The sequence below is a fragment of the Balaenoptera acutorostrata genome, chromosome 1 (genome assembly GCF_949987535.1).
Source record: "Balaenoptera acutorostrata chromosome 1, mBalAcu1.1, whole genome shotgun sequence".
Lineage (NCBI taxonomy): Eukaryota > Metazoa > Chordata > Mammalia > Artiodactyla > Balaenopteridae > Balaenoptera > Balaenoptera acutorostrata.
In genome coordinates this window covers 127825056-127969234 of record NC_080064.1, presented here as the reverse complement: position 1 = coordinate 127969234, position 144179 = coordinate 127825056, and the positions used below count along the sequence as shown (strand labels likewise).

The 144179-nt window shown below is 43.2% G+C and overlaps 3 protein-coding genes and 1 pseudogene across 3 annotated transcripts; 2 read left to right on the top strand and 2 right to left on the bottom strand.

The window, feature by feature from the left end:
• Positions 1–28838: 28838 nt before the first annotated feature.
• Positions 28839–61468, bottom strand: STYXL2 (serine/threonine/tyrosine interacting like 2). Its single transcript, XM_057531643.1, has 6 exons — positions 61331–61468; positions 60592–60717; positions 42615–42709; positions 39229–39460; positions 37123–37340; positions 28839–32189 (listed from the first exon to the last, which is right to left on the bottom strand). Exons 2-6 carry the CDS (start codon positions 60699–60701, stop codon positions 29371–29373), a joined length of 3474 nt encoding a protein of 1157 aa, XP_057387626.1. The 5' UTR covers positions 60702–60717; positions 61331–61468; the 3' UTR covers positions 28839–29370.
• Positions 53518–55933, bottom strand: LOC103002706 (dnaJ homolog subfamily C member 14-like). Its single transcript, XM_028164042.2, is given in 4 exon segments — positions 53518–53701; positions 54006–54247; positions 54249–55108; positions 55111–55933. Coding segments are annotated over 4 exon segments (2109 nt in total).
• Positions 61469–75956: 14488 nt separating the features above from the next.
• Positions 75957–108549, top strand: GPA33 (glycoprotein A33). The gene is made up of 7 exons (XM_057557328.1): positions 75957–76043; positions 79885–80061; positions 83487–83703; positions 92202–92354; positions 105446–105565; positions 106288–106420; positions 106942–108549. Exons 1-7 carry the CDS (start codon positions 75957–75959, stop codon positions 107078–107080), a joined length of 1026 nt encoding a protein of 341 aa, XP_057413311.1. The 3' UTR covers positions 107081–108549.
• Positions 108550–115397: 6848 nt separating this feature from the next.
• Positions 115398–122098, top strand: LOC103018649 (elongation factor 1-alpha 1-like; annotated as a pseudogene).
• Positions 122099–144179: the final 22081 nt, after the last annotated feature.

Below are 144179 nucleotides of genomic sequence, written 5' to 3'. Positions count from 1 at the left end.
GGGTCCAGTTAGATATGGTGTCTTTCTACACCACCTGAAGGGTTTTGTTCCCCTGTGACTTTACGGAGACAGCAAAACGATTCATTGAGAGTGACAGTACCCACATTATTGGGACCTCTGATGGCAGTTTGTATCCATGACTGTCATCATCAAACTAAGGAAACAAATGGATTATTTTATTGCAATTATGGTTTGAAATGTTATCTTTTAAAAAGATGATTATAGGGAATTCCCTGGCGGTCCAGTGGTTAGGACTCTGCACTTTGACTGCTGTGGCCTGGGCTCAATCCCTGGTCTGGGAACTAAGATCCCGCAAGCTGTGCAGTGCGACCAAGAAAAAAAAAAAAAAGATTACAAAAGTGACCTATGTTTTTCAATGTGGTTTTGATGGTAATTCTTACTTTCATCTCCCTCTAGATTGGGCAGGACAAGCCCCATCTCTACCCTGTTGCCAACATTCCCCCCCACCACCACCACTTCGTTGGTTGGGTGATTCTGCAACGCTTCCTGATTCTCTGCTGCACCTGAGTTTGTTTACATTCCAGTTCTGCATAGCAATGGTCACTCCCTTTTCTAGGTGGGCCTAGGATGGGACTTATCTGGGCTTTATCTCTGTGGACTGTTGTGACAACTATTTGGAAACATGAGGCAGGACTGCAGGGTCCTGTGTCCGCTGTGACACGGAGGAGAAGAGAAAGATACTCGTCGCCCACCCTTTAGTGCAGAAGGTGTCAAGGTGAGGATAGCAGCAAGTCAAGGCCAGCTTCAGCACCTGGAGGACCCGGAGTATTCCCACAGCCCTGGCTCCAGATGGGGAAGCAGAAAGAAGAGGCCCAGCAACAGAAGGCTGCCTTTCAGGGCTGGCCCTGGCCCTGGGCATCACAGGAAAATACCAGGGCCGCAGATGTAATTGACGGGAGCAGAGCAGAGTGGGGCAATGGCAGAGATAGCTCAGACGGCCTCTTCATCAGCACACAAGGACCCCTTGGGAGACCCCCTAAATAACTGGTGGGGCTGTGGGAGGTGCGGGGGGTGAAGCATGGAAAGATGCAAGGCCCACAGTAGTAGGTTGAAGCTAGATCCAGAGAAACTCTGTTTATTTCTGTTAACCTGACCCTGTCTTTGACTCTAGGCTGATGGGACTTTGGATACACAGGCTATCACTTCAGGGTTTTTATATAAAACATATAATAAAAATATTTTATCCTCTCTGTCTACAATGATTTTAAGCCTACTCTTAAAATGTAGAGTCTTCCTGAACTACGTTTTAAAGATTACAGAAACATAAAATAAACCTGCAGAGCCAACTGGATGAATTCAGAATAGACCTGGCCATTACTCACAGACATTGTGAAAAATTAATCTTGCCAGGGTCCTGGGAGTGATCAGACTCTGTGGGGTTGACCCCCACTTACAAAGCTCATAAAATACAAATGTAAAAACAAAGATGCCCATTTATTAATGCACATTTAGATTTATATCCACCAAGGTGACTAGGTGTTCCTGACCCTTGGCCTACAGATTCTCTCTCTGAAGAAAAACTACTGTGGATGCTCATTTATAATCAGAAACATTCCAGGTGAGTGTGGAATCAGGAAGAATTGGTTATGTGATTCAGCTGATCCTGGCAGCAGGCTGAACTAGCCTGAGGCGTCTGTCACCACAGTGGGGATATATGTGCAGGCCAGAATGGAGAATGCGACATGATCATTAGTGGGTCCTCCCCACACTTGCTTTTGTCACTCTTTTATTTCCAACACCCCTTCTGCCTATCACATCAGGTTTTGAGGGAAGCAAACCACTTTCCGAAAGACAATATTTCTGTTTGCTCAAAAGAAACGTTCTAGGTCATCAATATGTCGAATGACCAACTGACCAAATTCTTGTTTCATCAAAGCCCTGCTTTTATTAACTACTTATGGAGCTTATAACAGATTTATTGTATGATACAGCTTCAATATTCTTTAAAAATTTTTTTTATTGGAGTATAGTTGATTTACAATGTTGTGTTAGTTTCAGGTGTACAGCAAAGTGAATCAGTTATAAATATACATTTATCCACTCTTTTTTAGATTCTTTTCCCATTTAGGTCATTACAGAGTACTGAGTAGAGTTCCCTGTGCTATACAGTAGGTCCTTGTTAGTTATCTATTTTATATACCGTAGTGTGTATCTGTCAATCCCAATCTCCCAATTTATCCCTCCCTCCTTTCCCCCCTGGTAACCGTAAGTTTGTTTTCCACATCTGTGACTCTATTTCTGCTTTGTAAATAAGTTCATCTGCACCATTTTTTTAGATTCCACATATTCATATGATATTGCTTATATGTGGAAACTTCAATACTCTTTGAAGATTTATTTTTGGTTTTGTTTGGTGCGACTCATGGGAACTGCTTCACCACAGCTCTTTCACTGAGAATTTGTCAGGCTAGCTCGGTTGAATGCCTGTTTTATGTTTTTCACCTTTTAGATCCTGTACTTCTCTAACGTACAACATTTTATACGTTAATGGGTGAGCCCACCCTTCAAACAGATTATTGCCTTCTCTAGTTTTGAGGCCTTATGCCTAACTTGGATTTTATAGGTCACATGCCTAAATTTATACATAGACCTCATTTCATGCAAATAATTTTGCCAGATTCCACATTTGTTGTGTATATGTAAAATTAACAAGCAGGCAAAAATCTTTGTTCAAAAGACTGATAAAGTCAACAAAAATAGGGAAGGGCAAATTGGTATAAAATTGTGTTTAAAGGGCAAACTATTCTTTCATGTATATGACATTAAAGTGAAAGGAGTCTGAAGTCTGAAACATGCACAAAATATTTATTTGATTGAACTTATTCATGAGGCTGTGATTAAGAGTAATAGGAAAGGAAGTGGGCTAAATGTATTTGCAGAGAAAAACCTACCTTATTATTTATAAAATCCTCGACACTGGATTCGTGCACAATGTGTGAAACTTGAATTACACAAGATCCTCTCATTACTTAATCACAGAGACCCAAAGTGCCAAATACCCTAGAAACTAGCCAGCCTCAGTAACACGACTATAGCCAACCAGCTTGTAGTGGGATCCATACAGTAAACTGTTCTAGACCTGGTTTAAGGTACCAGACTTGGCAGTTTGGGGTGAATTAATCATTCAGCAAATTAATTTTCAACACACTGGCTTTTGGTGAAATGGTCAGTTAGGGACTTGACTTTTGGCAAATTCATCTTTGACCAATTGATTTTTATCAAATTTACCTAAAGTTCTTTGGATCTATTACCACCATCAGTTAGGTTAGCATTAAATCTCCAGTTGTAGGCATTCCCAGCTCGCTAAGATGATTTAGTAAATCCCCAGTTGAACCCTAGGGTGTTGATTTTATAGTTTACTCTGAAGGCAAACATATTTTTAACTTCTTGGAAAACATGTCAGTAACCTATGTCCATGTTTTTTATCAGTATTTAGCTCTCACTTTCTATTATGCTACTGAAATATTCATGCCATACACAGAGTTAGGGTGTGTGATCGTCCTGCAAATCATTTTCTGGGGGTATCCCCAGACATTGATTCTCAATGAGGGTAATACCATTGGAAGTATTTTGGAAATTTATAGGGGCATTTTTGTTTGTCACAATGATTGGAGGGTACAGCTGACTAGGGACGCTATACTTCCTGAAATGCACAAAGTAATTCCCCATAACAGTAGCTGTTTGGGGGTCTCATATGACTTTGGAAAATTACACTCAACATTTGTGTAGTTGAAAATCCTACAGATAATTATCTGAGCCTAGAGTGTAACTGTGTGAATCAAGGGAAGATAGTATTTTGTTTTTACCAAGAGTTGTTCACAATTTCGGAAACGCATGTTTGTGACAGCAATACTTCACATCATATTGAATCACCAATTTAACCACAACTATATTAATCTGTATTTGTAGCTGTTGCATTCACAATGATTTTAAGTAAAGGTGCAAGCATCTGGCTCTTTGCTATGTCTTCTAGTGTAGTTGTGTGTTAGTATTTACATACTTAAATTATTTTACCTTATTATATATTCTTTTCTTTTTATTTTTTCTTTATATTATAGGTAGGACATTATGTTGATTTTAAAAATTATATGTGTAAATTGGTTATATTATGTAAAATTTTCATTTCTAGGCAGTAAAGTGATATTACTAAATATTTCTTATAAAAGGGAAGTACTGTGTCTGAGAGGGCTGTCTGAGACTTTCTTTCTCCCTGCCCTGCTCCATTTTCAGGTCCTGGCGCTCTGCCTTCTATCTCTCTAATTGTGCTCTGGGAGTGGAAGACACTCTGTAGTCAGCCTTGGCTTTTAGGCAGGAAAGAACAGCCTCCAAGATGAGTTGACCTCACAGAGTCCTCAGGGGCTCCGAGGTCATCAACTTCCTGAGACTTCCTGTATTGCAGCATGAAACATCTTCCCCCACCCCGCCAAACCTCCCCAACACAACCTGGCAGCCAGAGGTTCCACTGTGAAAACACTTCCCTCTCACTGATAAGACAGCAAAGTAGGAATGGTACGCTTTAAGAGAACACCAAAAGCCTGCACGAGGCTAAGGTAACTCTACATTGGACTTTTGGCTAAAATCTACAGTATCCCTCAAAAATTCCTGTCCACTTAGAAACATGTCACCTGCCAGGATTAGCCTACTATAGCTTCAGTGCATATTACCTGAGATTAGGTTAGCCAGATATTATGCAAGGGAGGGCAGGTCTCTGCAGAAACAGGACCCTGGTGTGGGAAGGGAGAAAGGGTCAGGTCTTGGGTCCAGTTAGCAGCTGGCATGGGCCCTGCAGGTGAAACTGCACACCTCAGATGGGACTTGAACCCATGGGCCGGGACTCAAACCCAGCCAAAACTCAGAATGGGGCTTGAACCCACTATCTTTTATTTGAAATCACACACCAGGTCTCAGGACTTAATGAAGCTCAGGTTCTTTATGTCTTGTCACAGAAAGAATTCAGTGAGAGACAAAGTGATAGGTAAGAAGTAGATTTATTGAGAGAGGTACACATTCCATAGACAGAGTGTAGGCCGTCCCAGAAGGTGAGAGGCCCTGAAATATGCGTGGTTAGTTTTTAAAGGCTGGGTAATTTCATAGGCTAACGAGTGGAGGATTATTCCAACTATTTTGGAGAAGAGGCAGGGATTTCCAGGATTTGGGCCACCACCCATTTTTTGGCCTTTTATGGTCAGCCTTGGAACTGTCATGGCACCTGTGGGTGTCATTTAGCATATGCTAATATATTACAATGAGCGTATAATGAGGCCCAAGGTCCCCTGGAAGTTGAATCTTCCGCCATCTTGGACCTAACTAGTTCTAACCAGTCTTTGTCGTAACCTCAAGAGCTATGTCATTCTTTTAGAGGTGGTGTCCTGCCCCCTTCCCTCCTGTTTCACAGGGGTTCCCTGGAGAGGGCAAGGGCACAGATTTTACCAAGGGATTGTCAAAGGCTAGTCTCAAGATATGCCACTGACAGGGAGGAAGAGAGACCGTTTCCCAGGAATGTGCCTGGAAAGCCAACATTACTGCTACATAAAGGTGAGGTTTACAATAAGGGTAGCAGGTAGGAAGTAAAACAAATAGTTATCTCTGTGGTTAAAGTCACAGGCGATTTTGATTCTCTTCCTTTTCCTTTCCTATATTTCATAGAAAACCGTGAATAATAATACCCTGGCTGGAGTCTGGCTCCTCAGTCACACTGGGTGTGAATTCCAGAGCTACCACTTAGGAGCTGTGATCTGGGCAAATGAATTAACCTGTATAAGTTTGTTTCCTCAAATGCAAAATGGGCACAATGGTAGAACTGACTTCATAGAGTAGGTCAGGGTATTAATTAGCTAACACACACAGAGAGCTATGGTACTCAGTAGCTAAAATAACATAGTGACCATAGCTTTGGAAGAATGGGTTCCTCTGGGGTTGGTCTGGACCAGCCATGAGTAGAGCCTCTGAGATGGTCACTGCCTGGGTCACCTTGGGTCTGACTCTCCCGCGTGAGGGAGCCACAGGTATTTGGTGCCATGGACATCCTGGTCAAGTCCCTCCTGCTCTGAATAAACATATTAAGAGAGACCAGACCCACACTAAGAGAGTCCAGGAGGTTGGGGCAGAAGCAAAGCAGGACAGAATGAAAGCTGGCCTGGAGAGGGGTCATCCAGGAGAGAAATGACAACTGTGGTCAAACCATGGCTTGGACAAACTTGTGGCTCAGGGAAATTGGTCATCAGTGTGCTCTCACTTCCCTTTCAACCCCACCTCCCTCCTTGTTTCTTTCAAAGTGATGATATCATGGGGCCAGAGCCACAGAATATCCTTACATGGGATTTTCCCTTACCTTCCATCAACTACCAACACAAATTCCAACTATAAATTGCCTACATTTATTTTAAAATACATTTCCTCAATCTTTTCAACCACCCTTGGAAATTCCAGCCACTTTCACTTTGGTGATTCTTTTTTAGTCCTCTGTTTTTTTTGTTTTTTTTTGTTTTTGTTTTTAAATTTTATAGCTACTTTATTTATTTATTTATTTTTATTTTTGGCTGTGTTGGGTCTTCGGTTCGTGCGAGGGCCTTCTCTGGTTACGGCAAGCGGGGACCACTCTTCATCGCGATGCAGGGACCGCTCTTCATCGCGGTGCGCGGGCCTTTCACTATCGCGGCCCCTCCCGCTGCGGGGCACAGGCTCCAGACGCGCAGGCTCAGCAGTTGTGGCTCACGGGCCCAGCTGCTCCGTGGCATGTGGGATCTTCCCAGACCAGGGCTCGAACCCGTGTCCCCTGCATTAGCAGGCAGATTCTCAACCACTGCGCCACCAGGGAAGCCCTGTCCTCTGTTAATTAACCAATATTTACCAAGCATGGGTTATGCATACTAGACAACAGTCAAGTCCTAGAACTGACCAGTATGGGCTCTCAAGGTTACTTTAGGCACAACAAAGGCTCGTTTTGGGTGGCAGGAAAGGAAACTTGCTTCCCATTGGGAAAGTCATTGGTGGCTGTGTTACTCCAAAACTGGGTTTGCCTCTTGGTGGGTGGGTGTCAAGTCAAAAGACACAACCAAATCAAAGAAAAGGAGAAGGAAGGATTTATTACTACTTGCAGCAAGTAAGGAGAACACTGGAAATCTTTCCCAAAGCAGTGTCCCCCTGAACAGCAAAATTGGGGAAGTTCTAAGCTAAGGGTACAGGCATATTCATGATGGGGCGTGAGCAGAGGAGAATTCAGCATAGAATTGGGGCAAAGGTCGACAGAGTCCAAGCGTTAGTTGACTGAAGTCTGGAGGGTCAACATCATCATTCCCTCTTCCACCTGGGTGGGGGTCCTTAGTTCCTGCAGAACTCAAAGTATCAGATTGTTATGTACATTCCTTGAGGAGGAACTAGGGCTCCGTTATATTGCTGAACTATTATTTCTTGACTGCTTTTCCTTTGTTCCAGCATTCCCTCATTTCCCCTAAGATCATTAATTACTGAGACCCATTCAAGGGCAAGCATTATGGCCAGGCTTAGATCACAAAATGGCTTAGGCCAAAATGGCTTCTCTTCTATCAAGCAAGCCATTCCTGTTTGTCTTTCTCCAGGGACCACTTGCCTTATCTGCTTACAGCTGCATTACCAACTCCTGAAACTAGGGACCATGAATGAATTCATGGAACCTAAGGGATGATGATGTTGACCTTATCTGACCCTCATGACTTCAATCACCTAAAGCTTGAACTCTGTCGACCTCCCAAGCCCCGTCATGAATATGCAGGTACACTTAGCTTAAAAGTTCCCCAATTTTGCTATTCGCAGAGTCTCTGCTTTGGGAAAGATCCCCGATGTTCTCCTTACTTACTGCAAGTAATAAATCCTTCCTCCTCCCACTCTTTGGCTTGGTTGTATCTTTTGGCTCAACACCCACCGAGAGGAGAACCTGGTTTTCAGGTAGCATTGTCTCATATTTATTCCATTCACCACAGGATCCAGAAATTCAACTTTGTAGTTCATTGGAAATACAGAGGTCTTTGCGAGCTTGTTTCCTACTAACCAAACTTACAGGAGATTGGTGTATAAATCTGTATCACCAATTTTCCTTTGCAAAGGGAAATACCCCTAACCAGGGACATCCCACCTATCACATAGGGTGTTAGGAATTGTTCCACTGTTAGCAACAGAGCTCTGGAATAGCAGTGACTTAAAAAAGATAGAAGTTTATTTTTCTCTCATGTAAATGAAGTTTGGAGGTGGGTAATTCAAGGATGATCTGCTGGTTCTGTCTAGCCATCAATGCTCCTGACTCCTAGAAGCCAAACTTGTTGTGTGGTTACCATTCACAGGTCACTTTAAGGTCACAAGTTGGACATTGCATGTCCAGCCATTGAATCCACAGTTCAGGCAGGAAGAAAAGGAAGGGGAAGGCCAACGGGGACTCCCGTCTGATTCAACAGTCCTTTTTAAGGGGCTTTTCCCAAAGGCCCAATGTATTAGAAGCTAGAACTTAGTCATAGAGTTACTTAATCTCTGTAAGAGAAGCTGGGAAATTCAGTTTTTTGGCTGGGCATTTCATCACTCCCCCTCCTCCCCAAATCAGAATTATGTTATAAAGAAAAAGAGGAGAGAATGAATATTGGGCAGACAGCTAGCAATCTCTGCCATTATTGAGGAAACAAGATTGGACTATATCACAGCAACTACAGAATCAAAGATGAGCCAATTAGGTAATTTCGAGTGATATTTCATCTGGGCTATGGAAAAGATGCATGAGCATCCCAGCCCCAACCAGGGTTATTTGTTCCTGGAATGCACTGTCCATTTCCCTTTTGTGGGATTGAATAAACACAGATAGAGTCTTAATAACATTCTTCTCCTCATACTGTCCATGCAGACCACACTGCAGTAGCATGGCAGGAAAGAAAGTGGGGTGCAAGAGGATGGTCACGTCCCAGGGACTCGCCTGAGCCTTGGTGAGTCCCTGGGATGGCCGCCAAGTGTGGGTTCTTGGCTTTGTGCAGGAAAGAATTCAAGAGCAAGCCATAATAAAGTGAAAGAAGGTTTATTCAGGGAGATACACACTCCATAGACAGGGTGTGGGCCATCTCAGAAGGTGAGAGGCACCAGGGTATGGGGTTGTCAGTTTTTATAAGGGTGTGTAATTTCATAGGCTAATGAGTACAAGGATTATTCCAACTATTTTAGGGAGGGGGTGGGATTTCCAGAATTGGGTCACTGCCCATTTTTTGGTCTTTTGTGGTCAGCCTCAGAACTGTCATGGCTCCTATGGGTGTGTCATTTAGCTTGCTAATATATTACAATGAGCATATACTGAGGCTCAAGATCTAGTGGAAGTCAATGGTCCACCATCTTTGACCTAGTTGGTTTTAACCAGTTTATGTCATGTTCTCAATGGCTGTCATTCTTTTAAAGGTTGTGCCCTGTCCCCTTCCTGTCTCAGTAGGACTGTTCAGCTTACACTGGCATTGCTGCTCAAACATTTCCACTGATATACTCATGATGATTATGAGTAGAATGTTGAATTTTTTCCTCTCTAGCTAATCATTTCATTCTAGGAAAGGGGAGAAAAAAAATCAGAGGCTTGTGACTCTCTGAGGAAGTTTTATTCTCTCTTCTCTTCTCTCTACACCATTTAACTCAGAGACAAGAAGAAAATGGAAGAAAAAGAGACCAAGAAGAAGGGAAGGTGCTGGAGAATTCTGGCTTCCTGGGATCAGCTAACAGAAGGAACACTCTCTGTGGTCCTTCGAGATGGAAATTGGGAAGATGCTCAGAGCTTTTGTCCCTTCACTTGAGGTGGGTGTGATATAATTGACAGCTATAGGTCCCAGGAGTTTGACCCTGCACCCAGGATGGAGTCCTATCATTCCTGCCTGTCCTGTGGAGGTGCTCTACCTGCCCTTTCAGTACTCTGAACTCTGCCTTGACATGAAGTTTTTACTTAGTATTAGATCGAATTTTCTTTGGCTTCTATCCAGATTGACAATTTCTGCTTCAACTGCAGAATGATTTAAGTTTCATGCTTTCTGGGCCAACCTCTTAGGTATTGAACAGAGAGGAATTGAGTACTTCACACATCCACATAAACACACACTGATAATTATTACAAAGAACATCCTGCTCTTGTACCACGGTTCTGCAGCGACTTGCCAAGGCAGTGTGAGTAAAGGAATCCTCCTAGGGGTCTAGGGTGCAGCTTAATTAACCTACTACAATCAAGGATAAAGTTGTCTCGAAATTTGTTTTATCTTAGAAATGCATAAAAATTCTACATTTACTCCTTGGCATCGCTGTATTTACATTTACATTTAATATTTTATTACATTTACATTTTATTACATTTACTATGTATTTACATTTAATATTTTTAACTTAATAATCATCACGTAATATTGATATTCCAGAAAGTTGGCAAGTGTGACTTTTCATATTATTTGTGTACTTCCAGGGTATGCATGATCCAATCTGAGCTTTCTTTGGTTACGTTTTAGTATGGAGTAACGGTTGCCTGAATTGGATTGAGACACTTCCCAAGATTTCTTGCAGCAACATACTCACTTCTGTGTTAGTCGATGCTTTCATTGTGTTTTATTTATTTATTAAATTATTTTGTATAGCTATAATTTATATTCACTTAGAAACAAAAATGTTTTAGTTAAAAGCTATCTTGTTAGTGTTTATACTATATATACTCAGTTCCTCTGTAGAAATTGGCAAACTTTTTCTGTGAAGGGCCAAATAGAAAACATTTTTGGCTTCACAGGACATTCAGTCTGTATCAAAACTAGTCAACTCTGTAGTTGTAGCATGAAAGCAGCTCTAAACAATGAATAAATGGGCTGGGTATGGATGTTTCAATAACATTTTATTTACAAAACAGGTAGTGGGTAGGATTTGGCTCTAGTTTGCTGATCCCTACTTTCTAACCTAAAGACATTGACTGTTTACAAAAACTGGCCCACATATTCAGCCACAAAAAATTAACCAAAAAAATGAACACCCAAACAATTGGGAATTTTAAAATACTCTCTTAAATAATTCCTGGGTCAAAGAGGAAATCAAAATTACAATGCAAACTATTTAGAAAATCATGGTACTAAGAATAGTAAATGGCAAAACCTATGAGAGGTAGCCAAAGCCATACTCAGAGTAAAGTTTGTGGACTTGAAGTTTATCCTGAAATAAATAGAAATATAAACTAAATGTACTAAGTGTTCTGAAGATGTTAGCAAATGAACAATAGAACAAACCCAAGGAAAGTAGGAAGAAGGAATTAATAAAGATAAAAGCAGACATTTATTAATTAGAAAACAAATGGTAAAAACACAGTTGTTACTTTTGACAAAATGCAAGAGAGTAGTTAATCTACTATCCAATTGAAAACAAAAATGAATAAACAAATATAAAACATTAGGAATGAGAAAGAAAGTCTAGCCACAAATACAGAAGAAATGTTAAGATTTACAAAAATATGCTTCATACAATAAATTTGGAAATTTGTATTACATAATTTTCTAAGAAAATATAAACAATTAAAATTACCTCAGAAAAAGATAAAAAGCAACAAGCCAAAACTCATGAAAGTTTCAATACTACACAGACTATCTATAGGCAGAAGATCACCAAGGAAACAGAAAACTTGAACAACACTATAAGCCCATTAGACCTGATGGACAGCTATAGAGCACTTCACCGAACAAAAGCAGAATACACATTCTTTTCAAGGGCACATAGGACATCTCCTGGATAGACCACATGCTAAGTCATAAAACAAGACTCAGTAAATTCAAAAAGATCAAAGTCATACAAAATATGCTCTCTGACCAAAGTGGAATTGAATTGGAAATCAATAACAGATGGACAGAGGAAGAAATTAAATGACACATTCTTAAGAAAATAATCCACAGGTCAAAGAAGAAATCACAAGGGAAATTAGAAAACACTTTAAGATGGATGAAAATGAAAACACAACATGCCAAAACATAGGATGCAGCTAAAGAAGTACTTAGAGGGAAATTTAAAACTGTAAGCACCTATATTAAAAAAGAATAACTTCAAATCAATAACCTAACCTTCCACTTTAAGAAACTAAAAATAAAAAAAGTTGAAGAAAGTAAAAAATAAATATCAGAGTAGAAATAAATGAAATACATAAACAAATCAGATGTAATTAAACTTAAAAGCTTTTGCACAACTAAGGAAACCATAAACAAAACCAAAAGACAACCCACAGAATGGGAGAAAATACTTGCAAATGATGTGACCGACAAGGGATTAATCTCCAAAATATACAAACAGCTCATGCAGCTCTAAATAAAAAAAAAAAAACAATTAAAAGCTGTGCAGAAGGGGCTTCCCTGGTGGTGCAGTGATTGAGAATTCGCCTGCCAATGCAGGGGACATGGGTTTGATCCCTGGTCCTGGAAGATCCCACATGCCGTGGAGTAACTAAGCCTGTGGGCCACAACTACTGAGCCTGTGCTCTAGAGCCCATGAGCCACAACTACTGAGCCTGCGTGCCACAACTACTGAAGCCCGTGTGCCTAGAGCCCCTGCTCTGCAATGAGAAGCCACTGCAATGAGAAGCCCATGCACTGCAACGAAGTGTAGCCCCCACTCGCTGCAACTAGAGAAAGCCTGCGTGCAGCAGCGAAGACCCAAAACAGCCAAAAAATAAATAAATAAAATAAATAAATTAAAAAAAAAAAAAAACTGGGCAGAAGCTCTAAACAGACATTTCTCCAAAGGAGACATACAGATGGCCAAAAAGCACATGAAAAGATTCTCAACATCGCTAACCATTAGAGAAATGTAAATCAAAACTACAATGAGGTATCACCTTACACTGGTCAGATGACCATCATCAAAAAGTCTACAAACAATAAATGCTGGAGAGGGTGTGGAGGAAAGGGAACCCTGTTGCACTGTTGGTGGGAATGTAAATTGGTGCAGCCACTATGGAGAACAGTATGGAGGTTCCTTAAAAAACTAAAAATAGAATTACCATATGACCCAGCAATCCCACTACTGGGCATATACCCTGAGAAAACCATAATTCAAAACGACACATGCACCCCAATGTTCATTGCAGCACTATTTACAATAGCCAGGACATGGAAGCAAACTAAACGTCCATCGACAGAAGAATGGATAAAGAAGATGTGGTACATATATACAATGGAATATTACTCAGCAATAAAAAAGAATGAAATAATGCCATTTGCAGCAACATGGACGGACATAGAGGTTATCATACTAAGTGAAGTAAGTCAGAGAAAGACAAATATCATGTGATATCACTTATATGTGGAATCTAAAAAAATGCTGCAAGTGAACTTATTTACAGAACAGAAACCGACTCGCAGGCTTAGAGGGCAGACTTGTAGATGCCAAGGGGGAAAGGTGGCAGGGAGGGATGAATTGGGAGGTTGGGATTGATGTATATGTATGTAAAACAGATAATCAACAAGGACCTACTGTACAGCACAGGGAACTATACTCAATGCTCTGTAATAGCCTATGTGGGAAAAGAATCTAAAAAAGAAGAGATATATGAATATGTATAACTAAATCACTTTGCTGTACACCTGAAACTAACACAATATTGTGACTCAACTATACTCCAATATAAAATTAAAAAATTTTAAAAAAGAAATAAGTGAAATAGAAAAACAATAGAGAAAATCAATAAAAAGTTGGTTCTTTGAAAAAAAATCAACACAAGTGACAAATCTTTAGCTAGACTGAGCAAGAAAAAAAAGAAAAAAGAAAAAAGACAGAAATTACTGAAGTCAAGAATGAAAAAGGGGACATCATTACCAACCTTCCAAAAATACAGAGGGTTGTGAGGGAATACTATGAACAACTATATGTATAAATATAAATGGGTATGTATGAACTGTTGAATAAGAAAGACTTTTCAAAGCAGAAACTATAAAGAAAAAGACTGAAAAATTTGTATGAAACATAAAACTTCTATATATCTGGAAAATAGCATTAATAAAACTATAACAAAGGAAATGATTTACAAGACATACGAGTCGAAGTGCATAATAACTAAAGAGTGTATATAAATTAGTCAAAAGATAAACATCCCAAAATAAAAAGATGAGTGATGCAATTTATAAACTATGAAAATACCAACAGTCAGTAAACATACAGAAAAAAAGTCAAATTCAGCAGTAATAATAAAAAAAAAAGCAAAACAATGAGATAACATTTTATTATGTGATTTTTGGGTAAGTTACTGATACTTTCTATACTTTATTCTTTGAAATTTAATTTTATTTTTTATCAAACTAATGCATGTCTGTTGTTTTACATGTATGTCATTTTTAAAGTTAAATAAACTATAAAGATAATAACAAAAATCAGCAGCCACCTACCTCTGCTCTCCTCACTGTGGATTTCTGCCTTCTCTGGGCAGCCACCCTCAGCTGTTTCTTCTAGCAAATAGGACATGCGGCCCTGAGGTATGTGATGAGTAAAGGAATAAATAGTCACTGCTTGAGAGGGCTGCCACTGAAGCCGTGTCCTGAATGAAGGTTTCTTTTAAGGCTAGACAAGGATGGGAGCACCAGAGAAGAGGGTGGATCTGTAAGGCAGTGTAAGCTGTAAGCTGTACCTGCAAAAGGAGGGTTTGGAGGTGAGGAGCAATGGGTGTGCAGGTGTAGCCAGGAAGTACAGACCATCCTGGGGATAATGCATAGAGAACCGGTGGCCAGAGTGGCTGACTCGTGAGCATTATCAGATGAAAGAGGGAATCAAAGGTGTTGGGGTGGGCTTCCCTGGTGGCGCAGTGGTTGAGAATCTGCCTGCTAATGCAGGGGACACGGGTTCGAGCCCTGGTCTGGGAAGATCCCACATGCCACGGAGCAGCTGGGCCCGTGAGCCACAATTGCTGAGCCTGCGCGTCTGGAGCCTGTGCCCCGCGACGGGAGGGGCCGCGATAGAGAAAGGCCCGCGCACCGCGATGAAGAGCGGTCCCCGCACCGCGATGAAGAGTGGCCCCCGCTTGCCGCAACTGGAGAAAGCCCTCGCACGAACCGAAGACCCAACACAGCCAAAAATAAAATAAATAAATAAATAAATAAGAAAATCCTTTAAAAAAAAAAAAAAAAATGTTAAATCCTTTAAAAAAAAAAAAAAAAAGGTGTTGGGGTTTTAGTTTCCAGTCTCTTGGGTAAAGTGGATAAAGCATAGCCTGGGACTAGAAGGTTGGTCTCACTTGGTTGGGCTGATGGAGGACCTAAACATGGCAGACTCACACGAGCTTTTAGTAAGGCATTAGCCCAGCACATGGCAGCAGGAAGCATTTAATAATGTTAGCTATAATTATTTTATTGGCAAAAGTGCGTGTATTTGATAATACCAAGCATAGGTGGGAATGTGAGAGCTAGGTACTGTTGCTGATACTGAATTAATACAGATTTTCTAGAAGGCAACTTGGCAATATATTACAAAGAGGTTTTGGGTTTTGCTTTTTAGGTATGTATGCATTGAGGTAGTAACTTCATAGGAATTTATTCTAAAGAAACAACTAGATAGATACACAACCAGGTGGGTATAAGGTGATTCATTTCAATGTTGTTTATAATAGGAAAAGCCAGAAAACATAACTAACTAATCAATGATAGAAATTGGTAAAATGAGTCCCAGACCAAAGATAGAAATACTATAAAGTTATTAGAAATGTCTTATATGGGAAAACTATTAAGTGAAAATTAAGTTTAAAAGTAGTCTGTATAATGTGATCTCAAATATATAAAGTACATATTCATACATGTATATAAAAATATCAAAACAGTGATTATCTCCAGGTGGTATGATTTTTTATGTATGTTTTTCTGTATGTTACAGATTTGCTTCACTGATATTTTCTTTTCTATTTTTAAATTTTTTGGTTATGGAGGAAAAAAACCTCAATAATGTTGTTGAAAAAAGTATAAAGGTCTGTGTCACTCAAGTTTACACTTCATTATCTACTCTTTTAATTCTTTAATTTATTCTCTAATCGATCAATGAGTGTAGTTTTGTCTTTTCCAATCTGGAAACCGTATGTCTTACAGAAAACACTTTAGACATGGAGGAGTTTCCTATTATTCTCAATGTTTCTTTCAGACCAGAGCAATTAATCCCCCTTTAAACAGTGCCTCTACTCTAGTGACTGCAGAAGTCTGCCAAAGTCACTAAACTCACCAATGTCCTGCAGCCCTCCATAATTCCATAGTGGAAATACTGATTGTCTGTAATAGATGCAGATCTCTTTTATTGGCACTGTGAAGAGGGTATTTCTGCTTCAGAACGGCATTAACAGGGGCTTCATTTCTCTTCTGTCTTTTTCAGAGTATCTAGAACATAACATATCAGCAACTTAATTAAGAAAGCTGGTAGTGGCATTACTAACAAAGGCCATTCTCACTTTACCCGAATATTCTCAAGCAGTAGGTATTAATAATGTTTGTGGTGTGAACCAACAAATCTGAGGAAGTACGTTGGATACCTACAGCAAGCTCAAAGCCAAATGAGAAAATTGTTCCAGAAAATAACAGATGCTCTCAGATCAAATATATCTCCCCAGAGGAAAAAGGAACAAACATAGAAAATAACTCCAGACATGATCAGGACATCCAACTGAGGAAACATCAATATATAGACCATTCAATTAAAAATTATCTGCCCAGGGTTTGTTATGATATCCATCTTTGATTTGGAGGTCTGGGAATGATAGATAAAATAAATTAGGAGAATCAGAACAGCCTGTGAAACACCTGTGGACTTCCAAAATCCTATACCATACCTGTTAGAGCATTTTGTAATTGGGAGGTCAAGTAAAGTGTGGGAGACAGTGTTGGCTCACGAGTCAAGCAGAAATGTGTTTTCAGGCCAGTTTTGCCAATCTCTAGATGTGTGAGCTTAGGCAAGTAACTGAATTTCTCTAAATCTACCTCATCTGTAAAATGGGTGTAGAATATCTACCTCATAGGATTGATGTGAATATGAGTAAAAGAATTTATAAAAAATGTCTGGTATAGGTCCTGTAGACACTCCACCAATGGTGGCACTGAACATTACTGGTAACATTCCGAGACCAATGCACAACACCATATAGAGAAGCAAAACAGACTTCAATAAACAGAAATGATCAAGTGCTTTAAAGAGACATCCAGTTCTTTATTGGAGAAAATAACAGAACACTTTAGTTTAAGACTAATCATGGGGCTAGCCCATTGAGTGACCATGTGTTGTAGCAATATCTAATCAAATGGACATTTACATGTTTATGGGAATCTTGAGTTAAACTCTTCCATATTAAAGTACACACTCAGAATGTGGCCAAAAGATATCGCCACCCAAGAAAAAGGCTTGGGGAAAAAAAGTATTGTCTAGAAATTTTAAAGATACTCTTGAGGAAAACCAGAATTTCATCTAATGAGGAAATTTAAAAAATCACCCCAAGGAAATTGATAATTTTCTAGAAAGTTCCTAGTGGCTAAAGAGTTGGTATGGAAGTGAAAAAATGTGGAAGGTCATATTGCTGACACCTAATGTTAAAAAAAGTCTATGATGTTGTAATAGACACATTTTATTATTACTTTTTATCAAAAATTGATAAAATGTGAAATGCCTTCACATCTTGCTTTGGGTCTAGAACAAAAATCTATCAAGGTGGCACAGGATAGAAATCATGGGATCCAGGGTTAGGGTTATAAGATGGGTCCCCTACTCTGTCTTTCCTAGTTGACTGACCTTGAGAGATTTATTTAACTCCTACAGCTGTTTTTCCATCTGTAAAATGGTGATTAAAATGCCTATCTTTGGCTGTTGCTTGATCACTGAGCTGAGATATACTGGCTGCAGTTTACATAAAGTTCTCAGTGAGTCCTGAAAACCTGGATGGAGTCATCTCAAAGATGAGTTGGGAGATTTTGTGGTAATATGGGGGGAGAGTTTGGGGTACAACCAATACAGCTAAGTCCTTGGGGAAGTCTAGGAGGAAATTTCCGAAAATTGACTTAAAACTTCAGACTTGGGGAAACATAATTTTATTTAACAACAAAAAAGATAAAAGTGTAATGTCTGATGCCATTTTTATTCTAAAATTTTCTTGATCGTTTCCTAACTTCATCATAATGAAATAAACATAGCATGACAGTCATCTTACATAGATAGATGCACAAGTTAATGAAATGGCATTTTCTGGACTGACGGGAAGGATATTTTGAATGTTTCCATGGAATTAAATTGATCTGTTCACCTGTTTCCATGGTAAGAACTGCTGGCTTTGCCAGGCACGTTGGACACACTTGGGGGTATTGTGGGAATCTGGTGGCCAACCCAGTCACAGTCATATGGCATTCATCTGGACAGAACTCAGCTTTTTTTGTATAGTTAATTTACAATGTTGTGTTGGTTTCAAGTGTACAGCAAAGTTGGACAGAACTCAGTCTTAAAGCTGAGATTTCGAACCCTCCTACACTATTGGTGGGAATGTAAATTGGTACAGCCACTATGGAGAACAGTATGGAGGTTCCTTAAAAAACTAAAAATAAAACTACCATATGACCCAGCAATCCCACTCCTGGGCATATACCCAGAGAAAACCATAATTCAAAAAGAGTCATGTACCACAATGCTCATTGCAGCTCTGTTTACAATAGCCAGGACATGGAAGCACTCTAAATGTCCATCGACAGAGGAATGGATAAAGAAGACATGGTACATATATACTATGGAATATTAGCCATAAAAAAGAACAAAATAATGCCATTTGCAGCAACATGGATGGGCCTAGAGATTGTCATACTGAGTGAAGTAAGTCAGACACAGAAAGACAAATATAATATGATATTGCTTATATGTGGAATCTAAAAAGAAAAAGGGTACAAATGAACTTATTTACAAAACAGAAGTGGAGTCACAGATGTAGAAAACAAACTATGGTTACCAAGGGATAAGGACGGGGGAGGGATAAATTGGGAGATTTGGATTGACATATACACACTACTATATATAAAATAGATAATTAATAAGGACCTGCTGTATAGCACAGGGAACTCTACTCAATACTTCTGTAATGGCCTAAATGGGAAAAGAATCTAAAAAAAAATAAAGAGTGGATATATGTATATGTATAACTGATTCACTTTGCTGTACACCTGAAACTAACACAACATTGTAAATCAAATATACCCCAATAAAAAAAGGACTGTAAACTCTTAAAAAAAAAAAAAAGCTGAGATTTCATTGAGGGTCAGGCCTGCAAGGCCAGGTTTACAGTGCCTGGTTTATATTGTTTACTGTTATGGGGCGGTGAAAATATTTTATAATAGTAAACCCAATTTAAAAAATCATCCAGTTTGCAATCATATCGGAAAAAATATTTTTGTGTCCAGGAAACATTATGACCTAAAATTCCACAATTTTCATGATCAAATAAAAAGCCTTGATCGGCTTGGCTGAACTGCTGACACACACAGACTTTTAAAAAAAGGAAAATGTTTTTGTAGTGGAGTGCCAGTAGGTGGAAAGTGAGCTGTGCTCCATCGTGTAATTCACTGCAGCGTGTGCGGAGATGTGTGTATCTTAAGAAGCATAAAACAACAGAGAAGAAAGGCAGAAAGGAGGTCCTCTTCTTGATTTGCAAAAGGCCTCATGTTGCTCTTGTTTTTCCACTGACACAATTTATAGGCTCCTGGACCTTTTGATATTCCTCCATCAAAACTTTCTTAGTGTCTGTCTCATTTCAAAGGGACACTAGCTAGTCCATGCCACTGAGTTACCCCTAATTCACAGACATTTTAACTGTGGCTGGTGCTTTAACTCAAAGGAAAGAGTCTAACGCTGGGATTTCAAGCCAAAGTAGCCTCTGGGCTCTAAGTGCCTTTTGTTAAAGAATCTGCTGGACTGTATTCAAACTCTTCAGAGAAAGACATCGTGTTTCATGCATCTTTGCATTTCCAGCACCCAGAACAATTCTTGTCCCCTAGTAAGAACTCCATATATGCTTGTTGAATGAAAGAAGGAATGAATGAATGAAACCAAAAGGGGGATCTTTTATAGCGGGTCCCAATTATTGTTGATTAATAAATATAATGTTTGTCTACTGAATAGTTAAACTTATTTGGCTGAATTTTGGTCATATTGTTGATCCCAAGTTTGGGTGCCTCACGCACAGTGAGGCCAAGCAAACTGAAACATCGGAGTTTGGAGCAGAGAAAGATTTATTGCAAGGGTCAAGCAAGAATGGGCAGCTCTTGCTCAAAAAGCCCAAAATCCCTGATGGTTTTCAGGGAAGAGTTTTTATAGGCAACATTTGGGGGAGAAAGACTGCAGGGTGTGTGACCTTCCTCTGGTCGGTGGTGAGGAAACGGGGTCAAATCTCAATCATCAGCCATCTGACCCCAACCAGTCTGGGGGTCCAAGTACTTGTGCCCAGCCTGAAGTTACCATCCTCCACCTGGGTGGGCAGCCTTAGTTCCAGTAGAAGAACTCAGAGATATATTGTTACGTATACCCCTTCAGGAGGAACCAGGACCCTGCTCTGTGCTGCACTGTTGTTTCCTGAATGCGCCTTTGTTTCTGCATTCCCTCCCTTTCCTAATTAGTAACTGTCTGAATCTGCCCTTTGGAGCTCAGAGAAGGTCTAGGAGGCTGAAGACATTTTCCTGCAATCAAGAAACCGGGGACACGGAAAGGCTTTTGTACCCTCAGGGTCCTGCTCAGTTTCAATCCCCCCTTTTTTGGGTAATCTTCAATCTGGAGGGGAACAGGTGTTGGAATCATAAACTCAGCAGAGGAACTTGGTTTTAGGGGAACTCAGTTTGAATAACTGAAATCCTCATTCATCTTGACTCCACTGCTATCAAAGAGGGAGCATGTTTCTTCTGTTTGAGGGGCTGTGAGGATGAGTGATTTGCCTAATATCTCTGTCTCTGTTTCTCTGCCTCTGTCTCTCTTTCCCTCTGTCTCTGCCTCCCTCTCACACACACACACTCCAGCTCTCTGCCATCTCCCCCAGCAGCCTTTGTAATAAATCGAGAGCTCCACAACTGCCTGTGCTGTGCAGCTTTAAAAAGAGAAAGCTGTCTGAAAGACGCACAGATATTGTGACTCCCTGGAATGAAAGCTTCTCTCCCAGGAGTCAGAAGAGAGTGCGTGCGGAAATCTCAGCCTCTTTGAACATCCCATCCTTTAAGTAAAGCTCCTATTTAAGAGTGGTCCCTGGGGGCTCCGGGCTTGTCATCTTCCTGGCACTCTTTCGCACTGGACTGATTATTAGTGAGACAGCTAACACGCAGGATGGAGGAAGGCCAGCTCGAGCATGGGCTTTGTTCAGGGACTGCATCTTCTGGATGGCCAATCAGTCAGCAGCCTGCAGTCAGATTTCAGATTTCTCTGCAATTGCGGGTTTAATCCCTCCCTGGGCACAGATCTTTTTAAAAGCAAAATGGTGTGGTAGAAAAAAGTGGCTTTAAGATTAGACATACCTAGGTTCAAATCCCTGCTTCCCTACTTACATTGTGATTCTGAGCACATCACTTAATCCCTCTCAGTCTGACTTTTCTTTCCTATCTGTAAAATGGGGATATTAACACTGGCTTTGCAGAATCGTTACGTCTGCCAGCAGGCTAAACGGAATGTGGCTGAGAGGTGGTCAGCAGGCTTTCCAAATGGGATTCCGTAAGGAAGAGCAACAGAGCTCTGGGGCCTCTCTTGGTCTGTGCTCTCCGGGACCACTGGAGTGGGAGCAGGAAGCCATTGCGTCGCTTCCTGTTGGAGCGCTTGTTTGCACCAGTTTGAGAAATGCTAATAAGGCAATGATCCATTTAAGCCACAGGGTCTCAACGTCCAGCAAATGGCAGTGAGTCATGCCTGCTGTCTGCCCTTTTGCCTGTTACAGGGGCCTTCCTTGTTCTGTGTTCCTTTGAGGAATGCCTGCTTCTCCCCAAACAGCTCTTAGCAGCCCCATGTGAACGGGGACAGAGCAGGCTGGTGGCAGCTGGCGCAGAGCGGGGGCCAGGAGCAGTTATTACTCTGATGGCTTTCCTTTCCCCTCCCAGCCCCTCCTCCCCAGCAGTCCCGGCTCTGCCTTGGAAAGCATGGACATTTGTCAAGACTGGTCTCTGCTGAAGCACTTGCAGAGTTACTGCGGCTTGGAGAGAAATGCTTCCAGCAACTCCGGTCCAGCAGTCAATGTTGGTGAAGATGGGGTTGCTCTCCCAAGCAGCTGGCTGAACTGCTGTACCTCCCACAGACACCTGGAATTCCCTCCAACCCTCAGTATCCTGTGACATTCTCTCTCCCATCACCCGCTAAGCATCTTGCCCGCTCATTAGAGGGGAAAAAAAGAGGAAAGAAAAAGGAAAAGTATCAGTAAACAGAAACAAACTGACTCTTTGGGTCCTAAAAATGATCCGTGCTGGATCATTAATTCACTAGCCAATCAATAATTCCATGCTTTTAAAACAAAATTGATTTCGAGACTAACAATCCAGTAGAAGATGTAAAAGATGTTTATTGAGCAATTATTGTGCACCAGGCACTGTCCTGAGTACTTTACAGATGTCACCCACCCTGCAAGGTGTGTGGGCTCTGAAATCAGACTGTCTTAATTTGAATTTTGTCTTTGGCATAGAGTAACCATGTGGCCTTGGCTAATTTATTATTTCACCTCTCTAAGCCTCAGTGTCCCTACCAGTTTCTTTGAAACATCAGAGAGATGGTTCCCTAATCACCCCATCTAAAGTAACACCCTGCTCCCCACCTCCACCTTTCAGAGCACTATTGTTTTTAGCCACAATAAATGTTTGTTGAGAGTCCCCTTTTTCCTAGGCTTGGCTTCTAGTGCTGGGGATACAACAGGGAACAACTACCCCATGGAGCTTACCCTCTAGTAGGGAGAGACTGACATATAAGCAAAATAAATATATAAGTAATATTCTAAATATTCTAAATTCCTTTTTTTTAACCATCTATCTCCCGCAATAAAATTATTAGCTCCTTGAGGGCAAATTCTCATCGTCTTGACTTCTGCTGAATTCCCAGTGGCTAGCACAGTGTTTAGCACATCATACGTTTAAAATAATGAAATAAATAATGTTAAAAATTTGAAGAGAATAAAGTAGATAATCTATGTCTGAAGCTCTTAGCATAGTGCCTGGAATATGGTAAAAATTTAATAAGTTGTTTATTTTCAATTAGATTCCAAAGCTGTGTTCTTAAGCACTTTACCACATTGAGTCTATTATAATAACTATAACAATAATAACGTGTTATTGCTATTGTAGACTTACATATATCAAACTACAATTTACTTATTAAATTCTACTGGATGCCGTGAACTGCCTAAGCATATTAAAATAATATATTATGTAATTATAACTCCACAATAATCCTAAAAGGTAGACATTCTTAACCTTATGTACCAAATTCCTATAATAAAAGGCAGACTGTGGTAAGCGCCAAAGACAGTTGCAAACAAAATGCTGTGTCAGTTAAGAGGAGGAAGAAACTCATGAGGCCAGGGTGGCTAAAAGAGGTTTTGATAGAGGAGAACCTCGGAGAGTGGGTTGTCTAAGCATGGAGAGGGCAGTGGGGGAGCCCGAGGCAGAGGGGAAAGCCTGAGAAAGGGCACAGAGGAATGTACGAAATGGAGTGCTGTTCCCACAGAGGTGGAAGGTGTGGTACATGAAGGGAATGATGGATAGGGCTGGAAGTGGAGGGGAAGGCGGCCCTTGAATACCAAGGGAAGAAATTTAAGCTTCATTTCATAGGCAATAGGGAGCCATTAAAATTTTTAAGCAGAAGAATATAAAGAACCAGAATTGTGAACCTGAAGATTAACTGGGTTCCAGACTAGATGGAGAGGAAATGAGGCTGCAATCGCCAGGTGCTGAATAAGAGTCCCAGTTTGGAAAGGTGGTTGTGATAACAGAATGAAGATAGCAAATGCAAAAAGCAGAATCACCTGGCTCAGGTGAGGGACGAGGGAAAGGAGGTGTCAAAGCTGGCTGTGAGCTTTCAAGATTCAGTGGTTGGTGCTCTTCCGATATACCTGGCACACTGCTAAGCTTGGACCCAGGTGCCTTGATATTTCTCTAACCTGGGCAATTTTTCAAAAATCCTTTCTCATGAGGGACTTAAGACTCTGTCCTACTTGAGATTGTCTCTATCTTCCATTACTTCAGGTAGGATGCTCTCAATAGCATAGTGCCCTGGGGCAGTGTTGGTACAAGAGTGGTATTCAAGAAATGTTTACCAAACTGAGCTAAATTGAACTGAATTATTGGTTGTGGCCACTTGTCAGAGTTGCCACCAAAGCTGAATCCAGCTTCTGCTTCCAGGAACTTAGAGACAAGTGAAGCTAAACCAAGTGGATCTGCCACGCGCTCTGAGACACCATATCCACCCAGGATCCAGGTGACTGAATGGCTGGCGGTGGGGAGGCTCAGCTGTTGCAGCAGTGCAGCAGCTGATCTGCGTGCACAGATGCTCACAGATGCTAGCTGGGGCCACGATGTCCAGAAATGACAGTGGTGGTGTTTGGAAGCTATAAAAATAAAACTGATTACCTTCACATGCACATAGATGTATTTATACTAATTTGGCAGATATTTGGGCGGGATGGTATTACTTAAAATATAGATTTTACATGAAATTTCCTTGTGTGTGTGTGTGTGTGGAGGGAATGGGGAGTTGGTTTCTGATTGGCACCTGAAAGAGATGGCAGGCATCCTGCATAGTGGCAGGAGCTGACACAGAAAGTAGACAGTGCTTTAAAACATGAGCCCTGAACCAAAGCTCATAGGAGTAGATGATCCTAAGAGTAGGTATAAATGTGTATTCAAGATTCTTCTCACAAAGGCAACTCTGTTTGGCATGTTTTAGGCAGGTTGTGGCAAGAAGTTATCTCACTGTCATTGGTTAATAACACCAGGGGTAAAGGTTTCAGGGAGTCCAGAGAAATTCACATGCCCTCTTCTGGTAATATTCCAATCACTAAAAGCAGAGTCTTCGTAACCCAGTGTCAACAATATACCACAGGGTAACTGGTGCATTGGTCTGAAATTTTGCCCCTGTTATTGGGTATCTTCTGTCTGCCATGCCAGATCCATGGTCCATCCTTTCCCACCCTCCTCTGTGCCCCAGGAGGCTGACCTACATGGATTGCAGGCACCAGCTCCCTTCCCTCTGGGCTGTTTTTGGGGAGGGCTGGGTGGCGGCAGGAGGCTGGAGGCTGAAGTTCTCTGGCTCCTTTCCTGTGGGGTCCTGTCAGGCTGGCTCCCTAGCCCAAAGGTCTCAGCTGTTGTGAGACAGACCCCTCTGCACGGGCCCCTCTGTCTCTAGGGGTCTAGTAACGGCTCTTGCCTCTTTAGGCCCAGGGATCTAACCCCTAACCCTGGGGTGCACATTATACCTCTCCATCCTGCCCACACCTCTGTAAATGGCTCCTTTATGAGATTCCTTTTTTTTTTTACATTTATTTATTTATTTTATTATTTATTTTTGGCTACGTTGGGTCTTTGTTGCTGCGTGCCGCTTTCTCTAGTTGGCGGCGAGCGGGGGCTACTCTTCATTGCAGTGTGTGGGCTTCTCATTGCGGTGGCTTCTCTTGTTGCGCAGCACGGGCTCTAGGCATGTGGGCTTCAGTAGTTGTGGCTCGTGGGCTCTAGACCACAGGCTCAGTAGTTGTGGCGCACGGGCTCAGTTGCTCCGTGGCATGTGGGATCTTCCCGGACCAGGGCTCGAACCCGTGTCCCCTGCATCGGCAGGCAGATTCTTAACCACTGCGCCACCAGGGAAGCCCGAGATTCCTTTTTGAGTTACCTAATTTGGGTGTGTCTCCTGCTTCCTGCTGGGGTGTTTCGGATCTGCCTTAGTTTTTTCGCAGACTCCATGACTTCATTTCCCCTCTAGGGCCTCACCTTGGAAGTTAAAAAAAATGTGTCCTCTTGCTCTTACTACCTACCTCCGCACCCTGTGCAGGATTTCCACTCTTGTGGGGCCCCTTTCTGTACACTATTCTGCCCTTATCATGGACGTCTCTTCCTGAGCTTTTTATATAACTCAGAGGTAGATGAATGCCATTGATTCACATCTGTCTCCTCTTTTTCTTTCCTGTAAAACAAAAGCACTGACTCTATTAGTTGGTTTTGCATAGCTAAAACCATATTCCAGTCGTTAATTAATTCTTAAGAGTGGATAGATCTTGTGTTCAGTGCACATTGTTCCCAGTCATTTAAAACAACATCATTGGAAAGGCTCTACTGAGATGGCCTTTCCATTTAAATGTATTAACCTCTGTGCTGGTAGTTCTCTCTTTGCCCCTCCCAATCCACTTTTTGTTCTCCAGACTACTGGGTTCTCCCACCCGCTGGATTCCAGTTAGGTTTGGCCAATGAAAGTTACTAGCGTGAGATCAGTATTTAGGAGGAGAGAGAGGTCGCGGTATTCATTCTCCTCACTCCCCTGCCAGGTTGCTAGGTGGCCCTCCTCCCATGGTTATGGCTCTTGCTGGGCTCTGCAAACAGCTCCCTCACTTTGCCCCTCAGTCCTAGAGTGATATCAATATCTCACTATTCTAGTACCTGGGTGCTTTGCTATTCCTTTTTGATCCCTTAACCCTGCCCATGCCTCTGTAAATAGTTCCTCCATTGAACTCTTGTCAGTTACCACTTCGGGTATCATCTACTGAGATCTTTACTGACACAATGCCTACCTTTTAATGTCATTCAGAGACTAGAAGGCTGAAGTGCAACCTATCATCCTAGGTTAGGTGTAATTCAGAGGTCATAGTTGGGATCTTAATACTTCAAATCCCAGCTATTCCTTCAAGCTCATTATAACTCATATAAAATTTCCACTGATGTGGTTTACCAAGATATAGTCTGGACTCCAGGAATAAGCTGAATTCAGAATCCTGAACTCTCAGGCAGACACCTCCCTGAGCACAGGATCCTGAAGGAGCTATCCTTGGAGACACAGCAAGCAAAAGCCTTTCTCTAGGTCTTGACCCTGACCCCTCTTGGGTTTCCTTCTTTGAGCTAGTCCACATGTGGACCATGAGGGCCAGTGTTGCCCTTCTAGCCTACGAGCTCAAGTAAAAGCAGACTAGGTGGTCTCCTTGGTCTGTTTCCACCAGGCTCAAATTTGGGTCTGGAGAACGACTGGGTGACTCTTCAAACCAAGATGCTTCACATGTTTGTTCAACTTCCATTCAGTGGGCTATTAGTTAGGATTGACTAGGAATTTTTTCTTTAATTTCTTGACATGATTGAGATCAATTTATTTATTTTCCAGTTAGGTTAGAAAAAAAGACATGTGTAGAGAGTTGTGTTAATTGGATCCTTATGTATGGGCACTGGGGGCAGCTGCTCAGCTGGCTTGTCAGTTAATTCGGTCCCTGAACTTGGCTCTATAAATATTGATGGTCAAATTGCAAGATAATTCAAGGTAAGAAAATAAGGAAAAGAAAAAGAGAGCTGTTGTCCCAGGGATATTCTCAATCCTCTCTCCAGAAGATAAACCTTCTAGAATAGATGCTAAAGTGATTGTCTGTGCCTGTATCAGAAACTTCCCTGTAGGGGTGAAATGAGAGAGGAAGACTTGAGCTCACCCAGAAGATAAAATGGGCCACAACCAGCCTTCTTGCAGTGGGCCTATGAGGATAGCGCCATCTTGAATGATGAGAATGACTTGTTGAGCATGGAAACTAGGGACTAAGGCTGACTAAAGTAAAATGAGCAAAGGAAGAAGGAAAGGGGCAAATGGGACAAAGGCTGAGCAGTGTTTTTTTTTAAGGCCTCATTCTCCCTCAGCCAGTGCAGGGGAGATGAGTTCCATCAGCAACTGAACTTCAGGCTGAAGTGTTAGAGGGAAGGTGAGCAAATTAATTCAGTTACTTTGACAGCAGCTAATGTTCAGGTCTGGGTTTGAGCTCAAGTCTGCTCCTTTTGTCTTGGTATCTTTGTGCTCATTGCAATGTGTAATGTTAACTAATCCACATAGAAAGGATGCATCATCTCCATGTCCCATGAAACTCAGGTTTTAGTGATCACATACAATTCATCCCATTGGTGGATTCCTCCTTAATCTCCTCCCCTTCCAACTTTGTCTCATGAATTAGATTTTTTGACTGATCAAGCCATCTTGGACCCCTGCATGGCATGTGCCTGTTTTCGAATCCTGCAAGATGCTGCAGCTTGAAAGGAACTATAGAAATCAGTTCCATCAGTGTTTGAGGTAGGTGCCCAAAATATGCCCCTTGCTTCAGCAATTCAACCTGTGTTTGGAAGGGTGGAAACCCTTGAGAACAAAAGGTAAGGAAATCTCACCAACTTAGCCCATCCAGAGTGCAGGGAAGGATCAAGTAGGGATCCTATGCCCACTATGCAAATGCCCACTGCATTGTCCAATGATCCTCCAAGGAATGAAGAGCAAGGATGACCACAAGATTTCATAAAGATACATCTCCATCTCCCTGTACTGGGCTTCTTTTCTTGTCTCCCTCATGATTTGCTTTTTTTTCCTGCCATTCCAGAGGGACTCTCTACCTTTAGCTTGCCACTCTCACCACGACAAAACCTGTTCTCTCTTTCTCGAGTTCCCTCTGTTACTCTCAAGGGTCCCCCTAGTGTCTTCCCACTGCACTGTATCCTAAACTAAATACTTGGTTATTATTTTTTATAATAAGGTGATAATGGTATTTTCTGGAGACACAGCTTTTGTAGTACAAGGTGAGGCTGGCTCATGGTAACACATCTGTCTCTTAAAGTGGGTTTCTGCTAATATCCAAAGAGCTAAAAGTGACCAGAATGAAGAAGAAATATTTGACAACATATCAATTTAATGGAGATCCAAAACATTCAAAAGAAACAACCAGAACTCAGCATTGCTGGGAGAGGTGAGACTTGCCACAGGATAGATTTCCTGGGCCTCATAATAAAACCTCTACATATAGAACCATGTCGTGTATTCACAGCCTTCCTGGATGTAAGCTGGAGTCTCCAACAAACTATAGTGCCTTTGCAAGCTCATCTTTCTAGTCTGTGATGAACAAAATCAAATATATAAGTGAAGCACCAAAGCTTAGAGGACATTGGGCAACAGAAATGGTGTCAGCTTGTCCCTCATTTGGACCTTACATTTATGGCTCTTCTCCTCCTTCTCTGCTTCCTCCCTACACCGCATCCAGTGCCCTTCTTCCTAGTACCTCTCATTTCACTTCTGCCCCTCCATATGATCCTCTCCACAACCTTGTCCCTTGATGGGCTGTGGCAATGTATGCCCTGAGCCCTGTGCTAAGCCGTATGGCCTCTCCCTGTGTTCTCAGTCTCTCCCAGATCCACTTTGCCCAGCTTAATCCTCCCTCCTTCTCTGCAGCTTAGTCCTGGTTTCTTCTTGCCGGCGTCTCCAGGCAGCAATGATGGCTTCATCGTCCATTTCTTCCTCCTCCTCCCTGTCAGTGCTTCTCCGATACTGGGACCGCCGCCCTGAAGCAAACCTCCCTTCCTCTCCCTTTTCCATCCTCTCCTTCTCTCCCTCCTCTTCAGACCTCATGAAGCTCTGGGTGAATTTCCTCTTGGCTCCAAATTCAGAAAAATCTGACTTGGATGACTCTTCCACATCTTCCCAGTCCCTGGGTCTGGCCCAATTCGGACGCTGTGGTTCTGGGGACTCTTCCCCTTCAGAGGGCTCAGGGGTCCGGCGGAAAAAGTAGGGCTCCGGGCTTCCCTCTCGGGAGCTTGAGGTCTCACTGAACATGGACCTGGAGAACGTGTGCATCTCTCTGCCCTCCCTGGTGGAGGAAGCAGAGAACCGTGAAGTGCTTCTTACGGAGTTGCCATTGGCCTCATGGTAGGAGGAAGTGTCCTGCTCCTCTGACCGGGATTTGGAGAACTTGTAACTGGAGGACTTAGACTCCGTCTCCCAGAGCAGGGAAGATCTGGTGTACTTCCCCCTGGAGCTTCCAGACCAATCACTTTGGGGAGGAGACTTTTCCTCTGTCCTGAGGCCACTGAGCCACTTATTAATACTGCTATCCATCTCTTTGCCAGCTCTGCTGCCACTTCCATAACTATCAGAGACAGCCAGGGAGGAGGAGGTGTCTGTTTCGGGTTTCTGGGAATTACTGCGGGAAGAATACCGGAAGCTCCCTATGGCACTGTCAGCGTCCTCATCCCTATCACCCACGTCATCATCCTCATCTTCCCTGACCTTCTTCTTCTTGAAAAGGGAGCTGCGTTTGTTGTCGGAGGCCAGCTTCTCCATTTTGTACTCAGACATCTTCTCCCTCAGCTCTGTTTGCATCTCCTTCTCCTTCCGGCCAAGCTCCTTTAGGTCAACACTGTCAGCAAAGAGGCTACAGATAGGCTTGCTGGTCCCCCTCACTTTGCTCCCAGTACCTTCAGCTCTTGAGCTCCGTGTGATGTGTGTGGACAGCATGGACTGCGTGTCGGAGCTGGGTCTTGCCTGGCTTTGAGGGAGCAGGCAGCCGCCCAGGGAGGAGTCGCTCTGGCCACTAAGCATGGAGACTTGGTCATCCCCCAGGCAGCTGGCTGCTGGTGCCACCTTCATGCTTGCAACAGAGGGTGAGCGGGACAACAGCAGCCCTTCATTTTGCTTCTGGGTGAGAGTTTCGCTGACTACGTTGACAATCCAGTTCTGAATGCTGGCAATGGAAATGGTGTCTCCGGGCCCCACTGGCAGGTTAGGTAGAGGTGTGGTGGGGGCGGAGGCCAAGCATCCCCCTACATTGCTTAGGGCCTGAGAGGGATGGGAGCTGTGGCTTTGGGCACTGAGCACCGACATTGTGTCCCCACCAGCACTGACTGAGGGGGCTGCGGACCAGAATGCAGACAGGGGGATGCTCCCACTGGCAGCCGAGCTATCTGCCTCCCAGCTTCCCATGGACTGGCTCTCCTCCAGCGTCTGCCTGCTCCTCTCCAGCAGCTCCAGCCTCCGTTGCCTCTTCTTGGCCAAGGCCGAGTCTTCTCCCTTGCTGAGCTCCACCACCTCCTCCTTGTTCTCACTGCCCACCTTCTGGTGCTTCAGCTTCCAGGCCTGGTAGGCAGATAGGCTGACGTCAGAGAGGTTCTTCTTCTCCCCCTTGGCCTCCTCTGCACGTTGCTCACTGCTGCCGTCTCCTGCCTCCGAGTCTTTCTTGTGAAATCCAAATTGGATTCTCTTGATCTTCCACCTTTCCAGGGCAGTGAGTTTGTCCTTGTTCCTGTTGCAGAAGTTATAGAAGGAGCTGGCCTCAGAGTACACACTCTCCTCATCGTCCTCCCGCGCCCTGTTCCCCACCTCCGAGCTGCCATCTACTTCCTCTCTCTTGCTCCTGGAGTGGTACTTCCGCGAAGCCTCCTTCTCAATCTCCAGTAGCCTCTGGTTCCACATGTCCCAGGTGCTCTCCGTGGACACCGAGTCAGAGCGGCGTCTCCCACCTCGGTTCTGGCTGCTCATCTCCAGCTGCTGCTTCAAGATCCGGATGTCCTGGCTGCTCACACTCTCGGAGGTGCTGCTCTCACTCATCGTGTGCCTCCGTCTCCTCCTCACAAAGGAGCCGTCGTCGCCCTCCTCCTCCTCTTCCTCCTCCCTATCCCACTTCCGGTGCCCCTCTGCCTGGTACCTCTCATTTCGGCTCTGCCACTCCCGGATGATTCGCTCCACATCCTCATCCTCGGGCTCCTCACCCTGGCCGGAGGAGGCTGAGCGCCTGTCGTCCCCCCCCTGGGGGACCTTGCCTGTGGGGACACCCTGCCCCTTCTTCCACGCCTCATAGAGTTTCTCCTCCTCTTCTTCATCGATGAGGGTGAGGGGCTTGGAGGCTCGGCTGGCCTTCCCCAAGGAGGAGCTACTCAGGTGACTGGTGGCGTCATCCTCCTCTTCCACGGTGAGGGCGTGCACTCTGGCCCCAACCGTGCTCCCTGCATCCTCGCCCTCCTCCGCCTCCTCTTCTCCCCCCTCCCTGCCAAAGTCCTCTTCTCTCTCCTCCATCAGCTTCTCGTTGAGCTCCCGGAGCTGCTTCAGGAAGCCGTCGTTGGGGTAGATGGCCCGCTTCTTGCGCAAGGTCATCAAGGCCTCCAGGATGGCCATGTTGTGGAAGATCATCAGGTAGGCGACCACCAGCACTGCTGAGCGGCTGATGCCCATTTCACTGCTGACCAGGACTTTCCCTGAGAAGAAAACACAAGAGATAGTGATGTAATGGCACTTGTATTTTTTTTTAAGAGCTGTTTTGATGTGCTGGATTTAATATGTTTCCTTTGCTTCTCATATTCATCCGTGCTCAAGTCCCATGAGGCACAAGCATCATTGTCCCCATATTACAGATGTCACACAGAGCAGTGACACTGCCCTGTGCTTGAGGAAACATCTTCCGCATTTTCTGAACACAGCAGGGAGTGAGGAGTGGGTGGGGAAAAAAGGAACTAACCACTGTCCCCAGTTTTGAAACACTGGAGTGCACTTTCTCTCCACCGGACTGAGCATCAGAAGGAGGAAAAATAAAAGAATAGAGAAGAAAAGGAATGAGGCTAAGATGAATGAATCACAGAGAAGTAGAATCTCAGTGTTGGAAAGGACCGCAAGTCCCTTGAGAATTCCTTTTACCACATCCTTGATGCTGGATAATCCATCATCCAGACTCTGCCAGATGCTTCCAGTGACAGAGAGCTCAGTATTTTAGACAGATAGACAGACAGACACACACACACACACACCTCTGTCATTCCATATTTATGTCATTCTAATTTTTTGAAAATTCTTTCACATGTTAGGGCAAAGGATAACTTTCTGTAACAGGCACCCAGTGTTCCTGCTCTGACATACAAGGGTAAATAATAAATATATCTGTATGAATCAGGTCTTTAATACAAAAATCTTTAAGAAAATCACTATCATATTCTTCACTAGAGTTTTTTTTTTCTTTTTCTTTTTCTTTTTTCTTTTCCTGGCTATTCTGGGTCTTTCAATCATTAGTCAAACATTTTTTTCATGTTCCATTACTATACTTGCCACTCTCTTCAGGTCAAACTTGAATTTATCAGTTTTATTCCTAAGGAAGTTGTGTCAGTATGGAGCAAGATATTTCAGGTTTGGACTGACCTGTACAGAGTAGAGTGGGCCCCTCACCACTCTTTTTCTGGGCACTGGGCCTTCACTGATGCCATCTGAGCTTGCAATGTGGGTGGATATATCACACAATGAACTCAAATTATCTTTTTTATCAATTGAAACCTATAAAGCCTTCTAAAAAAACTGCTATCAAGCCATGTCTCTCTTATCTTGCAGCATTCTTAAAACATAAAGATAACTCTACAAATTCCTATTGATGTTTTTGGTAGATATAGCCTGTTCTTATAGGCTAACAGAAGCTTTTGCAAGTCTCAACTCTACCATTCAATAGATCAGTTATTCCCCAGCCTCCCCCTCTGCTTTGCATCCTTCATAAACATGACAAACATGCCTTCATTCTCTGACTGTTTAAAATGCACACTGGGACCGCTAGAGATCTCCCTCCAGGCTGTCATCAATCTATTTGCCAACAGTCTTCGGGGATATTTGTTAAATCAGTTAAGAGTCCTATCTTACAATATGGGATGGGGGTGACTTCTATTATTATATCTTAGTACCAGTTAAGACCATGTCTTTGTCACATAGAAGGCCAGAGACCAAGGCAAGACTTGAGGGCCCTGAGGTCCAATAATGCTGAAAGGCCTTATTGCCAAGGGCCAGCAGCCACTAGGGGGTGGTAAGCAAGCAGAATCAAAGCCACTAAAAGAGCATCTACAGATTCAGTGTCTTATCCCCTCCCTCCTCCAGCTCAGGGCTCAGCTGTTCCTCAGCAAGGACCCCCTTTTAACTGGCCGACCAGGTCACAATTTACTACAGTTAGTACCAAGGTCTCATTCACTTCTTCTGGAGGTGGTTACTAGGCCAGCTCACCTCAGCACACTTCAGGACACAAGCAGCTAGGCTTCCTCATAAGGGCACCAAATACAGTTAGACTCAGTCTGGTGGAGGCCCGGTTGGGGTGCCATGCTTTTCCGTGCTATGTTCCTTACACCTGGGATTCCTCTGAAGAGTGTCGGGGGCAGCCTGAGGGACAGGGGAGAGCTGGGTGGGTCAGACTTGGGGCCCCACCCAATTCACCCAGAGCAACGAAAGGATTTTTTTATTTTCTCTGTATTAGTGTGTATACACACTAATGTATAGCTTATGCTTGACACAACTCGAGGGGACGCCTTTAACTTTGAAGTCTAAGTTGATTTGTTTGGTTATGATGAAAACTCTCCAGCAGTAAAATGGCTTGAGGAAGGTGGTCTTTTTCTAATTTGCAGTTGCCATTTTGATTAGCAGCAGGGCTGATGGCGGGGGGGACGTGGGGGGGGATGGTCTGTCTAGATGTGCTTAAAGATTTGAAGAGTACAGCTAGTGGAGAGAGCCCTGGACTTGAGTAAGGTTGGGTTCCAGTTCTCCCACACTCTCAGTATGCCTTTACATGGCAGGCATTTGTTTTGTATCCTCCCAATTCATAATTCTCCTTTTCCTCATAACTTTCTGCCTCTCTGCACCCCAGGAAAATGAGAAGTACTTGCCCAGAAGCCACCCCCCTTGCCACTGTGGATAGAATTTAGGGTAGACAAAGGACCAGAGTCTGACAAACAAATTTTCTCTCCAGGGAACGTGGAAATGGACTGAGGCAGGAAGTTAGCCATTATTCTCAGGCCTGTGGTGGGCCATGCTCCCTGAGGTAGAAAGAGATGATGGAACCAAGAGTCCTGAGGTTGTCCAGTCCTTGTTCCAGACCATCCTGGGGCCACCTTCCCGTCTTTGGATTTCTCCTTGTATTGCTGTAATTAATGCCTTTGTTGCTTGTTAAGTAGTTTGGGATGCTTTCTACTTACTGGCAACCAAAGGAATCTTAATTATTTCATGGTGGCCATCACTTAACCTTCCATGAGTGGGATTTCCCAATTTGCAAAATGTAAATACCTTCTCAAGGGGTCATTGCGATTATTATGTAAAATGCCCAGAGCCAGGGGTATGTTTTGCCTTCCTCCTTGTTAAGAACTGACTCGGAAGTATCCTAGAACGGAGAAAACCACAGAAACTAAGGCTCAGGAGGTTAATTCCAGGGATGGTGACAACTGTCTGCCCCGGGGTAGGAAGTGCCCACAAAGGCAACAACCTCTGTAAGGATACCGTCCTTTCCCTGCCTCGCAGGGGTGCGGAGACTAGGGACGGTGAGCCTGAAGGCAGTTGATAGCAGCCAGGGGAGAGGAGACGGTCTGCAGCACGCACCGGCCGGGCAGGTGATGGGGACCACCCGGTGGACCTGGCAGAGCTGCTGCGCTCGCCCGCAGGCCCTGCGGCGCCGCTCTGGGTCGCGGGGAGAACCTGCCCTGGAGGGAGCGCCGCCGTCTCCCTCTCCCCGCGGCAGGACACTTGCCTGCTTCGGCCTCGCAGCTCTCAGACGCCCAGCCCGCCGCCTCCCTGCCACGCCGCCACCCTCCGGGCAGCTTCTCCCGCTTCTGGGAATGCGTTTCGGCTCTGCGAGCAGCCTCACTCGCCCGGGATGCCGCGCGAGCCCCGCCGGCCGGTTGCCGCGTCTATGGCTTCCCTCGTTCGGCCGAGAAGTGGCCGTCAGCACCCGGCAAAGCAGCGGAAGAAATCCCCTCTCCCACAGACACGCCCAAGTCCACTTTTGTCAGAAGAAATACGTTCTTAAAAGTAGGTTTTTTTTAAGCATTGAAAAGGGGAGAAAATCATTTTATATAGATATATAATTATTATATACATAACATTTATACATTTATAAATTATAATTTAATAAAAATGTATACATATATAAAAATATTTCCCCTCTTTGTCTCTCTGTAACTCTCTCTGTCTCTGTCTCTCTCTGTCTCTCTCTCTCTCTCTCCCTCTTTTTTTCTCTCTCTCTCTATATATATGTATCCATTAAAAATTACCCTTCCTGGCCATTGGTGATGACAGGAAATGTCCTTCCCAGGAATAGTTAATAATATTCATTATAATAATGGTTATAACTTTTTAAACATTTGTTATTTACCCAGTTCTGTGCGAAGTAAGCCCTTGTATGCATTTTTACAATTTTAATCCTCACAGCAATTTTAGGAAAATTAGATCTATTTGTTCTATAGGTGAGGAAACGGCGGTTCCTTGTATAGAGAAAACATAGCAAATCCTGGACTGAAGCATGGGTCTTTGGGCACCAGATGCTGAACTCCCACCCGCTCTCACTGCATGGGCTTCAGCCTCTCCTCATTGAGATCCTTGTTGAGATGGATGTCCCGTCAACTCTATAGATAGTCTCCTATCATCCCACTTAGACTACCGTGACAGCCTCAGCCCTGCTCTCCTCGCTCCCACTCTCCCCTCCCCTCCCACCCGGTCTTGCCCTCAGAGCCCAGGGCGTGAGCTTTCCATAATGCAGATCAGATCAAGGTGCCTTTCAACTCCCTTACCTTGGTCCTCAACTTCCTGCACAATGGGCCCCTGCCACCCTCATCTACCAGGCTAACCCACACTCGCCTTGTGATTCCTGAATACACCAAGCTTATTCCACCTTAGGAATTTTGCACTGGCATGTCCCTTGGCCAGGAATGTTCTTCTTCCAATTTTTCCATGGCTAGTTCCTTCTTATGGCTCAGCTTAAACGCCCCCTCCTCCGAGAGGCCTTCTCAACCACTCTTGAGGGAGCTAGCCAGCCACTCCAACACATCATCCCAGTTCTCATCTCTGCCTCACACTGATCAGTATCTCACATTTTTCTTTCTCTTTCTCTTTTCTTTCTAATTTGTTCTGCCTTCACTACAATGTAAGTATCAAAGGCCAGAAGCTTTATCTATATCTTTCACCACAATGCCTAGAATAGCACCTGGCACATGTTGGGCCCTCAATAATTACTTATGGGATGAATGATGGTCCATTCCTTTCCCCTTGTCCTAGAATGAGACAACGACCCGTCTTAAGACAGATGACCTCCAGACAGCAGATAACCTGGAGGTTTTCATAACATTCCTTTTGTCCCTCCTCGCCCTGTGGAATTCCAGCAGCCTGGAGCAGACAGACCCCCCTCACCTCTATAGGTCAGCAGGGCTTCATCCAGGAACTCGGCTGCCTTCCGGAAATGCTGGGAGATGTTCACCTCAGGGAAGTCATCGACCTCCACACCCAGGTACTGGATCTCCAGGCCAGTGTAGAATTCAGGCCCAGTGTAGACACCGGTGCCATGAGCAGCATTCAGGATGTGGGTAATTCCCAGCCTCTTCAGCCTCCCCTTGTTCACAGCCACGCTCCTGTAGGGAAAGAGGCAGGGGCATTTTTTGCCAGAGTCAGAACTAGAAAGGTGCCTTACCACTGAGATTGGGAGCCTGCTTCAGCCGGGTGAGGAGGGCCACAGCTGGCTGAATACCTCCTTCTCTGCTCACCCATGTGTCCGGGGCTCACGGGAAATATTGTTATAAAAAGGGACCGGTGACTTAGCTCTGGCGAGAGAGAGAAGGGACGGGGAGCTGGGCAAGGGAGGGCAGGAGAAAGAAGAGAACAAGATTGATGTGTAAGGAAAGCTTTGATTGGCCCAGAGACCTCTAGGCTAAAATTCCATGCCTTTGGGATGCACAGTTATCAAGACACAGAAGTGGCAGGCAAAAATAATAATAAAATGTGTGCTTCACATTGATATGGCATGCTATACTTTTCAAAGTGCTTTCGTATGCATTAGTTTATTTTATCCTAATAATAAGCTTAAGAGGTAGACAGGACAACTATACTTTTTGTTTTTTAGGTATTATTATTATTATTCACCCCCATTTTTTTTTTAAATTGGGGTGTAGTTGCTTTACAATGTTGTGTTAGTTTCTGCTGTACAATGAAGTGAATCAGCTATATGTATACATATATCCCCTTCCCATTTGAAGATTGTAAAAATGAATCAGATAGCTTTTATGACTTGTTCAAAGAAAAAGACTCTGAATAAGAACTGGGGTTTGGGGTTTCTAGTTCAGAGCTCTTTTTACTGCAGCGGAATAAATAGAACTTAGTTTAAAGAGGCCCTGAGGACAGGGTTGCCCAAGAAGGAGCAGAAGCTTTTAGCTGGTGATATCTGGAGATGCCCAGGGTCCCTGCTGATCACGATGTGAATGTTTCTGGGTCTACAGAGCTAATTAGGGATCACTCAGGACTTGGTGCCCAGCTCTGGGAATCCAGTCCCGGGCAACCAATTACACCACAGTGGAGTACAAGACCCAATGTCCAAAGCTATTTTCCCTACTGCTTGCCCTGGGGACCCTAGATTCCCTCCCTTGCATCTAGATATATGGGTAGTTACATTGGGAAAAGATCTCATTAAGTAGCCAATAGATCAGCAAAACGAATTTCACAAACCAGCCTATTGTTACCAATTATGCACTGGCAAGACCACAACAAAAGCACCAGGATGTGAGTGAGTTGTTTTGGGTTTTGTTCTGGAAACCACTGATAAACTTTTGAAAAATAACATTTTTTTCTTATTATAAAAATAACACGTGTTTACTGCAGGAAATCTGTACAATTCAAAAGAAACCTAAAGAAGAAAATGAAAATCACTTACAGAACCACCTCCTAGAGAGAAGTACTATAAACTTTTTATCACATTTGTTTCCAATTTGTTGTCTAAGTAAAAGCATATACAAACACAGACATACACACATACTATATATATTACTCAATTAGCATCATATTATATATATTTGTTTTATAACCTATTTATCCTCTTAATATATTGTGGGCATTTTCATAAGTTGGTAAATATATATAAAATCAATATTGTCAATGGCTCCAAATGTCCCATTATATGGTTGTTATGGATGTCATGGGATGATGGTGATAGTGAGGTGTGTGCTGGCAAGGCTCTGGGCAGGAAGGAAGGCCCAGAAAAGGCACCTGGAGGGGCCAGGCTATGATAGAGGGCCCTGGCAGAAGGTTGGAGGATAAACAATCATGCCAGCATTTTTGCCCGGGGATCTCTGTGTGCAGGTGGGTAGGTGGGGCCATTCTCCAAGTTCAGGGCTGGGAAAGTAGTCAGGCAGCATCAGTTTGCTGGAGGGAGCTATTGAACCTTTGGTCAAGGTTGGAGGAGTTTCATCTCAGGCACTACCCAGAGTGGTAGGACAAAGGATCATGATCCCCCCCAGACGTTAGACTCACTTCTCTGCTATAAAGACGTTGGGCCAGACCTCATCCACCTCATTCCAGGGAGCCTCTTGGCGGTCCTGGGCCAAGGCCCGCTGTAGGTCCAGGATGCAGGGCGTGTTGTACAGGCTGGTGTCATCCGTCTTTTCCCTGACGCGGTTGTACAGGTCCTCCACCAGCAGCTGCTCGGCAGACTCCAGCATGCCTGGACACTCTGCCTCGGCCTTGACCCCCTGCGGCTTGAGTTCTAGGGGGACGGGAAGCATTCTCATCAAAGAGGAGGAACACCAGGGCCTTCCCTGCTCCTTGGGAGAACCCACTCTTGGCCCATTTGCTGCCAGGACTCTGCGTATGGGCTGAATTCCTTCAGATCCAGCAGGATCTGATCTGCCAGGAAGGACTTAATGGGGACCCAGGAGGAGCCTGCATTGCCCTGGACACTTGTCAGGGTCAGCAGCATAGATGTACTGCGGTGGGAGAAGGGACATCAGTTTCCCTCATCTCCTCCGTATTTCTCTAAAGCTGGCTGATAATTTCTTAGACCGAGGTCCTTGAGTAGCTGGTGTATGTCCAATTTATACTTGTAAATCCCACAGTGACCCACACAAATTAGACGCTTAGAAGCATTTACCAGATGAATACATGGCATTCTTTAGTAACATAATTCATTCTATTAGTTTGACTCCTTTACACATGGAAGGCAAATAACTCTGGGAAAAGTGAAACTTTCAGCAGTCACTTATGCTAGGTCACCTTGTAATACACCTTTAATTTACTTCTTTCGTGTATTGTCTGTTTCCCCCACTAGAGTGTGGGCGCCTGTGATCCTCAGCCTCCCGGCTCTCTGACAGGTGGCAAAAGTTTCCTATGAGCTCTGACGCCAGTCACAAAACAGCACTCGGGGCCTTTCTGACAACAGCCCAGAGAAGCTCAAGTTTCGAATGAATTCACATTCTATTCACCTGCCTCTCGAGTGAAACTTTATCTTCTCCTCCTAATGTATTTGCTCCCAAATTATCAAATTTGGAGGAAGGTAAGATCTTTCCTTTCTCTAAGAAGGTATACAAGAGAGCAAAACATTTCCTTTCACTTTGTAGCCCAAAAATACTGAGTAGAGAGAGGAAAAAAGAAGGTAAGCAGGAAAGGAGTGTCCTCTGTGTTGGCCATAACCTCTTGCTGGCACCGCCTCTTTCCCACGTGGGTGAAGAGCGCAGCCGCATTTGGCAATAGACGTGGCCCCGCCCTTCACAGACCGAGCAGGTGTCTGTAAGCTGGGCTGCTCAAGTCTGCGGGTCCAGGAGTCCTGGGTTCTGCCCAGGGCTGACGACGTCATTTCCCTAAAGCTTCCCTCTCCTCTCCACCCTCGTCTAAACCACCTGATGTGCACCCACATCCCTGCACAGGTCTCAGCTCTAAATGTTCTTTGATATCCGTTTCAAAAGCAGGAAGAAGAAAACCTCTGCAATCCCAGTGCTCTATTTTGCTTAAAAATAGATGAAGCGTTCCTATTTTCTCCACCACTCTTGGCTCTCCTGGGGTCTTACATGGCAAATGTAAAAGCCCCTCTCTTTCCCTCCCCTACTTAGATATCTTTCCTCTACTACATGGAAAAAACCCCCACAAAACTCCCCACTGCCTCATTAAAATATACAGCAATGTCTTCCTCGGCTATTTATATAGTAGGTTATTGTTTTGATTTCTTCCCCTTCCAATTTAAAAACAAATGTCCCAGCCCCTTATCCCCACTGGGAGCTCCTACTTTCCCTAGGTCTCTGCTCCACACTTCAGCCGCATCAATTCCTCCCATTTATTTCTACTCGCTGAGGCTTCATCAGAAGAGAGTAAAGCCCAGACATTTCTCCTTTGCACTCTGTCAGATGTGTGGCATATGCAGACTTTCCTGAAATTGGAGGGTTCTTCGACATCCATTTTTACCCCTCTAATCACTACTGAGTAGGGCAATGTTTTGAAGTATCACTTGGTACATTTTCCTTTTTTCTGTAATTTATTCTTTTTTTCTTCCCCCACCATCCGTCAGCCACTCAGACTAATGAAACTTAGGCTTAATGCCTAGAAAGGCTTAGGATAAAAAAAAGGCATTGCTCAGCTTCAGGTCACAGTATAAATGCTGAAAGTCCCTAACATCCCATAGACCTGAAAGTGAAGCTTTCAAAGAGAGGACATGGTTATCTCACAACCCCTAAACCTGGACTTTTACTTACCAAGAGCCAAAGCCTGGAGAGTTGTCCAGAGAGTGAAGCACAATGCAAGGGTGATGCAAGCTGGAAGGTTAGGGAAATTCCCAACCACACAGGAGGGAAAAAGAACTTCCAGAGTTAGGGTGGTGCTGGGAGCAATTTAGAAAGAACTAGACTGGGATCAAGACACCTTGGCCTGGCTTGGGGCAAGGTAACAGTGACCCCAGGTAGGGTGATAAAAGAAAACAGAAAAAAGTCGTTACTTGGGAAGATGGGGCCTCCTAGGATTCCCAGATCAACAAGCAACATCAGGTAAAATATCTCACTGCTCATGATGTATTTTAAAATATCTCATTGCTCAGGAGATCCAGATGTCCTCAGGGACCCTGGTGGGGACACATAGGGCCTAGGGACTAAGCAAGACCTGGGGTTACATGGAGAAGGAGTAGCATGTTTGGTTCTCATCACTAGGAAAGTGATCATGGCCACCAGCTGTGGATGCCAGATTAAGCCCAAAGGCCAGGTGGGCCCTGTGTAATGAACAGGACTGCCTTATCTCACCCCACCCATCCGGAGTGAGAGAGAAACCAAGCGCAAAGGGAGGAGAAAGGAGAGGAACGAAACTGTGAAAGATTATTTGCCCAAAATTGATTAGGAAAAAAAATGCATCCAATTGGAAGGAGTATCCTTGAATGAAATATAGTACGTTTTCTGCTCTAAATTTTTTTGTGTAAATATTAACATCTCTTGCCACCCCACCTTTCCTTACCTCCTCCCCATTCATATTTCAGTTTAAAAGCCATCTTTAAGCACTAGTGGAAATGCAGATTTAAATCTAGACATCCCTTTGAACAGAACTCTCTGGATGCTGCTAGCCATTTCTTAGGCTCTCAGGTCTGCATCTCTAGCATAAGCCATCGCAGGGCCCCTGAGGTTAACTGAAAAACTGAATGAGGGGCCCTAGGGGCAGATTGGAGCTGCCTCCCTGTCTGTTGCCTAGAGAACTGTTCACACTGAGGCATAATAATTTCCACGTCTGTCCCGTGAATGTTGATGAGGAGGGCTTGGAGGAACTGCCTTCTTTGGATCCGCTCCTCTTAATGTGATGGGAAGCACATTGACACCTTCCAATGGCCCCCTTCCGAGAGTCTCCAGATGACCCTTGGACTCTCCCTCCTCCCACCCTGCGTCTGATGGCATCACCTTCATTGATGATCTGTTTAGCTGCAACAGCTGAGGAGAGGTGAATGGGCTCCATGAAAATGCTTTCTGTTTCTGCATCTGAGACCACTGAGTACCTAAAAGAGGAAGATATTCACGTGAGACGACTCTGGGCAGCATCTGAATGGGAGGCAATCTTTTTAGATAAGAAACCTAGATCTGATTATAGCCACGAGTGGAAAACAATGAGATAAAGGGAATGCCTTCCTAAGTTTAGGGAACCTAAGCATGCAGAATGCTGGGTATGCTATGGCTTAGTCTCCTAAGTTTAGGGAACCTAAGAATGCAGAACGCTGGGTATGCTATGGCTTACTCGCCTATTTATTTTTTAGACCAGAGTTGGCACCTTGATGTTTAATGACATGGTAGCCTGGGTTGTGGCGGGAAGAGACTGGGGAGAACTCACGCTGATGTGGCTTTGTGTGTTCCTACCCTTGGATGTAGTGCTGCTCCTTTTTCTTTTCTTGTCCCTGCTCCTCTGTTACCAGTACTGTAGGATGTCCCTAACTGGGCTTCCACCAGGGTTCTGCTGGATCGGTGGACTGGGTAGGCTGCCACCATTCCTTCCATGCCCCGTATCTTCTCCCTGCTTAAAGGGCATGCGCTGATGATGATGAAGGGCTGACACAGCACCGAGGGAAACATGAAGATGTGCTCAACTGCACAGTCCTGATCTTGAACACAAGAAATCCAGGATCAGCCTAAGCCCAGGGATGCAATAGAGTAATTTAGGTAAATGTCAATTTCCCGGAAAGAATTCAGCAGAGGTGTCCAAAGGGATCTTTGAGGAACACGGTAAATCAAGGGCAAAAACAAGGGTTAGGACCATACTACAGTGGTGGGTGCCCTCCTCCCCAGTGGGTTCTCCTCTTTTCCAGGTGTTGTGGTGAGCTTTGGGTCTTTTTTGCTTAGTCTTTCCTTTATGTCCAGAGAGGATTAAAAAATGGCAAGAGGACTTAATGGATACTATTTTCTTTTTTCCAAAAAATTCCATCATGCTCCATTCGTTTTATAGTCAAAACTTCCCTGCACCTCATCCCCTAGCAATCACTGATCTGTTTTCTTTCCCTATAGTATGGCCTTTTCCAGAAGGTTAAATAAATGAAATAATACAGTAGTCTTTTGGATCTGGCTTATTTCACTTAGCAAAATGCATCTAAGAGTCATCTATTCTATTGCATGAGTCAATAATTTGTTCCTTCTTATTGCTGAATATTTCATTTCTTAGGCGCCTCAGGCTATTGCTGCCATCACTGTCACATTGCCCTGAGTCAAGGTTGTAAATTCCAGAGGAAAACATGATACACACACTGCTGATGTGGTAGTAGTTTGGATTCTGGTTTTCTTCCTCGATCTGCCTGAAACTGTTTACTTTTCAGAGTCCGCAAACAGCAGCTGTATCCTTCTGCCCAGGTTTTATAAGGGCAATCCATGGAAGAGTCTAGGTGGAGGGTGTGTTTGCCATACCCAGAACTAGAAACTTCTCCATTATCGTTTTGCTTTTAAAAGTCGGAAGCCAATGTGTTTCCTGACCCTTGTAATTGACCTATTTTATCTCTGTGGAAACCTGTAGAATCTTCTTTGGTTTGCAGTGTTAAGAAATTTCCCAGTGATGTTCCTTGGTCTGTGTTCATCCACTGTGTTGGGTATGGATACCATTTTATTTTCTTATAAATTTATTTATTTTATTTAGTTTTGGCTGCGTTGGGTCTTCGTTGCCGCACACGGGCTTTCTCCAGTTGTGGTGAGCAGGGGCTGCTCTTTGCTGTGGTGCGCGGGCTTCTCATCGCGGTGGCTTCTCTTGTTGCAGAGCACGGGCTCTAGGTGCGCGGGCTTCAGTAGTTGTGGCACGTGGGCTTCAGTAGTTGTGGCTCGTGGGCTCTAGAGCACAGGCTCAGTAGTTGTGGCGCACAGGCTTAGCTGCTCTGCGGCATGTGGGATCTTCCCGGACCAGGGCTCGAATCCGTGTCCCCTGCATTGGCAGGCGGATTCTTAACCACTGCACCACCAGGGAAGTCCAGGATACCATTTTTTTTAAAAGATTTTTTTTTTTTATGTGGACCATTTTTAAAGTCTTTATTGAATTTGTTACAATATTGCTTCTGTTTTATGTTCTGGTTTTTTGGCCACTAGGCATGTGGGGTCTTAGCTCCCTGACTGCGGGATCGAACCCACACCCCCTGCATTGGAAGGCAAAGTCTTAACCACTGGACCGCCAGGGAAGACCCTGGATACCATTTCTGAGTGCCTTTTATAAATTTAATCCTGACAAAACTCCCACATAGTAGGTATTATTATTCCTGCTTTAAGGTGAGGAAACTGTGGCTCAGAGAGGTTAACAAAATTGCCCAAGGCAGTAAATAAGTGGCAGGGCTAAGCTGCAAAAATAGAGCAGTCCTGCTCTGAGTCCCGTCTTCTCTCCACACAATACACTGATACCGTTCTGATTGGAAAGGGGAGGTGAGTTGGTTGGTGGAAGAAACCCCAGCTGGATCCCCAGGCCCAACATAGGCTTTGACAGAAAAGTACTTAAAGAATACTTGTTGGAAGCATAGATGGATGGATGGATGGATTGGGCTGAGTTGAGCTGAGTCCAGCTGAACTGAATGGAGCTAACTTGGAATTAGATAAGTTTAGTTGATTGATCAGCAGAATAGTTCCCTTGTAGTAGGCATCCACATCAGATTTCCCCCTTGGGAAAATGATGTGATCAGAGCCAGCAAGGCTATGAAAAAAGAAATGTCTTTGACAGAAAAAAGGAGTAGCCTATGACTCTAACCAGGACGTGGCTAGACCTGCCCATGCAGGTCAGCACAATGTTGTATCATCATTGGTAGTTCCTGAGGGATTTCCAAGAGCAGTTGTGTCAGATCATTCCCAATCTAGCCCAAGTACTCCTTGTGACCAGAAGATGCATTTTCAAAAGCATGACCGGGGAGTGAGGGTGAATTAAGGGTGAGGTTTGTGAGATATTATCCTTGGATGCTAGAACTAGAGAGGTTTTTAGAGGCCTGGTTGCTTGGTAAAGGTAATGAAGAATAGAACACCTGGTTGGGGTGTACACAAGTTCTGTAAAGGTACAGCTTAGGTAGTCTTATTTATCCCTGTACCTCCAGCATATGGAAGGTGAGTAACCAGGCAGGTTTTGATGACTGAGTGGAATGTGAGTGGACAGATGGGTATATGGATGAATAGATAGATGGCTGGATGAATGGACCGAATTCTAGGTACCAGGCAAGGTGTCCACATATCACCTTGGGGATCAAACTTGATGGTTTCCAAGGCCCTGCAGTCTCTGGTCCCTTTCTACTCTCCAGCCTCAGCTTGCACTGGCTTCCCTTGGGCTCAGTCCTTTCCAGTACACTGGTCTTCTTTGGCTTCCCATCCCCACCAAGTTTCCTTTTGCCCAGGCACTTTGCAGAAGCCCGTTTCTGCTGCCTGGATGGTCAGTTCTCCTCCTCCTCACCCATCGTTCAGATCTTAGTTCAATCATTATTTCTTTAGGGAAGTCTTCCCTGATCTCCACCTCTCATTGCACCATAAACCTTTCCTCTTTGGCACTTCTATTTGACGTAACTTTACATTTATTTATGAAATAATTTGATAAATTCTGTTTCCTATGCAAGACTACACCCTCTATGACGCAGAGACCACACCTTCTTTATTAGACTCATTAAACCACATCTGTGACAAAATAGTCTTAGGACTTTTAGGGTATTTTGTGAGCTGTTGGGTTCCCAGAACCTAGCTTAATAGATATTTTCTGATTCACTGACTGACTGAATTTGTCCTCAGTACAGTACCACATTTAAGGGAATGTGGCAGGTACACTAATTACAACACAACAGTATTTATCAAGTATTTGCTACTGGCTCATCATTTTACTGGGCTGCCAGTAGCAAACCCAGGAGCAAATCCAGGGTCCTGGCTATGTTCTGTCCATGCTCTCTCTCTGCCCTTCTGAGGCAAAGATGTATACAATCTCGGAGACCTATATTGGCAATTAGGAATTTTTTCTTATGGTAGCCCCAGATCTTTGACACTCCTCAAATAGTGGTCTATGTCCACTTCCCTTGAATCTGAGGGGTCTCTGTGACTGATCTCACAATAGAATATGGTGGGAGTGACACAGCCAGTGTCTGAACCTGAGCCTTAAGGGCAGCTCCCTGCTTCTGGCTCTCAGTGTTCTCTCTTCGGAAGCCCTAAGCTGCCATATTAGAAGTCAGATGACACCAACAACCCCAAGGCCACCAAGCTGGAAAGGCTGTTGGTCAGCACTCCCTGCCAAGCTCCCAGCCAACAGTCAGCCATGTGGGTGAGCCTCTTAGAGCATCATCCTTCACCCCTTGGGCCACTCCAGCTGACACTACGTGAAACACAGACAAGCTGCCCCGTCCTGTCCAAATTCCTACCTATAAAAAGGGGAGCAAAATAAAATTATTGTCTTAAGTCATTACATTTTGGGGTAATTTGTTAGGCAGCAGTAGATGACAGCAGTAACACTATACCAAGTGAATTCTGAGCAAATGCTAAGGCACTCTTCTCCCTGATAGTAATACAGAACCTAGGAAATAATCAGTGACAGACCTCAATTTGTTGCAGTTGGGAGGTAACAACAAAATAATACCAATTTGAAAGTAAGCCCCGACAATAGCGTCGGGATAGTGTCAGACCCTGGGGATATTCTGGGCCCAGGATTCAGGGCAGTCTCGGCTTTAAAATATCAACATTTCATAAAACTAGAGTCAGAGCCTTAAATTTTATGTAAATGTGAGCCACATTTCCATTTCAACAATATTAAGGGAGTTTTATTCTTTTATTTTTTAATAATTAATATTATTTATACTATTATTACTAAAAATAATTATTTTGTTTCTTAAGGGTCACTTAAAAATGAGGTTTGGCGGGGGGAATCAAAACAAAACCCTGAAGGGATAATTAACCAAGAACTCTCGTGTAACTATGGGGATGATAAGGGCTTCCTCCTGGCATGGCCCCTCACTTCTCGCAGAGGTCAGTTTTCTTTGTTCCTCTGCAGGCCTCCAGGGCTCTCCGTTGGAGGAAGTTACAGGCACAGACTGAAAAGAGTTACAGAAGTCCTCACCTGTCAGGTGTGCAGAAAGACCCGAGCCAGAAGTCAGCAGGTGGTGTCCCCTGGGATCCCCACCTGGTTCTGTCTTTCTGCAAGCCTTTGATCCTGCCATTTTCCCCAAACAACATCGACTTCAGATTGTGTGGATTTGGTTTCACATGACAAATACCGGGAACTGATAACCTGTCCTGAATATACCTAAACTCTGAGGCTGTAAGTTTGCTAGGGGAGAGAATATGAAATTAAAATCTGAAAATAAAAATGGTGGGGAAACATCCTTCCTCCTTGTTGGTGGTAAAGACTGAACTCCAGCTCATGGGTCAATGAATCTGAGAAATCACATTTGAAGACCACCCAGTACACTTTTGAGAAGTTGGAGGTTTTAAGATTGAGAAAAGAGGGGGGGTTAAGATCAGATGCCCTCCCCAATCCCACATTGCATCTGTTTTGGCTGCTGATGCAAAAATGCGAGCAACAGTAAACTCAGCTCGGCATCCTCCAGTGTTGAAGGTAGGATGTAAATTCTGAGTGCTTTTATGAGTTAACCTGTTATGAGAGGAGGAGATGTAAACCTGATAGTCCTAAGACTGTTTTGCCAGAGACATGGTTTACTGAGTCTAATATAGAAGGTGTGGTGATAGGACCTGAAAGGACCCGAGTGGGCAGCCATGTCCCAGCGGCGTTGAGAAGCTGCTCTTGTTTTCCACCGAGAAGCAGGATTGCAGAGAAAGAGAGGAGGCAGGAGGGTAAGATCTGGACAAGTGGGCCTGTTTATATTTGCAAGGTCAGTGAGACAGTGGCCCTAGAGGTTTTGATTTATGACCGTGTCTGTGCTTCCACCCGCATGCCTGCGATGGAGTGTGATGACACACCGTGATTGGAAAGCAGAAAGGACTGGCTGTTCAAAAAGACCGGCAGGGAAAGAAAGGCTCTAGGATCGATATATACCTCATCATAGGATCAGGAAGCAGCAGCTAAAAAGCCTTGAGGGTGAATTGAAGAGAAACAATAAAGCAGAGTTTGATGGACTTCCTAACCAAGAGCAGAGACGGGGGCAGCTTTCTTTAAACCTGTGTTTTTCAAAATTGCAGACTGTGACCCATTAGTGTATCATAAAATCAATGGGTCGTGCCTAGCATCTGGCAAAAAAAAAAAAAAAAAAAGAAAAAAAATAGAATAGAGAATAACACCATCCATTGTAAAGATAGGTATAATTTTGTGAAACCTTTTAAAAATGTACACATACCTATATGCCTATGCTCTGAGTAAATGGTATGTCCCACTGTGGACTGCAGTTGGCAAAGTTTGAAAGCCAGTTCTTTAAACCAGTTGCCAGGTTGTCAAGACCCAGAATGGAGTGGAATTGGGGTCCTTCAACCCAGCCCCCCCTGACAGCCGATCACTTCCTTTCAATGAGTCCCTTGGAAATGAAATGGAGGCAGAGGCCCAGGATGGGGGTGTCTTTCTTGATTTGGCTTTTGCAAAAAAGGAACAGGTTTCTGAGCTTCAGTAAAAGTGACCACACAGGCAAAGTTCAGGCTCCAAGGAAGGAGAGAAGTCAGTAAAGCAAATCGATTTTTTAGCAAGCTGCTTCCAGCAGGCTCCGTGAAAGAGCCAAGGCAGGAAAATTTTCACGGAAAAAGAAATATAAAAGAGAAAGGGTGTGTGGGAGGAGCCATTTTCCAAGGACACGCAATGAGGACACACAGACCTGACGCTCCATGCCCCCATCTCCTGCCCCACTGCCACCACCAGGCACGCAGACCTCGTGAGAAGAAAGGCAAGCGGAGCACAGCTAAGGATCTTTGCTGAAGGTGGAAGGGAAAATGCTGTCAAGAGAGGTGGCCTGCCCAGATCACCAAGGCGTTCTAAAACACTGCAGAGGCTTGAAAAGTTCAGATCTGAAGCCAGAGCAAGAAATGGATTTTTGACTTGGACAAAAATAAAGGAAAACAGAAAAATATTCTTCAAATCAGAAAAAGAGAAGGATAAAGAAGTCTGATCCTTTATTTGGAGAGGAAGAGAAAACTGGTCATAGCTGAGGAGGAAGAGAAGAGGAAGAGGTAGGTTTCAGACCAGCTGCGTGGGAGGGCTTGGGGGGCAGAGGCTTCCTATAAGGGAGGGGGGCCTGTCTTGAGGCTGGTTTGCATCACAAGCACACTGACACTTTAAACTGTGCTCATCTGGGTTACTAGGGAGGTCTGATGGAGGTTAAGTTGCCCCACTGGATCGGGGGTTTTACATTTTAATGTTAACTCATGAATTACCTCGGGAAATTTGCCTGCTTGGGAGATGGATGAATCTCTAGCTGCAGGTTTTCCTCCAGAGAGAGTGACTCACAGCAGCTAGGTTTGAATTTAAGGTGTTTGAGGTCAGTGCCTAAGTCAGGCAAAAAGGAAGACTTGACACCGCTATCCACTGGCTACACCCCTTTCTCAGGTTCTTAATTCACCCTAGGATGAGATTTACAGATGACGCTGGAAATGTTACGACTCCCTGCCAGGACAGCAAACCCACTTCATCCCCTGACTAACTCTGGTTGATTGGCAGTGGCTGTTTGTAGCACTGGGTGGACTTTTGCAAGGCCCTGTCCTGGTTCCACGGAAAAGAATACAGTTATATTGCCCCAGGGCTGGGTCTAAAGTTATAGTGAGTTGAATGGTGGCCCTGCCAAAGATATGTCTCCCAGAACCTGTGAATGCAAGCTTATTTGGAAAAAGGATATTTGCAGATGTAATTAAGTCAAGGACCTTGAGAAGAGATCATCGTAGATAGACCATAAATCCAGTGCCAAATGTCACTTCAAAAAGACACAAGAGGAAACAGAGAAGAGATGGCCACATGAAGACAGAGGCAGAGGTTGGTGTTACGCCGTCACAAGCCAAGAAACTCCCAGAGCCAATAGAAGCTGAGACACAAGGACAGAGTCTTCCCTGGAGCCTTTGGAGGGAGGGCGTCCCTGCCAACACCTGGATCTCAGACTTCTGGCCTCCAAAACTGCGAGAGAATATATTTCTATTGTTTTTAAGCCACTCAATTTGTGCTAATTTGCTACCGTAGCCCTAAGAAACTAGCACTGAGCGTCTGCTGGTGGGATATTTGCTGACTCAGTGCATAATTTAATTTTAAAAAGGCTCAAGCCTTTAGCTAAAGAGATAAAACAAGAAGGATGGAATTTCAGGCACTTATTAAGTACAGGGAGGACTGTTCAGACTTGGGTAATGATCGGTTGCTCAGAATACAGTATTTGCTTGTGGCAGAATTAGAGAAACATGATGTTTTAACTACAGTGTGTGGGACTCTGGTGAAATAAAAATTTCTTGATGAGTTACCGAAAAAAAAATCGTTGTCAAATATCTTTCTCTGGAAGGAAAAGGGAAGAGAGTCACCATTTATCAAATACCTAATATGCCTATATATATGATATACTGTAATAATGTATGTTATATATTTTATGTAATATATATTATAAATAATATATGTTATCTTATATTGTTTTATTTCTACTACTGGGTAAAACTGGTATTCCAATTTTATTACTAACTTATGTAAGCTCTCATGGCTAGTAAGTGGGAGAGCAGAGCTGACCTTAATTTTGGCCTCAATTACACCATTTACCTTCTTCCCACGTCACATCACCATACTGCCTCCTAGAAGAGAGTTTTATTTCTCTTTTCATACCTTTAAAAAACCCCACAGCTTTATTTGAGGTATAATTGTTATACATGCAGCACATATTTAAAATATGCAGATTGGTAAGGTTTGACTTAAGTATCCACCTGTGAAACCATCACCACAATCAAGATTGTGATAGCCATCATCCCCCCAGAGTTTCCTCATGTCCCTTTGTGAGCCCTCCCTCTACCCCCTCCCTGCCTTGTACTCCTTAGGCAACCACTGATCTGCTTTCTGTCACTACAGAGATTCATTTGCATTTTCTAGAATTTTCTGTAAATTGAATCATATGTACTCTTTTTTGTCTGACTGCTTTCATTGAGCGTAATTATTTTGAGATTCATCCATGTTGTTGTATGAATCAATAATTCATTCCTTTTTACTGCTGAATAGTATTCCAGTGAGTAAATACACCACAGTATATTTATCCATTCACTTGTTCATGGACATTTGGGTTGTTTCAGGCTATTACAAATGAAGCTGCTATGAACATTCATGTACAAGTCTTTGTATGGACATAGGCTTTAATTTCTCTTGGGTAAATACCTAGGAGTAGAATGACTGGATCATATAGATATAGGTGTGTGTTTAGGGAGCTGTATGTTTAACTATTAAAGAAACTAACAGTTTATAAAATGGTTGTACCATTTTACATTCCCACCAGCAGTGGGATTGTTCCAAGTCCTCCACATCCTCACCAATGTTTGATATGGTCAGTCTTTTTAATTTTACATATTCTAATAAGTATGTATGTAAGGGTACCTCATGGTGGTTTTCATTTGCATTTCCCTAATGACAAAGACTTTTGAGCATCTTTTCATGTGTTTATTTGCCTTCCATGTATCTTCTTTGGTGAAGTATCTGTTCAAATCTTTTGTCCATTTTTAAATTGTTTCTTTTTTATTGGGTTTTGAGATTTTTTTTTAAAATGTATATTTTGGATACGAGTTCTTGATCAGATATGTGATTTGCGATTTTTTTCTCCCAGCCTGTGGGTTATCGTTTCATTTTTAAAGATACTGTAGACTCAATCATCTGGGCTGGCTTAAGCCTGGTTCTGTGTAGTGCAGTGGGATTGATTGGATGATGACTCAAAAGTCAATGCAGCTGTTTATGCCTCAGATTTTATGATGATAATTGCAGGAAGGGATAGTCCATGAAGTGTTACTGTGTGTTTGCCTTCCTTAAAAATTTCTGAGAAGGGCTAGTCAATTTGGGATCAGCTTCTAAAAACCAGTTGCTAAGGAGTATACTGTACACAAACCGAGAAGGACATCAAAACCGATAGGATTCAGGAAGAGTCACTGGGAACCCAGAGAAAATTTGATCTGTATGTGGGACCATGCTTTTAGGGAGCTCAGCATGTAAGTGGGGCTTTCAGGTTGAGCCTGTCTTTGTCTAGGAAGGGAACTGGCAGCTGGAAAGGCTAAGGACTGAATGCTGTTAGAAAGTCTTTATTAATAAATGCTTTCGTTCTTTGGCAGGCTCACTTTACATGCAACTCTGACACCAGCAGAATTGGTCTTCCCTGCAGTGACCCGCCTTCCACCTTCACAGCCAGCTCTCACTCACTGATTGCCCTCCCCAACCAATCATCTGAGCAGCTCAATCACATCAAAGTGATAGACACTTAATAAAATGCCTATTCCCTAGGGCAGTATTCAAATATATATACCAGACTTTATTTATCTAGCCTACTGTTAATTGGACAGTTTATCATGTTGTTTAAACATTCTAAATTCTTTTTTTTTTTTTTTTTAAAGAGGGGGGAAAGTGTCATCTGCTGTAGTAGCAAAAGACAAGACAAAGGCATACAGACCCCAGGGAAATGCCCAGTTTCCACACTACTATGGGAGAGATCATCCAGCACAGGTCCAGGCCCTAGGTTCTTTGTTCTAGCCACCCCCTATTTCTTTGGTATTGTCAGAAGACAAGATTCAGTTCCCAGGTGCTGGTAGAAGAGGGAGAGTGGTTCCAGAGCTTCCTATAAATACTGAGTGAACAATTTGAGCTTAAAATTTTCCCTTTTTTAAATATTTAAAAATAAATCAAACTCCAGCCTGTGCTGTACACAGCCCTTTTGACTCCCTGACATTGATTTGCGGAAAGAGGCGGGTGTCAGCGCTGGAAGGGCCTCCTCACTTTCTCCCACCACTTCGGTTTGGCTTCTCCCTTGGGTACTGTGCCGTTGGGCTTGGAGGCTGCAGTGGCCCCAGGACCCGGCTGAGGAGCTGCAAAGAAGTTCCCGTTGGACATCTGGCCTGGGGGTACTCGAAAGATCCGGCTCAAGAAATCCTGAAGGGGGCTTCCCTGGTGGCGCAGTGGTTAAGAATCTGCCTGCCAATGCAGGGAACACAGGTTCGAGCCCTGGTCTGGGAAGATCCCACATGCCACGGAGCAACTAAGCCCGTGAGCCACAAGTACTGAGCCTGCGCATCTGGAGCCTGTGCTCCGCAACGGGAGAGGCCGCGACAGTGAGAGACCCGCGCACCGCGATGAAGAGTGGCCCCCGCTCGCCACAACTGGAGAAAGCCCTCGCACAGAAACGAAGACCCAACACAGCCAAAAATAAATAAATAAATTAAAAAAAAAAGAAATCCTGAAGGTCCGCAGGAGGGGCATCTTGGGTAGCTCTCTGCCTCCCACTGGTGCCTGGCATCCGTGAACCAAATGAGATGTGGTAGGGGACTCTGCGGGTATCTGGGGAGATTCCCACATGCTGGCATCCTGCCCACTCTGTGATGTCATACACCTTTCCATCCATCAGAGCAAAGTAGGTGATCTTGAGGTCCAACATGCTTGACTCTGCCCAAAAGTCTCCTTCCTCAGCAGGATGCAGCCTATTACTACTCAGCACAGTATCTGGCACTCTCAGGTTCCCGGTCCATTTCAAACCTCCTATGCTTTCCCTGGCATCGGCTGCACATCATAGTATTCATTGCTTCTTTGAGGTCATCCTGTGGCTTGGACAGAAATTCACTCACTGACCGGCTCAGCTCATTCTCTGCCTTTCGCTTCATCTAATATTCCTTCCGTCTTTCAGGGTTGCTGACAATGTCCCAACCTGCCCGCAAAACCTTGAAGGCCTCCTCAGCCCGGGGGTGATTATTTTTGTCAGGATGAAGCATCACTGCCGGCTGCATATAGGCCTTCTTCAGTTCAACATCTGATGCTGTGGCTTCAATCCCCAACACATGAAAAGGGTTTAGCGCATCCTCAGGAACCCCAGCCATGGTCAACAGGTGAGCCACTTCCTCTTCAGGCTGGCAGTAGCGACCACTAGCTACAGGTGCATTCCCCTGCCTATCGGTCCTCTGCTTGACCCAAGGCAACTCCAGCCAACCCCACTGAACTATTCTTACCAGCTGCTGCCACGGCCTGCTCTCTCTCAGCAGAATCAGGCACCGCTGCCAGGTGGGAGAAGCCAGCCAAGAGAAGAGCCAGGTGGCTTTACCCCTCCAGCCTAACTGGTCACTCAGTCCTACCAGAAACCACCAGCCCGACTGTAGACAGCCCAACAAAAGGGCCAGAGCCAGGAGCAGCAAAGCACCCAGTAGCCTAAGAAAACGGGTGAATAGCCCTGCCCCACAGCAAAACCCTTGGCTCAGAAACTGGAACATCACCTGGGCCCCGACCCCCAGCCGCCCTGCCCAGACTCCCACCCAGACCCAAAAAAGGTCCAGATCACTGCCTTTCAGCTGCCTGCAGCATAGATGAGATGGCCATAAGTTTCCACGTACTCCCCCACTAATACCAGCAGGTCGATCAGCCACCAGAAGCCTGCCTGTCCAAACTGACGCAGTTCCTCTGCCCCCCACAATCCCAGTCCTCTGCTCTTATCTGCCTGACTCCGTTTCCCACCCAGCTGATGTCGACCAGGGGATCTGGGATCGCTGCGTCCACCCTCCCGAGCATCCTCCTTGGCTGGAACGCAGTGCCGTTGTCTCCGGGGTGCAGGTTTCTTTCCACTGGGCACACGTGAAAAATCACTGGGAAACTTAAGAGGTTCCTCCTCATCATATTCCTCTTCCAACTCTTCATCTTCCCCCAAAGCTGGAGAGGTACAATGGTGGCAAAAGTTGCTAGAAGAGCTGTCTCCTCCCTCAGAACGAGGCCCTTCAGGGATTCCAGGGGTTACCTGGCAGTTACAAGCAGGTGGAATGGAAAGAAAAGAAGGATTCCCATCCTCCTGGTACCCAGCCTCATTCTCTCTGGAGAGTTCCTGGTCCACTCCTGACTCTTCTGAAGATGCCTCACGCTGATCAGGGTCCTCTCCATCCCTAGGGGGTCCTGGGCCCCTTGGAGGGCCGTGGCTTGGATCTGAACAGTGGGCTGGATTTGGGGGCTGTGTGTACTTAGGACTAGAGTGCTCTGTGAGGCAGTGGGTACCATTAGGAGCAGGCCCAGCTGAGTCCCTGAGTCCTGAGAATGAAAGTATTTCAGCGTCCACAGAGGGTCCTAAAGTCCTGAGGGAGACACCACCACCGTGGTGGGCTCCACACAACCCTCCTTCTCCCAGGTGCTTCTGGGCCATGACCCCAGGGCTTCCTGAGGATTTTAGGTCACAGCCATCATGGTAAGTTCTGATGCCAAAGAGCAGCGGTAACTCCTCCCCCCTCAGCATCTGGGCCGAGGGCCAGGGGGAGCTACAAGAGCAGCTCCCCCAGCTCCACCTCCCGTTAACTCTCTCTAAACATTCTATATTCTTAATGACTGTTAGCTGCTAAAGCATTCTAGTATTAGTACTTCTCTTCTGGTGCACATATGTACTTACTTCTGTTAAGTATGTATCAGCAGTGAGCCTGCTGGGTCATAGGACAAGCATGTGTTTAGATGCTATGAAATAGTTTTCCAAATGGTTATTCTAATTTACACTCCTACCATCAATGAACAGGAGAGTCCTGATTGTTTCACATCCTCATTAATGTCTGCTGTTGTTGGTCTTTAAAGTTTAGGCAGTCTGACGAGTATGGAGTAGTATTGAATTGTGGTTTTAATTTGAATTTCTGTTATCCATATATCTCAATATATCCCATCCAACTTGCTCTCTTTAGAGTGTCACCTCAATATTTCTCTAATAGAGTGGTGGAGCCTATGCTGCCTCCTTTTGAACTTTTGTGGTCCTTCACGTGACTTCTAAAGCTAGGTCATGAAAATCAATGCACTTCCGTCCTGCTCTCTTGGATGCAAACTCTTGGAATTTCTACTGTATATTTTTGTTTTTAGTAATTTCTAGCTTAATTCTGCAAAGGTCAGAAAACACGTTTTGTATGATTTCAAGCATTAAAAATTTGTTGATATATGTATGGCCCAGTGCATGATCTTTTTGGTAAAAATTCCATGTGCACATGATAAGAATCTATATCCTACAGTTGCTGGGTACATGTTCTATAAATGCCAATTAGGTTAATTTTGTGCATTGTTTTGTTTACATATCTTATATTCTTGATTTTTTTTTGCCTCATTTTATCAGTTGCTGAGGTTGTGTTTTTAAAAATGTACATTTGACCAAGACTGTGAATTCTAATTTTTTCTTCAGTTCTGTCAATTTTTTGCTTTATGTATTTTGAGGCTACTTTATCAGATCATAGAAATTTAAAATGAATATATCTATTATATGGTGAATTGAACCTTAAGTTATTAGGAAACATCCCTCTTTGTCCCCAGTAATGCTTACTCTAAAGTTTTCTTTGTCTTATATCAATAAATCACTTCACTGGCTTGCTTTCCATTAGTGTTTGTGATTATGGTGGCTGATACTTTCCAAAGTTGGCCACAATGTATCCCATCCCACATGCTCTTTTTACTCTGTGACCTTGATACTCCTTCAGTGGAATGGTGGAGCCTATGTTGCCTCCTTTTGAACCTTTGTGGTCCTTCATGTGACTTCTGAGGCTGGATCATGAAAATCAATGCACTTCTGTCCTGTTTTCTTGGAATTTAGCTCCCAGGCTCTGAGAAAGCCCACACTGGCCCACACGGAGAGATCATATGGAAAGACCATGTTAGGTGTTCAGGCCAGTTGCCTAGCTGAGGTCCTGACATGAAGTGCCAAGTATATGAGGATGTCTCTATGACACCAGTCCCCAGCTGCTGAGTCACCCCCAGCCTTAAAGTCACCCCCAGTCTCCAAGTCTTTCCAGCTGAGGCCCCAGACATCTTGAAGCAAACAAGCCCCACTACTGTGCCTTGTCCAGGTTCCAGATTGTGAACATAATAAAATGGTTGTTTTATGCCACTAAGTTTTGAGGTTATGAGCAATAGTAACCAGAAGAGTGTAGTATAAGTTTTCTATCCTTTGTTAACCTTTGTATATCTTTATTTTTTAAGGTGTATCTCTTGTAAAAAGTGTGTAGGCTTGTAAAAAAATTGTCTGACAATTTTTTTCTTTTAATTGCAATAGTAAGTCTATTTATGCTTAATGTAATTACTTATATATTTGGGGTTAAATCTTCCATCCTTCTATTTTCTTATTATTTGTTATTCTTTTTCTATATTATTTTTTCTCTCCTCTCTTGACTTCTTTTGGATTGATTATATTTTATGATTGCATCCTCCCCTCATTAGCTGGTTGGCTATACATTCTAAATAACTTTTAACAATTATACTAGAAATTACAAATGCATCCTGAACTTCCCTCTCAAATGTAAAGTTTCAGATAATCTCTCAAGATACCTGTCATTAAGCTGAGAGTGAAACATGTAGACAAGAAAGCAAAGAAATGATTGAAGATTACATCTATGGGAAAGAACTATGGGTGTGGTTTCTGGCACATGGAGTTGTCTGGTCTCTGTAGATCAGAAACCAATTAAGTTTTTGAAGAGATCACATTTTCCAAGAAACCATGAGACTTAAAAAGCCTTTGGGGAAAAAAAAAAAAAAAAAAGGCCTTTGGGTGGTATAAACCTTAAAACAGCCCTTGGACCCCCAAGTTTCCATAAGCAGGACAAGCCTGTAAAAGCTATACAGCCTTCAAGGAAGACACCCTCTCCAACCTCGCTTCAGATGTGGCTGTGGAGAATAACAGACAAGGAAAAAGCCTCAGGGGATGAAGCTGGAAGCTCCAGAGAACAGCAGACAAAGGAAATCCACCCCAAGGGTCACATCAAAGTCACCGCTAGGAGGTCTCCCCACTTCTGGGGCAAAGATGCTCAACAGGCTCATTAATTATATGGACTGATGGCTGCTGTTATCTCCCACGCCTCCTTTTATCCTATGGGAGTTCTGTTTTTGTTTCTGTTTTTGTTTCTTTGCAGTTATCCTGGTCAGACCTTGAGGAGCTGCATTCAGCCCTGAGGGGGAGGAGGCATGCCCTCCAGAGAACCTAGCCTTTGAACTTTGCAGCAGTTGGTAAATGGGATTTGGGGCTGTCTCCCTGGGGAGACAATAAGTGTGCTCTATGAGTGGGATTAAAGGAAACACGAATATTAACTGCCTAGAGGGGTTACTGGGGCTGCGACTGCTGTGTGTTCACAAACCCACTTCTTTTCCCTGGGCTCATGGACCTCATTTCCCATCCTCCCTTACAAGAAAGCATGGCCTTGCTGAGGTCCAGCCAATGGAATACGAGCGGAAGCAAAATGGCCGTTTTCAGGCCTGGCCCATAAAAACCTCCTGAGAGATTCTTCGTGCCCTTCCCCATTTGGTCTTGGTGCTGACGAACACAGCGACTTTAGAAGTCGGGCCTTAAAATGGAGGATCTACAAGATAGAAGGAGCCTCAGTTCCTGAATCACTGCTCAGGTACCTGTTCTGAAATGTATTTGAGTGAGAAAGAAATGTCCATTTGCTATTACAGCTGGCATTACCCTAACTACTACACGAAGCCATCGCCTACCCTGACTCACCGCACGCTACCTCTGCCTTGTCTGGGAGTGTAGACAGAGAAGGGCTACATTTTAAATCTCTCAATCCTAACAGTTTTTCTAAGTGGAACATAAGGCTCAATTTTAAAGTAAAAGTCCCCAAGCTCCATTTGGACAAAGTGCCTTGGCCCCTGGGTGATGAGCAGCTGCCTTTGCTCCCATTTCACTCCAAAGGGGAAGCCTGTTTGAGCCCTGAGAAGCAGGAGCCAGCAAGACCCCAGGAGACATGAGGAAAAGGAAAGTCAAGCAGAATCAGAGGTACTCTGATGTAAAGTTACCTTGAGATATTCTGAGTCTTTCCTTCCCTTTTTCTAGGTAAGGAGGCATAGACTCAAGAATTAAAGTGGTTCTTTACATAAATTTGGTGACAGAGCTAAGATTAGAAGTCAGATCCCCTACTATTATTTATGGCGGAAGAAAAAGGATAGGCACATACACTACTGCTTTAGCAGGCAATTAAGCATTTCTTTGATGCCTTATGATTTTTCTTAAAATTTTACACAAATCTTTCATTCTACGTCATCATATATCCTCAATGATTTTATGTAAAAGAAACTTTAAAATTACTTGTCACAAAATAAAAAAGACCCTCCAGGAAGATGCATGTGGTCATCTACCCCTGGGCACACTGCCACTTACCCCCAGGCATGCACAAATCCCAGTTTGAAAGACACAGCTTGATCACAGATACAAAATCATCTTAGTACTAGGATCTGATGTCTTAGGGTCCTCTTCCTGTCCTGATGCGTTCTCTTATCTATGATCTATGGTCTACCCTTCCCTGCTGGTCCAGTGGTTAAGACTCCGTGCATGGGTTCGATCCCTGGTTGGGGAACTAAGAACCCACATGCCGCAAACAAACAAACAAACAAAAAACAGAAAAAATAAAGCAACTGTGATCTGTGGTCTACCATCCGCGTTTCCAACCTCAGTTCTAGGAACTCAAGCACTATCATCCAGGGAGAACTGCCAGACTCCTACTCATCCTTTGAGGTTCAAGTCCAGCATCATCTCCTCCAGGAAGCCTTCCTATGACAATTCCAAGCCCAGGTGTTCCTTTTCCTGCCCGCCCCCCCACTCACCCCCACCCCACCGCTAGACCCTAGGCATGCTAATCCTAGCACTTACCATGCCATGTTGCAGTGTGGTTGTGTGCATGTTTGCTTCCTCCAGAGAGTATGACACATAAAAACTACTCAACAATGTTTGCTGAATGAGTGAATTTAAGGTGGTGGCTGCAGGCTCCCTGGGGCCCACTTGTCATCATGCTCCCTAGCCCACTCCCGCCGTGGTTGGAGGGGTGCAGAACTCAGCAAGTGCACACTTACTGGCTGGGGGAGGGGCTCCGGAGGTACCGAGCCTGCACGGCTCTCACATTGGCTTCATCCTCTTCACCTGGGACTACCTGCTCCTCTTCTGGGTCCCCACTTGTTGCCATGACAGCCTGTCAGCCTCTGTAGGTTTGGCATGAAAAGGGCAGTTAGAAAACCTGGTTCTGGAGGTTTTGTTGGGGGAAAGGGTGTGTCAGTGATGTCACCTCAGTGGAACTAGGAATGGGAAAGTCACCACGTGTTAATAGCCTGGTGGGGAAATCACTCATGGGGAAAACCCAGTCAGACTTGATCCAGCTACTGTTATCAGGACACCAAGATGCACACCCCGGCCGGCCGTGTAAACAGCCCACCTTGGAGTCGCAAGATTTAAGAAGTGACAACTTGGCTCCTTCCACAGATGCCAGCAAGAAAGCAGTGAGGGGAACCAGAAATTTGCCTCTCTCTCTCCCTCTCTCTCTCTCTCTCTCTCTCATACACACACACACACACACACACACACACACACACATCTTTTGTCTTTACCGGGAAGATGCCTTCTTCAGCGTCTCTAACCAAGGTCTCAGGAGCCACTACCTTTAGCTCAGGCGCCATCCCACAGCCTATTAAGGAATATGAGATCCCCCAGGAGCTGGTCCCAGACATGGCTGGGCCCTGACACTCAGGGCAGAGCTGCTGCCCCTTTGTTTGTAAGTCCTGGGCTCGCAGGACGAAATGAAGGGAGAGGCACACTCACCGCTGATCTGCCTGTGTCCCCACACCACGGACCAGCCACTCAGGGGCTGAGGGACCCAGACGAAATGGCCAGAAGCTCCGACCAGTGACAGGGACCGACCTCCCCTCTCCGGTGTTCCTTCTCTGAGGGGCAGGACAGCTGTTCACAGGAAACCCTAGCTAGCTTCTAAATTTAGCCTCTGGTCCCACAGCCTGGCAGATCTCTGGGAGGAAGGAATGCAGGCTCAGGACCCAGACCCGAAAGCAGGCCCCACTTAACTCTTTCCCTCCTGGCTGATTTTCTGGACACTGACACTGAACAGCAGAGTTGGGAGAGGTTCGTTCTTCGTAGACAGAGAGGCCTAAAGAAAAAGTTTGATTTAGGCCCTCTCTCCATACCTTCCAGCCTGGGGCTGCTATTCAAAGTGCTTCCTGAAGATAATCTAAAGCCAAAGATCTAGAAGAATAAAATAAATTGTACTTTAACCCCATGTCAGCACAGAAGGGGTTGGAAAAAAAATACCGGATATATGGAATGGGGAGGGTCCTCTGATAGATGTTGGGAGAGCATCGTGGTGAGACTATAAGGTAGTCATTTCTTGGGACCAGGGCTCCATTTCTTTGGACAGAGATGACTCTGGATACTGAACTGGACAGTTGTGCACCCCTTCCACAACCCCTGCCCCACATTCACCTCCCATGGTGATGGTCAACTGGCAAACCTGGGTGATATAAACGTTCCATGAGCTTCATAAACTTCAAATGTGCTCATAACCCACCCTCCTCCACTACACCAATTCCCACCATCATTATGATCAAAGCAAAGTCCAATAACCCAATAGTTCACTCCCTCACCCCGCACATTCTATAATGACCCCATTCCTCCATCCATCCATTCACCCATTTGTCTGCCCATTCACAAATACCCACTGATATCTATTATGCATCAGGCTCTATACTTGATCAAAGTTAGTAAGACACACAATTACAGACTTAAAATGGTGCTTCTTCCCAGCTAGGTGGAACAATGCTTGGTGCAATAACAATTGGCTGAATAAATGAGTGAGCTCACAGTTTATTAGGAGGGATGAGACACAGACCAAAAATAACTCAAGCAGAAGGCAGAATGTAGTTAGTTAGTATCCCAAGAGAGATCCAGAGTGCTGTGTGAGTTCAAAGGCGGGAGAGAGCCCTTCTGGCTGAAGAAGTCAGGAAAGGCTTCATGAAAGAACAGATAATATATGAGCTGCCCTTTAAAGCACATGTTGGATTACAACAGCAGATATGGTGGGAGGAAGGAATTCCAGAGGGGTTGGCATGGAAAAAGTTTTGGGGTAGCAAAAATTAGTTTCATATAGTGGTTAGAGCTTTGAAGAAAGAAAACAGAGTTGTGTGCAGAAACTTGGCAAAGCTGGGATGGGGGCTCCTTTGGGTAGAGTAGTCCAGGAAGGCATCTCTGAGGAGGCACATGGCATCACCAATGGCCAAACCCCTGTCCTGGGCGTCAAATAGGGCCTCAGTGAGTGTCTGTTGAAGAATGGAAGAATGACCACAACTGAGTAACCATGGGAGTTCAATTCACCTCCAGACTTCAAGGTTCCACGAAGATGAAAGGTGGTATGAGAAAGAGGTGAGATGAAGGGGGGAGGGATGGAGAGTGGATGGGAACGGGGCAGAGGACTGAAGGGTGGCATCAGTCAGGGCAAGGCTTAAGATGACAGACCCCCAGCATAGGGAAGAAGGTGGGTGGGAGGTGGAGGAAAGATGGAGGGCCAACACACCTAAGAGAGGCAGCAGATAAAGAGGGGACCACATAGGAGGAGAGAGGACAGAGGGCTTCTGTCTTCTTTATACCCTTTAAACCCTTACTCACCACCCCGGAACTCACAGAGGGTGACATCTGGGTCCCTAGCCTGGTGAATTAGAAATCAGAAAACCACTTCTTAGCTGTGTGACCTTGGAGAATCCATTTAACTTCTTTGAGACTTAGAAGCCTGTTTGTAGAATAGAGAATCATAATACTCATTTTGTTCTGATCACCCAGGTCTAAGGTGGAACCCCTTCCACTGCCCCAATTTCTTTATCTATGTCATTTCCCAGGTCATGCTCCCCATAGCACTGGCACTCTTTAAGTAGGGTGACCTGCCATCCCAGTTTGCCTGGGATGGAGACATTCCTGGGACATAGGACCTTCTGTTTTAAAACTGGGAGAGTTCCAAGCAAACTGAGACAAACTGGTCACTGTATTTCTATCTTGGTGGCTTGTATACTATCTTCCTCCCTGACCAGATTAGTAGTTCTCTGGGGGTAGAGATTTCCAGTCTTCCTCATGACTGTGTCTCTAGCGTGGTTGTGGGGTGGTGGTGAGGTAGACCAGGAAGGGAAGTAGATTAACAGATCGTATTATGCCTCGAAGTATTTCAGCAATTGTGACTAACACCCTTCTTTTATTGGCTTTGAAACCCTTCCTCTGAGATCATTTCCCTTCATATTACGAGGCGGCAACTTCCTGTCCCTTATAGGCGAAGCCCACGTGATAGTGAGAAGCTCAGGACTTTGCCCACCTGCTGGGTGGAGAGAAGGCAGGGGAGGTAACTGAGAAGGTGGGGTCTTTGGTGAAGTGGGTGGAGCAGGAGTCCTGTCCCACAGGTGAGCTCACCTGTCAGTCCAGCCGAGGGGTGGGCCATGGGGGCCAGGCTGGGCAAAGGTAGACAAGAAGGGAGAAACCACAGGGATCGAAGTCTGGACTGGGCCAGAGGCTGTCGTAGCTTTAACCAGTCAGCCCAGACTGGTTAAAGTCAGGGGCCCGCCAGCGCCAGGCTGGACTCGGGGCAGAGAGGACCCAAGACCATGGAGGGGAAGACGCAGCCCGTGCTGTGGGTACTCTGTGCAGGTGAGTAGTGCCCAGGGGTGGGCGAGACAGGGGCTGAATGCTGAGGGTCTCCCAGAGCCCCCCCAGGGAGGGCCTCCAATGACACAGCTGTATTCCTGCTGGGCAGAATGACACGTCTGTCGTTCAAAAAGCAGGTTCCAGGCCAGCACCCAGAAGCAGAATGTTTTTTATTCTCATATTAGTAAATAAAATTCCAGCCCATTTCTAGAATTCATAGTACTCTCAAAACTATATTTTCTGATCCCAAATCAGATCATCAGATCAGACATAAGATCTGACAATTGGGACAAAAATATTTAAAATCAGGGTTGTCCCAGAAAAGCCAGGATGTGTGGATCCAGGATTTGTGTTCACTACCTGAGGTTTTAATCATTGCCTTAAAACCAGAGAAAGAGGCAATGGTAAGAGTGATAACATCTGTTATCACATATAGGGAAACTGAGGCAGAGAAAGGTTGCAACTTACCCAATATCATTTACAGACCAAGAGAAGACTCAAACCCTTCGAAAAACAGCCAGTTAGAAATAGAACGACCCTTTCCAAAGGCCAAAGCCCTTTAGCTCCCTTGATACTCTGGTCATTGAAAACTCAGAACATGGGGGAACCCCACAAAATAAAAACCAGATATTCGCTGATATAATGGTAGACTCCAAATCAAGTGCTAAATAGCAAAGTCATTGTGTGAGGACCCACAGGGTGCTAAGGGTTAGGATGGAGGTCTTGGCATTAGAGTCCTGGGCACCGACAGGAAGTAGAATGAGCAAGGAAGTTGAGAGATGGGGGTTGGGAGGATTTTAGGAGTATCTTTAATTCAGTGTATTTGAACATGCTGAGAATCTCATCGCTTGCAATTTATTTATTTATTTTAAAATTCAGCCACATTTTAAAACTAAACATATTATTTCTCATTGAATGAAAGATTCTTTAAATTCTGTAGTGCTTTACAACTGGCAAAATTTCACACACCTGATTTCATATAATCCCATAACAACCCTTTTTATTCCTCCTACTCCAATCTTGCCCCTCCCCTCTTCCTTCTCCCGACTGGTAACCACTAGTTTGTTCTCTATGTCTGTGCGTCTGCTTCTTTTTTGTTTTATTCACTAGTTTGTTGTATTTTTTAGATTCCACATATAAGTGATATTATACAGTGCTTGTCTTCCTCTGTGTCAGCTTGCAATTAGAAATTGTTGTGGGCTTCAGGGATCTGGCAAAACTGGGGCGTGTTGTCGAATCCAAGTTCGTGTGCCCCACGCACAGTGAGGCCAAACAAACCGAAATGTCAGGGTTTGGAGCAGAGAAAGTTTTATTGCAAGGGCAATGCAAAGAGAACAGGTGGCTTACGCTCAAAAGAACCAAACTCCCCAGTAGGTTTCAGGGAAGCATTTTTAAAGGCAAGGTGAGGGAGGGGAGTCACAGGGTATGTGAACAGCTGGTGCACATTTCTCTGATTGGTTGATGGTGAGGTAACAGGATGGTGTCACAGGGGTTAACATCACCAATCCTCAGGCTCCAATAGGTCTGGGGGCTGCATACTCATGGTCATCCAGTACTTAACTTCTTCCATTTGCTGGGGGTTCTAGCAACTGTAAAACAACTCAGGAAATGTGCATCAGATACTGCTATCTAGGTACTTCAGGGAGGAACTAAACATTCTGTGACTGCAGTATGGCTGATTTACTATTTAAATTCTTACCAGTTCTCCTGGCCCAACTGCTATTTTTGCATTAATTCTTGATCCAGACTTTTGTGACTCAGGGGAGGTGTGGGAGATGAAAGCTTTTCTACAAACAAGAGACAGGCAGAGGACATGGGGAGAGGAGTCTGTCCTAGGAAGTCCCCATGGAATCCTGCTTGGTTACAGGAAGAGGTGAAGAGTTATACCAGGAAACTTGGGAGCCCCAAGGCCTGGGAAGCAGAATGGAAGAGGGTCTGAGTTAGAGCTCACTTTTCAGCTCCTACAGGCAAGCCCCAGGCCAGCTGGCCTGCCAGCCCAGGGTGGTTCTCCTAGGCCCCCAGGCTCCCCCTCCTCCCCCATCTCTCAAAACACGACCTTGGAGCTCTTGACTGGAGAATAGCCCAGTGCTGGGGAAGGGTTGGGTCAAACTCAAAGGCCCTGCCAGGAGGCCCATCTAACTGGGGCAGAGGGGCCCTTGCCATCAGGTTAGAGGGCATACTTAGTTCATTCCTTCATCCAAACAGCTCTTTACTGAGCACATAGTTTGTGCAGGCACCACAGGAGTGAGGGGTCTGGAATGATTGCAGTCATGAGGGACCTGTCTCAGCCATCAGATTCAGACCGGAAGGATGTGCTTCAAGCCCAGAGGGTAGGAGGCTGAAAAGAAATGACCACCCTTTCTGGGCTGGGCCAGTGACCTCTGATTCTCTTCTATAGAGCCTAGAAGTCTCCCCCGCTGCCCCGCCTCCTCCCCTACCCCAGTACACACCCTTGCATCTGTAGTCTGGCTGCAACCCAAAACCCATGCATGAATCAAAAGAAGGGATTTGGGCTTGGGAAAAAAACAAAACAAAACAAAACGTGCACCCAGCTTAGATTGAAATGTGGACTTAACTGTGAACTGCCTGGAGCAGTACATTTCACCTCTTCCTGTGAGAAGGCATGTGACCCCTGGGTGAACTCATCCAGCTCAACCAGTTCTTGGGTTTGTGTTCAGACACACTGATAAAGTGTGTCTTCTGCCCCCACCCCCTTCCCTCCACCCTCCCAGCCTGCCCTGCCTGACACCATGGGCTCATCACCTTTGCCTCCATACTTTACACTAAGGGGAAGGGGCCGGAGTAGTGGGGCCGGGGCATCTGGGCTTGGTGGCTAGCTCCAGGCATGCGTTTGCCAAGTGGAAATGTTTGGGGTGAAATAGCCATTGCTACGTACAAGTGAGCAATGAAGGCCTTCAAAGTTCAGATGTAAAAGCAGCTGGGTGGCCCTCCCCACCATGGCTCGGGAGAGGATGCCAGAGGAAGAGCAGGGAAATTAGGGAGGGCTTCCTGGAGGAGGTGGAGTTTAAGCTGGGTTCCAGAAGTCGTACTGGCTTTCCCCCTACTTCTGTTCTTCATCTGAACTTGCCCAGTAACAACTTAAATTTTGCTGATGTCCCGGGCAGAGTAACATAACAAAGTTGATGAAAATAGACCCCAGGACTCATCGGATTTTGGGGAGTCAGAATAAAATCACATAAGGTCATATGAAGGGGACACAAACAGAAGGTGGTGCATTTGAGAATTTAAAAACAGTACTTAAGCCGAATAAAAGTCAGCCTGACAATTCCAAACAATGTCAGTGACACAATACCTCTCCCTCCCTGGCAGATGCTCCCACCCCCTCCCTCTCTGACGGCACTTGAGAAGGGCAGGCCCTCTTCCTTAACTGACTTTAGCGTGGGGCAAATTAGTTGACCTCGATAAATCTCAATTTCCAGGGAAGGGTAAGCTGTGACAAAGTGAGAGAGTGGCATGGACATATATACACTACCAAACATAAAATAGATAGCTAGTGGGAAGCAGCCACATAGCACAGGGAGATCAGCTCGATGCTTTGTGACCACCTAGAGGGGTGGGATGGGAGGGTGGGAGGGAGGGAAATGCAAAAGGGAAGAGATATGGGAACATATGTATATGTATAACTGATTCACTTTGTTATAAAGCAGAAACTAACACACCATTGTAAGGCAATTATACTCCAATAAAGATGTTAAAAAAAAAATCTCAATTTCCTAATTTGTGAAATGGAGAAGGTAACCTATAATGTGTAAAAATGCACACTGTACCTCATTCGGTTATTAGGGATAATAAATGAGTTTGTCAACGTAAAGACCCTGGAACAGTGCCTGCCACATAATAAGCATTCAATAAATGCCAGTTATTTATTATTATTGTTGTTGTTATTAGTGTGGGCAAGTGTAAATTATAGGAAAGTAACTAGACTTTGGTGATCAATTGTCTGATCACTCTGCTCTGGCAGACATCTGCCAAGAGAATGAGAGTCACTGAGGATGAGGGATTTTGTCACCCCTTGCAAAGGCTGCTAGAGAAAACACCCCAGCTTGTGTACAGGACCAAGGCTCTTCCACTCTGGGAAATTTTTCGGCCACCAGACTCCATGAAAGATTTGATGTGATGGAAGGTACAGCTGCAGGAAAAGAGATACATAAAGAGGAGCCCACCAGGGGGAAAAAGTCTCTGAGAAGCTCTGCCCAGAGTCCCTAAAATCTTTGAAGACTTGATAAAAAGCACAAACAAACAACAACAACAAAAAAGCCCCATCTTCCTACAGCTAGAGAAAACCTCGAAGCTTAAATTTGAAGAACGTAGGAAAGTACTGCTTTTCACTGAGAAATAAGGGAATCCATCATCCCAAAATATTCCAGATGAGAAAGAAAATTTTTTTTCTCCCCCATCTAAAAAAATATCAATAAGCTCATGGATGCTTCATCCATGGTAGGTTTTTGATGGGAACTAAGTTTCCAAGTTCTTGTCCTTTTGAGGTTGATCAAGCCATTTTAGAATCCCTCCCCTGGGGCCTTTGTTAGAGCCACAGTCCCCAGCAGGCTAATTTTCCCTACATGCCTTAGACTTGTCCACTCTGATAGTGCCATGATCCTGTTTGTCACACACGCTCGGGGAGCTCGCTGGTATCTTCCCTGTCAGAGTGTGACCCAGTGCCACTTGCACTTCTAAGTGCACGCCGTGACCTGGCCCAGGCTGTGAGGTTTACAGGGCTCAGCCTCAGACATGTACATCTGATGAGAATCAGATAGAGAGTGGCCTTGTTCCCAGTTCATCTTGACCCCGAGAGGGTGGTATTCAGGCCAGAGCCAGAGTGGTATCAGCCGTTAAGTGCACCACAAGATGGGCAGCCTGGCCTTTCATCTGCTCCACGGTTGTGAGCCCCGTTGCCACACCAGTCCCCAGGACCTGGCTCCCACCTGGAGCCTGGGCATGACCTGCTGGTGCCTGAGCACAAGTCAGAAGCCAGTGCTCACAGGAGGGCTCACGTGCCTGTGGAATCACACTGTCTTCCTGTCAGAGCTGAAATCAGGATTAAAATGCTCTAGTTCCAGCTCCAGCCTTGAAGTGGGAAGGATGTAATGAATTCAGCTTAAGAGGGGTATGTGTGCAAAGGGGGAGGAGTGATGGTTTAGGGCACGGCTGGCAGCCCAGACTGCCCATCACAATCACCTGGGGAGTAAAAGTGCAAATGCCCAGCCTCCCCCAGACCTTCTGAATCAGAATACTGAGGGGCAGAATCTGGGCATCCCTCTGATTGTGAAAAGTTACCCAGGTGACTCTGATGTGAAAGTCTAGGTTCAGAGTTGCCTATTGGACCTTGAGGAAAAATAGGTTTAATGAACAGCCATCTCTGTGACTAGGGCTGATACTCTGCATGCGACCTGCAGCTCAGTTTTGCACCATCTCACTGCTTCCCTGAGTTAATGCCCAGCCTCTAAATTGGTGTGTTAACTTCTCACATTTTCGTGTGCATAGAAGTCATCTGGGGATCTTGTCAAAGTACAGACCGATTCAGTAGGTCCTGAGATTATGCATTTCTAACAAGCTCCCAAGTGAGGCTGCTGCAACAGCAGGGACTACAGTTTGAGAAACAAGCCTCCAGGAAAGAACTGGTTCGTGGGCATGGGTGTGATCCTCATCTTGCCTTTTTGCCCTCCGGAGTCCCATCCCAGGGCTTCTTGGTGACCCAGCGACGCTGCTGACTGTGATGCTGGCCAGCAGGAAGGAAGCCTGGGGGAAAGTGCACCTGGCTCAGCAGGCGCTTGTACTCCTGGCAGTTCCTCACCCTGCTAACCCCTCCTCCTTCTTTCCTGAAACACTCTATTCTGTCAGTTCCCATGACTCACCCTCTCCTGGTTCTCCTCCGACACTCCTGGCCCAACCCTTTCATGTCTTCTCTGCAACTTCACGCTCCTCAGCCCACCATGAAATGTCAGAGCTCCCTCCACTCAGACCCCCTTCTACATCCACATCCACAGCTTTAGCTGACACCCATTTCAACTGACTCACAAAGTTCTGTCTTCAAACCCAACCTCTCTCTTCAGCCATAGACCCATAAATCCAACAGTCCGCATGACTTCTCAACTTAGACATCTCAGAATCAGTTCAAACTCACAAGCTGAAAACAAAACTCATGGTCTTTGTCCCCATATCTGGGCCTTTGTCAGTGATCTCTACATCAATAAATGACACCCCATCCATCCAGGAATGAAAGCCAGAAACCTAACAGTCATCCATTACAGTTTTCTATTCCTATGTAATAAACTACCCCTTAACTTAGTGGTAACTTAGTAACTGAAGACAATAATAAAAAACATTTATTTTGCTCACAAATCTGCAACTTGGATGGGGCTTGGCAGGGACAGCTTGTCCCTGTTCCCTGCAGTATCAACTGGAGTGACTTGACTGGGGTTAGAAGACCCACTTCCAAAATGCTGGCTCACTGGCTGGCAAGTTGGTGCTAACTCCACTTCCTCTCTTTGTGGACTTCTCCACAGGGAAGTTTGGGTTTCCTCGCAGCATGGTGGCTAGATTATAAGAGCAAACATCTAGAGAGACAGAAGTTGGAAGCTGCCAGTATCTTAAAGTCTGGGCCCAGATACTGATCCAGCATCTATTACCATACTGCCACCATATTCTATTGATCAAACAACCACAGAACCCAGACTCAAGGGAGGGGATATGAGTCCTATTTATTTATTAATGTATTTATTTATTTTAAAAATTTTATTGGGGTATAGTTGATTTACAATGTTGTGTTAGTTTCAGGTGTACAGCAAAGTGAATCTGTTATACATATACATTTATCCACTCTTTTTTAGATTCTTTTCCCATATAGGCCATTACAGAATATTGAGTAGAGTTCCCTGTGCTATACAGTAGGTCCTTATTATCCATTTTATACATAGTAGTGTGTATACGTCAATCCCAATCTTCCAATTTATCCCTCCCCCCACCCTTACCCCCTGGTAACCAGCGGAATTTCAAAGTATTTTGGGACCGTATTTTGATGCCACCATATCACCCTTAACAGCTCCTTCTCCTTCAGCTACAAATCCAAGTCATCACTATGTCCTGATGATTTTAGCCCTCCAACATCTCTTGAGTCTGTTCATCTTTCTCTGTTTCCTCTGCACCTCACCGATGTAAGCTGCCTCTCCTAAGCTACTTCCATAGCCTCCAACTGGCTTTGGGAGCCTGTTTTATCCCTTCTCCTATCTGCTGTCCACCCTGAAGCCAAACTGACCTTTTCAAATGAAATTATGACCATGTCGTTACCCCTACTTAAAGCTCTTCAGTGATTTCCCATTACTATTAGGATAAGACTCATATCGCGAGGACAGATTCTCCTAAGTCACGTTTAGGCTCTATAAACCACTGAAATGTTCCCCCAAATCCCAATATTTCAGCACCTAGACTGCCTCCTATACCTTTACACCTTGAACATTACAAAAATGTTTGTCATATCACATCCTGAACCTCTTGGTCTGGAAAAATATTATCATCAGACCTACCTGTCATGTCAACACCTTCCTTTCTGTCTAACCTTAAAAAATCACGAGTCCTTTCTCTCCATAAAGCCTTCCTAAATAACTTTGGGCCCCAATGATTTCTTCCTGATTTGAATTTGAGGTCTCAACCACTTTTTTGACCCTCTGTTATACTGCCATTTAACCTTTCACCCACTTCGGGACTTGTTTTCCTAAGCAGCTTGGGGATAAGAACTACTGCTTATGCTTTTTTTTTTTTCCCCCCCCTTGGTATCATAGTTTCCAGAACAAGGGCTCACAATATATGTTTGGTTTTCTACTATCAAGTTATAACTTTCCAGTCCTCTTTTCCTCTCCAACTCTTTTCATTGAGTTCTCTCCTCAAATCTAAAACTCCCTTTAATCCAACTAGGGCATCCATCTTACCAAGCATTCTCAGATACTACTATTGACCTTTAAATTGTGAGACTCTACAACGTGTGCTAAACATAACTAGATTCTTGTCCTTGGTGATTGGTTTTCAGGGGCTGTTCTGCCCAGTTACCTCCTTTGTAATTTTCCTTTCTCTCCCCTCCAAATCTAAGTTAACTTTCTACCTGGACAACTTCTCCAAATAAGGCTTCTTTCCAACCAACAGCTGACCTCTAACCAGCCCCACTGCCTCCCCCAGTTTCCATTTCTAAGCCCTGGTTCTCTTTTCTAAGACGGCCTCCAAAAAGCCCAGGGAAGGCCGCCCAAGTCCCACTCCCACAAGACCACTAGCATTCTGGGGGCCAGGGGAGGAGAGACTAAAAGAGGATGGGCCCGCGGAGGGGGGCACTGAGGAGTGGGAAGGGCTGGAGAAAGGGGCCTGTAGAGGGTGGCGACCACGACGCCCACAGCCGAGTCCCCAGCCCCACGGTCTGACCAGAACAGAGACTGCCGGGCACGGGAAGTGGGGACCCTGCCCCCAACATCCGGGACCAGAAGTGAGCGTTGCTGGGACACCGCCTTGGGGGCGAAGGCCACTGGGGAGGGATCCGTGTTTGGAGCGTGCCCTTGGATTCGCCTCCTTCATTTCCAAATTGGAAGAAACTTACAAATTGTGCTGATGTTGCAAATTGGCTACTTGTCCCTTTATGCTCCTCACCATATTCCTTGGGCTGAAATCAATCATCATACTAAAATTGTGACAACAAAAGTTGTACTGAGCAGGATGTTGTCAACCAAACCAGGAAACTTAGACAAGAGACTGGCTGAGAGCACTTGGCAGTGCCCTCCTTGCGATGAAGACTGGGATAAAGATTTGTGGAAACAGACCAGCGCCCCATTTCTCTGGGGCACAGCCATCTAGTATAGTAGCAATAGCCCTGCAAGCAACATAGTTATGGAATGTAAGCCTAATCTGGCTTCAGGTACCTGCGTTCCCAAGTCTCTGCCTTATGTTCTGCCTGGGGAAAAACAGTGGAAATCCACAGTAACTGAATATCTAGCTCACCAAACGCCAGACTCTAGAGGACTCTTGCTTCTTCCTGCTACCAGTGGGTTCTTTATTTTTCTCCTAATTTAATTATAGAAAGATAGACATCAGTGATTTTCTAACTGACAAGTACCTTTTCTCTCTCCCTCCTTTGAGTGCTCACTCATTTGATGCAAGAAAGAACTCTCTGTGTATGTATAGCTGATTCACTGTGTTATAAAGCAGGAACTAAAACACCATTGTAAAGCAATTATACTCCAATAAAGATGTTAAAAAAATAAATAAATAAAGTGTATCCCTTATAGAAAGTCCAAAAAAAAGAACCCTCATACTCAAAAGAACTGCTTGAAATAAATCATAGATTGTAGATAGCAAAAAAAAAAAAAAAAAAAGACTCAAATTGCTGTCATGGCCTCTTAGACTTGGGCCCATCCCATATTTCTGGCTGCACTGGGAGTGGTATAATTTCGGAATTGCTTTGTAGGAGAACCTTGAGGGGTGAAGTCTGGCAGATAGTGAAGTTTGTCCTAAACTTCCCTGATGGCACAAGTGTGATGTTTGTACTTGGCCTCTGTGTTTATTTGGAGTCATCATGGGAGGCTAAAGGATATCACACAGGGGGAATCACAACCCCCCCCCCCGCCCCAAACCACCCCTTTGGTTCCATCTCTACACACTGGCTTGTTTTAGTTTCTGGAACGTGGCCCACCTTCTCCTGTGCCCTGACCTCTGCACAGTGCACTTCTCTCCCCCACTCACCTCTTCCCCTGTTTTCTTGTGGTTCCCTCCTGCTCATCCTCCAATGTCAACTCAAAAGGCCCTTCCTAAGGACAACCTCTCCTCCTCCCCAAATCCTCTGTTATATCCTGTCATTGAATGTGTACCACTTGTTACCATGGTGGTTTTACATTTGCCTCTGTGATTATGGATTTATTATCATTTGACTCACGCAGAGGATCAGACACCACGAACGCAGGAACTGTGTCTGTCTCTGCTTGCCCTTTTGTCCCCAGAGCCTGTCAGAGTCCTTGGAACAGGGGCATCCAGCAGCCATTTGCTGGGTGGGTGTTAATGAATGAGTACCTACCCTTTTGATCCTCACCAGGCAGCAAGCTGGTTTACTCTCAGTGTTTCCTATCCTGTCTCTCTTTCCTTCCTTCTTACTCTGTCCTGCTTCTCTCCAAGCCTCAATTTCCTAATTGCATTTGTTTCTATCAACATTACCCATCGTTTCTAGGGATGAATGGATGAGAGGGGCTAATTAAGGAAATGGATTTGCCCTGCGTGTTAAAGGATGAGAGTCACTCACCATGTCTTCCCTCCCTCCCCGATGGCACTTGTGTTTTAGCAGGGTTTTCAGCGCCTTCACTCAGCAGTGGGCATTTCAGTATTGAGACAGCCAGTGGAGGACATATTTGACTTGGAGGTAAAGTTTAGTGGCTTCTCAAACTACCCCACCTTGGCAGCGCTCAGGTTTTGTCTCCATGTCCTCCCTGCCTGCTGGGCTTGTCTCTGTTCCCAGATCGCTCTGTCCCTGGAGAAGCCCTCTCTGCCCAGGGCACCAACTGTCACACTTGGCACCCACCTCCTTCCTGAGGTACCTTCCTCCCCTGCCACCAAGGGACCTTTGGGCTGCTTCCTCGTTCTCTGCCCTGGTGAGTCAGGGATGCCATAAACACCTGGCATGGGCAGAACATGGTGACAGACAGACGCTCCCACTTAGGACTGTCACAAAGTTCACTGGGAGAGAGGCATAAAATGTGGAGGGCAGGGCCCCCAGTCAGAGCTCAGTGCTCCACACCTGCCACCAACTTCTCTCTACCTCTGTACACATGGGAACTGGTGACTCTTGCTGTGGGCAAGGCGAGTCCTCCACTTTTGCCCTTCCCCACACAGCCAGGGGTCTGGCTCCACCTGGCTTCTCCTCTATTTTCAGTCTCTTCCTTTCTGGGAGTTCCATCCTTATAACCTAGGAGCCTGCTTAAGTCTCTCCATCTTCCATCCCAGAGGGGACGAAAGAAACCTTCTCAAGATCTTTCATGGCCCTCTGGCTCCAGCTTTCCCATCTCCCTGTGTTACGTGAGCTCCTTGACAAAATAGGCTGCCCTCACCTCTCTACTTCCTCACTTCCTGCTTGACATATAAAACTGTAACACGGCTTTATGTTTACAAGAGTACCGCATGTCTGCTGCAGAACATTTGGAAAATAAAAATACACAAAGAAGAAACCCATCATCCCAGAATCCAGAGACAACTGGTATTAATTCTGTATTTAGTATTTTTTCTTCTAAGAATTTGCTTCCTCTCTGTGACCATGTGGAAGTGGGATACTGTTGCATGTACAGTTTTGCATCCTGCTTTACTCTCTTCTATGCACAAGTTCAACATAGTGAATTGAATCCCTTGGGGGCTATTTCAAGTCCCACCTCCTCAATAAGCCTTTCCATTAAAATCCTTCTTCCAGGTCCCTCCCCTCTCCACCCACCTCCCCCCCAAACCCCTACACTTCACTCCTTATCATTTGCACTTAACACTTAATTAGGCTCTATTAGGATGCTGGTTGACAGTGATGCTGGCTAGCTGCTTCCTAGGCAGGGACTGTGTCATGAACCACTCAATAAATAAAGTCTTATTAGCACCCAGCTCTGTGTACATACCTTGGGGTGGGAACTAGCAAGCGATGGGTACAAGAGAAGTCTGAGACACAGACCCTGCTGGAAGGAGCTGCCATATGATGAGGAGAGATGGCCCGCACACATAGACCCACACTGACATGAGAATGACGTGTGCGTGGGGTACATGCTCCCTGAAGCGCTTCAGCGAAGCCAGTAAGGGCTGGGATGGTCCAGGTGGATTCCTGGAGGAGGTAGGGCATGAAGATGCCTCTGATCATTTTCCCAGGGCCTTGCACTAAACTAGGGCCTTAGGAAAAATTTATTAAATTGACCGGAATTCATAGATTCCTTAAGATCCATGCTGAACAAAGAGTTCCTCAAACATCCATGGAGTTCTAACCCCCATCCCCACCTCGCCATCCCTCCTCCCCCATCTGCCAGTCTGAGAGCCTACAGGAGTCATTCCCACCTTGTGGGGGGCAGGACAAACCAACATGCACGTGCGTGTGTGAGCTGCACCCCTTTCCCTAGAGACCAGTGCTTTTTCAATGTCAGAGCATGTATCTAGTCCTGGGGTGCGATGGGCCCCTTCTGGCCTTGGGCACCTCCTCCCTAACTAAGAATGTGGTTTCTCTGAGCGAATGGATTTTGCTAAGTGGAGGCATTCCTGCCAGTTTCCCAAGGGTTCCCATAATGCGCTGTGTACGCCTAAAGCCGCCAGTCCGTCGAGCATTTCATTATTCTCCTTGGATGTATTGCTTTCTGGTTAGCTCTCAAGAGACACTTTATCTTCTTAACAAACCTTAATTATTTACAAGCAATGCTGGAGGCTTCAAGCTGTCTCTTCACACCCCACCCACTTAGGGAGGTTAAATGACCTTTCCCATTTCCATCTGGGGCCACTTGCAGACTTGGCATCCCCTCTCTGGGCTCCTTTTGTTCTTTATTTAATTTTTTTTTTTTTTGACATTTTCTAGCAATGTGTAAGGTAAGTTCTTCAACCAAGTTTCTTTAGTTGCAAATCCTATCCATCTTTTAAACTTAAGTTCTCTAGAACTCATTCAGTTTGCTGTCCAAGAGCACTTATTTGAGCATCTCCTATGTGTTAGGCAGTTTTTTGAGCCCTGAGGATATGAAAAGGAAGGAAAAACAGTGTAGCAGAGGAGAAGGATATGACAATATAGAATGCTGGCATAGTTCTTGCTTATGTGCCAGGATGAAGGTTGTGCATGCTAAATATGTTGTCATCCAACCCTCACAACAACCTTGAGTTAGATAATATTATTATCCTCATTTTATAGTCGAGGAAACTGAGGCACAGAGAAGTTAATTAAGTTGTGCAAGGTTACACAGCTAGGAAAACTAAGAATGAGGACGCCATCCTGGGCAGTTTGGCTCCAGCGTTTGTGCTCTTGGCCACTCTGCCATATGTAATAAACTCTCATGAGAGAGTACTAGGATGAAGGTACTCGTGGCTGGTACCCATGGCACAAAGGACAGAGTCATCTACTCTGCTTGAGAGCCTTTGGGCATTTTCTCTAGGACAATGTATGTGCTTAAAATTTCTTCCTCAGCAAACTCCTATTGTGCTGTGAGATTTTGATTCCTTCCTTGCAGGTGAAAGCACCTGCTCTTCCAATTTGTATACCGTTGGGAAGGTTAACACATCACTGAACTATTTGTTTTTAACACCTTATAGTGAATTAGCTTATCAGATGGATGTTCTTCGTGAATATCAGAAGAACTCAGCCTTGAGGAAAAAAGGAGAGTGGGGAGGGAGCAGGAAAGAAAGAATACCTCTGGAACATGAGGGACACAGCTGTTGGCAGCAACAGGATGGGAGAGCTGCAACTACTGGGGAGAGGGTGGGTTCTGGCAACTGGAAAGAAGATACCCAGTGTAGATCTGTACAAACAAGTAGAAAGGGAGGTTCTTGGAAGGCTCTAGAAGCAAACTTCTCCACTTCCTAGTTTTCTGATGATGGATTAGATGTCCCACCTAGTACTTTTGTCTCATCCACTGAGTAGGATGCAAAGATTCCACAGAACAGAAAAACAAGGGCCACAGAGCTAATAAACAGTAAGCCTATAGAAAGAGGTGAAAGGAACTGGGTTTATTACAGTTTATTACAGAACTGCGGGTGAGAAAGTTGGTGATTGCAAACATCAGAATCCTCTGAGCTTATGATGGGAAATTATTGAGAAGTTAAGCCAGATGTCTTTACTGCCAGTGATGTCAAAAAAAGAGGATACTGACGGAATCAGTGAGAAGGATTTGATTAGCTGTGGAGGATTTACAGTGATGGCTGTTGGCGTGAAGGTCTTAAACATAGGATAAATTCTCATCTAGGATTATGGAAAATGTAAGTGTGTCTCAGGGCACCAGATCAGCCTTTAAAGATCCTTCTCAGGTTGACAAATAGCATTTAAATAGTGCTCTATACTTGTTCGAGATTTTTTCCTTTTCTTTATGAGTTCTTTCTCATCCATTCATTTCAATCTCTTCCCTCACAAATTAACATAAAATGACTTTTACTCCCTTTTGTAGTGGTCTCTAAAATTGATCTATTCTTTAGTTATAATCATTAGTAATTATCATTCCTTTCTGATAGTTCACCCATGGTGGTGGTAGGAGGTTATCTCTTGTGATTAACTTCTAACTAAGGATGTGCCTCAACAAAAGACAATGGGAGGAGAAAGTGGAACTTATTCGATATGAACATATAGAGAGAGAATATATTGAACACACAGATACATCATGTAACTGTCATATGTTGAGCACCGATTATGGGTCAGGAATCATTGTAAACAAAGTACACATTTCATGTTATTCAATCTTCAAACAACCCATTTTTCAAGTGAGGACCCTGGCACAGAGAGCTTACGTAAACTGCTCAAGGTTATGCATTTAGTAGATAAAGGAACTGGAAGTCCAATGGACGCATTCTAGCTCTGGAGCCTGTGCATTTATACTCAATGCTATGCTACCTCCTGAAATGGCCATAGAGAAGTTGTGTACTAAATATGGACTGGTACAGGAGTGGCCCAAGATAGCTGCATAGAAAGACCCTGAGCTCACCTCCTCCCACAGACACACCGAATCTACACCTACATATAGAGCAATTCCTCCTGAGGAAGATCTGAGGGCTGATTAAACAGCTACTGCACATAGAAGGACAACATAGAAATGGGTAGGAAAGACAGAGATGTTGTATCCATGGGAACCCAATCTCCAACACAGCAACCTGCAGTAAGGGGGGATATTGCTGATGGGCCTGAGTACGAAATTGCCCACCCTGGGAAACAGCATAAAAATCAGCAGTTTAAAGGGTATCCAGACTATATAGGAAGGGAATCCAGTTACTAGAGCTTCTGCCAAATGGGCGTCACTCACACTGTAGTCATAGGTCCACCCAAATTCAAGGCGTGGGGACATAGACCCTACCTCTTGACGGAGGAGAGTCAAAGTCACATGATAAGAAGAATGTATGTGATGAGAGATACTGATGTGGTCACACCCTTTTTCTCATCTTTTTTCTGATAAACTTATACAGAATAAATTCCCCTGGGAGAACCCTCTCTCTCTCTTTACCTTGACTTAATCTTATTCATCAACTTTCTTACCATATTTAAGCACTCCATAAATATTTGCTAAATAAATGAATAAATCATCATCATCACAACAAAAAAGACAGTGGGAAATATTTATTGAGAGCGCTCTATGTGCCAGGCATTAAGCAAAGCATTTATACATATTATCTCGCTTAATTCTCCCAACAGCTCTGAGAATATTAGTGTCCGTTTTTATGGATGAGAACTGAGGCTGACAAAAGTTTACACAGTGTGTAAGAGGTGGGGCTGAGGTGCAAAGCCAGGCTTTTACCCATCACACAACACAGTTAACTTTGTTGAGATGCTGTGGGACAGGGTGAACCAAGGTACACGTGTTTGTCTTCACCCCGGGCCTGGAGGAAAACAGCTGGCGTGCCGTGGCCGAGATCTCAGTTGTAGTGTGTCTAGCTGTGGCTGGAAGAGCGTCACTGGCCATTCCCTCTGAGGTCCAGTGGGCAATGAGTATGAATGCCCATGTCAGTTACTTCCCACTTTCTTTCCAGTCTGGGTGACTGTCCACGCCATCTCTGTGGAAACCCCAAAGGATGTTCTTCGGGCTGCTCGGGGAAAGAGCGTTACCCTTCCATGCACCTACCAATCTTCCTCCCTCGACCGAGAAGGATTTATCCAATGGGACAAGCTTCTAAGGAGTCATACGGTAAGGATCTTTAAAAAGTTGGGAGCATCATGAGTACCACCTGACCATGACCCCTTGGAGGATAAACACTACAAAGCCATTCAATAAATGTTAGGCAGAATAAACCTAGTTAGCGCCCAGGCTGGGATGGGTGGGGAGGGAGCAGTGAATGTTGGACCCGGGGAGGGCCGTATTATGCCACCTCTAGTGTGAAAGAGTCACCTTCCCCAAAACATCTTTCTGTTGGTCAGTCTCAGATGACATAAACTATATCATTCCTTTTGATTAGCATAGCGCTCTCCCTTGAGGCCAAATTTTGTTATAGTTTTTTCCTGTTTGGGTTCTTTTGGGGACTATGGGAAGATTTTATTTTCTGTTTTGGAATAGATAGTAATCCCATGGTTCAAAAATTAAAACATCATGAAAGTGCACATTGAGAAGTCTCATTCCTATGCCTGCCCCTCTTGTCCCATCTACCCAGTTTCCATCCCCTAATCCTTCTATCTCCCCGTCCTCCCCAGCAAGGCTAATTTTCACTGGTACTGGTTCTTTGGGGCCAGCATTTATTCTGATTGATTGGTATCTCTGCTACAATCATTCAGTATTGTGAACATCACTTTTGGCTAAGATTTAGCTTCTTGTGTATCCTTCCAATGATTCTTTATGCCAATTCAAGAAAATGTGAATGTATATATTCACACACATGAAAATGCATCTACTTTTGACCCTAGAATCCCAGTTCCCTATTCCCCTCACCAAAGGCAACCACTATTACCAGATTTGTGGGTCGACTTCCATAGATGCTCCACATGTATACCATGCACACACAAACATAGACATATATTTACATATATGTATATGAATATATATGTTTATATAAACTACATGCATACTGTCCTCCACTTGGCTTTTCTTCCTCTTAATATACCTTGGAACTCTTTCCATATGTCAGTACATTTATATCTATCTCATTCTTTTTTAAATATTTGCATTAAGTATCACATTTTATGAATGCTCTATATGTACCAATGATGGACATTAGGTTTGTTCCCTATACTTTGCTGCTACAAATAATGCTGCAATAAATATCCTTATATATATGTCTCTAGGTATATTTTAAATATTATTGTAATTATTTATAAATATATATTTATATATAAGATAAATTATTAAAAATGAACTTCTGGTTCAAAGGCTATGTGAATTTAAAATTTAGATAAATAATGTCAAATTACTTTCATTGGATGTCAGACCAATCTTCATGTTCACCAACAACAGTGTAGGCACCTATTTCTGTAACACAGAGTAGTCTCAAACTATTTGATATTCGCCAATTTGATGAGTGAAAAAGTATCTCATTATTGATCAAATTCACATTTCTTTAACTGTAAGAAGAGGAACATCTATTCATAGTTTTTTTTTTTTTTGGCCACGTGTGCAGCATGTGGGATCTTAGTTCCCTCCAGTGGGATGGAACCCATGCCCCATGCAGTGGAAGCATGGAGTCTTAGCCACTGGACTGCCAGGGAGGTCCCTATTCATAAGTTTTAAAGTGGGTTCTACTTTTAAAATGCACACATGCCTGGCATTAGATCCCCAACTACTCAGAGTGAAAGCATTTAGCTTTTTCCCTGACAGAAAAGAAAGGGGAACCCAGGACACCCAAGTCCTAGAGCAGCAGGGCCGATGAGAAAGGAGAGCAAATCTTGGCCTAAGAAGGCACCTTATTGTCTGTTGCCCAAGGCACCCTGATGGGACAGAGCACATGTCCTATCTGTTTCCAGAACCCCAGGAAAAAACCTAGAGAGGTCAGCTGCTGCCTTTAGCTTGTAGAAACTGAAGACACGTTCTTTCACCGTCACATGTATTCAGCAAACAAGACGTTAGGTCTCTGGCAGGCACGCTTCTGAGTGCTGAGATAAATACTAAAGATCTTTTGTTGACTGATGGATCCCTCACTTCCTAAAGGATTTGAGGCATTCCCCTTGAGAGCAAGCAAGGGTGCAGAGAAAGGGATTTAACCTATGCCCTCAAGGAGATTATTGTGACAGGTCCTAGCAAGGGTTGGGGGTGACCTGGGGGAGATCCCAGGAGGGGGAAGCCTTAGGATAGCTGTGATTGGGAGGAGGGTTGGGGCATGAAGAGTCCTTGGCAGAGCCAGTAGGTCAGAAAAGAACTGAGCTGGGAAAGACCAGCATCCACAGATGGGTCCACAGCCCAAGACAGGTCCTCATCTCCGACCTTGTTGCTACTCCCCATCTCAGCCAAGCTTCCTGAGTTATCTGCCCCTACCAGGGTTGTTGCATGTGGTTGGGCAGATTATGCACTTGGGTACCCAGCCCAGGGCGCCTGACCGCCATTAGCTTGGCAAAGGTGTGTCTGTCCAACAACTAGAGCACCTTTTCCTGATTTGCATAAAGAGCATGCCCAGGCATCAGACCTGACACTATGTCTCCACACTCTCTTCCCTGCCCGGCATGGTCTGCCTTCCTCCCTAATGCTCCACCGAAATCACCAGCAGCTTCTCTTTTGTTAAATTCAGTGCGCTGATTCAGTCCTCATCTTATGTCATTTCTCCCTAGCTTTTCCAACTATCAACCACTTTCCTGTCTTGGAATCTCCCTCCCTTGGCTTTCTGGTAGCCTCGTCTTGGCTTTTGCTCGTATCTCTCTGACCTCTCTCTGACCTTTCCAAATGAAGTAACTTGGGGACTTGCCATTTCTCTACTCATTTACCCGAGGTGGCTTCATCAAGCCCATGGCTCGATGCCATCTGCTTTGCATATATTATCTACTTTAACTCTCACAAAAATCCTATGATACAAGTGTTATTATCATTATCTCCACTTTGTAGATGAAGAAATGGAGTCATAGAGAGGTCAGCATTTTGCTCAAGGTCATAGAACTAGTAAGTGGCAAAACTGGGATTTGAATTGAGGCAGTCTGGTTCAAAAGTAGTGATCTTAGCTAGTACCATGTTCTGTTTGATAAATGATAAGTGTATCAATGAATAAACAAATTCCAAAGGCGAGAGTCAAATGAATAAAGGGGGCTTGGAAGCCAAGGATGGCTACCTAGCACAATGTCTGCACATAGTAGGTGTTCAATAAATATTGGTTGACTGAATGTCTGAGAACAGACAATGAACTAAAATGGAACGGGTAAGAGGTGCCAGAGGTTACAAGAGGTGAAAGCCTCACTCACACGTGCTCCTCTGGTATGAACTGCCTACCTGCCCCAGGCTTTCAATATTTTCACTAAAAACATATATATACATCATAAGAGGAATCCACAAATGGACACCATGCATAGAGCTCTTTGTTCTGCAGGGTTGGTGTGTCAGTGCACCTGGGCCTGGGAATGGTGGATGAGGGTAGTCAGGACAGCCTGAAGCATCATGCCAGGGCCTTAGGCTGAAGACCAAGTGGTATTTCTTCTTCCTCACAGGAAAGGGTGCTCATCTGGACATTTTTGACCAAAACCTACATCTATGGTGAACTTTATGAGAACCGTGTCAATGTATCGAGCAACGTCGAGCAGTCAGACGCCTCCATCACCATTGACCGGTTGACCATGGATGACAACGGCACGTACGAGTGCTCCGTCTCGCTGCTCTTGGACCTGGATGGCGTCTCCAAGTCACGCGTCCGTCTCTTGGTCCTGGGTGAGTGTCTCCTTCTCCTTCCTGGGGTGGTAGGAAGAGGGGCGGTGAGAGGAGCAGGGCACCCTGGTGGTAAGGTAAAGCCAGGGAGCAATGCCTGACCAGGAGCTAAGACTCTTCCCCTCGCCCCATCCGTCTGGGGGGTTGGGGTGCTGCTCCTCCCCCTGGAACCAAATACTCTTCTGTCTGGGCAGACAGCTCCCCAGGGCCAAGGTCAGGGCTGATTTGGAGTGGTCCCTGGGGCTCAGCCTTGGAGAGTCTGTCCCTGCTCTGTCCAGTGCTCTTTCCTTCACACCAGCTCCTGCCTCTTTCATGCCAAACTTACTAAACAGAAGAAAAGGGGAAATCCTAGATCCTACTGTAAAGACTCTCACTGCCTTGCTTTGATGCTGGGGGCCAAATAATGACTCTCTTACAGGTCAGGCATCTTTCCCAGCCCTAAATTCAGCTCAGCAGTAGAAGCCCTTCACACCACCATCTCTCCACCCCTCCGCTCCAACACACCATTGATCAGGTTCTACTGCTTCTGAAATATGTCCCGTGATAACATTCTTTCTACACAACTAGCTTATTATTGGAGTTTATAGTTTTGGAATAACTGAACAATCACCTACTCTTAGTATCTTCATTTTGCAGATGAGGCCAAGAGAAAGTAGACACCTGACTCAACGTCAAACAGTTACTGGAAAAACTTTAGTGAGCACCCAGCCTGTGTCTGCTCTAAGAAATGGCCCCCACTGTGGGAGGTAGCAATACTTTAAAGCAAAGCAATGGATCATGTTTCCTTCATTTTTTCCCCTTTACACTACATAGTGGGATTGTATTTTTAATTACATAAGGTGGCTGCCTGGGTTTTTGAATCATTGTAGTGAGTCAAACAATAAAGCCCTGAATAAAGGATAACCTCCTCCTTGCACCCTACTACTAACAAGGTGGCCAAGGCTAGTACTTGTGTGTATTCTTCCACACTCTTCTCTTCTCTTTTCAACACACACACACTTCCTTTTTGTTTCTTTACTTTTCTTTAAAAAAAAGACATCATATTATAAAGATTATTCTGTAACTTTTTCTTAATATTTCATGCACATTTCTCCAGATCAATGCATACAAATCTACCTATTAATAGAATACATTCCCGTGCATGGATGTACTATGATTATTCCAGTGTCCCATACTGATGAGCATTCTCAGGCTGTTTCCATTTTTTTTTTTTTTTGGACCAACAATACTGACTATATATATATATATATAATGTATTCTTTCACTGTGTTATCTTTGTTTCTATTGGATAGATTCTTAAAAGAAGGATTTCTATTGCTTAACACCATTGGGCATCAAGGAAATACGAATTTAAAAGAGTAGAATTTCTAGGTCAAGGACTATGCCTTCATTAAACGTTACTCTATACCGGCAAATTACTTTTCCCCAAGGCAACCAGTACTGTCATGAGCATTATGTAATCATGTCTGTTTTCCTATATTCTTACCAGTACTGAATATTATCAATCTTTTTAAGTTTTGTAAATTTTGTTAATTTGCTAGGTGAAAAAAAAATCAGTTCAGTCCAAGTCAGTATGCTAATTTAACATCCAATAAGCTTCACACCTCTCCTTAACTTTGTGCTGACCCCCTAAATCTTGGGGCCCAGCAGTGGAATAAGGGCTGGTTCTGTCTTCTTACTCTCCTTAGTCCACCTCCTCCCACCCCCACTTCTGGCTCCTCTGAGGTCATGGCCAAGGGAGGGAGTGTTAAAGGGAAAAAGGCAAGGCCATGTTCACCTAGCCAGGCCACTTACCATTTTCTCTTGGCTAACCCCAATCCTAGCAGACATCCCACTACCGCTTCTTTTGTGGAGTGCATTAGTGGGTTCTTCAGCACCCTCCAGGGATCCACCTGACACAGGCAGTGTGCGCACCCACCGGCCAGACTCTCACATCCACCACCCTTTTCCACCCTCCCCTGCTTATGGCAACTCCCTCCTGCTCTCTGCTGTCCACTCTGGGCTCCCCTTGATCCAGCGAGCAGCTCTCTGGGACCGAGTCCCTTCAGTATGACAAGAATCAGCCTCCATCATTACCCTCCTAAAGCTTGCATCGGGGAGGGCAGATCCCTCTCACTTCTGCACTCTCCTCACCCGACCATTGCAGTCTGCTCCAGCCAGCTTCTCTGGGCAAGGGGCACGCACAATAGTCTGACCTCAGATGGGTCCTCAGCTACCCAGGGACATCTATAAAGCCCTTCCATCATCACGCTCCAGGAGGAGCGCTGCAGGGACTTACCGATTTCTGTCCCTCCGTGAACCTCAGCCAGGAGTGAGAGATGCCAGCTCTCAACAGCAGACAACCCCATTCTCCATGTGGGATTCTCTTGGTTCCTCCCTGGCTGGGCCTGAGTTGTGGGGAAATACCTCCTTCCCTTCCCCTAAGAGAAGGGGGGAGATGCTCATGGATCCCTATTCCTGAGAATCCTCTTTAAAGAAATCTCCCAGATGAATCTCTAGCCTTCTGGGTGAGGGTAACTGTTAATCAGAGGATTTGCTCTTGGGAAGGTCACTGGGATGTTTCTCATGCCTCTCCTCAGTACTTACCATTCAGAGCTTCAACCTGAAGGTTTTAGTGGAAATTCTGAGACACAGGAGAAGTCCCCTCTGTATCCTGCTGATGTTTTCTGTTATGGATTTAGGGTCTCTTGTCTTGCACAAGATCTCCCACTACCACCTTTGAGGTTATAAAAATGAACTTAATGTTTTTTCTTATGTCTGTAAGTCTTATTTTTTATCCTTAGATTTTGTTTTATCTGGCATTTATTTTTGAACATAGGATTCTAAGGGTCTTTGTTTTCTTCCGAATGGATAGCCAATTACATCAGCATCGTTTGTTATATCAAAGAAACAACTATTTTCCCACTGGAATCCCAGCTTTGTCACATATTAAGTTCTTACATATACATGGCTGTTTTTTACTCCTTATTTTATTTATTTTCCTTTTGATTATTCCTATGCCAATATCATTTGCTTTTGATTGCAGTATGTCTGTTGTCTATAGTCAGTGTTGAGATACACAGACATACAGATGCATGGACACACAGACACATACACACACACACACACATATATATTTAGAGTTATCAGTATTTGTGTAGTTGGCTTTTAAGGTCTGGCACTGTGTACTATCTTCTCTTACTAAACTTTTCCAAAAATTGTTGTCAGTTTTTACACATTTATTCTTTCATATTGATTTTAAACTCACTTTGCTTAGTTAAGAAAAGTTGGTTGGAATTATATTCAATTTACATTTTAATTTGCAAAGGAATGACATTTTAATGATATTAAGGAAGATGGTATATCAGATTTTCTGACCTTCAAAATCGGTGAATCTCTAATGATAGAATTCCAGACTTTCTGTGGCCAAATGAGGATTAAGGTGTTTACTTAGTTGTGTAGGAGGAGGGCAGGAAACTGCATCCATTCCATGTAACCAAATAGCCAATCTCTCTGGGTCTTCCTGCTCTGAAAACCAAAGGGATCCCTCTTAAATGGAGGGAAAACTACCATCAACTTCCAATGACCTTTGCCTGTATAGAGTTGTTATAGATAACACAAATTCACGATCATAACAGCTATCATTTATTGAGGTCCTGCTATGTGCCAGGCATCTCACTAAGTGCTGTATGGATATGATCTCATTTAACCTTTGCAATACATCTGTGAAAGTGGGGATTAACACTCATATTTAATAGAAGGGAACACTGAGACTTGAGAGGTTAAATGACCACTAGAAAGTGTCCAAGCTTTGATGGAAATAAAATCCAAAGCCCTTCACCGTTCCACCCTGTAAGTCTGCCATTCCCAACCAGCAATCCTTCCAATTCTGGATGATTCCCAAACTCTTCTAGGTTTACCTATCGGTGTACTCTCTCTTTCACTCTATGGCAGATGTAGACTTGCCAGTATGTTTAATCATGTCACAGCATTAACTTGTGTTTTTCCCTTCCTGAGCCCATGCCAGCGAAAGAAGGTTGAAGGGGCAGAGCAATGCCAGCCCTGGATGTGCCCATTGCCTTCATTTGTCCACAGGGCATGCCCATCTTGGAAACATCACTCATTGAAAACTGAGATTCTGTAATTGCTCTTCCACACTGAGGGTCTCAGCTTAGGGTCTGGGACACTGAAGCCCTGCCACCCTGTGAGGGCATGTATGTTTATTTCAGGGTTTTCATGGGGAGCTCTGATGGTCTTAGAGCTTTAGGAACATCCTCCCCTAACCTCATGGACAAGGCTGACACCACCACATTTTATCATCTTATAGCTTTTTTTTTTTTTTTTAACTTTTTGGGTTTATTTATTTATTTATTTATGGCTGTGTTGGGTCTTCGTTTCTGTGCGAGGGCTTTCTCTAGTTGCGGCAAGTGGGGACCACTCTTCATCGCGGTGCGCGGGCCTCTCACCATCTCGGCCTCTGTTGTTGCGGAGCACAGGCTCCAGACGCGCAGGCTCAGTAATTGTGGCTCACGGGCCTAGTTGCTCCGCGGCATGTGGGATCTTCCCGGACCAGGGCTCGAACCCGTGTCCCCTGCATTGGCAGGCAGATTCTCAACCACTGCACCACCAGGGAAGCCCTTATAGCATTTTTACAGCTGTGTTTTAGTTGCCCCAGACTAGGTAGAGTGCCATGATGTGTTTTTCTACCGGCTCCATTGAATCAGGGGAACTACCTATTTGTGGAGGGCTCCTTATGTCAAAATATCTAATGCACAGAAGGTTGTTAGAAAGAAGCCTATTTCTGCTCTGCTGTCCTGTTCTTATTCCCCGGCTACAACAACCTTAGTCCAAACACAAATAAACAAATAGCTGTGTTTGGTGATCCCTTGCCTCTTTAAAAAAATACTAATTTAAAAAAAGAAGAAGAAACAAAAAAAGAAAAACATTCACCTATATCACTGGGTTTTATATTTCTCCATGTTTTCTTCCAGATCCTATCCACATGCTTACTTATGTACGTAACTGAATTTGTAGCTTCACGACTGGCATTTTTTTCTTTTCATTCCACATCACCTAACACTTCCTGCTGTCTTAGCACTTAACTGTTCTTTAAGCTTCATGCCACTCCAGCAAGCGGACGCAGAGTCCCTCTGTCCCTGGACTGGACACTCAGGCGGTTTCCAATTTAAGCTATTATAATTAATGTTGCATCAAACCGTTTTGTGTGCATAGCGGTTAATTTTATTTGCATTAGCTCCTGGGGGAGATACTACCCAGCCAGGAAAATGAGTAATTTTCTCCTGTTTCTCGTCTGTATTCTGCACTGCTCCGTCACCCACCCCACTCCCATCCCTCCCCTTGCCCTAATTCACCCGCAGCTGAGTCCCTCACTTTGACCCACCTGGTCCTTCTCGGGCTAATTCTGTCTCCTTCTGGCTTCCCTTAAATAGCTCCCATTTTCTTCTGACAGCAAGCTGGTTGCGGGGAAGGCAGCGGGAACCCAAACAGGTGTGAATATCCCGATTTCCCCTCCCCTCTCAGGGCCAGCTGCATTTTAAGAGAGGAATTAGTTAACTCGAAGGGCAAAGGCTACAAATTTAATCCGAGATTATGCAACTCGGTGAAAAGAATGTTTCGCTTTAAAAAAAGATAATTTGGTACTATATGTTAAGAAACCCAGTAAAAATCCTTTTTTTTTTAAAGTTTTCTTTCCGAATGGCTTTGCTGCTGGGCTAATTTTAGGCAGAAGGGCTTTAATTATGTGGGTCCACCTACTCGGGCTGCGTGACCTCACAGTAAACTGACGCGAACACGGAGCTTCCGGACCGAGGGGGAGCGCGCGCCCTCTTGGTCACCGCGGGGAAACCACCTGGCCCGGGTACCTGGAACCTGGCGCCGCCGGGCAGGATGGGTCGTCTCCCCGGCCTCTGGCGCCCCCTGACGTCTGCGGCGGGAGTCGCAGGCTTTGGAGAGGCCTGGGAACCCACACGGTCCCCGGCTCCCTCCCGTCACTCCGCCCTCTATAAATATTCAGGTAGTATCTGCATTCTGTTTTGCGAGGCGGGACGCACCAACTGAGAATCCGAGATCCACAGGAGTCCCCGCGGGTCTCCCACCCCCCCGCAGCGGGTGGAAGGGCAGTCTGAACTAGATCTGTCTGATTCAAGGTCCTAGCTGTTCTTGATGGTGGGGACTGAGGAGGGGAGCTTCAGGGAGGGGTCTGAACTGAGCGAGGGCTGGGGGTGCCTAGGATGAGGTGACCCGGTAAGGCAGTTTGGGGGCCGAGGTTAAGGGCCCTGGGAAAGGACCCTGATACATTCCTCTGTTAGGTGGGTCTCTTAGGGGATGGTTGGTCCCTTGTTTGCCATTATCTCTACTGCTGCCTCGGAGTGGATTAAGGGTTTGCTTTTAATAATTTTCCCTCAGCAAATGGTGGTAAAAGAAAGCTAGTCTTGGGACTTCCCTGGTGGTCCAGTGGCTAAGACTCCGCGCTCCCGATGCAGAGGGCCGGGGTTTGATCCCTGGTCGGGGAACTAGATCCCACAGGCCACAACCAAGTTTGCATGCCGGCAACTAGCATGCCACAACTGAGACCCCGTGCAGCCAAATAAATAAATAAATATTAAAAACAAAACAAAAAAACCCACAACCTACTGGCAAATGGCAGCTATTGGCATTAAAAAAAAAAGCTAGTCTTCGGATATGTTCAGCATGGTTTTCTATGTTTCTCCAGGTGCTCATTTGCCCCAGTCCCTTCTCTCTCCTTTTTGGCTTGTATTACAAAGAAACGCAGTTGTGGAAAGGCTTGGCTACCAGTCATACACATTTAGCATGACTCTGAGTCAACGTGAGACTTCGAAGGTGGTATTATATTTGTGGCCAGCTCTCTTTTTGTGGAATAAAGGCTTAGCTTCCTGGTAAAGGCGTACCTGGAAAACAAAGGCGACAGTTTTGATCGGTGGGGAGGGATATTCCTGTCCCTCTGGAGAGCTCAAGAGATAAAGCTTGGCTTAGCAACCCTGACCTGGTTCGGGTCTCCTCGGAAGTGATGCTCACTTTCTCTGTCCCCCAGGTGCCTGCTTGCTGGGTCAGCAGGGAGGACGGGAGGGCAGCTTGTGAGAGTGGCCCGCGGGTAGCAGCCTCTCCCTTCCCAGGCTGCTTCAGTCCTGTGGGTCTGGGCCTGGATACCTGAGTCCTGTCCTTGAACCTGGGGCCTTTTAGGTTTAGGGACTGTCCGATTGGGGGTGGCAGTAGGAAATGCCTCTGATTTGCCCCACACTCACCCCATGCCTGGCTGGCCCTCACTAAGACAGCAGGAGACGTGGGGCACACCCAGCCACCACCGCCAGTGTCAGAGAGGAAATATCATGGGCTGTGGCGCTAGAGGGGAGAAATGCATCCTGGGTAGCTTCTCCTGGCAACTCTGGGCCAAACAGAGATTGGAATTCACCCGCCATGCCCAGTGACCATGCACTGTGCAGTCTAGATTGTAGAAAGGGCAGCGCTATTTACTGGGGCAAGCAAGCCATCCAAGGGGGCACATAAAGAAAGAAGCAGGGGGGACAAGCCTGCTGCTGGGGAATTCCAATAATAGTCCTCTCTACCGGGTGTCCTCCTCTTCCCACCCTCAAGGACACGACCTGAAGTCCCAGGCATACTCGATGCTTCTTGCCCCAGGGCCTTTGCACAGGCTGCTCCCTCGGACTGGAGTGCCCTCCCCTCTCTTTCTCTGACCGCCCCCCTCCCCCAATCACGTCTACTAATGGCTTTGTGATTGGGTCAGTGTCCCTTGTCACTCCTGTCCTGTCTCAGCATCCTTGCCTCCTGCCTGGTGCTTGTTTGATTACTTGTCTATTGCCCCCACTGGACTCCTTGAACATGAAAACTCACTCACTATGTCATCCCCATGCCCAGCAATGACAGGCATACAGTAGGTGCCCAATAGGTTTTGTAGGACAAACCACTCTACACAGCAGTATGTTAACTAACAGTGCTGAGTGAAAGACCCTGGCTTAAGGTCTTCAGGAATTCTGGGAGATCAGGTTAGGCTTGTGAGTTGAGGGTGGCCAGTTGGTTTTGGTAACCTCCTTTCTCTGGCCTTTCCTTTTCTTGTGTCTGCTCCTTCTGGCCCCTCCATCCCCTCAGCCCTCATTCTCCACCCCGCACATAACCCTGCTGCCTCCAGGGGTCTCTCCTATCACCCAGTCACTTGTGGCAATTGCATTTTACCAGCAAAGCACAGGAAGATGGTAATGCTTAAGTGAAGGGAACATTCCTAAGAACTTAGCATTGAAGGGCTTCAGAGAGAGAGGCTTTCATTGAAACCAAGGGTAGGCAAACTACAGCCAAATCCAGGCTTCAGACTGTTTTATATGGCCTGTGAGCTAAGAATGGTCTCTACATTTCTCTGCCTGTAAACAAACAAGGCAGTATGTGTGTTTGTGTGTGTGTTTGGGGTGGGGGGTGGGTATCACCAAGCCCCAACTAATTCATGGCTTCTCTTTGGCTCCTCCCCTGCACAGTGCCACCCTCCAAGCCAGACTGCAGCATCAAGGGGGAGACTGTGATTGGGAACAACATCCAGCTGACCTGTCAATCAAAGGAGGGCTCCCCAGCCCCTCAGTACAGCTGGAGAAGTTATGATGTCCTGCACCAGGAGCGTCGAGTCGCACCAGGTAACAGGGTCAGCGAGGAAGGCCAGCCCCCTGCCCCCCCACCCCCAAGGCTGCCCCTTTCCCTCCACCCTGCATTTGGCACTGCAATATCTTGGACCATCTCTCTAAGCAGCATTTTCTCTTAATAGCACCTACCTCATAGGTTTTTTTTTTTTTTTTAAGGATTTTCTTTTTAATTAATTAATTAATTTATTTTTGTCTGTATTGGGTCTTCGGTTCGTGCGAGGGCTTTCTCCAGTTGCGGCAAGCGGGGGCCACTCTTCATCGCGGTGCGGGGACCGCTCTTCATCGCGGTGCGCGGGCCTTTCTCCATCGCGGCCCCTCCCGTTGCGGGGCACAGGCTCCAGACGCGCAGGCTCAGCAATTGTGGCTCACGGGCCCAGCTGCTCCGCGGCATGTGGGATCTTCCCAGACCAGGGCTCGAACCCGTGTCCCCTGCATTAGCAGGCAGATTCTCAACCACTGTGCCACCAGGGAAGCCCTCATAGGTTGTTTTGAGAAATAATAACGTAGTAAATGTTAACTTGTTTTCTTTATTCCCCATAACTGAATTCTCTTGAGTAAGCAAGTATCAATAACCAGTCGGTGCAAAAGCATTGGGTGGGATTTTAGTTTTGATTATGATTATGTCCTAAAGTATACATTTAAGGCCTCAAGTCTAATTCTATGGCTCCACTTAAGGGTGGGGAATTTCCTATTCCCATCCCCTACCCAGGCAGGTCCATCTCAGACTCCCCTGGGGATCCCCATCCCCCAAACTCACCCCCATTTTATGGTCCCACCCAACTACAGGACCCGGTCTGCTGTAAGGGTCCCACATTGTCAGGGAAGGAAATGGTAGGTTCTGCTATGGTTGTCAGGAGACCGGTTTTGTACAGGGCAGCTTGGTATTTGACCTTTTGGTCAGGAAACAAACTGAAAAAAAAAAAAAAGAAAGGGAAAAAAAAAAAAGAGCTGTATAAACATCCCACTGTCATTACCTTGGAGCCAACTGATGTGGGAAAACCCCGGTGGAATCCCTGGGCCGCTGTGCTCACTGGCTGCCTGGCCAGCTGCACTCACCGCTGCTGAAGATCAAGGAAGACAAGGCCTGGAAGGTCGCATTGGATTAACTTCTGCGAGGACTTTCTGTCCAGTGTGGGTGGAAAGGAAGTGGGAGGTGGAGCTGTGGATGTAGACAACAGTTCTGAGGAGATGAGACAGGAGAGAGAGCCTTGCCGGGTGAATGCACAGACAGGGGCTCCGGTCAAACCAGGGTGAACTTCACCACTCTACTGTTCATTTGTTTGGGGGCAAAACAAGAACTTCTTAAAAGTAAAAAAGGCATTAGTAGAACCCACTCTATTCAATGTAAAGTAGAAGATGTATTGTGGATTTCAACAAGCTTCTGGTTTTGTTTACGTATTTCTGGTTGGCAAGTTTTATTGAATGTGTCAAAACCACGTGGCAGCTCTCCTCTGGCCTGTGAACAGCCCAGGGACTCCAGCAATGGTTGCAGAAGGTCAGCCATGGACACTGGTTGGTCTGACCTTCCAGCAAAGTGGGTACAGGTGGGCCCAAAGCTGAGGATTACAAGGTGGTAAATGCTGCAATAGTTTGTATCCAGTGGTGCTGGAACCCAGAGTATGCATAAAGGGGTCAAAGAAGGTTTCTTCAAGGTGGGGGCACTTGAGCTGGCAGGAAATCATGTTGGTTAGGAGCACAGCGTGGGCTTGAATCCTGGCTCTGCCACTTGTTAGCTGTGTGACCTTCGCAAGTTACTTAGCCTCTCTGTGCCTTCATTTATACATCTATAAAAGGGCATGAAAGTATTATTTACTTCATAGGGATGTTGTGAAGATTAAATGAAAGTACATATAAAGTACTGAGACCAGGGCCTGGTAGAATTATTAGCTGTCATCTGGGCTGGGTCCTCAAGGATGAGTAGGCCAAGGTTGGAGAACAGCAGAGGAACCACACATGCAGGAAGGATGGGAGGTACCGTCATAAGAAAAGCGGCGATGAGAGATCGTGCAGGGCTTGTGCATCAGGCTAGGGAGGTTGGCTTCTGCCCTGTAGGAAACGGGCACCCCACTCACAGCTCTCCTGCCTACATCAGGAAAGACTCCTCTGCTTGTTAGAAACCAAAGCTTAGTTTTTCAGTGATCCAAAAGAGGAGAAACCTGAGGGCATGAAAGGAGGTTAAAGGGAGATTCACTCATTTACTTTGGAAAAGATTTCTCTTGCCTCTAGATAAGATTTACTCAGAGTCAGAATTGGGACCTGGGAGTGACCCAGAAAAGCATGGCTAATGGTAATAACAACACAAGCTTGCATCTGGATGGTGCTGTGAGGTGGGAGTGGTTCTCAAAGCCTTTGGCTCCACCCTGCCTCACGGGGCCCTAGAGAGTCTATTGTGTCTTCTTCTTCTGTGGGTCAGTCCAAACCCCTTTCTGCCCTTTAAAACATTTTAAAAGTCCACAGTGGGCAATTTGGGGAGCAGAGTTCCTCAACCCTCCTACATCTAAAGACAGAATTCTCAACATTAGAGATTGCTTCCTTTGACTTGGATCAGTGGAGGCAAGCCAGCAGGAGAAAGAACAGGGAATCTGGAATCAGCAAACAAGGATTTGAGTCCTGAATTCTCCACTCCGTAGCTTAAGTCACTCACAACCTCTCTGACCCTTGATATCTTCATGTGAAAAACTGGGACTATCATTATACTGCCTTCCCGAAAGGCTACGAAAAGAGTAAGAGGAGATCACATATGTGATAGCTCTGAACTGTCCTCGTCAGCTGAGATTCATGTACTGAAGGAGTAGTAATCTGGATATCAAGGAAGGAGGGAGGGGGGCTGGAGCACTTTAGGGGAGGATGTTGTCAAGGGTGGGCATGGGCCCTGCTCCCAGCAGCCAGGGAAGATCTTGAAGGCAGCCCGAGCTTGTTGACAAAACATGGGATCAGGGGGTGGGGTGCGGGGCAGGAAAGTTAAATCTTGTCAATTTGACATCAGTGTCTCTGGCAGACCAGGGCTTCTCTGGAGGTAAACCTCTCCCCAGCTGGAGCAGAAGGAATGTGGGAGCCCTATTGTCCTGTGCATTTCCCTTCTTGACCACAAGGTGTCGCCACTGCAGCGGAAACATTCATTGTAGCCAGATTTCAGGAACTATTGGGTCCTTTCCAAAAAAGAAAAGGGGCTTGAGAGCTTCAGATCAGAATCAAAGCAGGTCTTGTGGCAATGTGTGTGCACTGGTTAATCCAAAAGTAGCTTCTAATGTCCATTGTTTGTTTTCAGAAACTGGGGCAGGATAGTGCTGACTCTGGCCTAGGATGCCACATGTTCCCACACCCTAAACAAGGCCAGGAGCTCCAAGCTGGGCTCTGATAATTGGGAAGGTCCTGGAGGAGTCTGAGGTCTTCTGCCTTCTATCTGTCTGCAATGTGCTGTGTACATTTAACACATAGACTGAGTTTCACGTGCTAAAATAGTGGGACTCTGATAAGAGCTATACACCCCTGAAACATGCCAGGGTCATAGATCATTTCCCAGCATGCTCTTGTGTTCCTTTAAGTTGCCTCTTAAAAATATAAAAATCCAATTGGTTTAGAAAATGAGACCATTAATATCGAAACCCCCTGTTGGAGATGCCCAGTGCTCATTAGCACATCAGAAGCTCTAACTCAATGATTTCTAAACTTGCTTTGGTCGTAGACCCCTTTCTCAGTAACATATATTAACATCACATGTAAGCAGTATTCCAGAAAATGCACCAAGGTATGGAATTGCAGGATAGAAGGGGTAGCATTTTATAGAAAATGAGTAGCCAGAGAATAGCATGCTGGGTTTCAAGGGAAGAATCTGAAGAAAGTGTATGTGAAAAAGATTGGAAGGAAATAACCTCAAATCAAAGTGCTGTTATTTACAGCTGGTGATATTACAGATGATTTTTATTTTATTCTCTGCTCTTCATAGAGGCTTTCCCTGACCCTTCAAGTGAGATTAAGATCAAATTGCACTTCCATTTTGAACTCTATAAAACACCCTGTAATCACCATTGTTTCATGTCTGTCTTCTCTTATATACTGGAAACGCCAAGAGGACAGGGACCCTCATCATCTTGTTTTGAGCTGATGTGATGAGCATATAAACATTGGACTGAATTGAAGTAATAGTTTTATGTCATAAATTCTTGTATAATATGTATATATTTTTGTAATGAGTGTAATGTAATACATGTATAAATTCTTGTAATGAGCATCCAGTACTTTTATAATTTTTTTCTTTCCTTTTTAAAAATTTTTATTTTATATTAGAGTATAGTTGATTTACAATGTTGTGTTAGTTGCAGGTGTACAGCAAAGTGATTCAGTTTTACATGTATATATAGCTATTCTTTTTTCAGATTCTTTTCCCATTTAGGTTATTATAGAATATTGAGTAGAGTTCCCTGTGCTATACAGTATGTCTTTGTTGATTATCTATTTTATATACAGTAGTGTGTATATGTCAATCCCAAACTCCCAATTTATCCCTCCCCCTGCCACCTTTCCCCTTTGGTAACCATAAGTGTTTCTAAGTCTGTGAGTCTGTTTCTGTTTTGTAAATAAGTTCATTTGTATCATTTTTTTAGATTCCACTTATAAGTGATATCACATACTATTTGTCTTTACCTGACTTACTTCACCTAGTATGATAATCTCTAGGTTCATCCATGTTACTACGAATGGCATTATTTCATTCTTTTTTTATGGCTGAGTAATATTCCATTGTATATATGTACTACATCTTCTTTATCCATTCATCTGTTGATGGACATTTAGGTTGCTTCCATGTCTTGGCTGTTGTAAATAGTGCTGCAATGGACACTGGGGTGCATGTATCTTTTCAAAGTATGGTTTTCTTCAGATACATGCCCAGGAGTGGGATTGCTGGATCATATGCTAGCTCTATGTTCAGTTTTTTAAGGAACCTCCATACTGTTCTCCCTAGTAGCTGTACCAATTTACATTCCCACAAACAGTGTAGGAGGGTTCCCTTTTCTCCACACCCTCTCCAGCATTTATTGTTTGTTGACTTTTTGATGCCAGCCATTCTGACTGGAGTGAGGTGATACCTCATTGTAGCTATGATTTGCATTTCTTTGATAATTAGTGACATGGAGCATCTTTTCATGTGCTTTTTGGACATCTGTATGTCTTCTTTGGAGAAATGTCTATTTAGATCTTCTGCCAGTTTTTTTGATTGGGTTGTTTGGTTTTTTACATAGAGCTGCATGAGCTGTTTGTATATTTTGGAGATTAATCCCATGTCAGTTGCTTCTTTTGCAAATATTTTCTCCCACTCTGTGGGTTGTCTCTTCATTTTGTTTATGGTTCCCTTTGCTGTGCAAAATCTTTTAAGTTTAATTAGGTCCCATTTATTTATTTTTGGTTTTATTTTCATTACTGTAGGAGGTGGATCCAAAAAGATATTTCTGTCAAACACAGTTCTGCCTATATTTTCCTCTAAGAGTTTTATAGTGTCTAGTCTTACATTGAGGTCTTTAATCCATTCTGAGTTTATTTTTGTGTATGGTGTTAGAGAATGTTATGATTTCATTCTTTTACATGTGGCTGTCCAGTTTTCCCAGAACCACTTATTGAAGAGATTGTCTTTTCTCCATTGTATATTCTTGCCTCCTTTGTCATAGATTAATTGACCATAGATGAGTGAGTTTATTTCTGGGCTTTGTGTCCTCTTCCATCGATCTAAAAGTCTGTCTTTGTGCCAGTACCATACTGTTTTGATTACTGTAGCTTTGTAGTCTAAAGTCAGGGAGCCTGATTCCTCCAGCTCTGTTTTTCATTCTGAGGATAGCTTTGGCTATTTGGGGTCTTTTGTGTTTTCATACAAACTTTAAGATTTTTTGTTCTAGATCTGCAAAAAATGCTATTGGTAATTTGATAGGCTTTGCATTGAATCTGTAGATTGCCTTGGGGAGTATAGTTATTTTGACAATATTGATTCTTCCAATCCAGGAACATGGTATATCTTTCCATCTGTTTGTGTCATCTTCAATTTTTTCATCAGTGTCTTATAGTTTTCATAATGCAGGTCTTTTGCCTCCTTAGGTAGGTTTATTCCTAGGTATTTTGTTCTTTTTGATGTAATGGTAAATGGGACTGTTCCTTAATTTCTCTTTTGGATCTTTCATTGTTAGTGTATAGGAATGCAAGAGATTTCTCTGTGTTAATTTTGTACCCTGCAACTTTACCAAATTCATTGATGAGCTCTAGTAATTTTCTGGTAGCATCTTTAGGATTTTCCATGTATAGTATCATGTCATCTGCAAACAGTGACAGTTTTACTTCTTCTTTTCCAATTTGGATTCCTTTTCTTCTCTGATTACCATGGCTTCCAAAACTATGTTGAATAAAAGTGGCAAGAGCAGACATCCTTGTCTTGTTCTTGATCGTAGAGGAAATGATTTCAGCTTTTCACCGTTGAGTATGATGTTAGCTGTGGGTTTATTATATATGGTCTTTATTATGTTGAGGTATGTTTCCTCTATGCCCACTTTCTGGAGAGTTTTTATCATAAATCGGTGTTGAATTTTGTCAAAAGCTTTTTCTGCATCTATTGGGATGATCATATAGTTTTTATTTTTCAGTTTGTCAATGTGGAGTATCACACTGACTGATTTGTGGATACTGAAAAATCCTTGCATCCCTGGGATAAATCCCACTTGATCATGGTGTATGATCCTTTTAATGTATTATTGGATTTGGCTTGCTAGTATTTTCTTGAGGATTTTTGCATCTATGATCATCAGTGATATTGGCCTGTAATTTTCTTTTTCTGTGGTATCTTTGACTGGTTTTGGTATCAGGGTGATGGTGGCCTCATAGAATGAGTTTGGGAATATTCCTTCCTCTGCCATTTTTTGGAAGAGTTTCAGAAGGATAGGTGTTAACTCTTCTCTAAATGTTTGATAGAATTCACCTGTGAAGCCCTCTGGTACTGGAATTTTGTTTGTTGAGAGTGTTTTAATCATAGTTTCAATTTCAGTCTTGTGATTGGTCTGTTTATATTTTCTATTTCTTCCTGGTTCAGTCTCGGGAGGTTGTGCTTTTCTAAGAATTTGTCCATTTCTTCCAGGTTGTCCATTTTATTGGCATATAGCTGCTTGTAGTAATCTCTCATGATCCTTTGTATTTCTGCAGTGTCAGTTGTTACTTCTCCTTTTTCATTTCTAATTTTATTGATTTGAGCCCTCTCCCTTTTTTTTCTTGATGAGTCTGGCTAAAGGTTTATCAATTTTGTTTATCTTTTCAAAGAACCAGCTTTTAGTTTCACTTTAGTTTCACTTTTCTATTGTTTTCTTCATCTGTATTTCATTTATTTCTGCTCTGATCTTTATGATTTCTTTCCTTCTACTAAGTTTAGGTTTTTTTCATTCTTCTTTCTCTAGTTGTTTTAGGTGTAAGGTTAGGTGGTTTATTTGAGATTTTTCTTGTTTCCTGAGGTAAGATTGTGTTGCTATAAACTTCTCTCTTAGAACTGCTTTTGCTGTGTCCCATAGGTTTTGAATCATCATGTTTTCATTTTCACTTGTCTCTAAGTATTTTTGATTTCCTCAGTGATCCATTGGCTGTTTAGTAGCATATTGTTTAGCCTCCATGTGTTTCTGTTTTTTACGGTTTTTTTTTTTGTAGTTGATTTCTAATCTCGTACTGTTGTGGTCAGAAAAGATGCTTGATATGATTTCAATTTTCTTAAATTTACCGAGGCTGTCTTTGTGGCCCAGCATGTGATCTATCCTGGAGAATGTTCCATGTGCACTTGAGAAGAATGTGTATTCTGTTGCTTTTGGATCAATGCTCTATAAATATCAATTAAGCCTATCTGGTCTAATGTGACATTTGAGGCCTGTGTTTCGTTATTGATTTTCTGTCTGGATGATCTGTCCATTGATGTAAGTGTGATGTTAAAGTCCCCTACTATTATTGTGTTACTGTTGATTTCTCCTTTTACGGCTGTTAACATTTGCCTTATGTATTGAGGTGCTCCTATGTTGGGTGGATATATATTTACAATTATTATAGCTTCTTCTTGGATTGATCCCTTGATCTTTATGTAGTGTCCTTCTTTGTCTCTTGTAACAGTCTTTATTTTAAAGTCTATGTTGTCTGATATGAGTATTGCTACTCCAGCTCTCTTTTGATTTCCATTTGCATGGAATATCTTTTTCCATCCCCTCACTTTCAGTCTGTATGTGTCTCTAGATATGAAGTGTGTCTCTTGTAGACAGCATATATACGGGTCTTGTTTTTGTATCCATTCAGCCAGTCTATGTCTTTTGCTTGGAGCATTTAATCCATTTATGTTTAAGGTATTTATCAATATGTATGTTCTCATTGCCATTTTGTTAATTGTTTTGTATTTGTTTTTGTAGGCCTTTTTTTCCCCCTTAGTCTTTTGTTCACTTCTCTTGTGATTTGATAACTCACTTTAGTGTTCTGTTTGGATTCCTATTTCTTTTTTGTGTGTGTATCTGTTGTAGATTTTCAGTTTGCGGTTATCAGGAGGTTTTTTTTTTTAAATGATTTTTTTTTTTTTTGATGTGGACCATTTCTAAAGCCTTCATTGAATATATCACAACACTGCATCTATTCTATGCCTTGGCCCTTTGGCCATGAGGCATGTCGGATCCCAGTTCTCCCACCAGGGACTGAACCCACACCCCCCACATTGGAAGGCAAAGTCCCAACCACTGGACCACCAGGGAAGTCCCTATCATGAGGTTTTGATATAGCAGACTATACATATACAAGATTGTTTTAAGTTGCTGGTCTTTTGATTTCAAATGCATTTCCAATATCCTGCATTAGTACTCTTCTCTTCTCATGATTAGTGGTTTTGATATCATATTTGTGTATGGATGATTTCCTACCTTTAATGTATGTTTACCTTTACTGGTGAGTTTTTCCATTTGTAATTTTCTTGTTTCTAGTTATGGTCTTTTCTTTTCTGCCCAGAGAAGTTCCTTTAGCTTTGTTGTAAACCTGGTTTGGTGATGCTGAATTCTCTTAGCTTTTGCTTGTCTGTAAGGCTTTTGATTTCTCCATCGAATCTGAACAAGAGCCTTGCTGGGTAGAGTATCCTTGTTTGTAGGTTTTCCCCTTTCATCACTTTAAATATATTATGCCACTCCCTTCTGGCCTGCGGAGTTTTGGCTGAAAAATCAGCTGAAAACCTTATGGAGATTCCCTTGTATGTTACCTGTTGCTCTTCCCTTGTTGCTTTTAATATTTTCTCTTTGTCTTTAATTTTTGTCAGTTTGATTAATATGTGTCTTGACATGTTCCTTCTTGGGTTTTGTCAGTCACTGTTAGACTGAGGAACAAGTCCTGAGAGCGGGTGAGGGGATTCAGAAGAGACGGGGTCAGGAGGGTGGTGTACAAGCACACACACACTTTATTTCCCATCAGAACTCTTTTTATAGATTGCAGGAGGCAATACATGTTTTTGTTAAAATCACAAGACAGAATCATCAGACAGTATTTCCTTAATGTTGAAGTTATAGTACAAAACATTCTGCGAACCAGAATATAAACATGCGTGAGAACAGACTGTGATTACCAAAATATGCCAAGGACAAACTATAGTTAGAGAAACCACAAGCAACCTCACGGTCCAAGACTCATATCTTCTCTAATAACTCTTTCGGGTCCTGTCAGGAATTAAGCAGGACTTTGCCATGCTTTAAGCTGCAAGGACTGTGTCAGCTTGCAGCTGGTTCCCGACAGGGTTTATCCTGTATGGGACTCTCTGCACTTCCTGGACTTGGTTGACTGTTTCCTTTCCCATTTTAGGGTAGTTTTCAGCTATTATCTCTTCAAATAGTTTTTATGGCCCTTTCTCTCTCTCTTCTCCTTCTGGGACCCCTCTAATGCAAATGTTGGTGTTTCTAATGTTGTCCCAGAGGTCTCTTAAACTGTCCTCATTTCTTCTCATTCTTTTTTCTTTATTCTGTTCCATGGCAGAGATTTCCACCATTCTGTCTTCCAGCTCACTTATCCATTCTTCTGCCTCAATTATTCTGTTATTAATTCCTTCTAGTGTATTTTTCATTTCAGTTATTGCATTATTCATGTCTGTTTGTTTGTTCTGTATATCTTCTAGCTCTTTGTTAATCATTTCTTGTATCTTCTTGGTCTGTACCTCCATTCTTTTTCTGAGATCTTGGATTGTCTTTACTCTCATTACTCTAAATTCTTCTTCAGGTAGACCTCCTATTTCTACTTTACTTAGTTGTTCTTCTGGGGTTTTATCTTGCTACTTCATCTGAAACATATTCCTTTGCCATTTCCATTCCCTAGGCTGCGTGGTTGTAGTTCCTTTTGCTTCCAGTGTCTGCCCTCTGGTGGGTGAGGATGTTCTAGAGGTTTGTGCAGGCTTCCTGGTGGGAGGGACTGGTTCCTGCCCACTGGTGAGTGGAACCGTGTCTTGTCCCTCTGGTGAGCAAGGCTGTGTCAAAGGGTGTGTTTAGAGGTTGCTGTGGGCTCAGGAAGATTTTAGGAAGCTTGTGTGCTGATGGGTGGGGCTGTGTGCCTGCCCTGTTGGTTGTTTGGTCTGAGACGTCCCAGCACTGGAGCCTACAGGCTGTTGGGTGGGGCTGGGTCTTGGTGACAAAATGGCGACCTCCAGGAGAGGTCATACCAATGAGTACTCCCCAGTACCTCTGCCACCAGTGCTTGTCCCCACAGTGAGCCATTTCCACTCCCTACTTTCCCAGGAGACACCCCCCGCCCCCCATCAAGACCAGCAGGTATGTCTGGTCCAGGCTCCTATGAAATCACTGCTTTTTCCCTGGGTCCCAGTTCACACGAGACCTGTGCACACCCTCCAAATGTGGCATTTCTATTTTCCCCAGTCCTATGGAGTTCCTGCAATCAAACCCCACTGGCCTTCAAAGCCAAGTGCTCTGGGGCCTCCTCCTCCTGATGCCAGACCCCCAGGCTGGGAAGCATGATGTGGGGCTCAGAACTCACTCCTGTGGGAGAACCTCATCTTGTTGTGGCTTCTTCTTTGTCTATGGTTGTAGAATATCTTTTTTGGTAAGTTCCAGTCTTTTTTGTTGATGGTTATTCAGCAGTTACTTGTGATTTCGGTGTTTTTGTGAGAGAAGTTGAGCTCAAGTCCTTCTACTCTCCCATCTTGTCTCCAACCAGAAGCCCAATTTCTTTCATACCATAGCTGTGGATATGTGGATAAGCACACCTTTGGGTGTGTCTTCTCAGACCAGTTCCCATAAAATGTGAGTCTGTACTTGGCACTTCCCCAGGCTCAGCAGTGTAAGATAGGTTTGTTGGTCGCCCCATCAAATATGGAATTTTGTTCACAAAGTTTCTTGGTTAGGGAGCCCTCATCCTGAAAATAAATGATGTGTTTCTGTACGATGCTAGCCTTTAAAATCACACAGCCTGTTCCTGCAGGTGGTGCTGCAGGACACCTGGATCCACGTCCTCCTCTGTGGTGTGCTTTTGGCGACCACAACAGGGCACTTACTCATAAACTGTGTTTCTTCTTCATCTATGATCTGGAAGGTTCTGGAATGCTCTTCTCCTTATCACCCTCTCTGTTCTTTTTTCTATAATTTTTTTTAACGTAAGTTGTCAACTTCTCCAGGGAGTTCTAGACCTAAAATGGAATTTTTGTTACTGTTTTGTCATTTCTTAATTTTGTGACCTTGGGCAAGTCACTTGACTTCTCTAAGCCTCCAGTTACCGCTATGATATTGGAGATAGAAATATTTGTTCCATCTACCATACAAGATTGTTGGAAGAATCAGAGGACATTGTATTTGAGGAAGCACATCCAGACAAGAAAAATCCACACCGAGATACAATCTTGCAACAGAGTGGAATTGGGCAGGGAAAGGATTGGACACCAGGCGAACTGGCAAGAGGTTAAGCTGGAGTGACTTCCAGGGCCAGATCTGTAATGTCACATCCATATTAAGAAGCCTGGACTTGTTATTGAAGATGATGGGCTGCCTCTGAAATGTCTGAAGAGGGCAGTGGCTGGATCCTATTTTCAGTTTAGAACATCTCCTCTGGATGAAGTGTAACCACCTGGTGATAGTGGGGTAGGCAGGCGCTGCAGCAAATTAGAGGACAAAGGTCTCTAACTCTTCTCTCCAAATAGCAGTTATGACAGAGCATCTTTGAGGACAGGACATAAAAATTTGTCTAAGCATAAAGCTCTCCATTTCAAGGTGAAGAAATCCATAGGATCATAGATTTAGCAGGAAGGTTTCTCATGAGGACATCTGGATCATTGCCTTGAATTCAGGAGAATCAGGTGCTTTCCCTCCCACTTCCAGATGAGGCAGCTATGGCTCACAGAAGTTAAATGGCTTACTTAAGTGGTGGAAGAGGAAGAGGAAGAGTCTAGACTGACAGCCTGCCTCCTCCCTGCCTCACCACACACACACACACACACACACACACACACACACACACACACCCATACAAATACCACATACACTCACACACACCACTCATGGCAGAGAAATCCAGAGGTCAGAGTTCTTGAAGTTCTAAAGCCTTCTTTCACATGAGTCCAAGCTAAGGAATTCTGTTTCTGAAGATTATAAAAGTGGTTATAATTATATGGTCTAATTAGAAGGCATTTCCACACAATGTATAATGTATATTATGTTTCCTGAAGACTTACTATACATCAGGCATTTGGTGGTGGGTTTGTATTTGTTAGTACTTCATTTTATGTTCACAACTACTCTGTGAGGCAGGCACTATTATTATTTTATTTATAAATAAAGAAACAGGTTCAATGAAGCTAAGTTCCTTGCCCAAAGTCACAAAGTTAATAAGTGGCAGAACCAGGCTTCAAACCCAGGGTGCCTGCCTGAATTCTAAGCACTTCAGAATTGTGCAGGCTGCCTGGTTTAATCTTCCTGCAGCCCTAGAGGTAGATATTTTCTCCATATTACAGATGAGGCTTGGACACGTTCAGTGGCGGTGCTTGTATCTGCCTAGGATTTCCCTAGCCGATTCGCTCTACTCTGGTGGCCCGTCTCCTCAGCCTGACTCTTCTTCCTTCCCAGTCACAGGACAGATCTTCTCTCTGAAGAACATCTCCACAGAAATGTCGGGTTACTACATCTGCACCTCCAGCAATGATGTAGGGACGGAGTCCTGCAACATCACTGTGGCTGTCAGACCTCGTAAGAGCAGTCTGGGGAGGAAGGGAGGACGAATGCCAGAGGTGACTGGCTGGTGGTCCAGAGTCAGCTGACAGGGACCAACATGGAGGTGAACTGGGCAGCCTCTTTGGGGTCTCCCATTGGCAGGGTGGCTGAGGTGACGGCCAGATGATCCTGTCCCAGGCTCCCCTCATCTGGAGGCCAGTCCAGTTCCCTAGGTTCTTTGGAAATAGTGCCTAAGACTGGCTTCTGGAGACCTGCTTAGTCCTGCCTGCCCTTAGGGTCGCTCAGGGGGCAAGGTGGAAGTGCCCAGACTGGGCTGCCACAGAGTCAGGACCCCATCCTTTTGGGTGGGATACCCTGACGCTCTTGGGGATGAACTAGAGTAGGAGCTGGCATGACTGACACCCGAGGACTTTTTTGGAGCCTGTTGGCTCCAAATCTGTTGGCCATCTGTCCTTGTCAACGCTTCCATCCTGAAGAGTGTCCCCCTTGTCTGGTCACATTCCCACGAGGCTGTGACTTTCAGGGAAGCTACCAGCAGCAGGCAGCGCGGCCACCTGGACTGGGAGGAGGACTGGGGCCGCTCAGAGCCGGGGAGGGACCACCTCCCGCCTCCCAGACGCCTGCTGCTGTGCTTCCTCATCCCCGGCGTGCTCACCACCCGGAGCCTCGGCTCGTGCTGGGGGCTCGCGCTGGGGACCGGGGTTGGGGCTCAGGACGTGCGGCTCTGTTTCTCGCAGCCTCCATGAATGTGGCCCTGTACGCGGGCATCGCGGGGGGCGTGGCCGCGGCACTCATCATCATCGGCATCATCGTCTACTGCTGCTGCTGCCGGGAGACCGGCAAGGCTGAGGACGCGGAGGTCACGCGGCCGTGAGTGTCGGGGGTGGGCAGCCTGTTGGCAAGGGTCTCGGCACATTGGGAAGATGCACCCAGCTCCTCACAGCCTCTTCCACTCATAACACCCCAGGGGGCAGCTGGGAACAGGAAGAAATAACTTTTATCAGCCCCATTTTATAGGTGAGGAAAGAGTAAGTGATTCACCCAAATCCTGAAGTGGCACTGCAGTCCGGAACTTGACTACAAGGCCCGTAGTTCTCCAGTCTCTGATCTCAGGGTGGGGCTTCCGGTGGGTGCCCAGGGCCGGGGTCGGGGGGTGCGGAGGCTCCGTAACGGGCCGCTCCCTGCTCCCCTCGCAGAGCCAGCCTGTTCCCATAAGGCCCTCAGCTCAAGTCCGTGCCTCCCTGCTTCCGCTCTGAGCCCAGTGTCCCTGTGCCGCTGGACGGGCGGGGATGGGGGATCTGATGGCTGTCGCATGGGGCGCACTAGGCCCAGCTCCCTCAGGTCTGAGTGAATGAGGGCAAACCCTTCCCCTCTGTGCTCACCGCCTGCAGGAATCGGGCAGGCTACCAGGAGCCGCCAGAGCAGCTGACAGAGCTTTCCAGAAGACAGGAAGAGGAGGGCGAGGATGACTACAGGAATGAAGACCAGAGGGACCCCAGCCGAGAGTCCCTTGACCAGGCTGGCCGATGACCAGGGCCTGCTGCTGGATGGGGTCAGGGGGAGCATTAGGGGGTCATCCCCCTGCCTCCATGCCTCCCCTCTCCTTTCCAAGCCCCACTTTCCTGACCCTCCGTCCCAGTCATTGATGGGATGCTTCTTCCCCCATGTTGGCTGCTGGAGGACTTGGCTTGGCCTGGACAAGATCTCACTTGTGACTGAGCTTGTCAAGGGCCCTCACCTTCAAAGCTGCCCTCGCACTGCTGTGCCCGGCCCAGGGCCCCACCCTCACCCTGGACCAGGCGGCAGGCTCCACCTCCCCAAGGTGCTCCTGCTGCATGGGGGTGACACCAGCCTCGGGAGAGCCGGAGTGGCCCTCTCCACCTGTGTGCCTAGCACCCAGGGCAACGACTCCTGGCAGAGGTTTTGTGCACAATACATTTTTGTTGAATGAATGAAAGAATAAATGAGTATGTAAAGGAGTCCCTTCATTCATGCAACTTTGGTGCTTTGGACCCACGTTGGCCTGGCCTCAAGCTCCCTTTCCAGCCGCATCTCCCGCAGCTTTCCTGAACTTTCCAGATGCTCCCTGCAAGGGCCACCCCAGCTCCCACTGCACACTCCCTCATGGGGCTTTGCTTTCTCTGTTTGGCTGGGAATGCCCACGCAGCTCCCATCTCTGCCTGTCAAATCCTACCTGTGCCTCCAGGCCCATCTCAGATCCCAGCGAATTCTAATCTCCCACACAGATGGGGACAGTCTTGTTACTCTGTCCCACGCCCATCACGGGCCACATGGCACAGTTGTCTGAGCATGTCTCTCCCCCTGTGTTACAGTGTGAGCTCCAGGGGGCAGGACATGGGCCTCACTCCCTCTGCTTTCCCCAGAGCCCTCGCAGCCGGCAGCCCTCCTAGCGGGTTCTCAATCCAGCTTAATTGGGGAAACTGCTTTGGCAGGTTGGGCCTTCCGCTCTCTGGTCTCCCTAATGGGATTGTGGACACAAAAGATGACTCCCACCCAAACCGACTTGCTAGTTTCATGATTTAAGTGGGAGATAATTTAAATGAACACACACCCATGTGAGCACACACACAGGAGCTACTTTGCAGCTGGTCCTGGATTCTCAGATCATAGTGATTCCTCTCAAGACCAGAGTAACTGACGTGTCCACCTCTGTTTCCTGATACCTAACCCCTGCCCTGACCTTGCCCGTTCCTGACTTGGCTGGGCTGCCGGCTCTGCTTTGCTGGCTGGGCTGTCCTGCTGCCCCTTCCACAGCCTCTCCTCTGTTGGTCGATTATTTCTTCTGCTCCTAAGAGCTCAGGCAGTGTCCTGGCTGCTTGGGTCTTGTGACCCAGTGGCCGGTCTCACCCAAATGCAACTTACTAGTAAGTAAACACTGTCATTTTTTCCTGGATGATTAGAAAAGCAATTCTGTAAATCTGTTGTCCATCTGTGATTTTTAAAAATATATTTTTTATATATTTTGTTAAATTCTTTGCTTCATAAAGAATGCCGTCAGTAATAATAAAATTGTCAGTGGAGATTCTTATTTCTTTTTTAAGGTGGGTTTTATTCATACCAAGGTAGAGCTTATGTCTCGTGGGCTTATGTCAACCAACTGTGGGCCTCTTGGGCTTCCTAGGAGAGGTGAGGTGAGGTGACAGAGCCGAGCGAGAGGAATAGAGGGTCAGATCCTGTGGGTCCCGTCGACTGTGGCCACTGTAGGGTCAGGCAGTGTTGCTAGTAGTTGCTGGGGACGGGACAGAGCCTGTCTGTTTGTGGAAGAACATGCCAAGTGCCTGCAGTGTCAGGAAGAGCATGCGGGCCTGGGAGTCAGTGCATATGCTTCAAGGAAGATGGTGGGGAGGCCCCTGCCAGTTATACCCCAAATAGCGCCCCTCCTGAGAGAGAGGAGGAAGCAGCGCCACCTCCACCCCGCTCCAGCTGTCAGGGACCTGGTGACTCCTCCCCAAGCAGCTTGGCCCACAGTCGGCGCTCAGCTCTGCCACCCTCTCCTGCCATATGTTCAAGGTCTTCTCCTCCATGTTCTTCCCGCGGTGCCCTATGCTCCCCCCATCCCAGCATCTGTCCCACGGTACTGTCATAACCACAGTCTGTGTTTGCCTAAGCCTGTGAGATTCATGAGAATAGGAACTGAATCTTACTCATGGCCTGGCACGTGTTGACACAAAACTTGATACCTGTTTTTTGAGTGAATAAAGTTTTGTGTCACTGTATCCTGCCCAAGGCCATCTCCTAGTCCTCTAGATACTTTGGGTGCCTTCCAGCCCTCCTGGTGCAAGGTTCTACACACATATTCTTGAGGTAGCTGTGGAAGGGAGGCACCCACCTCCCCCCATCCTGGCCTGGCTCACCTCTCTGCCTCTGGAAGGGCTCTGAAGGTTCACCCACCTTAGCTTCAGGCTTAGGCAAGAAAACGAGGGAAATCGGGACCAACCGCATTCACTCAGCTACAAATATTTTGTGAGCACCTACTATGTGCCAAGCACAGTGCTGGCTGCTGGGGATATAAAGGTCACTATGACATCACTACTCAGGAGGAGCTACATTCCAATGGAGGTGACAGATAGGAACATGATCATGTGAAATGGAGAAGATGCCACAAGAATGCAGTGGCAGGGGGCTGGAGTAACTCAGCCGGAGGAGTTCAGGAAAGCTTCAAAGAGGAGGTGATGTGTGGGCTGCCTCTTGAAGGAAAACGAGGAGTTTCACAAATGGAATGGGGGTGATACTGACCCTTCTGCTCTCCATTTCAGGTCTCTCTTACTTGGGTCTCAAATCACATTATCAGTTGGTGACACTACACTCTCCTGCTGAATTTATTTCAATCCAGAAGCTCAATGAGAATCAGATTATTACAGGTTCTCTTACAGTCAACATTAGCCCAACAGTACAGCCTCCTTCCCAATTCAGGGTTTCCAGCTGACAGTTCAAAGACTTAATGGTGTTTGAGAAGAGAGTCCAAGGCTACCATTGGCTGAGGGAAGATTGTTTGCTAGACACTTGTTAAGCACTTGAGACAGTTTTTCATGCAATCCTCACTTGTACTTTCAAATATTAAGGCATATGGCAAGGTCAGGCATGCATATCATTACCAAAAGAAGGACTCTGGCTGCCCACAGAGGTCCCTGCCAGGCAATATGTACCTTGGTAAATTAGCCACAGTTCAGGGTCTTGTTCTTAAGTTGCTTTTGTGCACGCTGACAGGGCATTGGCTTTCAAAGGCAGAGTCACATTAACCAACCTCACAGAGCCTGATGTACAATACTAATAGCAAGCACTTAGATAGCAGGTGCTCTGAGCCAGCCACTGTTTCAAGCATTTTCCATATAACATCTCATAATCCTCACCACAACTCTATAAGTCCTATTATTGTGCCCATATTACAGATGAGGAAGCTGAGGTACAGTGAATTTTAGCATTTGGGATAAACACTGAGTGTCAATTTGCTATTTACAGTTGTCAGGTAGAATGGACTTCTGTCCAACTGACCCAGGCATTCTCACCCTGTGGGCACCATGTCCTCAGTTGCTTACTGGGCATGGAATCATAACAAGGGAAGTTGGTTGTCTTCAAGGAGCCCTCATCCTCTGTAGCAGTGTGTACAGCCAATCATGTCATCTGTGGGGACTCTGAAACCTTCTCTGGCCTTGACCCTATTCCTGGAGGTTCTGGTTTAGGGCCCTGGGCATCTGCAGAGGTGATGCCTGGTCCCTACTGGAAAGTGCAGTTCCCAGGAAAGGCCTCTTCATGGGCACTTGGCTATTGGCTATTGAGTTTGCTCACTGAGATTACCTCTCCTGTGGCCAGTTTCCAGAAAAGCTTGTCTACTGTCTCTATTTTATGGATGAGGAAACTGAGGCTCAGGGAGATAATGTCATCCAAGTTAACATAGCAAGTCAGTATCAGGGTAAGGATTAGATTCAGTTCTGTCTAATTCTGAAGACCACACTCTTCCCATTGACCATATTTCCTCTTGACCCCATGTGTATGTACAGGATGACTGAATGGGGAAAAAGTGCGAGTGGAGACAGAGTTAGGGGGTTTTGTTAGTTTGTTTTAAATTTGGCAGTTACCTACTATAATACAGGTATTTCAGATACAACGTTATATGTGCATTTCTAAAAAACCTTGCATTCTGCAAAATCACAAGCTAAAAATAATAGGGCTTAAAAGAAAATTAGTATTAGAAGCAGACCAATAAAGCTTTGTAACCTGATCACTTTTATTTTGTTTATTTTTAAAAAATAATTATTTAATTAATTTATTTTATTTATTTGGCTGTGCTGGGTCTTAGTTGCAGCATGAGGCATCTTTGTTGCTGCATGCTGGATCTTTAGTAGCGGCTTATGGGATCTTTAGATGCAGCATGCAAACTCTTAGTTGTGGCATGTGGGATCTAGTTCCCTAACCAGGGATCAAACCTGGGCCCCCCGCATTGGGAGCGCAGAATCTTAGCAACTGGACCACCCAGGAAGTCCCCTGATCACTTTTAAACATTAACAATCCTAGTGAAAATACAAGTGGTGTTAAGTCCACGCTGTTAGTACCAAGTTTCATAGTTATCAACCTCAAACCCTCAAGCCCCGTGGGTATTCATTTCTGTAGAGACCTACTCATCAAAATTTAAAAATGATCCAGGCAGCCTCACCATAGAGTTGCTGGGGGGGTTTCTCTTTTAAAAATTTGATTTTTATCACATGTGTTGGTTTTAGGCTATGTGCATATCTTTGTACCTGAGTTTTCTTGTTAGTACAGTTGAACCTTGAACGACATGGGTTTGAATTGCACAGGTCCACTTGTATGCAGTTGTTTTTCAATAAGTGTATTGGAAAAATTTTTGGAGATCTGCAACAATTTGAAAAACTCGCAGACAAACCGCATAGCCTAGAAATATGAAAAAAAAATTAAGAAAAAGATAGGTATATCATGAATGCATAAAGTATATGTAAAAATTAAGAAAAAGATAGGTGTATCATGAATGCATAAAGTATATGTAAAAATTAAGAAAAAGATAGGTGTATCATGAATGCATAAAGTATATGTAAAAATTAAGAAAAAGATAGGTGTATCATGAATGCATAAAGTATATGTAAAAATTAAGAAAAAGATAGGTATATCATGAATGCATAAAGTATATGTAAAAATTAAGAAAAAGATAGGTGTATCATGAATGCATAAAGTATATGTAAAACTTAAGAAAAAGATAGGTGTATCATGAATGCATAAAGTATATGTAAAACTTAAGAAAAAGATAGGTGTATCATGAATGCATAAAGTATATGTAAAAATTAAGAAAAAGATAGGTGTATCATGAATGCATAAAGTATATGTAAAAATTAAGAAAAAGATAGGTGTATCATGAATGCATAAAGTATATGTAAAACTTAAGAAAAAGATAGGTGTATCATGAATGCATAAAGTATATGCAAAACTTAAGAAAAAGATAGGTGTATCATGAATGCATAAAGTATATGTAAAAATTAAGAAAAAGATAGGTGTATCATGAATGCATAAAGTATATGTAAAACTTAAGAAAAAGATAGGTGTATCATGAATGCATAAAGTATATGTAAAACTTAAGAAAAAGATAGGTGTATCATGAATGCATAAAGTATATGTAAAAATTAAGAAAAAGATAGGTGTATCATGAATGCATAAAGTATATGTAAAAATTAAGAAAAAGATAGGTGTATCATGAATGCATAAAGTATATGTAAAACTTAAGAAAAAGATAGGTGTATCATGAATGCATAAAGTATGTGTAAAACTTAAGAAAAAGATAGGTGTATCATGAATGCATAAAGTATGTGTAAAACTTAAGAAAAAGATAGGTGTATCATGAATGCATAAAGTATGTGTAAAACTTAAGAAAAAGATAGGTGTATCATGAATGCATAAAGTATGTGTAAAACTTAAGAAAAAGATAGGTGTATCATGAATGCATAAAGTATATGTAAAACTTAAGAAAAAGATAGGTATATCATGAATGCATAAAGTATATGCAAAACTTAAGAAAAAGATAGGTATATCATGAATGCATAAAGTATATGCAAAAATTAAGAAAAAGATAGGTATATCATGAATGCATAAAGTATATGCAAAAATTAAGAAAAAGATAGGTGTATCATGAATGCATAAAGTATATGTAAAACTTAAGAAAAAGATAGGTGTATCATGAATGCATAAAGTATATGCAAAAATTAAGAAAAAGATAGGTGTATCATGAATGCATAAAGTATATGCAAAACTTAAGAAAAAGATAGGTGTATCATGAATGCATAAAGTATATGCAAAAATTAAGAAAAAGATAGGTGTATCATGAATGCATAAAGTATATGCAAAAATTAAGAAAAAGATAGGTATATCATGAATGCATAAAGTATATGTAAAAATTAAGAAAAAGATAGGTGTATCATGAATGCATAAAGTATGTGTAAAACTTAAGAAAAAGATAGGTGTATCATGAATGCATAAAGTATGTGTAAAACTTAAGAAAAAGATAGGTGTATCATGAATGCATAAAGTATATGTAAAACTTAAGAAAAAGATAGGTATATCATGAATGCATAAAGTATATGCAAAACTTAAGAAAAAGATAGGTATATCATGAATGCATAAAGTATATGCAAAACTTAAGAAAAAGATAGGTATATCATGAATGCATAAAGTATATGCAAAAATTAAGAAAAAGATAGGTATATCATGAATGCATAAAGTATATGCAAAAATTAAGAAAAAGATAGGTATATCATGAATGCATAAAGTATATGTAAAACTTAAGAAAAAGATAGGTGTATCATGAATGCATAAAGTATATGCAAAAATTAAGAAAAAGATAGGTGTATCATGAATGCATAAAGTATATGCAAAACTTAAGAAAAAGATAGGTGTATCATGAATGCATAAAGTATATGCAAAAATTAAGAAAAAGATAGGTGTATCATGAATGCATAAAGTATATGCAAAAATTAAGAAAAAGATAGGTGTATCATGAATGCATAAAGTATATGCAAAACTTATGCTCACAAACACAAACCATACAGGGTGCCATACGCAGTAGAGGGAAATTTAAACAAGTGTGAAGATACGGTATTCAATCATAATGGCATAAAATTAACTATGGTACATACTGCACTAACGTATATAATCTCATAGCCACCTCCTGTTGCTATTGTGATGAGCGAGTGTCCACCATTGCTGTGTGATGCTGATCAGCTAATCAGCATGTGAGCAGTTTCTCTCTCCAGGAAATTGCGTGTCACGGTAAAAAGTGATCTCAAGGTTCTTGTGTATTTTCCGTCGTGATTAGTGCAATACCATAGACCTTGAATAACACCACGGGACCCATACGAAGTGTCACTAAGTGATGCTGGAAGTGGTCCCAAGAAGCAGAGAAAAGTCATGACATTACAAGAAAATGTTAAATGGCTTGATAGGTACCATAGATCGAGGTCTGCAGCTGCGGTTGCCCACCATTTCAAGATAATAAATCCAGCATAAGGACCATTGTAAAAAAAGAAAAGGAAATTCGTGAAGTCATTGCTGCAGCTACTCCAGCAGTCTCGAAAACCTTGCACTTTTTGCAAAACACCTTTTAATCTAGTATTGAAAGTGCAGCGTTTGTGTGTGTGCAGGATTGCTATCAGAAAGGCAATACCTGTAGACTCTAATGTGATTCGACGAAAAGTGAAGTCATTATGTGATAACTTAAAGCAAAAGGAAGGTGAAGGATCTAAAGCTGGAGAATTTAATACCAACAAAGGATGGTTTATAACTTTAGAAAGAGGCGTGGCTTAAAAAATATCAAGATAAGAGGAGAAGCAGCTTCTGCTGACCAAGAGGCAGCAGACGAGTTCCCAGATGCCATTATGAAAATCACTGAGGAGAAAAGAAATCTACCTGAACAGGTTTTTAATGCAGATGGAACTGCCCTGTTCTGCAAAAAAAATTCCACAAAGGACATTTATTAGAAGGAAGAAAAACAAGCATCAGGATTTAAAGCAGAAAGGGATAGGTTAACTCTACTATTTTGTGCAAGTGTAGTGGGATTTATGATCAGGACTGCCCTTACCTATAAAGCTGCTAACCCCCCAACCTTGACAGGAAAATATAAACACCAGCTGCCAGTCTTTTGGCTGTACAAGAAGAGCTGGACAATAAGAACACTTTTTCTGGATTGGTTCCTTTGATGCTTTGTCCCTGAAATCATGAAGTACCTTGCCAGTAAGGGACTGCCTTTGAAAGTTCTTTGGATATTGGACAATGCCCCTGGTCACCCAGAACCTCATGATTTCAACACAAGGCATCGAAGTGCTCTATGGAAATGATTGCCAATGCTATGGAAGAGAACCCCAGTAGGGAGAACATCATGAAAGTCTGGGAGGTTTACACCATTCAAGATGCCATTGTTGTTATAGAAAAAGCCATGAAAGCCATGGAGCCTGAAACAATAAATCCCTGCTGGAGAAGACTGTGTCCAGATGTTGTGCGTGACTTCACAGGATTTACGACAGATCCTATCAAGGATGTCATGAAAAAACTGTGGATATGGAAAAAAAAAAAGTTGGGGAGTGAAGGTTTTCAAGATTAAGATCTTGGAGAAATTCAAAAGCTAACAGACTTCACACCAGAAGAATTAAAAGGATTGGCATACCATATAGAAACATTTTTAGAGAAATGAAAAAACAAAAAAGTCAGACAGAAATTACAGTGTATTTCCATAAAGTTACACCAAATGTGCCTGTCACTCCAGCCTCCGCTTCCACCTCCTCCACCTCTTCTGCCTCTGCCCCCTCCTCTTCCTCTGCCTCCTCAGCCCACTCAATGTGAAGACGATGAAGAGAAGACCTTTATGATGATCCACTTCCCCTTAATGCATAGTAAATAATCATCATGCCCTACTGTTAATAGATTTGTCTGTTGTGTTTGTGTGTGTGTCTTCGTGTGAAAATCTAAAAACTGCACGGCAAGAAATGTATGAGAAGTTTTTGTGTCATCATCATCATCATTGCTTAAGTATTCATCGTGTAGAACATCATGTGTAAGACTTGTACTGAAGTGGATAGCCCATCCTTACATAGGCATAAGGTGAGTGATATTTACAGTAATATAAAATCAATAATGTTTCAGTTTTCTTTGTTTTCAAAGAATTACATTACCATGTAGTATACCTCTCCCTCTCTCATAATTGGAAAAACTGCCTACTAGCCTATCATCACAGGTAAGTGTGGGTTTTTAAAAAATGTAACAATGTTTCCAATACTGTACTATGAATTTGACTGTAATATTGGATACCATAAACATTTTTTTTTACTTACCATTTCTCTATTGTGATTTCTTTTTTGTTTTCTCATTAAATTTATATTTTCCTTTTAATCTTTTTAACTTTTTATTTTATATTGGAGTATAGCAGATTAACAACGTTGTGATAATTTCAGGTGCACAGCAAAGTGACTCAGTCATACATATACGTGTATCCATTCTCCCCCAAACTCCCCTCCCATGCAGGCTGCCACATAACACTGAGCAGAGTTCCCTGTGCTATACAGTAGGTCCTTGTTGGTTATCCATTTTAAATATAGCAGTGTGTACATGTCATTTTAATGATTCATTCACTAGTGTTTAGGTTAGGCTACCATGAAGCACTTGTAAACATTACACTAGCTACAGTAAAGCAATCATATTGCTGCTTCTTCATTATCAAAGCATGATTCATTATACTTGTAAATAAATATGAATTTCTTTTTCATATTGTCTTTTCATTTTTGATGTTTGGTGTTAGTAACATGTACACATAACATCTACAGCGTTTTGTATCATATAAGATGATATTGGTGTAGGTACTGACAGATGATTTATCTTGCAAACATACAATGTAAAGTTATGGTATTAATATATACAGTACAATACTGTAAATGTATTTTCTCTTCCTTATGATTTTCTTAATAATATTTTCTTTTCTCTAGTTTACTGTATTGTAAGAATTGTAGTTGTAAGAATAAAGTATATAATACATACAACATACAAAATATGTGTTAGTTGACTGTTTATGTTATCGGTAAGGCTTCCAGTCAACAGTAGGCTAATAGTAGTTAAGTTTTTAGGAAGTTAAAAGTTATATGCAGATATTTGACTGCACAGGGATTGGACCCCTATCCCCATGTTATTCAAGGGTCAACTTTATATAGATATACCTGCCTTTGCCACTTGTGGGAAAGGGCCAGAATATATTGCAGGATCTTTAAAAAGATCCTCTTTTTTAAAATTACACAAGGGAAGTGTCTTTTGTATCAACCAACTTAAGCCAAGCTATGCTACGGTAACAACATAAAATCTCAGTGGTTCACAATAACAAAGGGTTATTTCTTGCTCATATAACATGCCGTCTCAGGTCAGCTCAGCCTTGCTCCACATCTTCCTCCTTCTGGGACCCAAGCTGAAGATCAACCTGTAATAGGGAAGAAACTTTTTATTCTATTACAAGTTAATCACTAAAGGGATATTGCCTGTAAGCTTAAATGATACATAAGAGCTCACCTCTGGGAACCCTGCCTCCCAGGTAACAAGCATTAAGCTAAAATACCTTTGTTTAGTTCACAGGAAACATCCTGACCAGTCCCACCTGTGAATGACTGCAGGGAGGAAGAAATTAACGCCTCCCCTCTGGAGGCTGACCGGAACAAGGAAATGTTTGACTTCACTCCCTCCACTTTTAGTATAAATGAAGCCTGAGTTCTAACTCAGGCAAGACGGTTCTTTGGGGGACGAGTCTACCAGCTTCTCAGCTTGCTGGCTTTCTGAATAAAGTCATTATTTCTTGGCCCAACGACTCCTCTCTTGATTTATTGGCCTGTCGTGCAGCGAGCAGTTTGAGCTTGGACTTGATAACAAGTTTAGGCACAGCCGGTCAGGAGCCTTGCTGCTCGTGGCTGGCCACGCCGGTTGGGAAATGTTCAGATGAGGGCCTAGCAGCTGCCAGGACCACTTGTCTTAAGGATCTTCCCTTCAAAATTCCCCAAAGCAGCACTGGCTGCCCCAGCGCTTGGCAGTAGGAGCAAGGAATCAGCATTTGGGAGCTGACAGCTCTATACAGTAGGGTAAGTCGCTCCGGTGTGTACAGCTGGAAACTTTATTCGTCTCCATCTGGGGCTTTTTCTCTGGAATAAGCCAATTTGTTTTGCATTTGAGTGGGGTACCCTGTTGCAGAGAGGAAAGATTTGTTGGACTTTTACCCGATGTGTGTACTGGTTTATTTGTTTCTTTGGATGCTAACATTTGTGTGTGAAGTTTGTGTTTTGTCTTGAATTTGTCTCTGAAAATGGGGACTATTTCAGCTATCCCTAAAGCCCTCTGAGGCGCATTTTGGATAAGTGATCTGATTACAGCTATGAACCCATGGGTGAGAGGAAGATGATATTTTATTGTAACAACATGTGGTCACAGTACCTGTTAGGATATCTCTAGAAGGGGTTTAGCAGGGTTATCTCGGAACCCCGTGCACCATGTACTGCTACCCTTGCTGTGTTAATTACATTATTTATTGTCTCCTGTGTCACTGGTATATGTAAAACCCCCAACACCCAACTTGAGAGTTTATTTAGAATTTTCTGTTTGTCCTTTGGGTTTTTTGTTTCATTTTGTTTGGTACTGTTTCTCCATTTACAGCCAAATCAGTTCTGTGATATTTAAAACTTTTACTGATGTCAAATGGAGGAAAGGAACTGGAAAAAAAAAGCTGTCTGTTCTTCTCCAAGAGTGGGATATTCCCAGGAAGGAGAGAAAGTTTCCACTTGGTTCCTAAAATCACCAAAAGCTACAAATAGAAGTGTCTTTTCCATAAATATTAGTAAAAAGGGTTTAGTCATCTAGACAGGTGACCTTGATTTGTCCCATCTGCCAGAAATGCAACTCAAATCCAACCTCTTTTGTAACTGTTGGGTTTTATATTGCTGTACCTGATTCATGACTGAAATTTTGGAATGAGAACTATGAGGTCTCTGTTTGTTTGTGTGTTTGTACTTGTTATAGATGTGTGGCATTGCCGAAACTAACTTGTAAAATAACTATTTAATTGGCTTAAAGGAAATTAAGTGCTTATATAAATACTCAAATATAAAAGAAACTGGCCAGAATGAATTTCAGGTTCATGTGATCTAGGAAATATTCAGTATTGAATTAATATCTGGTAATAAAGTTAACTTAATCTTGTTGCTTTGATTAATACAGACATGTCTTTAGAATCATCAGCATTAATTGTAGTACTTTTATTGTCCCTAGGTTTACTGGAAATCAAATAAGACCTTATTCCTGTTACACAGGAATAATGTTTTCTTCTTGTCAGCAAGAAAAATAACAATACGACAAAGCTTTTAAGTAAATAAAACAGAGGTAAATGAGGTAAGAGTTTTAGGTAAACTCTGTAGGAATAATTATGCTTTGAGAATGTCTACGTAACACAGTGTTTCCAGGTTTTCGTAACTTGAAACTAAGTTAAATGAAGAGAATTTGTTGACTATCTGGGTCATTTCAAATAGGATAGAATATTAATTGCTGGCCAGGTCTAAGTTTACCTACCTTTGCCTTCTTAGGAGAGGAAGACTAAAGCATAAGTTTGTCAATCAGGAAATGCTGGTATGACAGTTTACAATTACTTGCTTCTTGGTTTTCACCAGAGATTAAGGTTTTAATGTTAAGAATCATTAAGGGAAACATTTCAGCATGCAAAGACGTAGGATGTGTGTTTTCAGCACAGAAGGTATGAGGAATGAAAATCCCTTTTGTTAAAGGGAAAAAGGTGACATGGTAAGTATTGGCTAAGATAAGAATTGAACTTAATTAAGAAAATGAATGTTAAATGTAAAGTGGTACAAAACCTGAATCGGTTTTCTAAGAGGACAAAGTTTTCTTAAAATATTTAACTGCTTTTAGTAATTGTGAGTTTCTTTGTTTAAGCGATCTGTATTTGCCTTTGAGATCTTATTATCACTGGTTAAAACTTTTTGATATTTTGATAAGCTTCCCCCAAATCAAATTCTGGGTGAGGTTCATTTGACCTCTAGCTAACTTTGAAGTTTTCCAAGGATCCCTGGAACACTCAAACTATTTGTTTTCTCTCCATCTCAGAGAGAGGAATACTCAACTAATTGGGCTTATTCAGTATGTTGAATTACTTGGGAAGCATTGTCAAATAAGTTGTGATAAAACTTTTTGGACTGTATCATATGGGTAAACAGTATTAATGTACATATTCTGGACATTATATGGAACTCCTAAAATTCTGGTGTAACTCCTAAAATTCTGGTGTATCCTGGTAGATGATATCAGTCATAATTTTAGTAATTATCTTAAGTTGTTTGTCACAGCAGCAACCAAGTTTCTTTTCAATTGCATTGTAATCCCAGTTGGTTGATGCTGAAGCAAAACGGTTAGGGATGATCAATTGCTGTTTATAGCTTTATAGTGGCTTTTGAATTACTCTATAGCTATTTTGTGAAGAAGCAGAGAAGAATGATGAAATCCTTTATGTGCAAGCACTTGTGCTCTTACATCAGGGAAAACAAGGAAAGGAATGAGAGTGAAGATATGTTGCTTCAAACCTTAACTCCTTCCAGCTGAGCTAGGTGTCCCAGCTGCTCTAGCTATTATGCCAATATATCCACCCCTTCCTCCACCTTCCATTCTTTTCCACCTTCCATTATTTTCCAGCCCCAATTCCTGACCCTGGGGCTCAGAAATTTTCCTCCTTCTAGGGATCAGTTAGAAAATCCTGTTAGTTTCTGGGCCACAGGGACTTGGTCTGGTATCACCATCTAAGAACCAAAAGGGCACTCAGTTTGGGCCAGGAGCCACTCCCAGGGCAGGACAATTTCAATTGCTGTTATCTCACATAGGGGGCTAAATGCAAATAACAAGCCAGCTGGGTTTATATTTTAATTGGAAAGATCACCACCCTCCTTTATAGGGATAATCCTCTACACCTGAAGCCCACTTGGCAGTACACACAGACGAACCAAACTGAGATCCCAGTGAGGGAGGAATGCTGGAATTAGAGCAATACTTATTAGTGCATCTTGGCAGGCCTTTGAAAAGGGGAACCAAAGCAAAAGTTTGAACAGGACTCAAGAAATTTGGCAAAAAATAAAAACCCCAGGAAAGGAGACAGAGCTTCCCCCCACACCCCACCCCTTGAAATCTACAAAAAGTTAAGACCAGAAGTGTGTGCTCACAGCACCCCAGCGAAGGCCGATAACACATGGCCAATACTAATCCCATTAAGAAGGGGTGTCAGGACACCTAATCTAAAGCAATATCCTTTGAGGCAAGAGGATCACTTCTCCCATAGACTGACTTGTCAAGATACCAGCCAGTGTATTCCTTGCATCTGTCCCTCCAGGACATATACAAAATTGGGGGTATTGGTACTGTCCATGAGGGTCCAGTGGAGACTGTTCTCAAATCTGGCATGGTGGTCACCTTTGCTCCAGTCAACATTACAACTGAAGTAAAGTCTGTTGAAATGCACTATGAAGCTTTGAGTAAAGCCCTTCCTGGGAACAATGTGGGCTTCAATGTCAAGAACGTGTCTGTCAAAAATGTTCATCGTGGCAATGCAGCTGGTGACAGCAAAAATGACCCGCCAATGGAAGCAGCTGGCTTCGCAGCTCAAGGGATTACCTTGAACCATCCAGGCCAAGTCAATACTGGATATGCACTTGTGCTGGATTGTCACACAGCTCACATTGCTTGCAAGTCTGCTGGGATGAAGGAGAAGATTGATCATCATTCCGGGAAAAAGCTGGAAGATGGCTTCATATTCCCAAAATCTGGTGATGCTGTCATCGTTGATATGGTTCCTGGTAAGCCCATGTGTGTTAAGAGCTTCTCTGACTATCCTCCTCTGGGCCATTTTGCTGTTCATGACATGACAGATGGTTGCTGTGGGTGTCATCAAAGCAGTGGACCAGAAGGGCAGCAGGAACTGGCAAGGTCACCAAGTCTTCCCAGAAAGCTCAGAAGGCTAAATGAATGTTATCCCCAATACCTGCCACCCCAGTCTTAATCAGTGGAAGAATGGTGTCAGAACCATTTGTCTCAATTGGCCATTTAAGTTATAGTAAGACTGGTTAATGATAACAATGCGTCGTAAAACCTTCAGAAGGAAAGGAGAATGTTTTGTGAACCATTTGTTTTGTATGTGGCAGTTCTACGTTATTAGTTTTTAAAATCAGTAGCTTCTAATTAGTTAAACCCTCCAGGAAATTATCCCCTGATTTGGATTAAGGCATTGGAACTACATTCATCCTGGAGACTGCAATCAACAGGAAAAACCAAGAAAAGGAATACTAATTTAACTTGGGATAAGGCCTTGCCAGTTGCCCTGCTACAGATCAGTGGCTCCCAGAAGCAGGCTTAAATTAAACCCCTTTGAAGTATTGTATAGTAGGCCACTCCAGGTGTCTGCCCAGGCGAGAGAATCTATAAATACTTTAAAAGACCTAGCAGTTGCCAATTATGTTAAAACTTTGGACACTATACCAACCTCTGTTCATGTGTTTGCCTCCAGCAGGTCTGCCCATCCAACTGAAGTAGATGGTAGTTTCATTGTAGCTGGAGAAGGGTCAACCAATTTGTTTACTTTTGTTCAAATAACTAACACAGGAATTGAGTATATGTCTTGGGAACTGGAACCAAAATCCCAAGTTCAAGTACAAATTAAACAACAAAGTGTTAAGGGGTTTCATCAGGTTCAAATAGTGGTAGATATAAAAGGACTGACCAAAGATTCTAAGGAATATTCATCACCTCCGGAAGTAGCCAGAACAGTCATTGTCCCTTTTCCCACAAGATTGTGGAATGGATATTGACAGTGGGGAATTGTAATAGGGAAGAATCTTTGTATTCTATTACAAGTTGATCACTAAAGGGATATTGCCTATAAGCTTAAACGATACATAACGGCCCATCTCTGGGAACCTTGCCTCCCAGGTAATGAGCGTTAAGCTAAAATACTTCTGTTTAGCTCACAGGAAACATCCTGAACAGTCTCACCTGTGAATGACTGCAGGGAGGAAGAAATTAATACGTTCCCTCTGGAGGCTGACTGGAACCAGGAAATGTTTGACTTTACTCCTTCCGCTAATTCGGGCAAGATGGTTCTTGGGCACACAAATCCACCATCTTGGTCCACTGGCTTTCTGAATAGTCACTGTTCCTTGCCCCAACAACTTGTCTCTTAATTTATTGGCCTATCATACGATAAGTAGTATGAGCTTGGACTCGGTAACAAACTCATCTCTCAGGACAATTCTGGTCTTACGGCAAAGGAAGAAGAAAAATGAGAGACTCACAAGATAAGTTAGAGGCACTATCCCTTCTGCTCCCATTTCATCGTCCAGAGACAGTCACATGTCATAGGGCAGGGGCTCATACTCCTCAGGGAGAGGCAATGAAGATACTGAACAATCATACCATCTACTCCACGGTCCCTTCCCTGTACACAGTTTCCCCATACAACTTAACATAAAGGAAAGTGAATCAGTTCTTAAAATTACTTAACTTGAAGCTACTTTTGGAAGGAAAGGTAGCCACTTGTGCAGAATATTTAGCTTCTTTATTAAGTCCATCATATATTGCTTAGGTTTTGTCTTTCATTGCAGGAAACTAGTTCTTTATTGCTGGGAAAGCCGTCACCTCCCCAAGGCCTGAAAGGACAAGGGGAGAGAAGGGGGTGAACCCTTCCAGAACCCGGCAAGAGCTAGAAGCACAGAGGAGGGTTTCCAGCAGTTGGTGGAATCATGGAGAGATGCCGCCACCACCACAGCAGCAGCGCCAATGCAGAGAGTGGGCAGAAGAGGAAACACCATGGCCCATTTCTCCTCCCACTCTCCCATCCTGCCCACCTCTCATTGGCAGAACCCAAGTAGAAACTAGATGGCAAGAGATCAGGCTGTGCCCTCCTGGAGTACAAAGTAAAGAAAGGGAACGAGAATGGATTTGGGGGAAAGGAGGAAGGTGCAAATGAAGAATAATCAACACAGCTGCCTTCGCCTATAACCAGCTGGGAGTATTCTATTTTTACCAGGAACTAGATCTCTTCATCCTCCTCAGCCTCACCCCTGCACCTTCTTAAGGGGGTGGAGAGAGACTCATTCTGCCTTCTAAAAGAGTTATAGCTCATTCAGAGGTGACCCAGTCTACGTTCCAAAAAAAGGAATTTCAGAAATACTCATACATATTCTGAAGGCCTAAAGAACAAGCACCATTCGATGTCTTTCCAGTTCCAGAAAATGGGGGATTGATTCCTCATATGGCTGGTCCTGCAACCATGTCGTAGCTGGCTGGGGGAGGCTGTAGGGTGGCACATATGTATATGCCGAACATACACAGGAAGGTGGTGTGATTCTATAGCACCTCTCCACTAGACTTTTTCCCCTTACAATATTTTCCTTGAAATAATCTCAAACTTACAAAAAAATAAGTATTATATAAAAGACTTTTCCTGAATCATTTGAGAATAAGTTGCCTGCACAATGTCCCATCACCCTATATATGTATGTTTAATATATGTTTTCTTCCCGTAAGGATATTCTCCTGCCTAACTACAGTATAGCCATCAAAATCAGGAAATCAGCATCAATATCCTCAGACCTCATTCAAGTTTCACCAGTTTCCCTAGGAATATCCATTTGAGGAGAAGACTCTAGTTCAGAATTACTCATTGCATTTAGATATGTATATTTAGTCTCCTTCAATCTGGAACAATTCCTCAATCTTTCCTTGATTTTCATGATTTTGACACTTCTGATGACTACAAGCCAGTTATTTTGTAGAATGTCTCTCAATTTGGGTTTGTCTGTTGTTTCTTCATGATTAAATTCTTGCGTCTTTGACAAGAATATCACAGAAATGAAGCTGTGTTCTTCTCTTTGCATCCTATTACGTGGCACAGGATTTCAGTTTTCCTGTTATTGATGATGTTAACTTTGATCACAGGATGAAGGTGGTGTCTGCAAAGTTTCTCCACTCTAAAGTTACTTGTTTTCCCATTGCAATTAAAAAGTGTTTCCTTGAGAGGTTTTTAGACACTATGGAAACATCCCATTTCTCATTAAACTTTTAGTTTATTCATCAATTTATTCAGTGTCTATAGACTCTTGCATTTCTATTTTACCCACTGGGCTAGGACCCATTGCTATCATTATTTATTTTGACATTTAATGGTCCCAGATTTGGCAGTGGGAGCCCCTCTCAGCAGTGAAAAGATCTAGTGAATGAAATATATTTATTCCACACACACATTATCCTCTACTTTACCTCTGTATTAATTTCTATATTCATCTCTCTATACTGAAGACCATTAGTTCACACCATTGTCACCAGTTCTAATCCAACACACCATATGGTTCATTCGAGTTTTCTCCCTTTCCATATTGGTATATTCCTCCTCCAGCAGCGAAAATTCAGACTCCGATTTTCTTTCATTTACTTCCTTATTTGATCAATTTCCCTGGCTGTGGCCAATCTCCCTTTACTCCACCTGTGCTCTCAGCATACACATTTAGATATTTGACTCATCTTATATTAATATTTGAGTGTGTTATGAGGTAGGGGTTGAAGTTTAAGTTTGTTGAAATGTTTATCCATTTATTGAAAAGACTTTTTCAATAAATTTATTGAAAAGACTTTCCCCCTTGCCTTGGTACCTTTGCAAAAAAATAATTGACCATATATGTCTGGGTCTATTTCTGGACTCTGTTCTTTCCTATCGGTCTATTTGTCTGTCTTTATGCCAATACTACTGTCTTGATTACTATAGGTTTATAGTAAGCCTTGACATCAGAGTCCTCTAACTTAGTTCTTCTTCAAGATTGTTCTGGCTATCCTGGATCCTTTGCCTTTAATAAACTTGAGAGTCAACTTTTACATTTATGAAATAAATGGCTGTAATTCTGATTAGGATTGCACTGAATCAATAAGTTGGGGAGAACTGACATATTAACAATATTGAGTCTTCCAGTGTATGAGCATAGTATATCTCTCCTAATATTTAGGTCTCTTTAATTCCTCTCAGCACTGTTTTCTAGTTTCCTTTTTTTTTTCAAGAAAATTCTTTTAATATGATACCTTAAATGAGAAATAATAACACCTAGCTTTCTATTTAATCCTGTCTCTACATTCTTTTTTTAAAATTTTTTAAATTTAATTTTATTTACTTTTTAATACAGCAGGTTCTTATTAGTCATCAATTTTATACACATCAGTGTATACATGTCAATCCCAATCGCCCAATTCATCACACCCCCACCCCCACCCCCCTGCCGCTTTCCCCCCTTGGTGTCCATACGTTTGTTCTCTACATCTGTGTCTCAATTTCTGCCCTGCAAACCAGTTCATCTGTACCATTTTTCTAGGTTTCACATATATGCGTTAATATACGATATTTGTTTTTCTCTTTCTGACTTACTTCACTCTGTATGACAGTCTCTAGATCCATCCACGTCTCAACAAATGACCCAATTTCGTTCCTTTTTATGGCTGAGTAATATTCCATTGTATATATGTACCACAACTTCTTTACCCATTCATCTGTCGATGGGCATTTAGGTTGCTTCCATGACCTGGCTATTGTAAATAGTGCTGCAATGAACTTTGGGGTGCCTGTGTCTTTTTGAATTATGGTTTTCTCTGGGTACATGTCCAGTAGTGTGATTGCTGGATCATATGATAATTCTATTTTTATTTTTTTAAGGAACCTCCATACTGTTCTCCATAGTGGCTGTATCAATTTACGTTCCCACCAGCAGTGCAAAAGGGGTTCCTTTTCTCCACACCCTCTCCAGCATTTGTTGTTTGTAGATTTTCTGATGAAGCCCATTCTAACTGGTGTGAGGTGATACCTCATTGTAGTTTTGATTTGCATTTCTCTGATAATTAGTGATGTTGAGCAGCTTTTCATGTGCTTCTTGGCCATCTGTATGTCTTCTTTGGAGAAATGTCTATTTAGGTCTTCTGCCCATTTTTGGATTGGGTTGTTTGTTTTCTTAATATTGAGCTGCATGAGCTGTTTATGTATTTTGGAGATTAATCCTTTGTCCGTTGATTCGTTTGCAAATATTTTCTCCCATTCTGAGGGTTGTCTTTTCGTCTTGTCTATGGTTTCCTTTGCTGTGCAAAAGCTTTGAAGTTTCATTAGGTCCCATTTGTTTATTTTATTTTTTTAAATTTCCATTACTCTAGGAGGTGGATCAAAAAAGATCTTGCTGTGATTTATGTCAAAGAGTGCTCTTCCCATGTTTTCCTCTAAGAGTTTTATAGTCTCCAGTCTTACATTTAGGTCTCGAATCCATTTTGAGTTTATTTTTGTGTATGGTGTTAAGGACTGTTCTAATTTCATTCTTTTACATGTAGCTGTCCAGTTTTCCCAGCATCACTTATTGAAGAGACTGTCTTTTCTCCATTGTATATCCTTGCCTCCTTTGTCATAGATTAGTTGACCATAGGTGCGTGGGTTTATCTCTGGGCTTTCTATCTTGTTCCATTGATCTATGTTTCTGTTTTGGTGCCAGTACCATATTGTCTTAATTACTGTAGCTTTGTAGTATAGTCTGAAGTCAGGGAGTCTGATTCCTCCAGTTCTGTCTTTTTCCCTCAAGACTGCTTTGGCTATTCAGGTTCTTTTGTGTCTCCATACAAATTTTAAGATTTTTTGTTCTAGTTCCATAAAAAATGCCATTGGTAATTTGATAGGGATTGCATTGAATCTGTAGATTGCTTTGGGTAGTATAGTCATTTTCACAATATTGATTCTTCCAATCCAAGAACATGGTATATCTCTCCATCTGTTGGTATCATCTTTAACTTCTTTCATCAATGTCTTATAGTTTTCTGCATACAGGTCTTTTGTCTCCCTAGGTAGGTTTATTCCTAGGTATTTCATTCTTTTTGTTGCAATGGTAAATGGGAGTGTTTCCTTAATTTCTCTCTCAGATTTTTCATCATTAGTGTATAGGAATGCAAGAGATTTCTGTGCATTAATTTTTTATCCTGCAACTTGTAGTTTTCAATGTAGAGATTTTGCAAGTATTTTGTTAAATTTAAAAGTGTTTTATGGTTTTATGCTACTATAAAAGGAGTTGGTTTTTAAATTTCTGTCAGTTTTGCTTAATTTATTTTGAAGCTCAGTTACTAGGCACATACTTTTAAAATAATTGTCTTCCTATTGAATTGACTTTTGGTTAACAGGGAGAAATGTCCCTATTTATCTCTGGTGATACTCCTTGTCTTGAAGTTTATGTTGACTGATATTCATATCACAAAACTTTCATACTTACTGTCTTCATGGTATATCTTTTTTCAGTACTTTTTGTTCAACTTATCTGTGCCATTGTATTTAAAGTGGATTTTTAAAAAAAAATCCAGTGTGACAATATTTCCCTCTTAATTGGTAAGTTGTTTCATTTACATTTAATGTAATTATTGATATGATTTGTTTCAAGTCTATCCTTTTGCTATTTGTTTCCTATTTGTTCTGTTTTGTTTAGGTTTTTCTTCTTACAATTCTTTTTTCCTGTCTTCGTTTGGGTTAATGGAATATTTTTAAATATTTCATTTAAATTCCTCTGTTAGATTAGAGATAATACATATAAAAGTGCCCACAGCATATAGTATGCACTCAACAAATTATTAGTTACACTTTAGTTTTTCTCTTAGGAAAATGGGGTCTGATATATTACTCTCACACTAAGAGCCTGGAGAACATTTGACTGAAAAGGCAGCTGTTGTAGCTCATAAAAAAGCATGTGAAATCTCTTGGCACTTGGGGTACCCCAGTATAGAAGCTCCTGATGGGAGTGTGGAAACTCATGGGTGAGGGATTTTTCTCTTTCCAGATGTGAGAGAAGTTTGGAGACAATTTCCCATAGCAAATTCAAGGAAAGCTTGAATTGCTCACTTTCTGGAGAGTTATTATCATAAATGGGTGTTGAATTTTGTCAAAAGCTTTTTCTGCATCTATTGAGATAATCATATGGTTTTTATTCTTCAAGGTGTTAATGTGGTGTATCACACTGATTGATTTCTGGATATTGAAGAATCCTTGCATCCCTGGGATAAATCCCACTTGAACATGGTGTATGATCCTTTTAATATTTTGTTGGATTCAGTTTGCTACTATTTTGTTGAGGGTTTTTGCATCTGTGATCATCAGTGATATTGGCCTGTTATTTTCTTTTTTTGTGGTGTCTTCTTCTGATTTTGGTATCAGGGTGATGGTGGCCTCATAGAATGAGTTTGGGAGTGTTTCTTCCTCTGCCATTTTTTGGAAGAATTTCAGAAGGATAGGTGTTAACTTTTCTTTAAATGTGTGATAGAATTCGCCTGTGAAGCCCTCTGGTCCTGAATTTTTGTTTGGTGCGAGTTTTTTAATCACAGTTTCAATTTCAGTACTTGTGATTGGTCTGTTCATATTTTCTATTTCTTCCTGGTTCAGTCTTGGGAGATTGTATCTTTCTAAGAATTTGTCCATTTCTTCTCAGTTGTCCATTTTATTGGCATATAACTGGTTGTAGTAGTCATTTATTATCCTTTATATTTCTGTGGTGTCTGTGGTAAATTCTGCTTTTTCATTTCTAATTTTATTGATTTGAACCCTCTCCCTTTTTTTCTTGATAAGTCTGGCTAAATGTTCATCAATTTTGCTTATCTTTGCAAAGAACAAGCTTTTGGTTTCATTGATCATATCTATTGTGTTCTTCATCTCTAGTTCATTTATTTCTGCTCTGATCTTTATGATTCCTTTCCTTCTACTAACTTTGGTTTTTGTTTGTTCTTCTTTTCTTTAGGTGTAAGGTTAGGTTGTTTATTTGAGATTTTTCTTGTTTCCTGAGGTGAGATTGTATTGCTATAAACTTCCCTCTTCGAACAGCTTTTGCTGTGTCCCATAGGTTTTAGATCATCCTGTTTTTGTTTTCATTTGCCTCTACGTATTTTTTCATTTCTTCTTTGATTTCTTCAGTGGTTGTTGTTTAGTAGCATATTGTTTAGCCTCTGCGTGTTCTTGTTTTTTACAGTTTTTTTTCTTATAGTTGATTTCTAATCTCCTAGTGTTGTGGTTGGAAAAGATGCTTGATATGATTTCAATTTTCTTAAATTTACTGAGGTTTGCTTTGTGGCCCAGCATGTGATCTCTCCTGGAGAATGTTCCATGTGTACGAGAAGAATGTGTATTGTGCTGCTTTCAGATGGAATGCTCTTTAAATATTAGTTAAATCCATCTGGTCTAATGTTTCATTTAAGGCCTGTGTTTCCTTATTGATTTTTCTGTCTGGATTATCTGTCCATTGATGTAAGTGGGGCATTAAAGTCCCTCACTCTTATTGTGTTACTGTTGATGTCTCCTTTTATGGCTGTTAGTATTTGCCTTATATATTGAGGTGCTCCTATGTTGGGTGCATATATATTTACAATTGTTATAGCTTCTTCTTGGATTGATCCCTTGATCATTATGTAGTGTCCTTCTTTGTCTCTTGTAACAGTCTTTATTTTAAAGTCTATGTTGTCTGATATGAGTAATGCTACTCCAGTTTTATTTTGATTTCCATTTGCATGGAATACTTTTTTTCCATTCCCTCACTTTTAGTCTGTATATGTCCCTAGATCTGAAGTGGGTCTCTTGTAGACAGCATATATATGGGTCTTATTTTTGTATCCATTCAGCCAGTCTATGTCTTTTGGTTGGATCATTTGATCCATCTATACTTAAGGTACTTTTCCATATATATGTTCTTGTTGATATTTTGTTAGCTGTTTTGGATTTGTTTTTGTAGGTCTTTTTCTTCCCTTCCTCTTTTGTTCTCTTCTCTTGTGAATTGACGACTAACTTTAGTGTTGTGTTTGGATTCCTTTTTCTTTTTACTTTTTTGTTTGTATCTACTGTAGAACTTTGATTTCTGGTTACCTTGAGGTTTTGATATAGTAGTTTATATATAAAAAAGATTGTTTTAAGTTGCTGGTCTTTTAATTTCAAATGTATTTCCAATATCCTGCATTTGTGCTTTCCTCTTCTCACAATTGGTAGTTTTGATATCATATTTGTGTGTGGATGTTCTCCTACCTTTACTGTATGTTTACCTTTACCAGTGAGCTTTCCCATTTGTAATTTTCTTGTTTCTAGTTGTGGCCTTTTTTTTTCTGCCTAGAGAAGTTCCTTCTAGAATTCATTGTAAAACTGGTTTGGTGGTGCTGAATTCTTTTAGCTTTTGCTTGTCTGTAACGCTTTTGATTTCTCTATCAAATCTGAATGAGAGCCTTGCTGGGTAGAGTATTCTTGGTTATAGGTTTTTCCCTTTCATCACTTTAAATATATTGTGCCACTCCCTGCTGGCCTGAAGAGTTTCTGCTGAAAAATCCACTGAAAACCTTATGGGGATTCCCTTGTATGTTATTTGTTGTGTTCCTCTTGTTGATTTCAATACTTTCTTTGTGTTTAATTTTTATCAGTTTGATTACTATGTGTCTCGGCATGTTCCTCCTTGGGTTTATCCTGCCTGGGATTCTCTGCACTTCCTGGACTTGGTTGACTGTTTCCTTTCCCATTTTAGGAAAGTTTTTGGCTATTATCTCTTCAAATATTTTCTCTGGCCCTTTTTCTTTCTCTTCTCCTTCTGGGACCCCTATAATGTACATGTTGGTGCATTGAATGTTGTCCCAGAAGCTCTTAAACTGTCCTCATTTTTTTTCATTCTTTTTTCTTTATTCTGTTCCATGACAATGATTTCCACTATTCTGTCTTGTCCATTTTTCTGCCTCATTTATTCTGTTATTATTTCCTTCTAGTGTATTTTTCATTTCAGTTATTTTATTGCTCATCTCTCCTCTGTTCTTTATATCTTCTAGCTCTTTGTTAATCATTTCTTGTATCTTCTTGGTCTGTGCCTCCATTCTTTTTCTGAGATTTTGGAGCATCCTTACTCTCATTACTCTGAATTCTTTTTTTGGGTAGATTGCCTATCTGCACTTCACTTTGTTGTTTTTCTGGGGTTTTGTCTTGTTCCTTCATCTGAAACATATTCCTTTGCCATCTCATTTTGTCTAACTTTCTGTGATTGCAGTTTCCATTCTCTAGGCTGCAAGGTTGTAGTTCCTTTTGCTTCTGGTGTCTATCCCCAGTGGGTGAGGATGTTCTAGAGGCTTGTGCAGGCTTCCTGGTGGGAGGGACTGGTTCCTGCCCACTGGTGAGTGGAACTGTGTCTTGTCCCTCTGGTGAACAAGGCTGTGTCCCAGGGTGTGTTTAGAGGTGGCTGTGGGTTCAGGAACACTTTAGGCAGCTTGTCTGCTGGTGGCTGGGGCTGTGTTCCTGCCCTGTTGGTTGTTTGGTCTGAGGTGTCCCAGCACTGGAGCCTACATCCTGTTGGGTGGGGCTGGGTCCTGGTGACAAAATGGTGACCTCCAGGAGAGCTCACACCAACGAGTTCTCCCTTGTACCACTGCCACCATTGTCCTTGTCCCCACAAGTGACCAATAGTCATGCCCCACCTCCCCAGGAGACCTTCCAAGACCAGCAGTTATGTCTGGCCCAGGCCCCTATGAAGTCACTGCTTTTTCCCTGGGCACTGGTGTACATGAGACTTTGTGTGTGCCCTCCAAGTGTGGCATTTCTGTTTCCTCCAGTCCTATGGAGTTCCTGTGATCACCCCTCACTGACTTTCAAAGCCAAATGCTCTGGGCACTCCTCCTCCTGATGCCATACCCCCAGGCTGGGTAGCCTGATGTGGGGCTCAGAACTCTCACTCCTGTGGGAGAATTTCTGTGATATAATTATTTTCCAGTTTGTGGGTCGCCCACCCAGCAGGTATGGGATTTGATTATATCATGAATGCACCCCTCCTACCCTCTTGTTGTGGCTTCCTCTTTGTTTTGGATGTAGAATATAATTTTTGGTAGTTTCCAGTCTTTTTTGTTGATCGTTGTTCAGCCGTTACTTGTGATTTTGGTGTTTTCATGAGAGGAAGTGAGCTCAGTTTCTTCTACTCTGCCAGCTTGTCTCCAACCCCTTATAGATTTTTCTTTCAAGTATTTTAAACAAACCCATCATGTTTCTATTTCATATTTTCCTCGTTAAATCTACACAAAGTATTCCACAGTTGAAAGTCTTAACTGAGCATTGTTTACCCAGTGTGACAATCTTCTATGATTTTTTTTTCCTCAATCAAAACAAGGCTACCCATGGAAAGATAAGCCATTCTGTTTCCACCTAAAGTTCACTTCCCAGGTTCCTAGAGGCCTTGACAGACACCTGTCAGCCTGGTCTACTGCCAGGTTAAGGAACCTTTCACACTTTCAGGCTGGCAGCATGCCCCGACTACATGCAGACCTCCCAGGGAGCCAGAACATGGAGCTCAGGAAGCACATTGCAGCAGAAAGTGATGTCAGCATCTCAGAGAGGCAGAAGTGTATTTTTGTAGAGAGACACCTGGACTCATAATTTAGGCTACTTTCACTCCCTCCCCCACTTGGCAATCAAAACAGGAGATGCTTTTGAGCTTTCTTTTGTGCTGCCTAGAGAGAAGATGGGCTCACTCTGCCAAAGGGCAGTTATTTCATATGGCTCTGAAAAGAGCACACACTGCAGCTGCCTTGGAGCAGGAGCTTTGTAAGGTGGATTCAAAGTGTCTCATCTCACCCAGGATCCAGAAGCAGGCTTCAAAGACCATGCTGAAATGCTAATTGAGCCACTTTCTAGAAAAATCAACCTCAGTGAATCACAGCTACTCAGTCTCCCTATCCAAATATCTTGCAGTGTATATACACGTGCTTGAGGGTATGGGGGAAGGGAGCTGATTTATCAGAAGTTCTTGAATAGCCAGTTCAGGAATGGAAGAAACATTGAATTTTAGAAAGCATATTCAAAGACATGACCCATTTTCATCCTCAAATCCACACTCTCAGTCAGACAGCCACACTCTGTTTATAGATAAAGAAACTGAGGCTCAGAAGATTGATGTGACTTGAGGAGGATTCAGGCAGCTGGTTAGTGACAGAGCTAGAGTCCAAACAGTCTAAATATTTAAGTCCTGGGCTTTATTGCAGAACTTTCTCTTTCAGAGACATCAAGAACCCCTAAATAAATGTTAGTTGCTTAAGTACAAGTATACATGTCATGAGCTTTACTCCTTCCCTTTGGGAAAAATCTATATGGTTTATCAGTTCAGAGCAGCCTTCCTCCTCTCTCAGCATGTTACTTTTATCTTCCTGCTCCCACTTTTCTCTAACTGCCTTTTATTGTCTCCCTCATGAAATTAAAAACATCCTGCAGTCCCTTTGAACCAGTTCCATGACACAGGAGAGCTCTATGGTTTGGCACATAAGGGTGGGACATGCTAGGGAACAGCCTGGCAGAAACAATGCCACCACCAAATATTGCCCAGGGCACCATTAATAGGAATTATTCTCTAGACTAGATGCAGACCAAAGGGTAGGTTGTGTTTGCATTAGTTTTGCTCCTTTAACTTCTCTACAAGGTTGATGCTGTGAAAATAACCTAGTAAGACATAAAAACCAGGGGCCCTGGCTCTGTGTGACTTTGAGTAGTGTTAAGATCCCTAGATCTTTTTTCCTTCATCAATAGAAGCAAATGAGACAAGATGAGGCCGAAGTTCCTCTTCCAGCACTGAAAGTCATCTTTATGGCAGAAACTAGGGTTTTTATCACTGATTTTGATCCACTAGTGGGGCTGATTCCCAATTTCTTGATACCACAAATGGAAACATGGGGAAAATCACATGAAAGAAGAATATATTCTTTAGGGGTGATTTTCCAGCCTGAATCAGGAGAATAATGTCATTCCCTCTCCATTAGCTCCCTGAGGTAGGAGAATAAATTCATCATTATATCTCCTGTGCCTGAAACAGTGTTTGGACATAGCATGTGCTCAAGAAATGCCAGCTGAATTAATGAGTAAAGGAAATTAACTTCATTACCTAAGAAATATTGGATTTCTTATCTCATAATATAAAACCTTAACCAATATTTGAAAATATCTGTACTTTTGTCCACGTGCTTGTACGTCATCTGTGATTCTCCATGGTCCCTACACCACTCTTCAACTGTAGTTACACCAGGACCTGAGGGTTCTTTGGTGTATACTCTTCTTGCTAGAATTTGAGGCTGTTAGCAGAAAGATAAGATAATAATCTGAAATATAAGGAAAATCCTGACAAGAACATCGTCAGAGATAAACAGACAATGCACTGAAAAAGCATGAAAATTACCCTTAACCTGTGAAAAGATGCTCAACATCACTCAAAAGATAAATGTAAATTAAAATTACACTGAGATACCATTTCCCACCTGTAAATTCAACAAAAATCCAAAATGTGGACCACATACTCTTTTGGCAAGGCGATGGTGAAACAAGCACTTGAATACATAACTAGTAGGAATGCACAATGGCAGAATAACCCTGATGGAGGAGAAATTGGTAATATTTAGCAAAATTATATATGTATTTATCATTTGACCCGGCAGTCACACTGGAAATTTATATTTTAAGAATCTAGATTTTAGAATACTATCCTGAAAACGTACTACGAATATATGATGAGATGTACAAACAAGGTACGATTACAACACGATTTGTGATAACAAAAGATTGGCAACAACCTGAATCAACAAGAAAGCAGTTAAATAAACAGCTTCAGCTGCACAATGAAATACAATACAGTGAAAAAGGGAATGCTACAATGCAGTGATCTCTAAGGTATATTGTTTTTTGTTTTGTTTTGTTTTCTGTTGAACATACTTTTTTTTAATTGACATATAGTTGATTTACAATGTTGTGTTAGTTTCTGCTGTACAGCAAGGTGATTCAGTTATACATATGGGTACATTCTTTTTTTATATTCTTTTCCATTATGGTTTATCATAGGGATTGAATATAGTTCCCTGTGCTATATAGTCAGACCTTGTTGTTCATCCATTCTATATGTAATAGCTTGCATCTGCTAACCCCAAACTCCAAGTCTATCCCTCCCCCACCTCTCTCCCCCTTGGCAACCACAAGTCTATTCTTTCTATGTCTGTGAATCTGTTTCTCTTTTGTAGATAAGTTCATTTGTGTCATGTTTTAGATTCCACATATAAGTGATATCATATGATATGTGTCTTTCTTTTTCTGATTTACTTCACTTAGTATGATAATCTCTAAGTCCATCCACATTGCTGCAAATGGCATTATTTCGTTCTTTTTTATTGCTGTGTAGTAGTCCATTGTATATATGTACCAATCTTCTTTATCCACTCCTCTGTCAATGGACATTTAGGTTGTTTCCTTGTCTTGGCTATTGTGAATAGTGCTGCTATGAACACAAGGGTTCATGTATCTTTTTGAATTATAGTTTGTCCAGATATATGCCCAGGAGTAGGATTACTGGATCATATGATACCTCTATTTTTAGTTTTTGAGGAACCTCCATATTGTTTTCCATAGTGGTTGCACCAACTTTCATTCCCACAAACAGTGTAGGAGGGTTCTTCAGGGTATATTGTTAAGTGGAAAAAAACAAGGTAAAGAAAAACACATACAGTATGCTATCATTTCTATAAGAAAGGGAAGATGTGAATATATTTATATATCTATATCTATATATCTACAGATAGATATATAGGTAATATATAGATATACATGTATGTATTTGCTTAAGTTGTAAAAACCAATAAAAGATTAATAAAAAATTTTAAATCATTATATACAAAGGGGAAAGGGGAGGAGCTTTTTTGGAATATCCCAAAGATTTGTCTTTAGAAACATACATATTTTTTAAAAATTAAATAAAAATGTAATCCCTAAAAAAGCAAAAATAAGTGATTATATCTGTGTATCCAGTTAACAGCATAATTGCACAGAAAGGAACTATTTAAAATGACTGTAAAAACAGTAATTTGATCATATATTTCCACTGGAATTAACCCTAAGGACAAAAACAACAGCAAAACAAAAACAAAGCCTTACATTGTTCTCAATAATCATATTGTTGGTGGTAGATTTGGTATTGCTATTCTAAGATTGTTGTATTGTAGGATTAAAGAAATGTGATTATTTGGTATCATTAAGAACCAGATATTTTTGGTGTGGTTGAAAGGAGATATAAATGCAATATTAGTGAGTTTAAGTAAGAGCCTGTAGACCTGTACTTCATTAGCATGAAATCATGATGTATTTAGATTTTAAAAATATATATTTTCTAGTTCTATCTACTTAAGAGGCCCAAACACAGTTCCTGACTATAGGCAGGGGTCCCCAAAACCAACCTCAGGTTCAATGATTCTCTAAAAGAACTCACAGAACTCAGCAAAGTTGTTATACTCACGATTACAGTTTATTACAATGAAAGGATACAGACTAAAATCAGCAATGGAAAAAGGCACATAGGGCAGACCAGAGACAAGCTTCCAGTTTTCCCCTTCCAGGGAGTCATACAGACATAACTTAATTTTACCAGCAATGATGTATAGCAACTTGCACAAAGTATTGCCAACCACAGAAACTTACTCAAGCATTGATATCAGGATTTTTACTTTAGAGGTCAGTTACGTAGGCATGTCCCCCAGAGGTCAACTGATAGATATTGTGTGGCCCAAGGCCCCCACCATAAGTCACATTGTTAGCACAGGCTACCTGGTGTGTCCCAAAGTCCTCAATAAACAGACATTCTTATCAGGCAGGATATTCCAAGGGATTAGTTAGAGGTTATCTCCTAGGAGTCAGTCAAGAGCCAAACCTTTCTTTGGAATATGCAGGGTTTGGATAACCTAGTTCTGCTTAGTTAGTTCTTACTGCACACTGACCTAGTACCAGTGAGGCACCACTAGTGGTCAGATTGCATCTTTAAATAAATACTGTTGCCCACAAAAGAAAATAGGGCTCTTTGGAGAAAGGGCTGAATCCAGGTCTAGGGCACAAAAGGTACAAGGTTAAGTTTAGGACATTTTGTCATACCAGAGAGTAAGGAAGTTATCATAGACCACTGGAATTGTGTTAATAGGATTCAGAAGTCAATCTAAACAAGTTCCCACTGGCCAAAGATAGCACAATTTGAGAAACAATAAAGATAATTACTATAATAGATTGAAACACATAAAAATACTTATATCTATCGTTCATAATGATGCTAAAATAACCACAATAACTCATCAGTCACCTCTGGAAGATGCTAGGAACAGCTCACATCATTAATTTGAAAATAGGTAAATGAAACATTTGCCCTCTCTTTCCTAAATGATCAGGGAAACCAGATAGTTGATGTGGGGTGAATGTGGAGGGGCTTCTCTTTGTAGAAGTATTTCGGCTAAAAAATGGGGGAGGGAATGATAGAATACTGCTATTTTTCAAACACTACTAACCTGGTAGATTTGGGCAATGATCATCACCCCTTAAAAAGAGAGAAAACAAGAGATTGTTCCTCCTATTTGAAGTACAAACACCACTAGTAAAGCAGACTTGAGAAAAAAGAATCAAAATGTGCCAAGTGTCTAAATCTAATTACCAGTTCATAGGTGATACAGGGGACAGAGGAACATGTTAAATGACGCTTAGGAATGCAGCCATGCAATCAGCAAAATCCAGACTATGAGAAAGTACAGTACAATTATGGGAAGTGAACTATAGGAAAATACAGAGCTGGCTTTTTCAACCAAAAATTTACAAAAAAAAAATAAAGAGGGAACTTATAGAATAAAAGAGCCATATCAACAAATCAGAATGTATGATACTTATTTGTATCCCAATTCAAACTATCAAAGTGAAAAACAAAATGCAAAAGAGAAAATATTTATAAGACAACTGGGGAAGTATGAACACTGATAATATGATGATATTATGAAATTATTAATTTTAGGTGTGATGATATTGTGTATGTTTTAAAGACTGTATCTTTCAGAAATACATATCAAAATATTTACACATTAAAATGATTTGATGTTTGGGATTTGCTTCAAAATCATCTCTTGGGAGGTATGGAGAATGGGTGGGGATATAGATAAAATGAAACTGTTCACATTTTATTAATAATTGTTCAATCAGGGTGGGAGTTACATTATATATTCTCTCTACTTTTATATGTTTGAAAATTTCTATAATTAAGAGTAAAAACAACAAAAGACCACAAAAACAATAGCCCTGTATCAAATGGTAAGATGGCCCCATTATTTTGACTGAAAAAAGGGAATAATAGGTAAACTCATTCATTCATTTGTTCATTCAGACATTACATGAAATTTCTAAAAATCTTATATGTTCTGGTATAATGTTATAAGTCATAATCCTAGTTATTACCTTAAAATGTATATCTCAGAAATAACAAATTTTCTTGTCAACTGCATTATTATGAACTTTCATCAGATTTTTAACTGTGGTATTTTTAAGTCTTTTGTCATTTACAGACAGTTCTGTGTGTACTCTGATGCTTTTGCAAATATGTTCCTATAAAAGGGTTTCATCTTTAAGAAATTCATGGAAAAGACTCTGACAAGTACAGGTTTCTGGTAACTAACTGACTGTACTGCTGAACTGAATGAATAAGCATTTTCAGAACTCTAATGAAAAACAAATGAACTCATAAAAGTGCTAACAAAAGATCAAGATGAAAAAAAAAATTAATTACATGGGACTGAGTGAACTGAGGAGGATGAGTATAATTTTTGTGACTTTCTGTCTGAATTAAAAAAAAAAATCCCACAAGGACTCAGAGGCAAAGAATATACAAATCAATTTTCACTGCAAAGTAAAGGAGCTGTTACAGTGGAGGATTACTGGACTGAATGTCAATATGACATAGTATGAGTGTGTTTCATGTTTGGTAATTGCAATCATTGTTGCTTTTGTTGTGGTCATCCATGTACAATGCTTGGTGTCAGTCTATTTATCTCTTGTAAAAATAAAATACAGTGTGTGTGTGTGAAAAAAAAAAGATAGTATGAATAAAGGGAAAATGTGCATCCAAACAAACAAAAAAAAAAGATTTTAAGGTAAAAAAAAAAACACAAATATTTATTGATCACCTACTCTGTGTCAGGCAACATGAAAACAGCAGTGAACAAAGATGAAGAAAAATTCCCTGCTCCCTTGGAGCTTACATTCTAGTGATGGGAAAAGGCAATCATGAAAAAACTGAGTTAGTGAAACAAAGTATGCCAGACGCCTTTTCTTTTTTTTTCTTTTTTTTTGGCCTTGTGCAGCTTGCAGGATCTTAGTTCCCCCATCAGGGATCAAATATGTGCCCTTGACAGTGAATGCACGGCAGAGTCCTGACCACTGGACCACCAGGGAATTCCCAAAGTATGCCAAATGCTTTTAAATGCAATAGTGAATGGTAATAAATCTGGATGGGGGCTAGGGAATGTGGGGGGTCAGTTATTTTGAAGAAGAGGTCGCTGGGAAGATGACATCTGAGCAAACACTCAAAGGAGGTGAGGAGAGAGCTACACAGATATCTACGGAAGAGCATCACAGGCAGATGGGCCAGCCAGGGCGCAGGCCCCATGCAGGAGTGTTCCTGCAGTGCTTACAAAACAGCAAGGAAAAGAGTGAGGCTAGAGCAAAGGTGAGGGTAGAAAGCAAGGTCAAAGAGGTAGTGCAGGGTCTGGGTAGCTAGAGGAAGAATTTTGACTTGTTCGTGACTTGAGATGGAAAGCCGTCAAAGGTTTGTTTGCTTGTTTTTAAGTAGCTTTATTGAAATATGTATTAATTTCCTAGGGTTGCCACCCAAAGTACCACAAACTGCGTGGCTTAAAACAATAGAAATTATTTTCTCGCAGTTCTGGAGTCCAGAAGTTTGAAATCAGGGGTCAGTGGGGTTGATACTTTCTGGAGGCTGAGCCTCGAGGAACTGTAAAATTTTGAGGAAAGTGGGTAATGCAGCTAAGACTGAAGAGCAATCGGTAAGACAGGAGAGAACCAAGACAATGTGGTGTCCTGGAAGCCAAGTGAAGAACCTGTTTCAATTGTGTCTAAGACACGTTGCTGGTTAATTAAGAGCGGGAGGGCTGAGACTTTGACCATTCAGCTTAGCAGTATGAAAGTCACTGGTGACCTTGATAGGAAAAGTCACTGTTGACTGAGAGGGACAAATGCCTGACTGGGTTCAAGAAACAATGGGAGGAGAGGAATTGAGGCAAGGAAGAAAAACTTTGCCCTAAAAGGGAGCCACTAATGGAGCAGTAGAGGAGTACAAGGATTGTTTTTATTTTTTTATTTTATTTTATTTTTTTTTATTTTTTATTTTTTTAGAAGCTGGCTGAACTACGTTGTCTCCAAGGATCCTCCCAGATGTATCATTCTGTGCCTCTCCTTAATGCGTTCTTTTTTTTTTTTAATTATTAGCATCTTTAATTAATTAATTAATTAATTATTTATTTTGGCTGTGTTGGGTCTTCGTTTCTGTGCGAGGGCTTCCTCTAGTTGCGGCAAGCGGGGGCCACTCTTCATCGCGGTGCGCAGCCCTCTCACTATCGTGGCCTCTCGTTGCGGAGCACAGGCTCCAGACACGCAGGCTCAGCAATTATGGCTCACGGGCCCAGCCGCTCCGCGGCACGTGGGATCTTCCCAGACCAGGGCTCGAACCCGCGTCCCCTGCATTAGCAGGCAGACTCTCAACCACTGCGCCACCTGGGAAGCCCTGTTTTTATTTTTAATGGGAGAAATAATATCAAGTTTGTACAGTAATGGGTATGATTGAATAGGGTGAGAAGCATTAAGGGTACCAAAGGAAAAAGGAGAATTACAGGTGCAATGCCCTGAGTGAAAGGGACGAGCTGTAGCCTGGAGGAGTGGTGCTGGCCTTAAGGAGGAGCACGAGCAAGTCGTCCACTCAAACAGGCTGGGGTGGGGAGGACACAAGTATGGGACAAATGCCAGTAACTGGGTAGATGTGGTGGAGGGAGCTTGTTGAAGTTCTAGGAGTATAAAGCTAGGAGTGAGGATGGGAAAGGGGGTATTGGAGTTTTAAGGAAAGAAGAAAATGTATAGTCATCTAGAACAGTGGGAGAGTGAGGGACTAGGGACATACAGCAACACTAAGGGCCCCCTGGAGGTGCAGGTCATGAATTTAGAGTGAGACTGGGCAGCTTGGCTGTGTGTCTTTCTCCTGCCATATTCAGATGTGTGGGTGTTGACATAGAGTAGGCACAGAATTGGGTTTAGCAAAGATTTGAATTGTGCCCAAAAAAAGAGGAAAAGATGAGTGAAGGAGGTGAGAATGTATGCAAGGGAGTGATTATAACACTTGATTGTGGACTTTGTTTGGTAAAAAGCAAAGTGAAGACAAAGCATGGTAAGAGATGGGAGAAATGGTGACTGAATCAACAGGTTGTAGGTCCCATGTGCAATAGAAGAATTGCTGAACTTGGGGTGCCAGAAGGTATGAGCTAAAAATGTGAGGTGGTGAGTAGAGCACAGAACACTTGAAATGGAATGTATGGTGGGGTTGTGTTATTGGTAGTGATAAGGACTAGGATATGACTAGGAGAGGGGATAGTTGAAGAGAGATAAAGGACAAGTTCACTGGGGAGAGGATGTCAAAGAACTGAGACATCAGGATTTGAAAGGATCATTTCCATGGTGACTGAAATCACCTAGAACCATGGCAGAAGTGGCATTGGAGAGTGTGACAGTGAGCCCAGAGCTGAAATTGGCAAGGAGTGAGTGGGAGTGCTCTGGTGGGGTAGATGACAGCAGCAAGGAGGGATAGTGGGTGACAATCTATCAACGGGACATTCAAGCCCAGAGATCCTTAGGGTTTAGGTTTTAGGGAGGAGGAAGGAGAGAGTGGGAAAATGGTGTTTAAAGAACAATGAGGAGCCAGGGAATGTCTACCTCACCTCTAGGTCTCGGGGTGTGAGGAAGGTGGGAGAGAAGCAGCTGGCAGTGGAGGGGACTACAGAGCATGACGGGGATGGAGTGTTCTGACAACAGGTGGTATATAGAGAAGGGTGTGCCCACAACTGCCCTTGAGCTCCTGAGGGCCCAGTGGAAGGGTTTTATGAGATGGGGAGGGCTGGGAGATAGGGTCAGGGAAGAAACGTACAGAGCTGCAGGGGACTTCCTTTGTGCGGGAAGAGGGATGACCTGAGTCTGGTGTTTGGGGCCAGGGTTTGGGGGGAAGGTGGATGATGCAAGCAGGAATAAACAGCACAGTGAGATTAGCCCAATAGTCTCAAGGCAGATGGTGGTAAAGCCACCATGTGCGTGAGGGGGTGGTGGGGTCTTGGGCCATGGTGTCATTTCTGCCAACCAGGACGGAGGAGGCTGGGGGGAAGACAACTTATCAGAGCATTCAGAGACCCCTGAAGGCCCTGAGGGGCCAGGGTGAGGTTGTCTTACCTAGAATTTACGTGGTACCAAGGATTTTCTAAGTACATTAAATCTTTTAATCCTCATAACAACTCCATAAGGTAGGTGTTATTATCACCACTTTTAGACGAGAAGCACAGAGAGTCAAATAATTTGCCCAAGGCCATACAGCCAGTAAGTGGTGGAGCCCAGATGTGAATGGAGACTATCTGTCCAGGGCCCATACTCTTAACCACTAATACTGCAGATATTTGACATTCATTGAACATTGATTGGGTACCATCTATACGCCCACTTCTCTGTGAATTCCTTAAGAGTAAGGACTGCTGTTAATCTTTTTCTCTCCTGCACCTGGCATAATGCCAGGTACTTAGAAGGTCTTTGAATAGTAAATAAATGAATTAATAAGTAGAAAAATGAAATGAAGGGTAGAGGTTGGATTAAAAATGAATAAAACTCTTCCTTTGCCATACCAGATATAAAAACTTGTTGTAAAGCTATAATAAATAAAACGAAGCATAAGAACACATGAATAGAGTAGAACAGAAAGTCAGGAATTAGCCCTAAATATACATAGGAATTTATGAAAAATCTGTATTTTGAAATTAGTGTGGAAATATGGATTATTTAATAAATGATGCAGGGAAATCAGCTAACCATCTGGAAGAAATACAATCTGAATCCATATCTCACACTGTCACCAGGATACAGTTTAGATGGACCAAAAATAAAAATATAAAACAATGAAATTCTGGAAGTCTGAGA

Excerpts from the sequence above, each read along its gene's own strand:
- STYXL2 (XM_057531643.1), bottom strand. The coding sequence starts at position 60,701 with ATGGCAACAAGTGGGGACCCAGAAGAGGAGCAGGTAGTCCCAGGTGAA. Across the intron at positions 42,710-60,591 it reads CGGAGCCCCTCCCCCAGCCA|GTACTCAGTGGTCTCAGATG; the intron begins GTAAGTGTGCAC and ends TTCCTCTTTTAG. Across the intron at positions 32,190-37,122 it reads AGCCCTGCTGACCTATAGAG|GGAAAGTCCTGGTCAGCAGT; the intron begins GTGAGGGGGGTC and ends TTTTCTTCTCAG.
- GPA33 (XM_057557328.1), top strand. The coding sequence starts at position 75,957 with ATGACGTGTGCGTGGGGTACATGCTCCCTGAAGCGCTTCAGCGAAGCC. Across the intron at positions 105,566-106,287 it reads CACTGTGGCTGTCAGACCTC|CCTCCATGAATGTGGCCCTG; the intron begins GTAAGAGCAGTC and ends TGTTTCTCGCAG. Across the intron at positions 106,421-106,941 it reads GACGCGGAGGTCACGCGGCC|GAATCGGGCAGGCTACCAGG; the intron begins GTGAGTGTCGGG and ends CACCGCCTGCAG.